The sequence below is a fragment of the Carcharodon carcharias genome, chromosome 15, assembly GCF_017639515.1.
Source record: "Carcharodon carcharias isolate sCarCar2 chromosome 15, sCarCar2.pri, whole genome shotgun sequence".
Lineage (NCBI taxonomy): Eukaryota > Metazoa > Chordata > Chondrichthyes > Lamniformes > Lamnidae > Carcharodon > Carcharodon carcharias.
The window spans coordinates 106,970,075-107,098,974 of record NC_054481.1 but is presented as its reverse complement, the minus strand read 5'-3'; the positions used below and the strand labels follow the sequence as shown (position 1 = coordinate 107,098,974).

General features: G+C 42.1%; 2 protein-coding genes across 2 annotated transcripts; both read right to left on the bottom strand.

Moving 5' to 3' along the window:
- Positions 1–19,340: 19,340 nt before the first annotated feature.
- On the bottom strand, positions 19,341–22,238 carry LOC121288243 (transmembrane protein 240). Its single transcript, XM_041206726.1, has 4 exons — positions 22,051–22,238; positions 21,763–21,869; positions 21,045–21,253; positions 19,341–20,337 (listed from the first exon to the last, which is right to left on the bottom strand). Exons 1-4 carry the CDS (start codon positions 22,105–22,107, stop codon positions 20,189–20,191), a joined length of 522 nt encoding a protein of 173 aa, XP_041062660.1. The 5' UTR covers positions 22,108–22,238; the 3' UTR covers positions 19,341–20,188.
- A 621-nt stretch (positions 22,239–22,859) lies between these two features.
- ssu72 (SSU72 homolog, RNA polymerase II CTD phosphatase) lies at positions 22,860–126,416 on the bottom strand. The gene is made up of 5 exons (XM_041205777.1): positions 126,244–126,416; positions 111,901–112,044; positions 28,970–29,109; positions 28,761–28,879; positions 22,860–23,151 (listed from the first exon to the last, which is right to left on the bottom strand). Exons 1-5 carry the CDS (start codon positions 126,321–126,323, stop codon positions 23,050–23,052), a joined length of 585 nt encoding a protein of 194 aa, XP_041061711.1. The 5' UTR covers positions 126,324–126,416; the 3' UTR covers positions 22,860–23,049.
- Positions 126,417–128,900: the final 2,484 nt, after the last annotated feature.

The following is a 128,900-nucleotide window of genomic DNA, read 5'->3' as shown; positions in this document are numbered from 1 at the left end:
CCTTTCCCCTGCCAATTTAGTTTAACCTCTCTCCCCCCCAACACCACCACCCCCACCAACAGCACTAGCAAATCTCCCTGCGACGATATTCATCCCAGTCCTGTTCAGGTGTAGACCGTCCAGCTTGTGCAGGTCCTTCTCCAGAACCAGTCCCAATGCCTCAGAAATCTCCCAATTCCACACACACACACACACACACCCACCCCCCACCTCCTATACCAGCTTTCCAGCCACATGTTTATTCGTTCAATTCTCTTATTTCTATAATCACACGTGGGACTGGGAGTAATCCTGAGATTACTGCTTTAGAGGTCCTGCTTTTCAATCTCCTTCCTAGCTCCCTAAGGTCTGCTTTCAGGACCTCATCCCCTTGCTTACCTAAGTCATTGGTACCCAGGTGGACCACGACCTCTGACTGATCACCCTCCCCCAGAAGAATGTCCTGCAGCCGCTCCATTATATCCTTGGCCCTGGCAACAGGGAGGAAACATACCACCCTGAAGTCGCTTCTGTGGCTACAGAAGCACCTGTCTGTTCCTCTAATGAATGAATCCCCTGTTACTACTGCTCTTCCCCTCTTCTTTCTCCCCTCCTGTACAACAGAGCTGCCTGTGGTGCCACAGACTTGGCTCTGACTGCACTCCAAGGAACCAATGCTCTCACCAGTATCCAAAACGGAAAACTAATTGGTGAGCAGGACCCCAGAGGACTCCTGCACTACCTACCTAATTTTCGTGGACTGCCTGGCAGTCACCCATTCCCTCTCTGCCTCCAGGCTCCTAAGCTGTGGGTTGACAGCTCTCTGAACGTGCTATCCATATAACTCTCAGCCTCGCGGATGCACCACAGTGACTCCCACTGACACTCGAGCTCCAAAACCCAGAGCTCAAGGTCCTGCAGCTAGTGACATGTTCTGCACATGTGGTTGTCAAGGACACTGGTAACGTCCACAACTTCCCACATATTACAAGACACGCATTCCACAGAACTGTTGTCCTGCTATGGCTTCAATTTACTTCCCTTGTGTTAACTTTTATTTTACTTTGGTTTACTCATGCAACTTCATTTTACTTGGCCTTGACTTAACTTTATTTCGCTATTGCTTGTGTTTCTTTCTTAAATGTAAGTATCCCCTTTTAAAAAATAATGTGTTTTTCTAACTCTCAGCTACTTGATGACACTCCCTTAGTTTCTCACCAATCGATGAACTTAAGTTTCTCCTAGGTTAGGTGCTAAGTGCTGCTGAGTGCCTGGCTCAGGGTCCTTCTCTCTCACTCTCCTAAAGGATGGAGAAAATCTCCAGATAAAGATGGACAGGTGTGCTGGTACAAGGGAATCACTGTGTGATGGTGCCCACAGTTTGAAATTGTTTGAAGCAGCTCCATCCAAACCCTTGAAATTAACAACAACCTGCATTTATAATAGTGTCTTTAATGGTTGGGGGGAACATTTGAGTTTTTAAAAAAATAATCTTGGGGCAGGAGTTAAAAGTTGATGTTAACAGCTTTAAGTGGAAAAAGAAAGATGGTGGTCAGGGAGTGAGTTCCAAAGAGCAAAGGGAGGGAGGTTCACAGAACCCAGAGCTGGAGGGTTGAAAAGTGTCAGTGGGGCCAATAGATTGGAAGAGATTGCAGAGATGGGATGGGCTGAAGCACTGGAGCTATTTTCAGGTGAGGATTAGAATTCTAAATGCATTGGGGATGGAGCAATCCAATTTAAAGTGCAATCACTGTTATATATAGACAGATTTGTGCCAATAAGATCTCACAAGGTGAAATAAATGTATTTGGGAGGAGGTGGTTGATACAGAGGAGTTAGGGAAGTGACCTTGATTGAATGTGGGGTTTGAATCTCAAACCATGGTATCTTGTCCAACCCAGTTAGGTGGACTGATCCAGTCTGACTGAGTAGCCAGGAAGGGGTAGGGAACCAGCAAGGGAGCAGAGTTCAGGCTGGAGCCTAAAAATAATTTCAGTCTCAGTGATGTGTAGCTGGGGGCAATTTTCAGACAGTATGTGAGGGATGAGGAGGGGGGAAGAAGGAACGTCTCTGGGGAATTCAAGAAGTTACTGTCCGGGACAGAAAATAAGCCATGGCAAAAGTGTACTAATTGTGTGAGGACAGGTGAACCATGCAAGGGCAGTCTCACAGCATTGTACAGTGGCTAAATTTAGCTGTTCTAGATTCTAGCTGAATTTAATAATGGGATAATGCACTGCAGTCATGGGACGTCTGTGTCTTTGGCCAGGTCAGTTTTGGTGCTGTGAGCAGAGTGGAAGCTGAACTGAAAGGATTCGAATAGGGATTCTTGATGGCTAATGAGCAGATTTACTCAAAGACCTTAGAAGATTGGAGTTGGAGCAATATTTGGGGAGAGTGAATGGGTTTAAGAGTGGACTTTTTGAGGAAGATGTGATAGCAGTCTTGAAAATATAGGAATTATGCTCAAGCAAAGAGTCATTGATAAGGTCAGCAAATGCAGAAACTGGAATAATTAAGCCAGTTGGGGTGGAGAACACAGGAGAAGGTGATTCTTTTGGATAGGAGAGAAACGCCTGAAAAGAGGTGCAGAAGATATGCTGAGTGGGAAATTTAAGGGTGAGCAGGAGGAAAAACGGGAGGTGGCAGCAGACAGCTGCACAACATCTCAATCTTGGAGAAATCTATCAACTCTCTTCTGTTGAAGGGCAGTGTTAAGAGGACAGAAGTCTGGAGATAGTTTATTGTGGAGTAAAGGAGCTGTGGATTGTTCTTGCCCTCTAGCCTTTCAGACAATAACAGAGGTTTGAGTGAGGGACAGTGGCCACAATGATTAATTAATATACTTCATTAGGACTATCTGGAATCTCAGGGATATAACTTTCTCAGGAAAATTGCAAATGCTACAGTGATCAGGGGTAGGGGGTGGGAATGGAGAAAGGGAATCTAGTGTAATGTAATCTTAAGGTTTGGAAAAACTGGATAGGAGAAGAGTCTGGCTGGATTGAGAAGATCGGCAGATGTGGAGGAATGGAATGTGTGTGTTTATACAAAGTCGAAGTGCAATTTTTTAATTCTTTCATGGGATGTGGGCTACACTAGCAAGGCCAGCATTTATTGCCAATCCCTAATTGCCCATGAACTGAGTGACTTGCTAGGCCGTTTCAGAGAACAGTAAGAGTTAACCACATTGCTGTGGGTCTGGAGTCACATGTAGGATAGACAGGGTAAGAGCAACAGATTTCCTTCCCCAAAGAACATTAGCAAACCAGATAGGTTTTTACAACAATTGATGATAGTGTTATGGGGAGAACACCTTGAATTACTAGCCCAGTGACATTACCACGATGCTATCGCCTCCCCACAAATGAGATTGTGGGAGAAGATATTGCAACTTTGATTATAATTATTTTGTCATAAGGATCTGTTGAATCATCAGCTTCAGTCAGCGGTGGTATTTTAATGTGTTGTTGTGATTGGCAGGAACCTAGGGAGCAGATTATTTATTTGGCAATGACTGGACAGTGAAGCTTCCATTCAATGCAAGACTGCTGTAATCAGGCTAATCAACAACATCTCAAGGGCATTTGGGTATAAGTCAAAGCTGGTTATTAAATCTGAATCATTGACATAGTCACAATTTTAACGTTGGTGCTACTTAGTGCACAGCTTCAAAAGAAGTTTGATTAACAGGATGATTGAACAATTTAAAAAGCAAAGTAATGAGGGAAGCCTCAAAACTGAAAAGAGATTGTGATCCTGCTCACCACCACCTTCCAGAGGGTAGTTAGTGATGGACAATAAATGCTGGCCTTTAGTAATACATACCTTTAAAGGTTAAATTGTGATAAGCTGTCTAGTGGTCTTAGTATGTAACTAGCTCCACTTATACAGCATCAGAAATATTACATCCAACCCAAATATAGAATCATTTATGATTTTAATGGGTAACATTGTCCATTAATAATTCTTTCAAAGGAATTGGGAGTATTGAGACCATGAAAGGGTATGGAGCATGAAACTGCAAAATATTAAAAGTATATGGAAGGGGGCATAAAAAGATGAGGGAGAATAAAAGTTTGGTGATCAACATAAAGGTAAGCAGTACAACTTTTTTATTTAAGTGCAGTAACATGATAATTAAAGAAGCAGTCATCCTGTACTTAAGAGCGAGGATATGGTGGAAATGCTTACAATAACGGGCATTAATATAACACAGTTAATGTGGAAAAAAAATTTCCAACCAGTTTCACAAGAACAAAAAATAATGAGCCAAATGCGGTATTACAGATCCCGCCAATTAAAACATCCACTTTTAAAATGGAAAGTCACTTATATTGACCAAAAAATATTAACCGTTAACTATTTGCATTAGCTTCAATTTCAAAGTTGTTAGCATCTTTAAGTGCTCTCTTTATCTTGGGCTGAGACAGTTGTTCCAAGAATCATCCCTGTGCATGGCTGAAATACACATTAAAAACTGATGCATTTTTTAATAACTGTTACAACCAGTCCCGGGTATGGTCCCCCAACTTATGGATCTCAGATGAGGAACCCCAAATTATGCTCCCAGGTAAGGCGGGATGAATTGGCTCCTTTTCTTTATTCAACCCTCTTGGTTGGACGCAACAGGGCTAATTTAAAAAAGGATTCCTGTCCCTCATGGGTACCTTTTCTCAGTCCAAATGTATTTATGTTTCAAAAGGAGCCAATTTAACCAAGCTTTCTTGAGTTAAGGAAGGAGTGAGTTTATTAGTTACTAAACTCGAGAAAAAAATAATAAAAACGCAACACACACACACACACACTAGAAATGAGAAATTGAGTCCAAAAATAAAAGTTAAAAGATATACAAATCAGTCCTTTGGCTTGTCCATGAGGAGTAGGTGGCGAAACGTAGCCGTTAAGTTAGGGTGATTCCGGTAACGCTGACTTTGGCAGTTAAGCAGTTGTGTTGGAGATTCTTGGTTCTGCAGGTTAGTTGAAAGGAGTTGTCCTGTTTCTTTTTTGACTGTGGCTTTGCTGACTTGTGACTTGCTTCCAGCAATCAGAAAGAAAGGACATTTTTTTACCTGCAAGCAGAGGGATGGCCAGTTGGTGTCCTTCAGCTGTGATCTTCACAGCATACACACACACCAGAACAGAACATCAGACTAGCGCACACAACTAGGGTTGCAGCTGGCCTTTTTAAACCCCTTTCCTTGTTTATTCCTGGAAGGGAAAAAACAAATATGTCTTTTGCCCAGATCTGTTTTTTTTTCAATTCAGTTCATGTTCGCAGTCTGGGATATAACTCACCAGGTGGTGGCTTCGGCCTAGATGGCAATCATTTTCCATTATCTCCGCAACCAAAGGAGATTACAGTTCAGTTTACATTGTATCTTTTCCTTTGAAGTGCCTCTGTCTGAAATGTGCCATGTAACATATTTTAGGTGTGACATTCTGTTCTCCCTGAACTAGTTGGTCAGGTAATCCACATAGGAATTTTCCAGCAAGTGATTACCTTGATTAAGATCTGTGTTTTCCCACTCTCTCTAGATCTTGCTGTGATTTTTTTTTACCTGTTATTGGCTTGTTCCTGAATGGCAGGTTCTTCTCCATTGATCTGATAACTATCCCAGGATGGGTTAGTCATGTGAAGCTTGAGGTTGGTTGGGTTTAGGGTCTGGCAATAAGGGGATCTGTTAACTGAGCTTTGGATGCTGATGAACAACAACATTGTGTGTTGTGTAGCATTTAAAGCACCATCTTGTATAACGGGCAAATTGTGTTTGTACAACACGCCTGCTAAAAGCAGTGGGGGACCCCTTAGGCAGAGTAATCAAAATCTTAGTCCAAGATGTGGCACATCAATTTTAAATGATCGCTAAGTAAATAAGTGGGTGAAATTTACTTACGCAGAGAGTTATTAGAGCCACAAGAAGCAAATTTAGGCATAAACCTAAATCTTTTAGAGTAGACAAACGATTGAAAGAGGAAAATTAAAAATAATGGGAAAGTAACAAGGCGGAGGGAGGAGGTGGGAGGTGGCAAGGCCAACATTTGCTGCCTTAATTGCACTTGAACTAAGTGGCTTGCTAAGCCATTTCAGAGGGCAGTTAAAAGTCAACCTGATCTGGAGTCACGTAGGCCAGACCAGGTCCCTAAAGAACAGTGGGTTTTTACCACAATCGATGATGGTTTCATGATGACCATCACAGTGATGAGACTAGTTTTATATTCCAGGATTTTATTAACTGAATTCAAAGTCCACCAGCTGCCACATTGGGATTTGAACCCACATCCCCAGAGCATAGGCCTGGGCATCTGGATTACTGGGCCAGCAGGATTACCACTACGCCATCTCCATGCTCTTACACTGAGCCAGTATAAAATGTTGAACTGAGTAGCTAACTACCTTCTGCGATCTAAACATCTATAGGTTCCTCAGTCCTAATAGTCTTAGGACAGTTAGCATAGATTTATAACATTTAACAATTTGAATTTATTGAGTTTAATGACAGTGGATGTGGTATGATAAGGTATCAGATAATTTTTTAGCAAAAATCAAAGGCATGTGAATATAGCTGCATAGATTGTGACGGCTAGGGGGCATGGGAGTACAATAAATGTATTTGGATTGAGTGATATATGGGTAATAGTGTATCTCACTGATCTGTGCTGGTATTTCATTTTTCCCCATTCATTTAAACATTATTCCAGGTTAGATTGCATAGAAATCTAATGAAGAACTCAGGAAGTCATCAGTAGGTTTCAGTGAGGTGCAGGGACATAGCGGATACAGTTTAGTGTGGTAAATGATGCGAGAAAGAACAGTAAAAGTATACCCCAAATGCACAGATCCAAGGAATGCTGATACAGATCTTGAAAGTGGGTTTGGAGATCTAAAATACCATAAAAAGGCAAATAAGATTCTGGGTTTTATAATCGGGACATTGAACATAAAACCAAAGAAGTGATGCATATAGACTTTGTACAACATAATGGATAATCCATGGTTGGAGTATTGCACATAATTCTGGGTACCCCATTATAGAAAGGATATGAGATTTGTAGAAAGTATAAATCAAAATTTCACTACAATATTACTAGAAATGAGATGTTAGAATTATGAAGACAGACTTAAAAATTGTTTTCCACTGTAAATCAAGTAGACATCTAATAGAGGTTTTCAGAAGGTGAACAAATAGATATTTCCACTGATTAGCATATTCTTAATAACTGTCAGAATTATCACAAGAATGAGAAACAAGGGGTTATTAGAATATTGAATACTTAATAAGATATGGTTATTGAGGCAGATGGGTATTTAACAAGGAATTTGTAAAGGGCAAGAAAATGGGATAACGCAGGTAAAGAGCTAGCAAGCAGCACCGGCACATGGCCTCATCTGCTGCAATTTCTGTGGTTCTATATTATCTGAATTGATACAGTTGGGTGAACCCAGTGATATTGCTCCCTTAGCACTAAAACAACCACCGACCCTTAGGGGCACAGCTTATGCTCTGAATACACGATTATTGAAACAGCATGCCTTAAACATCTAACACAATATTATAAATTGTTCAAGTGACACCGATGAATAGAAAAATGGAATAAGAAATGACGCTGCACATTTTATGAATCTTGATGGCTCAGTGTCATTAATTAGAATGTTAAATAAAGAACTTCAGTAATCCACAAGAAACCAGAACATTTTTCAAAATAATTTGCCTTTCACATTCTCCATTTAAAGGACACAAACAGTAGTTGTAGCTGTCGTTCTATCTCACTTGAGGCATAATTGCTCCTTGCTGCATTCTGTGGTGTAAATGGATTTGGACCTGTTGCGGCTTAATTATTGCACTGGGATTAAAATAAAACTACCAGGGCTGAAAAACCTTGTAGTCGGGATTACTCCCGATGCTGTAATAATTATAACTTCCATTTCTATTTATAAGTAAAACTTCACATATCTGAGCCATACAGACCAGATGGTCTCAGCGAGGGTTCCTCAGTGTCCTTGAGTTAAGGATGAGAAAATCAGTACTAGCTTCTCATCACTATCCACTGATTCTGCCTGGAAGCTGCATGTGTGCGCTTGGCAGGTGATGACAAGCAAGCCTCACTGAATACCTGCTGACACTTGCTGTCTTGGCTCACACCAAGAATGGCCACTTAGGTGAAGCACCAGACATTTAGTATCTTCAGGAGAAATGGGAGGAAAAGACATTTAACTTAATAGAACAACTACACTCGGGAACTTCAAAAGGGTTGACACATTTACAGAGCTCATTTATGTAGGATGACTGACTTCTACCCAACAGCACTGTACAGGAGCAGGTTACTGCCTGATATGAGTCTTGCGCTTACTATTTAGCTACATTCTTTCATCTTGGTTTAAAATATGATTTGAAGCCTAAACTAATTTTAAGAGAAAAGTCTCCTTTGGAAAAGGTCAGTGATAACTCCAAACAGTTTCTTCTATGGTTACAGGTTCCTCAGATTGAAGAGCTGTATCTGCTACAGTGATAACCAGTGATTATATTTGCTGTATCTCGTAGGTTTTATTTGGTTTGGTGGAGGGAAAACACAGGCCTGGGATAAATCCAAAGAGCTGTCTTTGGATTGTAGTAGAAGAGGTTTACAAAAATGGTTCCAGGGATGAGAAACTTAAGTTATGAAGATAGATTGGAGAATTTGGGACTGTTCTCCTTGGAGAGGAAGCTAAGAGGAGATTTGATAGAGGTGTTCAAAATCATGAGGGGGCTGGATAGAGTAAATAGGAAGAAACTGTTCCTGCTTGTAAAAGGATTGAGCACTAGAGGGCACAGATTTAAAGTGATTTGCAAAAGAAGCAGATGCGATGTGGAAAAAAACTTCTTCACACAGCAAGTGGTTCGGGCCTGGAAGTGTGATGGAGGCAGGTTCAACTGAGGCATTCAAGAGGACATGAGATGATTATTTAAATAGAAATAATGTGCAGAGTTACAGGGAAAAGAGGAGAATGGCACTATCATAACGCTCATTTGGAGAGCCAGTGCAGATACGTTGGGCTGAATGGCCTCCTTCAATGGAACAATTTTGTGATAGAAAATGTTTGTATATTTCATAGTATTTACAGCACAGAAACGGGCCTATGCCAGTGTTTATACCCCCTCAGTAAGGCTGTTTTAGATTATCTATCCAGAACGCCGTGTTACTCTTGCATTTTAATTTAAAACCGTTTTCCAAATTTATCTTTTTCGTGCCATTTACAATTTTACAATCCTCCAATGAAGTCACCCTTCCAGGGTCTTCTGTCAGAGTTGAAAATCCTAAGTTTCTTCAATTTTTCCGCTCAACTCCATTACCCTGACACCAGGGGTTGGCTTTGTGGCCCATCTCTGCATTCTCTCCAATGCTTGGATAACCCCCTTCTGCATTAGTGACCAGAACTGGGCTCAAGGTACAGTCTGACCCGAGTGTCAGAGTTTGATCACAAGTTCTTCTGACTTGTGCTTTTTAATTACATAGTTCAGCATTCTATTGGCTCTGTTGATTGCAGCTCTTACCTGGTTGAACATGTTGAATATCAAGTGGACTGAGACTTTGGGGCTTCTTTCTATTTTAGCCTTAGCTGTCTTAATGTCTCAATTATAATGCATGGATCATCCATTTCTTTTCTGTATATTTTACACTCGTCTTCATTAATTATTGTCAGCCATTGTTCTGCCCACTTACATTTTTGTCCAATTCATTTTACAATTTCTGAGGCTGCCTCCTTTAATTCTGTTGCCCCTCGGTTTGTTTTCATCTGCAAAATTTGAATAGCATTGAGTTTTTGAATCTATTGATGGAGGTTGGTTGGTTGGTTGGGTGGGTGGGCAGTGGTGGTGATGACAGCTGTTCCAAAGGGAAGGGTTGGAAGTGGTGCACAAGCAAAAGGATTAACTCACAACGCCAACCATTAAATTGTTTCTGGTTTTTGCTGGCCGGGGAATCTAAAACACAGGAGCACAGTCTCTGGAGGAGGGGCTGGTCATTTAGGACTGAGATGAGGGGAAATTACTTCAGTCAAAAGTTTGTGAATTTTTGGAATTCTCTACCCCAGATAATTGTTGAATACATTTAAGGCTGGGATAGACATTTTTTTTGTCTCAGGGAATTGAGGGACATGAGGAATGGGCAGGAAAATGGAGTTTAAGCCCAAGATCAGCCATGGTCGTATTGAACGATGCAGCAAACTCGATGAGTTGTGTGGTCTACTCCTCCTCCCATTTCTTGGGAAAGGTTGAGTGATCAGGCAAGAGGGATGATGTTCAGGAAGACAGTTGAAGAACTTGGAATCAGAATCAAACCATATCACAGTATTACAAACACCACAACGGAAGTTGAGGGGCAGAGCACCAGCAAAGGACTCAGCAGTCAAAATTTTAAAAATTGGATGCACACTAATGTGTGGGAAGATCTCTTAACATTAGGCACATTGGACCAGATCATCTGCAGACATTTTTAATCAATAAGGTGAAAACATTTTAATAATCATTGATCCAATGCCCTGACTTCACAAAGAAAGAATTTGCACCTTAATACATAGTAAAGCACTTAACCATCACCCATGCACACTAGCGCCCACATCTAGCACCTGCAAACATTGAAAAGATTTGCAAATGTGGGCAGTCAAGGAGCAAATAAATTCACAGCCTGCCACCCTTGAGTTAAAATCAGAACAGCTGAGCAAACCCCCAGAAATGATTCAAATTCCCCACTCCACAACTCCATAAACCCCCAGTGAATCAAGGAGCAATGAGCCTTGAACAAACCCTTAAACTGACCACATTACCATTGCCATGAATAGGAGATAAAATTCCATTGATTACCCTTTCTATTGAGGCATTTCCCAGCAGCAGGCATACAGGTTAAGAGCCCTACATTCCTGTACTCTGAAAACAAATCATTCAAAGTTTTTCAAAAAAATGGTAATCTGTTCAGAGTGACAGTTAGACCATAAGACATAGGAGCAGAAAATAGGCCATTCGGCCCATCGCGTCTGCTCCACCATTCAATCATGGCTGATAAGTTTCTCAACTCCATTCTCCCGCCTTCTCCCTGTAACCTTTGATCCCCTTCCCAATCAAGAACCTATCTATCTTGGTCTTAAATACACTCAATGACCTGGCCTCCACAGCCTTCTGTGGCAATGAATTCCATAGATTCACCACTCTCTGGCTAAAGAAGTTTCTCCTTATCTGTGTTCTAAAAGGTCTTCCCTTTACTCTGAGATTGTGCCCTCGGGTCCTAGTCTCTCCTAATGGAAACATCTTCGTCATGTCCACTCTATCCAGGCCTTTCCATATTCTGTAAGTTTCAATCAAATCCTCCCTCATCCTTGTAAACTCCATCGAGTATAGACCCTGAGTCCTCAAACGTTCCTCATATGTTAAGCTTTCATTCCTGGGATCGTTCTCGTGAACCTCCTCTGGACCCTCTCCAGGGCCAGAACATTCTTCCTGAGATACAGGGCCCAAAATTGCTCACAATATTCTAAATGTGGTCTGACCAGAGCCTTATAAAACCTCAGCAGCACATCCCTGCTTTTATATTCTAGTCCTCTCGAAATAAGTGCCAACATTGCATTTGCCTTCCTAACTACCGACTCAACCTGCAAGTTAACCTTAAGAGAATCCTGAACTAGGACTCCCAAGTCCCTTTGTTCTCCAGGGAATGTACACAACTCTGATCTGGAAATGTGCTTCAACTAAACCTGCTGTCCCTGCACCTTGGTCCCATACACATCAGTGCATCCTCAGGTGTATTCGTAAACACCTCCACAGATTCACTGTTCCATAGATGTATCTTAAAAAAATATGAAAAGATATAATAGGAATGTTACATTAAACAACCAGAACCTCTCACAGGATTAACAAACCCCATCAAATCATAATTCCACATTACAACTTGGGCTCTCCCCTAGCCTTCCTTTTACGCTTCAAATATACAGTTTCCATCAGGGACTTCTGCCCCTTATGATCTGAAACTTTGAAATACTGTGAACAAGAGTAGCAGCCACAAGATTAATAATTACTCTTTATAGCGATGTTCAGACTAGAAGTCATGGTTCTGATTCTATCTCAAATTAAACTCAGAAAATGTTCAAAGTCTTGAAGTCCTTTTCAGGATTTTTAACTGAACAAAAAGGACAGAATTCTTACTCCTGACACTCAACAGAGCAGCAAATTCCCACAGGGAACCTGGGGAATGGTCATCATTTATATTAAAGGTATCACAAACAAAAAGAGGAATCGCATTCCACAATGTGATGGTGACATTAAATGTAAAATTGAGAAATTATGTATACAAATGGGGTCACATTGCATACAAAGCAGAAGTTGTGTGTTATACTCAAAGGGGAAAGGACCACATTTATACACAAGGGTTATGGAGGTCACATAATCAACAAAGTGAAAAGGAAATCACATAATATACAAAGGAGAGGATATCACATTGTTCAGGAAAGGGAAGAACTCTTTAGACCAATTAATTCGGATCTGCTTGACAAACCTTCCTGATTTCTTTGAAGAGCTAACAGAAACTGTTTCCAAGGGTAATTTAATAGGGGTAATATATTTCAATTTCCAAAAGGCCTTTGATAAGGTTAAGAGTATGTGGAATCAGGGGGCAAGTAGAAGAATGAAGAACAAACTGGGTACAAAACAGCAAACAGTGGGGGTTAAAGGTAGATATTCAGACCTGCAATAGGTGGGAAGTGGTATTCCACAGGGATTGGTGCTGTTCACAATTTACATGAACGATTTGGACTTGGGAATTGAAATTACAATTAGAAAATTTGCAGATGACACCAAATTTGGGGGTATCATTAATATCGAGGAAGAAAGCAACAAAATAAAAAGAGGACATTTATCGACCTGCAGAATGGATGGCAAATATATTTCAATGTAGATAGGTGTGAGATGGTATTTTTTGGTTGGAAGATTAAGGAGACAACATACGGCTTGGAATAAATGGGGTTGAGGAGCACATTGATCCAGGGTTGCAGATAGACACATAACCAAAGTAGCAATGTAATTAAGGTCATAAAAAGAAAAGCAAGCACCGGGATTCATTTCTAGAGGGATAGATCTGAAAAAGCCACAGAAGTCACGTTAAATTTAAATAGAACCTTAGCCAAATGACAACAAAACTTGCATTCATATAGTGTCTTTAACCTAGTAAACACCCCAAGGTGCTTCACAGGATCATTATTAAACAAAATTTGACACTAAGCCACATTATTAGATATGAAGACAGATGACCAAAAGCTTAGCCAAAGAGGTGGGACTTAAGGGACATTTTGGAGAGAGAAGGAGAGCGAGATGGAGGGGTTTAGGGAAGAATTTCCAAAGATTAGGGTCTGGACATCTGAAGGCACAGCCGTCAGTGATGGAGCAAGAACCCAGAATTGGAGGAGCGCAGAGATCTCAAAGGGTGCAGGGATGTGGGTGGTTGCAGAGACAGGGAGAGGCAGAGCCATGGAGATACTTGAAAGCAAGGATGTGAATTTTAAAACTGAGGCAGAGCCAATGTAGGTCAGCAAGCACAAGGATAATGGGTGAACAGGACATGGTGCAAGTTAGAGTAAAGGCAGCAGATGAGCTGAGGCAGAACGGAGTTGGGCGATGTTTTGGAGGTAGAAGTAGGCAGCCTTTGTGATGGAACACAGTCAGAAGCTGGTCTCAGGGTGAAATGGGATGCCAAGGTCGTGAGCAGTCTGATTCAGCCTCTGGCAGTGGCCAGGGAGAAGGATGGAGTCAATGGCAATAGAGTTTGTGGGAGGAAGTGAAGACAAAGGCTTCGGTTTTCCCAATATTTAGCTGGAACAAATATCTCCTCATCCAGAATGGGAGGTTGGACAAACAGCGTAACAAATAAGAGGCTGTGGAAGAACAGTATGAGCTGATGAGGTGGAGCTGGCTGTCATCATGTGCATGTGGAACCTGATGTTGGGTTTGAAATACTATGAACAGCTCTGACCTCCATAGTATCAAAAGGATAGAGGAGCTTTAGAAAAAGTGCAAACAAAACTCCACAAGCATGATACCAGAACTGAGAGGCAATTCTAACCAAGAAAGGCTGAACAGGCTGTGGCTCTTTAAACTAGTAAAAGAGAAGGCTTAGAAGGGATAGAAATCCTTAAGATTATGAAAGGGTTCGATAGGGTAGATGTAAAGAAAGTGTTTACACTTGCAGGGGGAATCCAAAACTAGTGGGTGTAAATGAAGGAATGGGTGGGTGGGTGGGAGGGTCACATGATATACAAAGAAATAGGGGTCACATGACAAGGGAGTCGGCCTCACATCGGACATTAAGAGAAGAGTCGTAATGTACATAAAGGGAGGGTCATATTGCAAAAAAAAGAGGCAAGTACAATTGTGCTTACATACACGGGTTTATATGATAGAGAAATGGGGACAAATCATATTATACACAGTAGAGGGGGGGTCACATTAAAGAATATAGGGACAGGAAAAAAGGCCCTTCACATATGTGTGATCAGGCAAAAATAGATGCTCAGCAAAGGAGGAAACATTAGGAGGGGTAATCAAAAGCTTGGTCAAAGAGGTGAGTGTTTAAAGGGGTTAGGATGTGGAGGTTTGGTAGTAAATTCCAAAGCCTGGGGGCTGAGAGCTAAAGATAGGCCGAAGCATAAGTGATTCCAATTACTATTAGCTCTAATTATCTGATAATTCAACCTTAGCACTAAATTCTTCCTGGAATTTACATTGCTTAATACAAATTTGAGTAAAATATGAGTGAATCATCAAGAGTAAAATGTATGCACCAAAGGGAGAGATATACTCGAAGGGTGGAGTCACACTGAATACATGGTGGAGTTACACTGTACACAAATGGCAACAACGAATAGAAATTAATGGGGCAGGAGTCACATTATACGCAAGAGTAGTCATGTTGGACATAAAGGGCCATTACAACACAAATGGAAGGGTTGATAGTAAGGGGAAGTGTTTGGATGATACACAAGTCTCACAAAGGAGGTACATTGCACACTAAGAGGGTCACAGTGTAGACAGACATGACAATATTCCTTTCCATTCATTAGGATTCAGTCATTTTATCCATCCAGCAGCAATCATTTAATTTGATGTTTGAATAACCTCCATACAACCTCATCCACCTGCAGCGAACAAGCCCCAACTTCAGAACAAATCCACTGACCAGGACCTTAACTTCAACCTCCCTCCAGAGATATAAGCTACTACAAGACTGGCAAACCCATAATATGCAAAGCAAACGGTCTGTACCAATTAGATTGCCGGTCCCACCTAAACACAATGCAAGTTGTCATAGTTGTTAGCTTTACAAAAAAAAGAGGCAATTTTAAATATTATGGACATGAGCAGAAAACTGAGTGCTGGGAATAAACAGCAAGTTGGTTAGCGTCTAAAAAATAAGGTTTATTAAGATTTCTCAAGAGGGCCTCCATCATTGAAACCCTAGAGTTTGTTTGATCTCAAATAACAGCCCTACCATGTCACCACTACAGCACTTTCGAAATGAGTTGTGTCCTTGTCTTAATCACCTTCTTGAAACCTGATCATATGTCGTCTTGTTCTGTTGCTCATGTACCTAAGAGTAGTGTGTCAAGTTTCCTTTCTCTCTATAAAAACAAAAAAACTGCGGATGCTGGAAATCCAAAACAAAAACAGAATTACCTGGAAAAACTCAGCAGGTCTGGCAGCATCGGCGGAGAAGAAAAGAGTTGACGTTTCGAGTCCTCATGACCCTTCGACAGAACTTGAGTTCGAGTCCAAGAAAGAGTTGAAATATAAGCTGGTTTAAGGTGTGTGTGTGGGGGGCGGAGAGATAGAGAGAGAGAGAGGTGAAGGGGGGGTGGTGTGGTTGTAGGGACAAACAAGCAGTGATAGAAGCAGATCATCAAAAGATGTCAACAACAATAGTACAATAGAACACATAGGTGTTAAAGTTAAAGTTGGTGATATTATCTAAACGAATGTGCTAATTAAGAATGGATGGTAGGGCACTCAAGGTATAGCTCTAGTGGGGGTGTTTTTTTTTTAAATAATGGAAATAGGTGGGAAAAGGAAAATCTTTATAATTTATTGAAAAAAGGAAGGGGGAAACAGAAAGGGGGTGGGGATGGGGGAGGGAGCTCACGACCTAAAGTTGTTGAATTCAATATTCAGTCCGGAAGGCTGTAAAGTGCCTAGTCGGAAGATGAGGTGTTGTTCCTCCAGTTTGCGTTGGGCTTCACTGGAACAATGCAGCAAGCCAAGGACAGACATGTGGGCAAGAGAGCAGGGTGGAGTGTTAAAATGGCAAGCGACAGGGAGGTTTGGGTCATTCTTGCGGACAGACCGCAGGTGTTCTGCATTCATTGCTCCCAATGTGGTCTCCTCTACATTGGAGAGACCAAACGTAAACTGGGCGACTGCTTTGCAGAACACCTGCGGTCTGTCCGCAAGAATGACCCAAACCTCCCTGTCGCTTGCCATTTTAACACTCCACCCTGCTCTCTTGCCCACATGTCTGTCCTTGGCTTGCTGCATTGTTCCAGTGAAGCCCAATGCAAACTGGAGGAACAACACCTCATCTTCCGACTAGGCAATTTACAGCCTTCCGGACTGAATATTGAATTCAACAACTTTAGGTCGTGAGCTCCCTCCCCCATCCCCTTTCTGTTTCCCCCTTCCTTTTTTTTTCCAATAAATTATAAAGATTTTCCTTTTCCCACCTATTTCCATTATTTAAAAAAAAACACCCCCACTAGAGCTATACCTTGAGTGCCCTACCATCCATTCTTAATTAGCACATTCATTTAGATAATATCACCAACTTTAACTTTAACACCTATGTGTTCTATTGTACTATTGTTATTGACATCTTTTGATGATCTGCTTCTATCACTGCTTGTTTGTCCCTACAACCACACCCCCCCCCCCTCCACCACTCTCTCTCTCTATCTCTCCGCCCCCCACACACACACCTTAAACCAGCTTATATTTCAACTCTTTCTTGGACTCGAACTCAAGTTCTGTCGAAGGGTCATGAGGACTCGAAACGTCAACTCTTTTCTTCTCCGCCGATGCTGCCAGACCTGCTGAGTTTTTCCAGGTAATTCTGTTTTTGTTTTCCTTTCTCTCTATTCCATTATGGATCTAATGAAGTTCTGCCAGGCTAAAGACTGAAACTTATCAAGTTATTCTTTACAACTCATCCCTCTGGCACCTCTGTTCTCCTCTGCATTGTCTCTAAGGTCCAGATGCCCCCTTTTGACACAGGAACCAGATTTTTACCCAGTACTCCAGTACAGGTTCAGCATAGCTCCAACTCAGTATTCCAAGTGCAGGCTGTTCAGTTTCAGCATGGTTTCTTAAGGGTTTTTAACTCATTAATCTAATATCACCCAGTACATACCTTGTTTACTGCTGCCTCATAATGTTTACAGATGGTCAACCACCAATCAATTTACAGCACTCTTTCATTTACCACTTTACAAGTTCCATCACAGCCCTGGGGTGTGCTACCTTGTATTAGTACATACTGAACCTTACTCACCACTGATTACTCGGGTGTAAACCCAGACAAATAGTCTTAGCAAAGTCTTGACTGTCTCTTGAATCCAGTTCTAACTGCAAATTTAATGATCTTGCATTGAGACAACAATCCTAGGGCATTCATGTCAATCAAGAACAGCACAGAACATCCTTCAATACTTGCCCGAATGCAACCTCGCTCCCTTATGGTATTCTATTTATTAATCCCAGTTCATATCTTACACTTGATCCTCAGTTCAACCAAGAAACTAAACAAGGTGACATAGATATAATTTTAAATATAAGAGATTTAAGAGAGAGCATTAGAACCTCTAACACTTCCTTTAAAAATTAATTCATGGGATGCGGGCATCACTGGCTAGGCCAGCATTTATTGCCCATCCCTAATTGCCCTTGGTGGTCATGGTGAACTACCTGCTTGAATTCAGCTGAGTGGCTTACTAGACCACTTCAAAGGGCAATTATGAGGCGACCACATTGCTGTGGGTCTGGAGTCACACACACGTCAGACAGGGCAAGGACAACGGATTTCCTTCCCCAGAGGACATTAGATTGACATTAATCAATCAGATGGATTTTAAAAACAATCCAGTAGTTTCATGGCCATTATTACTGATATTACACAGAGGTTTTTAAGGTTGCAGGTGCACTACCAGAGTTTGTGAATTAAACAGAGATGATGTCAACACTTCGGAATAGATTAGTTAGGTGGTTGTAGGAAAGGGGGATAATGGAAGATGGGCGGCACAGCTTTCCAGTTATTGCGATTTAGCTAACGGGACTTTGATTATCAGGTATCACTAATGGAGTTCCAGTTACCAGGTATGGTTCTGCTTATGGGGCTTTAGTTACCAGGTATCATTCTGCTTATGGTCCTGCTAATGGAGTTCTAGTTACCAGGTATGGTTTCGCTAATGCAGTTCTAGTTACCAGGTATGGTTCTGCTTATGGGACCCCAGTTACCAGTTCTTGTTACATTAGCCATTTTCATTCTATTCATTGACTCTTTCAGTGCTTCACAAATTCCCTGCGATATTGGTAATCCATCCCAGGGGACTGACTGGAGATCTGGCAGCGCAGAAAAAATCTAATCTTTACACAAATCAACATCGAAATTACTTTTAATTTTTTTCTCTGACACGTTTCACATTCACCTGTTCCATATTTTTATGCATTTTGTGCCTCCAGCCCACCTCATCCTTACACATTTCACACACATTTCCACAAGATAACAAATCAGCACTAGTGAGAAAGGAGTTAACACTTAACAGGCATTGGAACAGCTCATATACCCCACTTTACCTGATCTCTCACACCAGTCAGAATTGTTCAGGTACCTGAGAGCTGACAGCACTGGAGACATGCACAACTGGCTTTGTAGAGATTTATGGACAATCATGGTACTTTCCTATGGGGAAGTGGGCAATTTAAGGTTATTTGTAACGGAATGGTCCAAATGGACTGTGTAGGGTGTTTTCCAGCCCAGTTTGCTCTTGTACTACTAACCAACTGCCCTCAGAGCCCTGCTCTCTATATTAGGTAGACATTCCAGCCTCAGTTAAATCTCCTGTGCATCGGCAGTGACTGGAGCAGGACTGGCTTGTACCAACCTTCCAGTTCAAGGGGCTTTGTATAGAGACAATTCCTGCGTAGGGCAAAGGAGGGAGGGCGGGAGGGGGAGATGGGAATGAAGGGAAGAGGCAATTTAACAGTCCTCACATTTAACTACACAAAAAAATTACAAATTTATAAAATATCCAGTTCCTTCTGTTGCAATATTAAACTTCAATAAAAGGAGGAGCCATGGGAATTTATATTTTTAATGATGGTGGGTTGTACAGAATACTGTCGACTATTAAATCTTTACACTTGTCCTTGGGTAACATCCTGCAGAATTGCACATTTCTAAATTACTTCAATGGATGGGGTCTGTGACCTGATTTTGGCCTCAAATCCCTTGCTCGATGATGCATGTCCGCTTGTATTACTAGAAACCAGAGCAATTTCAGGTCTAAACCTTTCCACTTTCAAATAAAAAGATTCCTCATGACTGTCTTCGAACAAAAACATTGGGGCATTTTGAAGTTTAAACTGATAGAGTGGGATAAACGTCTAACTCTAACTCCGCACTTGGGTCCCCTCACTCTACAGTGACCCCGGGGCTAACACTTGCCTGGGCCGGCGCAACTGTTCAGGCCGAATGCATTTCATCTACAAATTATGGGTCTTAAAAGTGGTCTTTGAGAAAGGGGAGCCTCATTTAGTTTATCAAATTGCACCAATTCTGAGTTACTGGTGGGTTGGTTGGTGGGTGGGTAGGTAGAGGGAGGTCAGTATGTACAAGCAGGGAATGGGAATCTGATAACAAATATTAATATGACAGGAGGATTTGCAAAAAAGTTAAAACCAGATTACCAGTGAGTCATCTCCGAGCATCTCTTGGTCTACGTACTCAAATAAGAAAAGATTACAGAGAAGCAGCCGCTTTGGGCAGTAACCCAGGGTATTTACAGAACGTACAGCTCACTCCGGCTGCCTTAGGACAGCCACCATCTCATCGTTAGGAGCAGTGTTTGTTTTTGATCCGGTTTGAAAACGGTTCGGAGTCTCCACAAGCTCCTAGTTTTGAGTCCCAGCCTTCTGCCGGTAGAAGGTTACAGGTGTCGAGGGCTCGGGTGCCCGTTGTGATATAGTTTCTGTTTGATATGCACCATGTTCCCCGCTGAATCCTCGTATTGCCGGTGGGAACGCCTCCTGAACTCCTTCAGATTACATAACCTCGGAATCCAGGACCAGGAGTTATCTGAAAAAGGGGATGAAGCAGTAGCTTAAAGAGGTGTATAAGTATGTGTGTATATTTGTTTAAACACTGCAGCACCAAAACCCACCCTCGCGCCCTTTAACTGAGTCACTCGCTCAATCCAGATTCACCGCACCCTTTACCTGAGTCACTCACTTAGTCTGGGTTCACTGCACCCAGCGCCTGTAACATTCACTCAGTCCAGATTCACTGCACCCAATGCCAATAACACTCGATCAATCCGGATTCACGGCACCCTTTACCTGAGGTACTCGCTTAATCCGGATTCACAGCACCCAGTGCCCGAGTCACTCACTCAATCCAGATTCATGGCACCCAGTGCCCGAGTCATTCGCTCAATCCAGATTCACTGCACTCGTTACTCGAGTCACTTGCTTAATCTGGATTCACTGCACTCTTTACCTGAGTCACTCACTCAATCCGGATTCACCGCTCCCTTTAACCGAGTCACTTGTTTAATCCGGATTAACTGCACCCTTTACTTAAGTCACTCGTTCAATCCAGATTCACTGTACCCAGTGCATGAGTCACTCGCTCAATCTGGGAGATAGGGTTAATGAAGGGATTTAAACGGAAAGAGCCAAGCTTTGGGCACAGGCCAACCCACATCCAAAAGCCTCATCTTCTTCCCCACCAACACCTCCTTCCCATCCTCAGAAACTATGAGCAGTATTTGAGGATTGACTCACCGTAACGCCTGCTTGTCCTCCAAGCCCTGACGACACAGTGAAGGACACCATCCATCCACACCAGGAACCAGCTGATACAGAAACCCAGGAGCAGGCCCAGCATCAGGTCAATCTCCTGCTTTGTCACATTGTCCGTCACAAAGTAATTTTCTGAGGAATCGACCACAGACTGATCGGCATCATAAGGAATGACGTAGTGAATATGGTGCCTGAAAGAGAGTGGGGGAGAGTTAGAGTTGGGGGAGACTGGCTGGGAGAGCAGAGAGGCTGCAGGCCAAGTGGGAATGGACAGAGGGTGGGGAGATAGGAAAGCAGATGGGGAGATAGAGGGAGGGTGGCTGAGAGGAGGGGGTGGGGAATAGAGGGAAGGTGGGTGAGAGGGAGTGGGGTGATAGGAGAGGGGGTGGGCATGAATGGAGGGGGTGGGGGTAACAGGACAGGGGGTAAGGAGTGAGGTGAGAGCAATGTCAGGGTTAGAGGAGGGGGCGGGGAGACAGGAGGGATTAGGAAGCAGAGTGGGCTGGGGAAACAGGAGAGTGGGTGGGGAACAAAGTGACAGGGGAGGGGAGTGGGGGTGAGAAGGGGTTGGGGGGTAGAGTTCTGTCAGAGATTCCAATATCACAAGAGTGAGGAGATTTCTCGGTGCTGAGGCCGATGGCGGTGGGGGACACTGGAGGGGGGGGGGGTGGGTGCGAGGGAGGGAGAGGCGGTGACTTACCTTCCACAGTTGCAGTGACAGACCCGGTCTTCGCCTCGTAAATGCGGGAGGATATAATTGTGGAATCGGTCCAGCAGAGCGTTCATATCCACGATGCAAGCTATCGCCTGTAAAGAGCCGACAAGCAAAGGCAGAGCAGGTGAGGGGGGTCTGGGCAGCAAGAACCACAAGCCGGACGAGCAGCTGTGAAAGGTGCCGGCTCGGAAACACTGGCCGCCGCCGCCAGCCTCATGCAAATTACCGCAACACACAGCATGCAGCAGGCGGCCGGCCGGCCGGCCTCCTTACCATCACCATGGACGTCCCCACGAACATGAAGATCATGGTGTTGGCGGTGAGGAGCATAAATCGCAGTCTCTGCTTCCTGCCGTCCGGGTGCAGCGTGTCCTCGGGCACCGGTCACTCAGTGGCCGTTCTCCCCGTCTCTCTGTCCCGGGAGAGTGTAGCCAGTGCTCCCGGAAACTTGACCCTTTCTCTCCCTCCCTCCCCTCCACCACCACCCCCCCTCCACACACATACACACACTCTCTCTCTCTCTCTCTCTCTCACACATACACACACAGTCCTGTCCAGCCCCTTCCCCTACACAAACATCCCCCCGCCCCCCTCACCCGGACACCCTCACATGCGCCACATTGCTGCCGAGGCTCCGCTTCCTGCCGCAGTTACAAATTGATCCGCCCCACAGTCGATAAATAATTCAGAGGCAGGGCTTGGGATAGGGAGGGTGGGGAAAGTGGATGGGTGGGTGCAGCAGAGCCCGGGGATGGGGGTAGCAGCACAAACCCTTGAGGGGTTTTGGGCAGATTGGAAGGATTCCCCCTCTCCTCCCCTTTTCAGAGGGGCTTGCCGAGCCCCATGTCCGCCCCTGTTCCGGCTGACATTGCAGCTCCCAGCCTGGGCTGTGTGTGTGTGTGTGTGTTGCTGCCAATTTGTATTCACTACCACGTCCCCCGGCTCACATTTAACTTTGATCCCACAAATTAGCGCCACATCCTGAGCGATTGCCCCCACCCCTCTCTCCCCACAGTAAAAAGGGCCTTTAAACGTGAAATGAAACCATTGGAGAAATAAACACACGGGGGGGGGGGCTAGGCTCTGACCAAGGGTTTTTTTTAATGAAGCTTCATGTTCGATACACTTTGCGCCATCGTCAGATGGAGACTCGGTTCTACAAGAGAGATTCATTCGGACACATTACAGGACCAGCGCCGAGCAGCGATTCAAACTTAAAATAGACTATAAATTATATACAGATTAGCACTGCAGAGCCCACCGCCCCTCCCCTCAGTAGAAGCAGACTGTGTGAAGGAAGGTCCGGCCACTCTTCTCCTCCAGTTCCTGGATCAACTCGTCAATCTCATTCTCCATGTCCTCGGTTCGCTGAATCTAAAGACAACCAACATTGGCAAAACATTTAGTACCGGGATTGTGTCGAGCTGGGAAGAGGGGAGGGGAAGAGGGGAGGGGGGCAAGAGAAAGTAAAAGGGATGAGGGGAGGAGCAGAGGAATAGGTCCCATTCGGAAAACGATACTGGGGCATTGCCAGCTCATTGGCTGATCTCTGCCCAAATGAAAATTAAACCACACTCCCTTCCTCCACGCCCCCCCCCCCCCCCCCCATACCAACCGAATACTAAATGTCCCTCCAGCTTTCCCAGCTCCAGATCAAGGCCTTAGCTTTCTCCCCAGTCTTGACCTCACACGAACCACAATCACAGGCACTATCCAACAGTGCCAGCTCCCATCCAAGGTCATGCTTGTTCCCAAGCTGGGCTCCTGGCCCAAATCCACAGAGCTCAGCTTCAGGGAGGTTTCCCCTCTTGGAATTCAGTCCACATCCTGGCCCAGCTTCCAACAAGCATACCCCCCCCCCCCCCATTTTATCAGAGAACCTGCCGTCCAGTCTGAAAGTCCAAGTCCTATGACCTGATGGCATGACTAGTGCCACCTCCCCCTTTCTTCATTCAACCCCATAAAAGACAGAAACACAGCAATATTTTATGAGTGTAAGAGAGCAATAATGCAAGCTAATTACTGCAAGTTTCAAAAAGAGCCGTGACTAGATTTTATAGACAGGAAAAACTAACCAAGTCACAGTCTGGAAAGAAACAATCAAGTTTTGTATAAAATTATACTATTGTGGTAATTAAGAACCTCAACCCACCTCTCCAGTCAGTCATATTGATGATAAACAAGGAGGTCAAAAATGAAATATCATTCAGGTATTAGCCTGCAGAATGCATTAAATCAGGGACCATGTTTTAATGAGGCCATTTAATTGTTTAAGCACTGAGCTGTGGTGGCCCTTACAAAGGCTGGGCCCATGCCAGGTTCAATGCTCCTCTCTGCTGGATTTCTCAATGTTACCAAGGGAAGTGGGGTGCACCAGGGCCAAGTATTTCCCCACAGTGGCAAAGGAGAATCACACCTTTGCTATGGGCCAGCATCCCATAGCAATGGGCCCAGTGGCACTGAGTTCCTGGATCAGCTTGTCAATCTCATTCCACATGTTCTCAGTTCACTGAATCTAAACACAATCACAGCTAGCAGCTTGGTCACACTCTCACCTGAGTCACAAGGTTCCGGGTTCAAGTCGCACTTCATGACCTGAGCATTCTAGTGCAGTACAGAGGGAATGCTGCACTATTGGAGGTGCAGTCTTTTAGAGGAGACGTTAACCTGAGGCTCTGTCTGCCTTCTCATTGCATTATTTTGAAGATTGTCCTGGCCAATATTTATCCCTCGATCAACATCACAAAACAGATTATCTGGTCTTTATTACATTGCAATTTGCGGGAGTGTGTTGTGTACAAATTGCATCCAAGGGTACTGAGGGAAGTGAAAGTGGAAATTGCAGAGGCACTAGTGATAATCTTGCAGTCTTCCTTAGACACAGGGGAGGTGCCAGGGTACTGGAGAATTGCGAATATTACACCCTTGTTCAAAAAGGGGCGCAAGAAAGCTGACAACTGGGGACCTCAGTAACAAGGAAGCTTCTGGATACTATAGTTCAGGATAAAATCAACAGTCACTTAGACAAGTGCAGGATACTTAAGGAAACTTGTTGGAATTTTGAGGTGGTAACAGAGAAGGTTGATAAGGGAGCCATTACAGTGTTGATGCAGTGTATATGGATTTTCAAAAGACATTTGATACAGTGCCACACAACAGACTTGAGCAAAATTCTAGATCATGGAATAAAAGGGAAAGTAGACACTTGGATAAGAAATTGGCTGAGTGACAGGAAACAGCAGTGATAAATGGTTGTTTTTCAGATTGGAGGAAGGTTTGTAGTGGAGTTCACCAGAGGAAAGTGTTGGAACCCTTGCTTATCCAGATATATATTAATGACCTACACTTTAGTATTCAGGGCATGATTTCAAAATTTGCAGATGACACGAAGATTGAAAACATTGTCAACTGACGAGGATAGTCTTGAACTTCAAAAAGACACAGGCATATTGGTGGATTGGGCAGACAAATGGCAGATGATGTTTAATGCAGAGAAGTGTGAGGTGATCCATTTTGGCAGGAGGAATATGGTGAGACAGTATAAAATAAAGGGACGGACTCTAAAGGGGTTGCAGGAACAGAGGGACCTCGGTGTGTATGTACATAGGTCATTGAAGATGGCAGGGCATGTTGAGAGGGCAGTTAATAAAGCATATAGTATTCTGGGCTTTATTAAAAGGGGCATTGAGTACAAGAGTAAGGAGGTCATATTGAACTTATATGAAACACTAGTTTGGCCTCATCTGGAGTATGCTTCCAGTTCTGGGCACCATACTAGAGGATGGATGTGAAGGCATTGGAGAGAGTACAGAGGAGATTCACAAAAATGATTCCAGGGATAAGAAACTGTAGCTATGAGGATAGATTGGAAAGGTTGGGACTGTTTTCCGTGGAGAAAGAAAGGCTGAGAGGAGACTTGATAGAAGTATTCAAGATCCTGAGGGATATGGACAGGATAAATAGTGAGAAACTGTTACCACTCAAGAGAACACATTCAAAATAATTGGCAAAAGTAGTAAATGTGAAATGAGGAAAAAAATTTTCACCCAAAGGGTGATTGGAGTCAGGAACAAACTTCCTGAATGGGTGGTGGAGGCAGGTTCGATCAAGGTATTCAAAAGGGAATTGGATTGTACCTGAAAAGAGAGAATGTGCAAGGTTATGGGATAAGGCAAGGGAGTGGGACTAGCTGAAATGTTCTTTCAGAGAGCCAGTGCAGACCCGATAAGCCGCTTGGCCTCTTTCTGCACTGTAATGGCTCTGAGGTTATGTCTCCAGTATCACTGCAGCAGTGTCACTACACTACAAAAGTACTACATTGGCTACAAAGTGCTTTGAGCTGTTTGGTCATTGTGAAAAGCTCTAAATACAAGTTTTTCTTTTCATTCAAGAAAGGAGATAGAAAACAGGAAACTATAGGGGTCTGACATCAATAATAGGGAAAATGCTAGTATCTATTATGTAGATGGTGAGAGAGCTCTTCGAAAAACATATGATTAGGCAACATCAACATAGATTTATGAAAGGGAAACTGTGTTCGACAATCTATTGAGTTTTTGAGGTTGTAACTAACAGGATAGGGTAAGGGGGAAACCAGTGAATGTGAAATATTGGATTTTAAAAAGCATTTGATATCAGGTATCAGACAAGAAGAAGTTATTACACAAAATTAGAGCTCTAGGACCAAAACCAAAATATTAACATGGACTGAGGACTGACTCTCAGGCAGAAAACAGAGTAGGAATAAGCAGGCCATTTTCAGGTTGGCAGGTTCTATCTAGTGGGGTATCACAAAGATCAGTGCTTAGCTCTCTGCTATTTACAATCTATGACAATGGCATAACAATATTATAACAATGACATCGACGAGGGGACTGAGTATATTGTATCCAAGATTGCTGACAATACAAAGTTACGTGGGAAAGTAATTGTGAGAAGGACGCAGAAAGGCCACCAAGAGATGGAGACAGGTTAATTGAATGGGCAAGAACAAGGCAGGTGGAAGTGCAAAGTTATCTACTTTATAGGAAAATAGAAAAACAGAATATTTTTGAATGGAATGACCGGGAATGTTGGTATTCAGAGAGACCTGGGTGTCCTTGTACATGAAGCAAAGTTAACGTGCAGGTACAGCAAGCAATTAGAGAGGAAAATGGTATGCTAACCTTTATTAAAAATGGATTGAAGTAAAAAGAGTGAACAAGTCTTACTGCAATTGTTTAGGGCCTTAGTGAGACCACATCTGGAGTAGTGTGTGCAGTTTTAGCCTCCTTACCCAAGGAAGGATATGCTAGCCTTGGAATGAATGCAGCGAAGGTTCACTAGACTGATTCTTTGTTTGAGGGAATGGTCTTTAAGGAGAGACTGAGTACACTTGGACTATATTCCCTGAAACTTAAGATGAGGAGAGGCGATCTCATTGAAGCATATGAAAATAAAATGGGATCGATAGGGTAGATCCTGGAAAGACGTTTCCCCTGATTGTAACTCCTGGCTCTAGACTCCCCAATCACAGAATGAGATGACTGAGGAGAAACCTCCTCATTCAGAACGTTGTGGAACTTTGGAATTGTCTATCCTGGAGAGCTGTGAATGCTCAATTGTTGAACATATTCAAGACAGAGACTGCTAGAATTTTTGGATACTAAGGTGATAAGAGATATGGGGATAGTATGGGGAGGTGGCATTGAGGTAGATCAGCTGTGATCTTACTAAATGGTGGTGCAGGCTTGAAGGAACAAATGGGCCCCCTCCTGCTCCTATTTCTTCTGCTTTTATTGCAGTATTGAGTGCAAGTCTGCAATGGTTTTGCTAAACACATTTTGCTCAATGACTCCTGAGTAGGAAATGAATTCAAAGACGTCCTGGAGCAATGTTTCTTCCCTTCATGTAGTGTCTAATGGCTGGATTTGCAATTGACAGTGCAGGAGTTTGTCTAAATCCACTACAAGCCATCAGCTTCAAAGATCCACATATTGTGCATTACTAGGTGAGCAAAGAATGAACACAGCTGGGAACGGGGGTTGATGCTTAACAGTGATGTAAAATTTCATCAGGTTGTCCTCTCAATGGTCTATACTCAAAAACAATTCTCTTTTGGGTGTTTCTGCACAGCATGGACGTCATTTGGTGATTGAATATTTTCCACTCAATGAATCTTGCTCCATGGTTAGACACTCATCCTATAGTTCCACAAGAACTTGGCATTAGACTCCACAGCACTTCCACAACTTCCAAGATTTTGGAATTAACATTTCCACACTATGATTATCAACCAAACTTTATAACCTTATGTGAAACATCATTGTATAGAATCCATCCATACTTCAGTTTCTTTAATACAGGAAATGTGGAACAGCAAAAGCTGTACAGATTGGGCAGTAAAAGTGAAAGGAGTGCCAAAATTCCAAGAGGAATTGATATTTTAGAAAAAATTCTATATGGAGTCACGTCAACATTTTAGCACCGACAATATACTGACTGCTTCACCCAAGATAAGCTTGCAGGAATCAAACTTGCATACTTCTAATCCAATTTTGTCAGGGATACGCCTGCAATAAAAGTGGCATAGCTGTAACAAGATGGAGCCTTACACAGAAAATCTTCGAGTTGGGCACTGGACTAGTAATTAGAATTGACACTGGCCAGTCTTTCAATCAAAAATAGCCCAATTTCTATAGATTGTTCCCCACTCAGGCAACGGCTATCTCCTGTAGCACGCAGAAGGCAATGAGTTGCAAAGCATGTTCCATATTCACTACTCCATCAGGTGACAGTAACTATGTAAAGTTCTTGCACAACAATCTGTATTGCAATGTGAACAAAATGTGGTAGTGTTCAAAAAACAGATACATTCACCTGCGAACATTTGTTTGGGTAATAGGAGATCCCATTTGGATTCATTGTGGAACGTTATTCTGTGCTGCACACTGTTTCATATTCTTCCCCAGTCCGCCCAATACACAAAAGGTGCAAACACTTACACATTGGCACAGTTCACAAATGAGGAAAGCTCCGATTGTGGCTTCTTCATGATTATCCTGAATGTCCACGTTTATGACATGCACTGACTGGAATGTCTCCTGTTCCCTCGAGTTCAGATCTGGGAAATCATAACATGGGGCATCAACAAACCACGTTTCACAAGCAGCTAGGTCAAAGGGTTGGCGAACACAAGGGATGACCTTTTTACCTTCAAGCACCTGATCGTATACTCGCTCCTCACAGGTCACTATCAGATCAAACTGGTCTTTGCAGGTCTGGAAACGCTCCGGTCGAGATTTTATCCTCTTGTTTCTGTCCAACATGTGGAGAATTCCGTTCTGTGTATATCTGCACTGAGGTCAAGGAACTTAATGTACACAAGGCATTAACTATAAACTTCCACTTGCCTGGATGAGTGTAGCTCCAACAACACAAGCTAGACGCCATCCAGGACAAAGTAGCCTGCTTGATTGGCAGCCCATCCAGTACCTTCAACATTCACTCCCTCGACCAAGGTACATTGGCAGCAATGAGTAAAATGTACAAGATGCACTGCAGCAGCTCACCAAGATTCTTTCGACTGCACTTTCCAAACCTGCAACCAAAGGACAAGGGCAGCAGCTGCATGGAAACACTACCACCTTCAAGTTCCCCTCCAAGTCACACGCCATCCTGACTTGGAACTATAATCACCGTTCTTTCACTGTTGCCGAGTCAAAATCCTGGAACTCCCTCCCTAACAACACTGTGGGTGTACCTACACCACATGGACTGCAGCGCTTGAAGGCGGCAGCTCGCCACCACCCTCTCAAGGGCAATTAAGGATGGGCAATAAACACTGACCTAGCTAGCAACAACACATCCTGTGAAAGAATTTTTAAAAAAGATTTGTATTTGCCATAACCAATGCTTGTATGCTAGACCCAGTTTATAGATTGAAGTCAAGCCAACCTCATCAATTTACATCTTCAAATCACAACTCTGGGCTGAATAAAGAGACAGAAATTCCTACAAGTTGGCCTGATGCAGGCTCCTAATTTGCTTGTTGCCCCTTATATACATAAATATATATATTTTTGTTCATGTACTGTGGGTGTCGCTGGCTAGGCCAGCATTTATTGCTCATCCCTAATTGCCCCAAGATGGTGGTGGTGGTGAGCCGCCATCTTGAACCACTGCAGTCCATGTGGTTTGATACACTCTCAGGGCTGTTAAGGAGGAAGTTCCAGGATTTTGATCTAGTGAAAGTGAAGGAACCAATCTATTGCAGGAGCATCTCACAAAAGTAATAAATGGTTTTGTTCAAGAGTCTTGAGGATAAATTATAAACCTGTACAGCTTATGGCACTGGTAACTTATTGGCACCAACAATAATGGAGTACTTTGGCCCAAAAGCATTGACAGCAATGAATTGCATTTTCTCGGTGTAATCATCCACCACTATGACATTTGAAGTTTAGGCAGTGAAGAAGTTCCTGAGAGGGAAAATTGTTTTCTAACCCCAAAGTTTTACATTAAAAGAAAATTAATCCTATTTAAACTAAAAGCAACATTTTGTACAACCAAAACTTCTGCCCCAGTTTTCAAGCTGCAACACTCAAATCTGTCATCACAAACAGCAACAACACAGCCTGGCATGCTGCAATCAGATGGGTTACAGCATGGACAGCCTGATGGTTTGATTACTGCTATGGACAGGGTTTTATGAAACCCACCAAGCTAAATTATCACTAGTACTCTGTAATACAGAAGCACACCAGCAGTTACTTAGAATGATGTGCTTCATTTGGTATTGAGCTAGAAGGTTAGTCAGATGGTCATAAAATTACAGGCTAGATCTCTCCCCCACAGCTGCACATACGAAAGGTTTCAGTTTGTAAGTATTGCGATTTCTATTGAGATTTAATTTCTCCTCTAAAGTCCTCTAATGAAGTTTATCTGGCAGAGGGAATATCCTATTAACCATCACATATACTGGATATCTGCCATATAACTGACAAAGGTTTCGATCCAAAAACCCAAGTGCTTGAATCAGTTGCAAAACCATGGCACCACTAAGAACCGTTAAGGTAAAGGAGAACATGCAACTTTATGGGGAGAAACTACATATTTTAACTGTTTTAAATAGCTTGTAGACTGAGTGAGTGAGGTGGTCAGGTTTTAAGATGTGACACACTGGTGATCAGCTCGCTAACACAGTAAGCCATGAAGATAGCAGCCTGAAAATTCAGCTGAAAAGATACAAACACTACTCATGTCAAAATAACTCACCCATCTCACCAGGATCTGCTCTGTTTAATCACGGGAGGAGAGACCTGATGGCTGACATATCTTCTCAGTGTATGGTTACACACAGAAACCAAAGATAAATTTAAACTTTTGAAATATTTTAGAATGGGAACTGCTGTCCAGCTTTTAAGGTTTCTTTAGGATGGTCAGTTATAAGTCATCAGGAATTTGAATTCCAGGAAACTCCGTGCTAGCAATCCTACAAAATGAGATTCTGGAAAGGTGGCCATTAAGATAAAATTGACAGTTCATCTCAATCATAAATATAAAAAGGGTTTTCATGAGCAAATTTTGGCAGGGTTATGCTGAATTTGTGCAAAATAGTCTCTCCAACACAGGTTTGAACTCACGGAATTCTGACAATCTGGACCAATGGTCCAACCATTTGGAGACAGGAAACACTGGCTCATGAACACCACTACTGAGGATAGGCTTCCCAGATACCTCCAGGTGAGTAAGTACATGCCCCAACATCACTCAAAAGCAACGATGGGGCAGCTTAAATTCAAGTTGTGTGTCTCACGAGATGAACAACCAAAATTAACATGGGTTAGCAGCTCTGTCAATCAATTAGACATTAAAATATGTTGGATTTAAATTCTAATTAGCTACTGTGCTTTGGCTGCCCCAGAATGTGTACACGTCCGACCCCAGTAGAGATAAGCAAATTGCTTTAGCCTGGTTGATTCTTCAATGTAGTCACTCCCACAGAATGCTACCAATTCAGGTTTCTCTTTATACAAATGATTGGTTAAATTGTTTGTGGTTATCTTGTTCAGTAATTAGCTTTTAAATTCCTTACAACTTAACACTGGAACTAAATGGTACCAGAATTGCCATTAAAAGTTCATACATTTTAATTTGCTGCAATTTTCTCTGAAATAATGAGAAATCTGGATTCTGACTCTTGCATTCTGATACAATGAGAGACAGCAATTGTCAGCTCCAGATGGAGATAAAGAACTGGTATGTAAAATAACATCACCTTTCATAGCTTCAGGGTGCTTTGCAGCAAATGTATTATTTGTGCAGAGTTGTCATCTTTGTAATGTAGGGAAACTTGACAGCCAATAACTTGTTAGTGCTGGCCAAACAGACACATGCATTGTGCTAAAGAGTTAGGAGGTAAGTTCACACCAATATCCATCTCCTGCTCACAAATTCTGCCTCAGCTGGAATGCTGAGGCATGTAGTACTGACGATCAGCCAGCCCCACAGGGCGTTAGGATAGAATGATGTAGAGTACACTACCTAGCATGCAGTCATGTCCAATCAGATAGTTAGAAGTTATTATAAAAGCAAAACACTGCGGATGCTGGAAATCCAAAACAAAAACAAAAATACCTGGAAAAACTCAGCAGGTCTGGCAGCATCTGCGGAGAGGAACACAGTTAACGTTTCGAGTCCGTATGACTCTTCAACAGAAGTTCTTGTTCACCTGTCACTTCAGGTAGCCTTAATGCATGACATTGTTTAGAGGGAAGAAGGACTTGTTCAGGAACTGTGTAACTGAATCACACCAGTGAGGGCCAAGTTTGACTCATGCTGAGTTAACAGATCTAAAATATGCAGAAATACCACAATTGGTCTCTGCATCCTTGCACTTTTTTTTTTTTGGGGGGGGGGGGGGGGGGGGGGGGGGGGGGGGAGGTGGTGGGGGTGAACAGCACTGGGAGTAGAGAGAATAGACCAGATTCTTACACGCAATTTCCACCCAGCAATTTTTTCTAAACTAGAAAGCTTGCAGACTGGGCTATGTCTGGTCAGGCTCATTTGTCTTTCACTCCAACTAAACATCCTTTCGACAGTTACTACTCAGAGCCATGGGAAGAATGGCACTAGGTCAGATACAGATGGGCAAGCAGTAAAGGCAGAAACTGACCTAATAACAGTCAGTGCTTTCAGAAGAGGCAAAGAGAAAACACAGGATAAAAAAAGGTTAAGACGAAAGACCAGAGTGAAGGGTTTGTACTAGGGTAGGTCAGGAACAACAGGCAGATCATCTGTAGTTGATCAAACAGCAGGCATCACATTGGTAAAAAAGCTCTTCTGGAGTAACGGTGAGGGGGTGGGGGGGCAGGGGTGGGGCTGCAGGAGGTAGGGTGGAAACAAGATGAAGATCAAAACTTACATTCTTGTGAACTAAGCAGTTTGGCAATTTGAGGCAAGGTTAGACTGAAACCTGTGTTAGTGCTGAATGGACAGTGTGAAGTAGTAATTGCATTTATAGTGCGTAGTTAGTGTGCAGTACATTTATACTACTTGACTTTCACAACCTCAAGATCTTACCTCATTCCTTCTCCTGGGTCCGAGTACAGGTAAAATTAACTAGTTACTAATGGACGAGGCAGAACCGTGAAACTGAGAGAAATTCAGTGATGTCTGGAAATGTTAATACAGAGCAAAACAAAAACAGACACCAACTCAGAATATGATTATAATGAAACCGCCAAAACATTCTGCTGAGTACAGAAAGATTTATTTTAAACATACAAGTCACTGCAGACTTTTACATCAACATTCTGAAAGTTATATGATTAAACCAGCCTAGATTAATTCACCATTTATATCCACAATTATCCTGACTGCTTACATTTCACTACTTAAACACATACCTGTTCCCAGCACTGAATGTCAGGGCACATCACTGCTCCATTCTCTCTCATTGGAATATCTGATGACTAATTCTGGCTTTTCATCTTAAGTGCGCCAAATATGGACAATTTGCTCGCTGGTGTCCCCAGGCAGAACTTCATGTCCGAGATCTAACTTTTCAAACATCAAAACATTTTGCCCTTCAAGATATGTTCATTTTAATAATGGAAATGCAGAGTAGGCTGAGGTTAGGGAGACATCCAAATACAAAAAACTGTGCATTTAAAGCATGGGTTCGTGGATCAGTTTGTCACAATGTTAAGAAAACATCCTTCCCTACTCCAACATACCCCCACTTCCTGAAACTCAAGTACAACACAACGTTGACCAATAGCTGAGCATTTGGAGTAGGAACTGGAGTGGGAGAAAGAAAGAGTTTGCTTTTTACAGATTGGAAAAACTCTGCACCACAGTCAAAATCCTCACTAGGCATTCAAGCAACTTGTAAAACTGTATCTGCTTGAATAACGATTGACTGCATGCTAGTGTTGACTACCAAGCACCCAGGTTTCATTTAGTAAAATAAAAGCAAAATACTGTGGATGCTGGAAATCTGAAATAAAAACAAAGTGCTGGAAATATTCAGATCTGGCAGCATCTGTGGAGAGAGAGAAAGAGTTAACATTTCAAGTTAAATATGAATTTTCCAGAACTCTTTCTCTCCACAGACTTCCCATCCTGCTTTTAATCCCCTAGTGTTATCTGGTTGATTCACAAGGAGATTAGGGAGTATGCACATCTTGAGCGGAAGAAGAGAAGTCCACGAGGTGGTCATTCATGAAATTTGGAAGATTGAGTTTGAACAGTCAAATGCTCTTTTCTCATTCCAAGTCACGTGTATGCTCAGCAAGCACGCAAAAATTACAGTCCAGCCTATGTTGACTCAGCCAAATCTGCTAAGGCAACAGTTGGGTTTTTCTGCCTCAGCATGCAGTAGGGAAAACAACCCTTGCTCACCAGTTTTTTTTCCCTCATGAAGGTCCTTGGAAGTGGTTCTATTTTAATGGAGAATTTTGCTCATCTTTAATGCTTAGTTATTAATGCTCTTTCGCACCAGTTCCCGAATATGAAAGTATTGTCCATGTGCGTTAGAGTCTGACCGCACTTCAGGTACAAATGGCCTCAATCTACTGTACATCTACAATGCGGTCAACAGATTCTCACCACGTTTTACTTATTACTCAAAAGGCTATTTAAAGCTGCACTTTCTTCCATCTAATGCTTCTGCTGTGGCAAGTCGCTTCTTTTTCCTTTTCTCTTGTAGGTTCTACTGGGCCACAGTCCTCCGAATAATCTTGGTGCGAGCCTAGTCTTTCTCCGAAGCCCAGGTTTCTCGATTGGACAACTTAACCGTGCCCTCACCCAACTTCTGCATACATTTTCTATTAGGGAGTCACTAGACAGCAATCTGGACAGGAATGGGGGCACCAAATTTCCCCTCGCCCACTCCAAGAGGCCAATTTCAGTGCAGTAACCAGCACCTTTGTTGGCCTGGCTAACAGCACAAGCCAGAGCATTTTTTTGGTCTGTTTGGCTCATTCTCTGACCCAGTGTTGATGAGGCAAAGTGTAAACACATTTTAAATTCAGCTTCAGCTGAGAAGTTTGGGGATATTGCCCTTCATATCTGCACCACTTCACCAGTTATTCCAGGTGCAGTTCACTGGAGGCTTCTGGTCTAAATTTACTGCTGCACTTACAATGAAAGATCGCCTGTGCACAATCTATTATAGCCCACATGTGAAGCAGACAAAAAGAACAGCTGTCCCATTAACTGCAACTGCTTTTTCTAACAATTTGAGTACAAATGATCAGAGAACCAATTCCACTCCATAACAGGTGCAAACAACCAGAACAGAGTATGGATCTGATTATCCACATTCATTATGCAGCCTCATTACAATTTAGGTTCAAATATGGACAAAAGAGCTCAATGCCAGAGATGAGGTGAGAGTGATTGCCCTTGACATCAAGCCAGCATTTGACCGTGTTTGACATCAAGGTGCTTTAGCAAAGCGGAGGTCAATGGAAATCAAGGAGAAAACTCTCCACTAATTGGAGTCATACCTAGCACAAAGAAAGATGGTTGTGGTTGTTGAAAGTCATTCATCTCAATTCCTTGACATCACTGCAGGAGTTCCTCAGTGCAGTGTGAAGCCAACCCATCTTCAGTTGCTTCATCAATGTCCTTCCTGCCATCATAAAAGGTCAGACCAGACATGGGGATATTTGCTGATGATCACACAATTTTCATTCGCAACTCCTAAGATACTGAAGCACTCCATGTGGAAACGCAGCAAGACCTGGACAATATCTAGGCTTGGGCTGACAAGTGTCAGGCAACGACCATCTCCAACAAGAGAATCTAACCATTGTCCCATGACATTAAATGGCATTACCATTGCTGAATCCCCCACTATCAACACCCTGGGGGATAGCATTGACCAGAAACTGAACTGGACTAGCCATACAAATACTGTGACTACAAGAGGTCAGAGGCTAGGAATCCTGTGGCAAGTAACTCACCTCCTGACTCCCAAAGCCTGTCCACCACCAACAAGGCACAAGTCAGGAGTGTAATGGAATACCCTCCACTTGCCTGGGTGAGTGCAGGTTCAACAACATACAAGTAGCTCGACACCATCTAGGATAAAGCAACCCATTTAATTGGCTCCCAATCCACAAACATTCACTCCTTCCACCGCCAATGCACGGTAGCAGCAGTGTGCACCATCTACAAGATGCACTGCAGAAACTCACCAAGCCTCCTTAGACAGCACCTGCCAAACCCATGACCACTAGCTAGAAGGACAAGGGCACATGGGAACACTATCATCTGTAAGTTCCCCTCCAAGCCATTCACCATCCTGACTTAGAAATATATCACCATTCCCTCACTGTCACTGGGTCAAAATCCTGGAACTCCGTCCCTAACAGCAATTTGGGTGTACCTACACCACATGGGGATTGCAGCAGTTCAAGAAGGCAGCTCACCACCACCTTCTCAAGGGCAATTAGGGATGGGAAATAAATGCTGGCCTTGCCAGTGATGGCCACATCATGAACAAATAAAAGAAGTTCTAATAGAGGGTTGGTGTTGCATAGAATCTCAAGAATAGTATGGCACAGGAGGTCATTTGGCTTATCATATCCGTGCTGTGTCTTTCAAAGAGCTATTCACTTAGTCTGTCATCACTCCTTACCCATATTAAGTTCTTCTTTTCTCCAATTTATCAGATTCCCGTTTGAAAGCTACTATCAAACTGCTTCCACCACATCCAGCAGTGCATTCCATATCCAAACCAGTCGTTGTGTAATAAAAGTTGTCATGTCACCTCAGGCTCTTTTAGTCACAACTTTGTCATCTAGTTATCGATCCTTTGAACATTGGAAACAATTTCTCTTCATCTAAACTCTTCACAATTTTAAATACCTCCATCAAATCTCCTCTTAGGGAAAACAAACCCAGTTTCTCTAGTCTATCCACGTGACTGCAATCTCTCATTCGTGGAAACATTCTCATAAATTTCTTCAGAAACCTCTCCAAAACCTTCACATCCTCCTGATGCGTGGTGCTGAGAATTGGACACAGTACTTCAACTGGGGCCAAGCTAGTGTTTTTTGAAATAGATTTAACATAACCTACTGGCTTTTGTACTCAGCGACAATTTATAAAACCCAGGATCCCATATGGTTTATTAACTGCTCTATTAACCTGTCCTGCCACATTTGAAAATTTGTACAAACACTTGCCCCCTTTGAAATTGTACCATTTAGAATGTATTGTCTCTACTCATTCTTCCTACTGAAATACATCAGCTTCACACTTTTCTGCTTTCAATTTAATCTGCCAACTGTGCACACATTCAACCAGCTATGTTCTTTTTGAAGTCTATTACTAACATCCTCACTGTTTACTACACTTCCAAGTTTCATGTCATCTGCAGATTTCAAAATCGTGCCCTGTACCAAGTCTAAGTCATTGATGCTTGAGGAGTTAATGTAAATGTGAGTTTAGATAGCATTTTGATTGCATGTGGGCCAACAACTTGCATTTATATAGTGCCTTCAACATAAGACAACAGCCCAAGGCACTTCACAGGATTTCACAAAATTTGACCCCAAGCTGCCTAAGATCAGGGCAGATGATCAAAAGCTTGGTCAAAGAGGTAAGGACAGTTATGAAAGGATGCACAAGAGGTGGGGAGGTTTGATGCAGCAATTCCAGAGGTTAGGGCCTTGGTAGCTGAAGGCGCAGCCACCAATGATGCTCAAGAGGCCAGAACTGGAGGAACACATAACCTCGGAAGGTTGTAGGGCTGAAAGATAAGAGATAGGGAAGAACGAGGCCATGGAGGGATTTAAAAATAAGGATGAGAAATTATTTTTTTAAAAAAAGGTAAATTTTATAATCACTGCAAATAAGCCAAATGCCAAACTGCAGCCTTCCTCAGGATTTTGAAAAAAAATTTGATTCCATTAAGCTACATCTTCAACTCAACTGATTTTTTTTTTGCTTCAGAGGTGTTCCCTATCCAGAGACAGTAGATGCATTCTGGGACTTTCACATTCCTACTGTCGATTTACACATTGCAATCAAATTCCAAGTTAAATTGAAGCTGAGGTTAGAGACTTGCTCTGTTTTGTCATTAAATCCCCAAAATGCCCATACCAGTTTGTTTGCTCATCCACAAGCAACTCTTTTTGAATTCTTTCATGGGATGTGGCATTGCTGGCTAGGCCAGCAACTATTGCCCATCCCCAACTGCCTTTGAGGTGGTGGTGGTGGTGAGCTTTCTTGAACTGCTGCAGTCCATGTGGTGCAGTTACTACACCCAGAGTGCTGTTTGGAAGAGAATTCCAGGATTTTGACCAAGTGATAATGAAGGCTTGGCGATATTGTTCCAAGTCAGGATGGTATGTGGCTTGGGGGAGGACTTGCAGGTGGTGTTCCCATGTATCCGCTATCCTTGTCCTTCTAGGTGGTAGAGGTCATGGTTTGCAAGGTGCTGTCAAAGACGACTTGGTGAGTTGCTGCAGTGCACCTTGTAGATGCGGGCACTATGCATCGGTGGTGGAAGGAGTGAATGATTAAGGTGGTGGACGGAGTGCCAATCAAGCAGGCTTTGCCCTGGTGTCGAGTTTCTTGGGTGTTGTTGGAGCTGCACTCATCCAGGCAAGTGGGGAGCATTTAATCACATTCCTGACTTGTGCCTTGCAGATGGTGGACAGGCTTTGGTGAGGCAAGTTACTCATCACAGAATTCCCAGTCTCTGACCTGCTTGCTTGAAGATGGAAAATCATGATGGCAAAGTTTGTGACATACTTTTGAAGGGTGTGTATCATGGCAAGTGTACCTTGATCAGCCAGATACATATGATTCAAATTCTTCATGTTGGAGTCCACAAACCACACTACTGATGAACCCACAGCAGGTTTATTTGTCAAATATGGATTTCACAGCAATACAGACTCCCAGAACCAGGCTGATGTCAGCATCCCAATACAAAATAGAGATGGAGGTCCGGTGGGAGCTTAAACTAGTAAACTTGGTGCGAGGGTGGAAGGATGAAACAATTTAGCTTACAGCATGACTGGATCAACCACTTGGCAGTGACTTGTGCCTTAATTGAGAGAGCTGTACCAAAGACTAGTCAAGCAACAGCCTGAGAGTCACACTCACCAAAGCATACCTTACAACCAATGTCCCAGACTCCTCCAACAGCATCCCTGGCTATGTTCCACAAAAGGCAGCACAATGGTATACAGTTGGGAGGGAATGGAGCTGGGAGCTTTCAACATTTGACTCCAGACCCCTTGATTTCTCACAGCATCAGGTCAAATATGGACAAGGAAACCACCCGGCTACCACCTACCTTCCTCAGCTGATGAATCAGTATTCCTCCATGTTGAACAGCACTTGGAGGAAGCACAGAGTATCAGGTACAGAGTGTACTCTGCATGGTGGATTTCGGTGTCCATTGCCACAGTGGTTAGGTAGTACCACTACTGATCAAGCTGTCCAGAAGGGCTTGACTGCCAGCCTGGCCCCACAGCAGGTGGTGAGAAAACCAAGAGGGAAAAGCCTACCTGACCTCATCCTCTCACCAATTTGTCACAGACACAACTGTCCATTACCATATAGGTAGGAGGGACCAGCACACAGTACTTATGGAAAAGAAGTCCCATCCTCACACTGCAGACACCATCATGTTGTGTGGCACTACCACCATATTAAATAGGATAGATTCAGAACTAGCAACTCAAAACTGGGCATCCATGAGGCACAGTGGGCCAGCAACAGAACTGTATTTCACTACGATCTGTAAACTCATGGTCCAGTATATCCCTCAATACCATTACCATCAAGTCAGGGAACCAACCCTTGTTCAATGAATATGGAAAAGCATGACATGAACAGCACCAGGCACACCTAAAAAAAAAGGTGCCAACCTGGTGCAGCTACAGCACAGCACTACATGCTAAACATCAGAAACAGTGTTTTAAGACAGAGCTAAAATGATCCCACAACCAATGATCAGATCAAAGTTCTGTAGTACTGCCATATCTAGTGATGAATGATGGTGGACAATTAAACATTGGCAGGAGGTGGCTCCAGTAATACCCCCATCCTAAAATGGTGGCAGAGCCAAGCACAAGTGGAAAAGACAAGACTGAAGTATTTGCAACTTGCAACCATCTTCAGTCAGAAATGTCAAGTGGATGATTGATCTCAGACTCCTTATGAGGCCCCCACAATCACAGAAGCCAATTTTCAGCCCATTCGATTAACTTAACATGATATCAAGAAACGGCTGAGTGTATTGGATACAAATCTGGGCCCTGACAACACCTGGCTGTAGCAAAGACTTATGCTTCAAAACTAGCTGCATTTCTACTCAAGCTGTTGTATTACAGCTAAAATACCGGCATCTACTCGTGCCCAGCTATGTCCCATCCACAAAAAGCAAAAATCCAATTCGGCTACTCTCAATCAGCAAAGTGATTCAAGGTGCCGTCAACAGTGCTGCCAAGCAGCATTTTCACCAATAACCTGCCCACCAATGCGGAGTTTGGGTTCCACTAGGACCCATCAATCAAGAGCTTATTGCAGGTTTGTTCCAAGCCAAGGAGCTGAATTCCAGAGGCAAGATGAGAGTGTCTGCCCTTGACATCCAAGCAGCATTTGATTGAATGTAGCATCAAGAAACCCTAGTTAAATTTAAGTCAATGGGAATCAGGGTAAAATTCTCCACTGGCTCGAGTCATATCTAGCACAAGATGGTTGTAGTTGCTGGAAGGAATCTTCTCAGGCCCTGGACTTTAATCTCTGGAGCAAAAGGATGATTGAGAAGGTGTAAATTAATAGAACTGTTCAAAATTCTGAATAAGTTTTGACACATTGTTTCCATTGAAATGCCAAGAAACAGCATAAACTAAGGAATGGTACCAGAAGCTTAAATGGGAGGTCAAAAGGATTTTCTTTCTATTTAAAGGATTATTAGAAGACTGAGTGTGTCAGAAATGTCCACTGAAGCTGAGTCAACCATAGCACTTCAGGAAACTTGGGGAATAGTTACAAAATCACAGTAGGGAAATGAAATTAGAGTAGCTGTTCCACAATGAAGCCAACACTGGCACAGATTCGACAGGTCAACTCACCACCTCTGTGCTGAAATGTTTATGCTCCTATAAATGAGTTAGAGTAAATCAGTGCATGCCTATAAGATCCACACACTACAAAAAGACTACAACCTACAACAGCAAAGCTTCTTTTTAGATGCTGCTTCAGATTACAGACACCTCAACTTCCTAAGCTACATTAGCTAACTGGAATCCTGCCTGAACAAGTCACTAGAAACAGCATACAGCTTCCAAAAAAAAAACAGATCTGTGCAAAATACAACTGGAACACAAACTGCCAGGAAAACAACTCAACTGTCTGCTTTAAACCCACCCACACTCTGTCCTGTGTAGCTATAAGGGCAGCTGGTTCAAGTCAGTCAGCTCTAAGGTTGCTCCTGAAAAGCAGATTTCAACTATTCTGGAATACACTGACACATGCCTGAAACCCAGCAAATATGAAATGCCTTGAAACCATTTGTTTTACGTTCAAAAGATACACAATTCTGACTGCCACAGAAAAAGACTGACATTTACATCTCATCTTTAATACTGTAAACTTCCTAGGAAAAACAGTGTTGAGCTGAGGTTAGGAATGGTGACAATAGCATGGTTGAAAATAAGGATGTTGGTGATCACCCTGTGCTGAGGACAAGGCAGAAACTGGACTAGTAGTACTGGTGATACAGTACAAAAACAAAAACAGAATTACCTGGAAAAACTCAGCAGGTCTGGCAACATTGGCGGAGAAGAAAAGAGTTGACGTTTCGAGTCCTCATGACCCTTCGACAGAACTTGAGTTCGAGTCCAAGAAAGAGTTGAAATATAAGCTGGTTTAAGGTGTGTGTGTGGGGGGCAGAGAGAGAGAGAGGTGGAGTGGGGGTGTGGTTGTAGGGACAAACAAGCAGTGATAGAAGCAGATCATCAAAAGATGTCAACAACAATAATACAAAAGAACACATAGGTGTTAAAGTTAAAGTTGGTGATATTATCTAAACGAATGTGCTAATTAAGAATGGATGGTAGGCACTCAAGGTATAGCTCTAGTGGGGGTGGGGAGAGCATAAAAGATGTAAAAAAAATAAATAAATAAATAATTTTTCTTTTTTTTCACATTCGTTTTAGATAATATCACCAACTTTAACATTAACACCTATGTGTTCTTTTGTATTATTGTTGTTGACATCTTTTGATGATCTGCTTCTATCACTGCTTGTTTGTCCCTACAACCACACCCCCACTCCACCTCTCTCTCTGCCCCCCACACACACACCTTAAACCAGCTTATATTTCAACTCTTTCTTGGACTCGAACTCAAGTTCTGTCGAAGGGTCATGAGGACTCGAAACGTCAACTCTTTTCTTCTCCGCCGATGCTGTCAGACCTGCTGAGTTTTTCCAGGTAATTCTGTTTTTGTTTTTGTTTTGGATTTCCAGCATCCGCAGTTTTTTTGTTTTTATATCTGATGATACAGTAATAGTTTTGAAGGAAAAGGGGATCATTGAGCTAAATTCCAGGACCTCTTGGAATAAGAGGGCATTCGACTGTGGATAAGGAAACCCAGTTAATGAAGTAAATTGGGCCCATTTATCTACACTTACGTCACATTAAACACTATACGGTATCTCAAATTGTTAAAAGAACAAAAATATCTTCAGAACAGAATGTGACCAGTTCCTCCCACTTCCAAGAGGGGTTTGCTATCCTGTGGTTCAATGAACTGCTTTCAGTTGTTAATTGTTACCCGAAATTAATTTTCTTACTTTCAATCTCAGTTTGGTTCTGTGCATCTTTCAGCCACATGCATTCTCTCTCTCTCGTCTTCAAATAAAAATCCCTTTGTACAACTTAGAGAGACTAGATGACAGAGCTAAGAGTTTTGAGTTTCATAACCCTATTCTTCAAAATAGTTTCTAATTTTATTAAGAGCTGAAAAATTCTTCAAAAGCAAATGGAAAGACCGCTCAAATTTTCAGACACAATTTCCATCAATAGGAATTGAAAAATTAAAAAAGTGTTTCACACAGCTTTGGGACAACTAAAAAAACCCAAGGATGAGCCAAGATAGTGGAGTGTTAATCAGGAGGACTTGACCCAAAAGACAACCTACAAGATTCACTCAACCTATCAAAGCAGAACAACTTGTTCTGTGGGCGTCAAGACAAAGTTGGTTAAATTGAACTTCCTGAATCAGCCTTTGATTGTCAGATAGATACAGTGAAATATTTGTAATTCAGGATACAAATAGAATCTCCACATACTTGAGTCTGGAAAGAGTTTTTCGAAAGACTGCTGCAAACTTATGGATCAGATAGGGAGACCAGAGTGGGGTAGTTTTCAGTTAATTTATATTGCCTTAATATTCACAATTCATAGCTTTCTCTTGAAATGAAGCCAGAGGTGTTGCTGATAATTCTGTCAGTATCATTTGCATTATAGGTATGAAGTGTGGAACTTAAAGTCCAGTCATTCTACTGAGAGCGGCTGTACTTTGCAACGTGACTTTAGTCAGCCTGGCAATGCTGGCAATTAAATTAGCAGTTTGACAAAAGCCTCGCTTGTGGGATGCTAGCAGTCGCCCCAACACGATCCTTCACACTTCATCAGGAACATAACTTGTAAAGCAAAACCAGCAAATCTTCAGCTTATATGTATTTTAGCACTCAGATTTCTGTACAGAGGCTGGTGTAGGAAGTGTTACTTTCTGAATTTAGGAGTCATGGAAGCAAGTCTAAAATTCTGCCGAAGGACTCATGCTGCCAAATGATAGCTGCGAATATCAACCGTGAAAAACAGATCACTGTCGAGGACATTGTTTTAGAAACTGCACTGCATCTTGTTTGTAGAAAGCAAGAGACATTGGGATAGCACAAGGGGACAATGAGGAGGGAAAACAATGTGACCTGTTTTAAAGATTACAATAGGTTTAGCGTTAAAGAAATTTCAGAGATCTGTGGCAAATTGTGTCAACAGTAGGCATAAATATGCAATTGTTTTAACTTGTAGTAGTCAAAGAGAATGAAAGACAATGTAGTAGTCTACGCCCTGCATAACATCACTTCACAACAGCTGCTGCAGCATGAAAATGAACATTCATAAAACCTTTAAAAAATTACACATGTCTCTGCATGACCCATTTGTCAGCTTAGGCCCATTTCCATTAGCAGCAGGCGGTTGCTAGGAGATTGTCTAGTGGATCATTTAAGGACATTTTAAACAGGAACTTGCCCATGGCATAAATTGAAGACCAATAACAATTGCAGAAGCTCAGTGTATTGAAGGGAATGCCGCTGAACAAAATTAATACCCAGTATCAGAGTATACTGGGTGAAGTTAAAGTTTAAGTGAAATACAGTACAGCTGATTTAATTCTGCTTCATTTTAAATTACAACTTGAGCTCAGGGGGCAAAAGATAATTTCCAAATTCTTCATGCAATGTTGCCATTTTGTGCTTGTAACCATTTTAATGAAACCCTGTCCTATCATTCAGTAAATTACCCAATTCAGAAAGCAACAAATTTATCTGCAATTTTAAAATAAGAACTTGATATAGATATAGACCAGCTGCTATAAAACAAGTTCAGAAAAGTGACAAATTGCGATATTGCAATCCATTTGTCAACTTCAGATGATGGCTGACAGGCAAAAGCACCACTCAACACAACACCTCATCACACTAAAAGCACCAATTTCAATTTCTGGTCTGTACTGAATGGACTAATCTCAGCTGGGGGCTACAATTGCCCTCCATGCTGGGGCTGGAAGGGGCCAGACGAGGTTGAAGGAGAGAAAGAAATGTGGGTAGGGTTGGTACAAAATATTTACACTGGTTGAAAATATAAGTTTAAGATTTGAGAATTACTGGTTATGGTTCAGAACTAGTCTTTATGCTATGCTCTATAGAAATCACAAATCCAATGCTAGAAAGTTATTGAGATTGGGATACAAATATTGGGCTGCAGCACAAATTGGCAACTGTGATTTCTCTTAACTAAGCCTCAGCTTTCTGGGAACACACATTCATAACAATGAAAGAACTTTAACTGAACAGCCACAATCACTGTACGTGGATAGGGAATTTGGGAATGGTACAGTCATTGGATGGCATGAGTGGGATCTGAAAAGAACATGCACACAGAAAAGGGAATAGATTACAGGCTGGGGCATTCAAAAGTAGAGATGTAGGAGGGGGGCGCTGAACAGATACCATCAGGTATCGAGTTTGCCTGCGGCTGTGTATAATATTGTCACTTGTAAGTTAGGAGGTTGTGATTCAAGTCCCATTTCAGAAGCCAGGATACAATTTAAACTGACACTCCAGTGCAATGCTGAGGAAACACTGCATCATCAGAGATGAAGTCTTGTGGATGAGACATTATATCTTCTGAGATGCCCAAAAAATATCCCACTGCTCTATTTTGAAGAGGGATTTACTTCCCTTGTGTACGGCCCAATATTTATCCCTTCAAAATCAGTAAGAGAGCTCATCTGTAGAAGCTTGCTGTGTGCAAACTTTCTACTGCATTTCCTACTTTACAACAGTGCCTACACATCAAAATTATTTCACTGTGCAGAACTTTGGAATGCTCTAGCAGTCATGAAAGGCACTGTATAAAAACAAGCTCTTTCTTTCTGTATTTAAAAATCAGAAAATCTCCACAGCCTGACTTTTCTTCAATCCATAAGCGGATAATACTTTGCAACCAGTGTTCCAGCAGCTATAAAACTAATATTCACCCAATGTGTAAAATTGCCCAGGTACATCCTGTCTACAAAAAGCATTACAAATCAAATCCGACTAGTTACCGCCCAGTCTCCTCTCGATCATCAGCAAAATGATGGAAGGTGTTGTCAACAGTGCTATTAAGCAGAGCTTACAAAAACCTGCTTACTCATGCTCAGTTTCCACCAGGGGTCTGCGGCTCCTAATCTCATCACAGCCTCGGTCCAAACACGGACAGAAGAGCTAAAATCAAGAGGTGAGATGAATGCAGTATTTGACTGAGTATGGCAACAAGGGCTCCAGGCAAAATTGGAAGTCAATTGGAATTTGAGGTGGGGTGGGGGGGAGAGAAGAGAGAGAGAAAAAGAGAGCAAACTCTCCACTGGTTGGAGTTAGATGGTTGCTGGAGGCCAATTATCTCTGTTCCAGAACAGGCTCAAGTTCCTCAGGGTAGACCTAAGTCCAACCACCTGCAACTGTTTCAATGACCTTCCCTTCATTTATAATGTCAGAAGCGGGGATGTTCACTAATGATTGCATTCTCAACTCCTCAGATACTGGAGCAGTCTGTGCCAATACACAGCAAGACCTCAACAACTTAAGTGGCAAGTAACATTCACATCACCAGAGGTAGAATTTAAAGGAGCATCTTAAAAAGGAAGAGGTGAGGCAGGGGAATATTGAGAAATTAGGGTTTAAACAGCTGATGAGAGACACCAATTGTGGGTTGCAAGATGGATAAGAGATCAGATTTGGAGGAATGCAGAGTTCTCAGTTGTAGGAGGTTGCAGAGACAGTGGCAAGACAGTGGAGGGATTTGAATGCAAAAATTTTAAAATCAAGAGGTTTCAGAGGAACTTAACCCAACGTAAGCCAGCAAGCAGGGGAGTCATCATGAATGGGATTTGGTGGGCATTAGAATTTGGGCTGCAGCATTTTGAGTGAGCATAAGTTTACAGAGAGTAGATGATGTGTGACAGGTCTCAGGAGCTTTGGAACAGCCGAGTTTGGAGTTAACAAAAAGATGGATGAGGGCTTCAGCAGTTGATGGACCAAATCAGGGATAGAGATGGGTGAAAGCAGGAGTAGGCTGCCTCAGGGATGAGGATGAAATGAGATCAGAAGCTCAGGTCAGTGATAGGTGCTTTGTGCTACTAAATAAATGCTGTTAATACCACTGAACTTAATGCATCTCCACAAATAGCTCTGCAGACTTCACATTATAAGCACCAGAGGGTACGCAGGGTACCAGCAAGACAGTTAGTGTTGCTAATGCAAGAATCAACAAATTTATCAATAGCTCCTACAAGAATTAGAGGTTACATGCACCAATATCATCAGCACAGTGTTAATCTTGGGGTTTCAACCAAAGATAGAATGTTGTACAGTAAAATGGGGAAACAGTGGACGAATGCACTGCCCAGCAATACCAGTTCTGGCAGGAAAGTACAATATGCACTATTCAGAGCACATACGCCAAATCCATATAGTATCAGGGATACACAATTTAGTCCTTGAAGCTTCTGCTCACCAAAATTTTAAACAATGCTACCTAATCCAATTGTTCTAGTATTCAAGTCAGAAATTTTCCTTCCATTGGACATCAGAACACAGAAGAGGCTTCAATGAAGCATACAGGCAAAATCTCAAAAGGAGATTACATTTAATCGTAATAAATTCCTTCTAATTTTTAGACTAAATTTTTCTTTAAAATAGTTACAAACGGCAGGCATTCTCATTTTCCAAATGCAGGGTTCCTCATTTCAGTTCATAGGGGGAGGCTGGCATACTAGTAATCCAGAGACCCAGGGTATTGCTCTGGTAGATGATGGAATGGTGGAATTTGAATTGAATAAAAATCTTGAATCTTAAAAGTCTAATGATGACCATGGAACCAGTCGATTGTTGCAAAAACCCATCTGGTTCACTAATGTCCTTCAGGAAAGGAAATCTGTCGTCCTTACCTGGTTTGGCTTACATGTGACTCCGGACCCACAGCAATGTGGTTGACTCTCAACTGAGTGGGCTAGCAAGCCACTCAGTTGCAACAAACCACTACAAAGTCACAAAAAAATTAACTAAACCAGATGGACCACCCGGAACTGGTATTGACCTCGGCACCGGAAACGACAGCAGCAATCTCAGCCCTGTTAACCCTGCAAAGTCCTCCTTACTAACATTTGGGGGCTTGTGCCAAAATTGAGAGCGCTGTCTCAGACTAGTTAAGCAACAGCCTGACAGTCATCCTCACAGAATCATACCTTCCGGATAATGTCCCAGACACCACCATCACCATCTGTGCCCATCAGCACGACAGGCCCAGCAGAGGTGGCATCAGTGGTATACAGTTGGGAGGGAGTTGCCCTGGGAGTCATCAACATCGACTCTGGGCCCAATGAAGTCTCTTCACATCAGGTCAAACATGGGCAAGGAAACCTCCTGATTACCATAAACCACCCACCCTCAGCTGATGAATCAGTGCTCCTCTATGTTGAACGTCACTTGGAGGAAGCACTTGAGGGTGGCAAGGGTGCAGAATGTACACTGGGTGGGGGACTTCAATATCCATTAACAAGAGTGGCTTGGTAGTACCACTACAGACCAAGCCCAAAAGGACATAGCTGCCAGGCTGGGTCTGCGGAGGGTGGTGAGGGAACCAAGAGGGAAAAACATACTTGACCTGATCCTCACCAACCTACCTGCCGTAGATGTTTCTGTCCATGATAGTATTGGTAGGAGTGCCCACCACACAGTCGTTGTGGAGACGAAGTCCTGTCTTCACAGTGAGGATACCTTCCATCATGTTGTGTGGCACTACCACCGTGCTAAGTGGGATAGATTTCGAACAGATCTAGCAATTCAAGATTGGGCATCCATGAGACGCTGTGGGCCATCAGCAGCAGAATTGTACTCAAACACAATCTACAACCTCATGGCAAAGCATATCCCCCACTCTACCATTGCCATCAAGCCAGGGGATCAACCCTAGTTCAATGAAGAGTGCAGGAGGGCATGCCAGGAGCAGCACCAGGCATACCTAAAAATGAGGTGTCAACCGGTGAAGCTATACCACAGGACTTGTGTGCCAAACAGCATAAGCAGCAAGTGAGAGACAGGGCTATGTGATCCCACAACCTACAGATCAGATCTAAGCTCTACAGTCCCACCACATCCAGTCGTGAATGGTGGTGGACAATTAAACAACTTACTGGAGGCGGCTCCACAAATATCCCCATCCTAATTGATGGAGGAACCCAGCACGTTGTAGCAAATGCTTCAGCCTTATCTTTTGCACTAATCTTCAGCCAGAAGTGCCAATGGATGATCCATCTCTGCCTCCCCCAGAAGTCCCCAGCATCACAGATGCCATTCTTCAGTCAATTCGATTCACTCCATTCACTTGATATCAAGAAATGGCTGAAGGCACTGGATACTGCAAAGGCTATAGGCCCTAACAATATTCTGGCAATAGTACTGAAGAGTTGTGCTCCAGAACTTGCTGCGCCCCTAGCCAAGCTGTTCCAGTACAGCTACAATGCTGGCAACTACCTAGCAATGTGGAAAATTGCCCAGTTATGTCCTGTACACAAAAGGCAGGACAAATCCAGCCTAGCCAATTACCGCCCCATCAGTCTACTCTCAATTATCATTAAAGTAATGGAAGGGGCCATCAGTGCTATCAAGCAGAACTTGCTTAGCAATAACCTGCTCACTGACGCCCAGTTTGGGTTCCGCCAGGGCCACTCAGCTCCTGATCTCATTATAGCCTTGGTTCAAACATGGACAAAAGAGTTGAACTCCAGAGGTGAGGTGAGAGTGACTGCCCTTGACATCAAGGAATCGTTTGACAGATTATGGCATCAAGGAGCCCTAGCAAAACTGGAGTCCATGGAATCAGGGGGAAAACTCTACACTGGTTGGAGTCTTAACTAGCACAAAGGAAGATGGCTGTGGTTGTTAATCATCTCAGCTCCAGGACATCACTGCAGAAGTTCTTCAGGGTAGTGCCCTTGGCCCAAGCATCTTCAGCTGCTTTATCAATGACCTTCCTCCCATCATAAGGTCGGAAGTGGGGATGTTCGCTGATGATTGCACAATGTTCAGCACCATTTGCGACTCCTCAGATACTGAAGCAGTCCATGCCCAAATGCGGCATGACCTGGACAATATCCAGGCTCGGGCTGACAAGTGGCAAGTAACATTCGCACCACACAAGTGTCAGGCAATGACCATCTCCAACAAGTGAGAATCCAACCATTGCCCCTTGACATTCAATGGCATTACCATCACTGAATTCCCCACTCTCCTGGGGGTTACCTTTGACTAGAAACTGAACTGGACCAGCCATATAAATACTGTGGCGACAAGACAGGTCAGAGGCCAGGAATCATGTGATGAGTAACTCACCTCCTGACTACACAAAGCCTGTGCACCATCTACAAAGTACAAGTCAGGAGTGTGATAGAATACTCCCTGCTTGCCTGGATGAGTGCAGCTCCCACAATACCACCGGGACAAAGCAGCCCGCTTGATTGGCACACATCCACAAAGATTCACTCCCTCCATCACCGATGCATCGTAGCAGCAGTGTGCACCATCTACAAGATGCACTAAGAATTCACCAAGGCTCCCTCGACAGCACCTTCCAAACTCACAACGACTACCATCAAGAAGGACGATGGCAGCAGATAGATAGGAATGCCACCACCTAGAAGTTCCCCTCTAAGTCACTCAACATCCTGACGTAGAAATATATCGCCGTTCCTTCACTGTCGCTGGGTCAAAATCCTGGAACTCACTTCCCAACAGCACTGTAGGAGTACCTACACCACATGGACTACAGCAGTTCAAGAAGGCAGCTCACCACCACCTTCTCAAGGGCAATGAGAGATGGGCAATAAATGCTGGCCCAGCCAGCGAAGCCCATATCCCGTAAATGAATTTTAAAAATGTTGAGCCCAGAAGGTACCGGAGGAGCCCAGTTGGTAGGAAGCACCTTAGTCCTCCAATCATCAGGGAACTCTCTACCACTCCGTTCCCAGCTACCAACAGCATTCTGATGGTTACCAGTGGCTAACGTAACTGTTGGTGCAAGAGGTCAGAGGTTGGAACTGATATCAAGAGTAACTCACCTCTTACTCCCCAAAGCCTATCCACCATCGACAAGGAAGTCAGGAGTGTAATGGAATACACCACTTGCCTAGATGACTGCAGCTCCAACAACATTCAAGAAGCTCAACACCATCCAAAACAAAGACTTGCTTGGTCCCCCATCCACCTTAACTGTTCACTGCCTCGACAGTAGTAGCAATATGTACAATCTATAAGATGCACTGTAATAACTCACTAAGGCTCCTTCGACATCACTTTCCAAATCTGCAGTCTCTACCACCTAGACAATGCAGCGGACACATGGGACCACTAGCACCTGCAAATCCCTTCCAAGCCACACACCATCCCGACACCAAATGCAACTCTGTTCCTTCACTGTCGTTGAGTCAAAAAAACCTGGAGCTCCTTTCCTAACAGCGCTGTAGGTGTCCTTACACCAAACTGACTGCAGCGTTTCAAGGCAGTGACTCACCACCACCTTCTCAAGGGCAATAAGGGATAGACAAATCATTGCTGGCCTTGCCAGCAACACTCACACCATAAATGAATAAGAAAAATCAGACTGGCAATTCTACTGGGCAGTGGGCATCCTCCTGGTAACCAGATCAAGACGAGATGCAACAAGGCTGAATGGAGGCCATTTGCACAGCTGCCATTTCGAGAAGGATATGCAGAGATTCATAACTGGATGGAACAAAAAAAGGTTCAAAACAGAAATCACTGAGAATAGGTGGTGTTAACTGTAATATCTATTAAAGTGACCTGTTGATGTCTAAAAGAGATGCATCAGTCCATGACATTATCAGTAGGAGTGGCCACCGTACAGTCCTCGTGGAGATGAGGTCCCATTTTCACATTGAGGATACCCTCCATTGTCTTGTGTGGCACTACCATGGTAAATGGGATAGATTTTGAACAGATCTAGCAACTCAAGACTGGGTATCCATGAGATGCTGTGGGCCATCAGCAGCAGAATTGTACTTGACCACAACCGTACCCTGGCATATCTCCCAATCTACCATTACCACAAATCTAGGAGATCTACCCAGGTTCAAAGAAGAGTGCAGGAGCAGCATCTGACATACCTAAAAATGAGGTGCCAACCTATTGAAGCTACAACACAGGACTACTTCTGTGCCAAACAGCATACGCAGCATGCATTAGACAAAGCGAAGTGATCCCACAGTCAACAGATCAGATCTAAGCTCTGCAGTCCTGCCACATCCAGTTGTGAATGGTGGAGGACAATTAAACAACTCACTGGAGGTGGCGGTGGCTCCACAAATATACCCATCCTCAATGATGGGGGAGACAGCACGAGTGCAAAAGAAAAGGCTGAAGCAGTTGCAACAGTCTTCAGCCAGAAGTGCCGAGTGTATGATCCACCTCAGCCATCTCTGGAGGTCCCCAGCATCACAGATGTCAGTCTTCAGCCAATTTGATTCACTCCACATGACATCAAAAAACGGCTGAAGGAAATGGATAGTGCAAAGGCTATGGGCCCCGACAATATTCCCGCAATAGTACTGAAGACTTGTGCTCCAGAACTTGCTGCACTCTGAGCCATGCAGTTCCAGTACAGCTACAACACTGGCATCTACACAGCAATGTGGAAAATTGTTCAGGTGTGTCCTGTACACAAAAAGCAGGACAAATCCAACCCAGCCAATTACCATCCCATCAGTCCACTCTCCATTCGTAAACTAATGGAAAGAATCATCAAGAGTGCTATCAAGTGGCACTTGCTTAGTAGTAACCTGCTCACTCGTGTTCTATTTGGGTTCCCACCAGGATCACGCTGCTCCTGACCTCATTACAGCTTTGGTTCAAATATGGGCAAAACAGATGAACTCCGAAGGTGAGGTGGACTGCCCTTGACATCAAGGCAGCATTTGACGAAGTAGGTATCAAGAAGCCCTAGCAAAACCTAGCCAATGAGACTCAGGGGGAAAAACTCTACGCTGATTGGAGTCATACCTAGTACAAAGGAAGGTTGTTGCAGTTGTTGGAGATCAATCATCTCAGTTCTACGACATTACTGGAGGAATTCCTCAGGGTAGTCTACTAGGCCCAGCCATCTTCAGCAGACCTTCAATGACCTTCCTTCCATCATAAGGTCAGAAGTGGAGATGCTCACTGATGGCTGTACAATGTTCAGCACCATTCGCAACTCCTCAAATACTGAAGCAGTCCATGTCCAAATGCAGCAAGATCTGGGCAATATCCAGGCTTGGGCTGACAAGTAACAAGTAACATTCATGCCACACAAGTGCCAGGCGATGACCATCTCTAACAAGAGAGAAACTAAGCATCATCCTTTGACATTCAATGGCATTACCATCGCTGAATCTCTATCAACATCCTGGGGTTACCATTGACCAGAAATTGAACTTGACTAGCCTTATAAATACTGTGGTTACAAGAGCAGGTCAGAGGCTAGGAATTCTGCAGTGAGTAACTCATCTCCTGACTCTCCAAAACCTGTCCACCATCTACAAGGCATGTGATGGCATACTCTCCATTCGCCTCGATGAGTGTAGCTCCAACAACACTCAAGAAGCTTGACACCATCCAGGACAAAGCAGCCCGCTTGATTGGCACCCCATCCACAAACATTCACTCCCTCCACCATCGATGCACTGTGGCAGCAATGTGTCCCATCTACAAGGTACACTGCAGGAACTCACCAAGGTTCCTTAGACAGAACCCTCCAAACCCATGACCGCTACCATCTAGAAGGACAAATTCAGCAGATGCATAGGAACACCACCACCTACAAGTTCCCCTCTAAACCATACACCATCCCGACTTGGAAATATACTGCCATCCCCTTCACTGTCACTGGGTCAAAAACCTGAAACCCTAACAGCACTGTGGGTGTACCTATACATGGACTGCAGCTCACCATCACCATCTCAAGAGCAATTAGGGATAGGCAATAAATGTCCTAAAGCGATGCCCACATTCCATGAATTTAAAAAAATGAGCTGCGCTTGCCCATTCTGCATTCCCACAGAAGTAGCACAAGAAGAAAATAACTCAAACACTGCAATTACACTTAAAAATTTGGAGTAACTATAATGGTTACTTTCTGACACAACCTTGCTTTTTAATAGCTTTGAAGATAGGCCTTGAAAATTACTTCTTAAAGGGTATTGAATGGCACAGTGAGTTAGCATACTGACTTTTCACTTCCAGAATCCGCACTCAAATTGTGTCCAATTTGATGGGACTCATTCTTTCTTAGCTGTTTGCTACTCATCTTGTGTGAAGTAAGCTGCAGCAGTTCCAACCCAGCTCCTGGAAGGTGGAGCTCTCAAAACCAAACTGTAATTTAGCACACATGGGCAACAGTATACACTGGTCTGGGTAATGAAAAGATGCACATGGTTCAGCAGAATGCACTCTTCCCTGGCTACAGTCTACTGTTGGACCAAAGTGAAGAAGTTTTACACAGCATCAAGATCCGAGGTCAGCTACAGCACAGCTGCATGACAGGACAAGAAAATACTCAATTTTCCAGGACAGAAATCCCTCACATTGACTGGCACAACTTTTCTTAAATTATGAGATTGTATTGTGCAGGTAATGATGATTGCTGCTACCCACTCACTGCAATCAGTTTGTGGGCGGTGTCCAGTTGTAGATGGAACGTTTCTTCAGATTAAATTCTTCTCCAAACCATTAAAACAAAACTGGCATGGTGCTTTTCTCAATTGGCTGACGTGTATATTGGTAGCTTTCGTACAGAAATGCCCCAGAGAAATGGCAGCAGTACTCCTGTCAAAGTTGTTGAATTATATCTCATGTCAAAAGCTTACTGCGATTTAATAGATCACTTTTTATGTTGAATTTGAGTAAACAGCCATTGTGTTGTGCAAAATCATTTCATACCTCCAAGCCCTTGATGCTGGAGTTGTTTACAACTTGAACATTTAAGTGCTCAGATTTTGCATCACTGACGCATTCAATAGTTGCTCTACAGTAGTAATTTAATGAAATAACTCTCAAACTGCATATACCTTCCTTTGAGGACTTAGGTGGAGGGGTACAGGTGGTGTGGTGAGAGTCAGGGAAGTTCTTTGCGAAAAATCTAAAGACTTAAGCCCATCAGGCATAAATGGAGTAGAGACCACAGTCTTTAGGAGCCCATAAAGGTTAGTTGAAGAGCTGTTGGTTTCTTAAACATTAACTCTACATTATCTGGAGGGAGGTCCTGAGCTAGAATACAATTGCCCTGTTCCATACTGCAAATAATTCCTAGTTTCTGGGAGAGTCACAAGAAGTTTGCTTCCCACAGCTAGTCCTGCTTCAAAACAGTGGTGTTGGATGCTATTTATACAAACTTCCAGAAGGCATTTGGATAAGATCGCATACAACAGACCATTAGCAAAAGTGAACGGAAGTGGAACTGGAAGCAACCAACTGACATAGATTGGAAATTAGTTAGGAGTTAGAGAAAATAGGAATAATGGACCAATGGTTGCCCCCTGAAATCTGCATTGGAGCTTCACCTTATTAAATTTACAAATGAATTAGATGAAGGAACAGTCATACCTCCAAATCTTCTGACATCAAAAGTCTAGGTGGCACAGTAAGTAGTGTAGAAAGGAGCAGAAGTTGCAAAACGGCATCAATAGATTAAGTGAATGGAAAAACTGTGGCAAACTGAATTCAACGTGATGAAGTGTGAGATCAGCTTCTTTGTATCTTAGAGCTAGATCGGGGTATTTCTGAAATGCTAAGATGCTAGGAACATTAGAAAAGCAGAGATTTAAAGATCTATGTAAAGAAATCACACAAAAATTTTTTTTTTTTTTTAAAGTGGCTAATGGAATGTTAGCCTTTATCACAAAGAGAACCGGTATTTAAAAAGTGTGAATGTTAAGCTACAATAAAGCTCTGGTCAAAACCTTATTTGGAATACTGCATTCAGTTCTGGCACCACACCTCTGGAAGGCTATATTGCAGCCTTGGAGGGGCTGCAGAGCAGTGCAGAATCAGAATGATTTTGGAGCTAAAAGGGTTAAATTACAGAGGACAGTTGCATAAACTAGGCTTTTATTCTCGCTTATAGAAGATTAAGGAATGATCCAATTTAGGTGTTTAAGATTAAAGAATTTGTTGAGCTAATCTTGAAGGGGAGATTTAATCCTGAGAGATTTGATCGAGGTGTTCAAAATCATGAGGGATTTGGACAGAGTTTTTTTGGGATGTGGGTGTCACTGGCTAGGCCAGCATTTATTACCCATCCCATTTACTACCTATGCCCTTGTTCAGAGGGCATTTAAGAGTCAACCACATTATTGTGCAACTGGAGTCACATGTAGGCCAGACCAGGTAAGGACAGCAGATTTCCTTCCCTAAAAAGGACATTAGTGAACCAAATGGGTTTTTATAAAATAACAATTGACAATAGCTATCAGACTTAGTTCCAGATTTTTATTGAATTCAAATTCTACTATCTGCCATGGCAGGATTCAAACCCGGGTCCCCAGAGCATTATCCTGAGTCTCTGGATTACCAGTCCAGTGACAATACCACCGCCTCCCCAGTAGATAGAGGGGAACTGTTCCCACTTGTGAAAGGTTCAAGAACGAGGGGGCAGAGATTTGAAGTAGTTTGCAAAAGAAACAAAAGCCACATGTGAAAAAACTTTTTCACACTGGAGTGGCTAAGGTCTGCTGAGGTGGAGGCAGGCTCAATCAACACGGTCTAATTCCCACGAATGTTATCTGAAAAGGAAAAATGTGCACGGTTACAGGGTGAAGGCGGGAGAACAGAACTTGATGAGTTTCTCATTTGAAGAGCCTGTGCAAACATGGTAGGCCAAACGGCCTCCTTCTGCACTGTAACAATTCTGAGATTCTGTAAAAGAGGATATCAACAAAAATACAAAAGATGATAGGAGGGAAACTATTTCTTCTGGTGGGAGGGTTCAGATCTCAGGTGTACAACCTTAAAATTAGAGCTAGGCCATTCAGGAGTGAGAGCAGATGCACATCGCACGAAAGAAGAAGAAATTTGGAACAGTCTTCCCAAAAAGCTGTTGAGGCTAGGTCAATGATCTAATTGATGGCAGAATAGGCTCAAGGGACAGGATGACCTACTCCTGCTTCTATTCAGAGTCACTGAAGAGGATTGCAATTCTAAGTGACTCAAATCCTATCTTTGTTAATGTCAGTCCATTGAACAAATGTTGTACTTAATGCATTAAAAGTTAATGCTTAACTCTTAACAAATTTAACCACAAACAACTAAAGCCATGTCATTGTAAGAGGCTACATGACAGGCACACAAGTAAGGAACCAGTGATCTTCCAGGTCCCTCAATACATAATCAGCAAAACCTACTTTGGCCAGTTGATGCAGTTCAATAGGGCAAGAGGCTCAAAATAGCTTCAAACCTATCCTGAAGGGGTAATTTAACATTATAACCAAACTGCCTTTTTAAAATTGTACAGGAAGGTGGTTTCTGCAGTAGGTGATGCATTTGTTCACACTAGTACCTACTTGCAGCCATAACAATCATGGTCCATTACAGGCTCTTGTTCTGTTGGGGGGTGCGGGGGGGTTGGGGGGGGGGGGGGGGGGGGGGGGGAAGAGGGGTGCTGGAGGAGGGTAGGTAGGGAAGAGAAGTATGTGGAGGAAATCTCAATTCAGACGCACAAATCTCATTTCTTGTTGTGGCTGGCCATCCAGAGTCAAGAAATGTGACCTCCCTGATCAGGAACAGAAATGGGCAGCTCTTTCTGCAAAAAGCTCACATCTAGACAATCCTGTTTTGAAAGGCCTTAAAGAATCAACAATCCATTACCGATAAACCTGCACTGTCCCATATCCTGTATCGGTCTAGTTTTACAGGGATTTATCATCCTGACCATGTCAAGTTACCTAGCTACAGAATTGCACTTGGAAGACTCGCCCTTAAAACCAGAAAGCCCCTCAGTTTTCGTTTAGCATAATCCCAAAGAGAGAAAAAAAAATTTGCCTTTATATAGCACCTTTTTACAATCTCAGGGTGTGCCACATCAGTTTCAGCCAATGAAGTATTTTTGAAATGCAGTCATTGTTGTAATGTAGGAAATGCAGCAACCAATTTGCACATAGCAAGCTCCCAAAAACATGAGATAAATGTCTACATAAGTTGTGATAAAAGCAAAATACTGCAGATGCTGGAAATAAATATAAACAGAAAATACTGGAAATACTCAGCAGGTCTGGCAGCATTTGAGGAAAGAGAAACAGAGTTAATGTTTTAAGTCCTTATGACCCTTCCTGTTCTGTTTCTCACTCCACAGATGCTGCCAGTTTTTCCAGCATTTTCTGTTTTTATATAAATTGTGGTGTTTGTTGAGAGTTAAATATTGGCAAGAGCACCAGGGACAATTCCTCTGCTCTTCTTTGAATAGTGTGATGGAAACTTATGTTAGCTACTTTTACTCCCCAAAAGGGGTGTGGCACAAGTATCAAATGCTAGGGTAACATTCAAGGTCCCCAGCCAGTATGGATGGAGCCATTACTGCAAGCACTAATATTCTGAGCACAAAGGACAGATCTCCATTGGCAACACAAGTCCATACTTGAAGGCTAAGAAAGCTTTGAGATATTCAGATTGCTACCTGATCAGTTCTTGGCTCGTTAGCCCCCAGACAACATAAGTGCATTTTGTAAAAGTACACATTTCCCTCAATTTCAACTTGCAGAACAGAGAACAGGTTTGCTACCTTGTTCTTTAGGCAATGAAGGAACAGAAATAACACATTTTGTCTGATTGAGGTGACCTTTCACGACTTACTGGATGACTGGCACACATGCAAATACATTGCCATGGGAAAGAGTCTTCCATTCAAGCCGCGACATTTACATACACCTCTAAGGTTTATGTTTGTTTAATATGGATTATCGACAGCCTCTATGGACACAACCATCTTGGGAGTTTAGAGAACTTGGGTGGAAATTAGAAGATCCCAGGATGAGGGATCCAAAGTCAACAAGGTTACTTGCTAAAGTTCAGCCAGTTTACCAGAGTAGATCACTTGCAAGCTTCCTGCTAGTTGTCCAGTTAGGTCCACTCGACCCATTAAAACTGCAGGGTTATCTGAAACTTTAAATGGAAAGAATTCAAGCCCCAACAGCTCTACCTCTCCAGATTCCATTGGCGAGCAAGGCTGGGTGGTCAATCGATAGGGCCTTGGTGATGGAAGTTTGGAAGCTATCCAAACTTGATGACCAGGCATGTCACTTGGAACAATAATCCCAAAAGAGACCTCGTCTACTTCTTCGACTCTCCCCATTCCCAACTTTCAGAATGAAAACAAACACAATCACAACCTTCAACATGGCAATGGAAATCTACAGGATAAAGCTGCAGTGGTTTTGTCAACAGGACTTACCTTGAACATTTTAAATCTCAGGCAGATCAACATTGAAGCGTGGTCTCTTCAGTCTCATTACTTCCCCATTGGCCACACCCAAGTCTCTCCTAGCCCATGTCACGCCCAGCTGATTGGTTTCCTTAATTTTCACTGCTGACCTTCTCAACCAGTGAGACAATTAGAGAATGGTTTATCTTTCTGCAACACACTACAGATGATCAACTCACCATTACAAATACCCCATAGCCCTTCCCAGGCAGTTAGTTACCTTTGGAGTGTAGTTAGTTATGTAGTTGAATGTGGCAGCCTACTCATGCATAGCAAGATTCCAAAAACAACAGATGAGTTGTGTTGCCAGTTAATTTGTTTTTGATGGTGGCGGTTGTTCAGTGAAGATAACTTGGAGGGAACTTCCACTTTCAAAATAATGCCATGGGTTATTTTACTCTCATCTGAACAGGTAAGCAGAGTTATGATTTAGTAGTTTTGAAAAAGAGATGTCAAAACTTTTCATCTTGCACTCATCAGGACACTTCACTTGAATACCAAGGGGAAAACAACAACTTATACTATATGAAGAGTACTGATTGGTTGGCAAGAGGGCTCTGATTGGTAGAGGTTGCCATGGTGAATGCAACAATTGATGGTGGCTGACAGCTGCCAAGCATTGTTTGAATTTAAACCAGACAGCTTAACCCTGATTGGTCAAGGCATTGCCCTGAGGAATGAGTCAGTGAATGGCTGTCACTTAGTTTGTTCAGCTGAAACAGGCACAATATGTGTACATGTTCGTTTTTTCTGCAAAGAACAGGGCTCTGTGTTTTAATAAGTAGCTTCCATACATGCAAATGCACCACAACTGACAATCTTAAATTGGTTGCCAAAGTAATTCTTAGCACACCGAGGATTATTTAGCAAATATTGTCCAATTGCAGAATCATATGTAATGTTGGACATTGCGTTTTGAATTTTGCAGGCACAGGCACCTGGTTGGTACGGTCTGTACCTTGACTATTGCGAACAGCGGCTGGGCCACACTGCTTGATACGATCCGCCAATCTTTGGGGCGTCCGGCCTACATACCTAGCATCAACACTGGCACTGAAATTCATTATTCACTAAAAGTCATCATATATGAATTTCAGTGTTAATATGATACTAGGTATGTAGGCTATACATGCCAAAGACTGGCAGATCGTATCAAACAGCCTGTCCCAGCTGCTGTTCGCAATGGGCAAAGTACAGACCGTACCCAACCAGCTCTGGCTTGCAAAACTCAAGAGTGTCCAATATTAGATATGAGTCTGCAATTGGACAACATTTGCTAAATAATCCTCAGTGTGCTAAGAATTACACTGACAACCAAATTAAGGTCGACAGTCAGGCTCGCAGTGTGGCACATAAGCATAAACTGGAAGCTACATCTATTAATACACAGGGCCCTGCTCTTTGCAGACAGAAAGAACATGTAGACACATTGCACCCATTTCAGCTAAACGAAATAAGTGACAGTCATCTGCTGACTCAATCTTCAGGGCAATGCCTGTCCAATCAAGGTCAAGCTGCCTGATTTAAATTCAAACAATGCTTGGCAGTTAACCGTCAGTCACCATCAATTGGTGCATTCTCCATGGCAACACCTCTAACAGAGTCCACTTGCCAACCAACACTTCTCAGTATAAATTGTTTTCCCCTAGTGTTGGTATTCTTGCAAAAAGTGTCCTGATGAGTGCAAGACAAAAAGCTTTGATATGTCTCCTACATTATATATTCAAATCTTGGAGTGGAGCTAGCATCCATGACATTCTCAGATGCAAGAGTTTCACCAAGCTGATGAGTGGCAATAGGTTACATAAAAGCCAAGCCCAAACGCAAGTACAGCTGATGCATAAATGAGCATTTTTTGAGTCTTTCAGGATGTCCCAAAGTGCTTCATAGCCAATGAATTATTTTTTCAAGCTTAGAGGTTGTATATGTTTGTTTCACTAAGTAGGCAAGGCAGCAATAAATTGGTGCACAGAAAAATCTCTCAAATATACAAATAGCTAATTTGTCTGGTTCTGATTTAAAGAAACCATGGGATTTTTGACTTCCTGTACTGTCAAATATCTGTGAAAACAGCATTTCCAACAATGCAATACACTGCTTTGAAGTGTCAGAATCGGGTGTGAGCATGGGGTTTGAACAACTTTCTAACTCACGTGAGAATGCCACCAACTGAGACAAGCTGACAAGTAGCAAAGGATTGCAAAAAAGCTATTTGTAATAAATCTACTAAAGAAAGCTGCAGAATTGGCTTGGTCAGATGACACGCAGTTGTTACCCTGGAGTGATTTCCTGGGCCTAGCTTCCCTATTTTACACCAGGCAATTAAATGCAGCATTTAAGCTCAAGAAGCTATTCTGGCAGATATTTTTAATTCAATGCTCTACATATTAAAGTTCATATAGCTTGCTCTGTATTAGAAAAATAGGTCACTCTCCTCAGATCTAGCTCGACACCTTGTGGCAAGTACTGGATTGCTACAGTCCTTTAAGAGAGAGAGAGAGAGACAGTGTCAGTTTGAGGGGACAAATGATTGGTTTAAATTGTGATGTGCCATGTTGACAGGAACTTTGCCCAATTACCTTGGGGAATGATCAGTATTTCTTCAGTTTCCCACCCCCACCCCCCACCCACCCACCCCGAATGGGCCAGTCTTTTTCTTCACCTCTCAAGACGACTATTTCTTAATGAATAGTTGCAAGCATTTGCTGTCTATTGAAAGAGGTCAGCTTAATAGGCTTGTGTTTTTCTTATCTTTCATATGTACGTCCAGATTTTTTTGTAAAACTTTGTTTACATCACATGCTGGTTAAAATGCTTAGAGGTAACCTCTTCCTCAGGGATTCATACCTCATACACACTAAGATTTCCCCAACAGAACTGGAGAAAACTTGCATTTATATAGCACCTTCAAAGTTGCAAATGTTCTAAGACATCTCACAGGAGCATAATCTGACAAGAACATCAACATCAAGCCAAAAGGAAACAACATTAGGGTGAGTAACCAAAAGCTTGGGCAGAGGTGGACTTTATAAGTGGCTTGAAAGGAGAGGTGGTGAAGTGCAGGTAGACAATTTTAGAGCTGACAGCATAGGCAACTAAAGGGGCAAAGGAAGTGGGGGATACACAAGAAGCTAGTGTTCGAGAAATGCAGCATTCTCAAAAGGAGCATTGAGTTGAAGGAGTTGCCAATATTACAATGACTACACTTCAAAAATATTTAATTAGCTACAGAGCACTTTGTGAATTTTTGACAATGATGGCGCAAGAGCTAGAACTTCGAGGTCCAAAGGCCGTTTACAGGTGGAGGATCCTTCACAAAGAGGGCTTGTGTTGCCTTTAAGCACACGAGGAAGGCCCATGGGAAACCACTTCATGTACTTCTTTATCCCTAGTCATATTGCTCATTAAAATTGAAAATGGGAGGCTCCTAGTAGCAACTGAAGAGGAAAGCGCAAGACAGCGAGGTATGGATAAACAACCAGAGAACTTGCTATTCGGCAGGTCATCATCACTGCATGTTGGGGCACTGAGGTCACGAGGGCTTCTACCTAAATGCAAGTTCATTCTTATTGTAACCTCCCCCAGCTTTAAAGAAGAGGGAGAGAGTGAAGGAGTTTAAACACAAGGGTGAGAATTTTAAATTCAAGGCACTGGTGGCCCAGAAGTCACCATAGATCAGCAAGGGGGTTTGGGTGAACGGGAGTTGCTGCGGCTTAAGATACAGGCAGTTTTGGAAGAGCTCGTGTTTATAGAGGGAAGAGGTGCCTCAGTTTCTCCCTCCTCAAACTACTTGCTATTCAACTCTGATTAAAAACCCTCACAACCTTCTAAACTCAATGGGACGCAAGCCAAGTTTGTGCAACCTGACTTCATAATTTAACCATTTGATTCCTGGTATCCTGATGAATCTACACTGTATGCCTCCTGTTCCCACAGACATCCCACTGCAATATTCTATTGTGAGGTTGGTTACATGCAAGTCTTCATGGCATGCATGGACCCCATATTTACACGCACAACAGCTCAAGTAGTTTCTGTGACTACTTCACAAAGCTAGTGAGCTTTACCCATTCAGTACTTTATCTGTTTTCACAGTGGGCGAAAAGGACAAAATACCAGTGGTACAAGTGAACCTAAAAAACAAAGAACTTAATGGAACTAATACAGGTTTTAAAAAACTGTTAAAATAATGGGATTCAAGGTAGACAAATTGCCAGGACCGATGGCTTCTACCAGTTAGCCAGAATTTTTCGGCTTCAGCAAGGATTGTGCCTTTGGATTGGAAAATTTCAAATGCCATCCCATTATTTAAGGTGGGAGGGAAGGAGAAAAGAGAACTACTGACCTGAAAGTTTCATTGTGGGAAACTGTGGAATCGCAGAGGCAGAGTAACTGAGCAACAGTTGAACAAGTATCAGCTGATCAGAGAGTCAGCATGGATGTGTGATGGGTAGGTCACATATGATTATTGGCATTTGTTGAGAAGGTCACAAGAATGGTAGATAAGTGTGTCTCTGGATGTTGTCTATATGGACATCCTTAAGGCATTTGGTAAGATTCTGCCCAGAAGATTAACAAAAATGATATGCACTGAACTGAAAACAACTTGTTATGGGTAGGCAATTGTTTGGGAGGTGGGGAAGAGTATGGATAAAAGGACTCATTCTCTAATTGGTGGAATGTAGCAATGTGGTGCTCCCCAGGGATCTATGCTAGTGAGACATCAGTTTTTTATATTAGTTTATATTAAAGATTTGGGTGAAGGAGTGGAGAATTACATTGCCAATTTGTAGATTACATCAAGTTAGGAGCAATAAGCCATGTGGATGGAGGAGAAAGTTATAAGGGGTTAGTTTATGTGGGCAAAATTATGATAGATGGAGTACAATGTGGGAGGTGTGAGCTCAACCACTTTGGATTAGAGATAGACTGGAATTTTTCCTCAATGGCAAAAGACTAGGAGATGGAGGAGAAGAGCAAATGGATTTAGGTACCCATGTAATCAAAATCAATAAAGAGCTAGAGCACAGGTATAGAAAGTAATGACAAAGGCTAATTCAATTTTGCTTTCATCTCAAGAAGATTGGAATTCACAAATGGCTGAGATTTGTCCTGGAAAGTAACTTTCTTCTCTTTGGCTGTAATGAAACCAATGCTTGATCGAGGAACTTCAGATAGAGTTCACCAATCAGGAACAATTTCTTCAGTGAGATAAAGCAATAGTATGCAAACAGGGCTAAGCTATTCAGCCCTTCAAGCCTGTTCCACCATTCATTTAGATCATGGCTGATGTTTACCTTCAATCTGTTTATTCAGCTTTGAATCATAGCTCTTGATACCCATACCCAAAAAAATTTGTCTACTTGAAAAGCTCAGTTGACCCAACACCCAAATCTTTTGGGGGGCATGAGTTCCAGAATTCCATTACCCTTTGTGCCAAAATGCGTCCTGATTCCAGGCTCCACCTCAAAATACTGCATTCAGTTATGGGCACCAAACTTCAAAAATATACTGGCACAATGTGGATTCTCCAGAATACCAGGAATCAAATAAATTATGAAGGTACATTGCATAAACTTGGGCTTTTAACCCATTAAGTTTAGACATTTGTCTAACCAAGGTGTTTAAAATGAAAAGGGGTTTAATGGAGTAGATTCTTCTGGTGGGGGAGTCCAGACCAAGAGGACATATCTTTAAATTAGAGCTAGATCATTATGAAATGAATTCAGGGTGCACTTTGACACAAAAGAGTAATGGAATTCTGGAACTCTGTTCCCAAAAGATTATGGGGTGCTGGGTGAACTGAACTTTTCAAGTAGAGAGATTTTTATTGGGCCAAAAACAAAAATTGCTGGAAAAACTCAGCAGGTCTGACAGGATCAGTGGAGAGAAAGACAGAGTTAACCTTTCAAGTCCACATGATTCTTCTTCAGAAGAGATGCTGTCAGACCTGAGTTTTTCCAGCAATTTTTGGGTTTTTTTTCAGATTTCTAGCATCCGCAGTATTTTGCTTTTATCCTAGATTTTTATTGGGTATGGGTATCAAGAGATGTTATCCAAAACTGAGTAAATAGAGTGAAGATAAACATCAGCCACAATTTAAATGAATAGTGTAACAGGCTTGAAAGGCTGAATAGGTTACTCCTGTTTGTATACCATTGCTTTATCTCACTGAAGAAATTTGTTCTCTTTGGTGAACTGAATCTGAAGTTACTTGATCAAGCATTGGTTTCATTACCGCCAAAAAGAAAGTTACTTTCCAGGACAAATCTCAGCCATTGTATTGTGTCCTAACGTGATGACAGGACATCAGCTAATAATGAACATTCCCATGGTAAGTGACCAATCTTTGGTTTGGAAACTGTCTTATACTGGAAGTGTGCTTATCCATAAGATTAAGCTGGTCTGGGATGCCCTCCTGCCACCTGCGCACCCCCCCCCCCCCCCCCCCCCCCCCCCCCCCCCCCCCAAATTCAAAAGTCTTGCTGATGCTTATATGTATGACTAATGGTAATTTGGTTTCAATATTAAAAGGCTGTTTATATTGTGGAACTATACCTTAAGTCTCGATCTGAGATGTGAAGAAAACTGGGCAGAATAAGTGTTAAAATTGAGAACTTTTAAGACAATGGTCCACTAATTATCCTAATAGCCACTTGTGAGCTGGAGTAACAGTTGCCCTCAATACGTTTAACAAACACACACTTTTGTTAGGCAAGGCTACTAAGGGGCTGGAAGATAAAGATCAGCCCATAATCCAATTGAATGGCAGCACAAGTTCAGATGGCTAAACAGCCTACACCCACACTAGGTTCCTAAACCTGTTTTCACTAAACGTGGATAAAAACATAGCAACATCTGTTACTTGTAGGCCATCAAGTCAAGTAGTGCATTACACTCCAATGCTCATCATCTTTTCCCCATAACCCAAAAGTGTAAAATGCTGATAGATTTCACACTCTACTTCTTACTACATAAATCTCCTGCTCAGTAAGATCTTGAAACGAGTTCAATATGGCACAACCAGCAGGGTGCTCAAGAAACTTACAAACGAGCATGCAACTTATCACAAAAATCATGATTCTTGGGGCCAAGTTGCTCAATAGTTCAACGGAGTACAATTAACCAACTATCCAAGGAAGATAATGGTTTTTGTTAGTATATAGATCAATTTCAAATGGACTTTAAGACCACTTTCGTGTACAGAATGGCTGTTGAACTACTGAGGTCTACTGAAATGGTCTTCGAGCAGACTGTCACAATACTATCCTCTCTCTTCAGTGAGATCATTTTCTTCAGGTGCTTTGCAACTTGAGGCATTTGATGAAACTTTGAGATGGAATTTACATAATCACCTTTTAGTCATGTGCTTCAATAATTTGAGCATGAAACATCAACTCCCATTACAAACCTAGTTGGTGGGTTTGCAGAGAACTGTGGTGCAGTAGCTAGCGTCCCTGCCTCTGAGCCAGAAGCTCTGGGTTCAACTCCCACTCCAGGACGTTCATAATAGAGACATCAACCTGTAAATCCTTTCAACGTGCCTATGGTGGACAGTAAGAGCAGGAGACTCCTGGTCAGCCAAGCTTGATGTGGAATGGTGCCCCTCAAATGACAGCCTCAGACTTCAGACTAGTGACCTGATCCAGGGAAAGCAAGCTATAGAAAACAGATAAGCATGTGCTTTGCCTCATGCATCTCTCGATGTGGGAAGCCTTCTAAGTCTAAGAACTTATAACACAGGTAGAAGTGGTACCTACAGTACTGAATGTCATAAGACAGAACTGTTCAGAAAATTAACTTAAAGTTAAACTGATTACCATATTATATTCAGTTTTTTTTAATCATTTACTTTTAGGAAGAATTTTAAGTATTCAGCTTTCAATGTACTTTTAGGAAGAGGTACAACACAATAGTTGGTGCTTGATTGGTTAGGAAAATAAACCAGAGGCAAAACTGCCTCTTATCCATGTAATGGAAATCGCTAGTCATAATCTTAAATGCAAGATAATGTTAGATCCTATCCCACAAAAGCAACATGCATCCAAATGGATTGGGCCAGGGAAAGGCCAGCAAAGGTTGTAGAGATCCCCAGTGCCTGAACTACACATCAGGACAGATCTTCCTGAACAAAAGGTCAGTATAATGTCAAATATGCTCCTGTAACTAAATTAATGCTCAGTTCCATTATAAGTTAACCTCTGCAAAATTCAAATCAAGATTTAGGAGATGATCCTTTGTCAGGTTTAGAACTGCTGCAGTAGATGAGTGCTCTCTATGCATAAATCCATCCCCTCTCTCCCCATCCCCCAAATTAGGAGCTGTACCACTCCATGTGATTATAGAGGGTGCCGCAATTAAGGACAGTTTCATGGTTGGCATCACCAGAAACCAGTCCATAAAAAAAAACACAATTTCAGTTTAAATAGATTCTTCACAAGATCGGAGATAATTTACACAAAAGCAAAATATTGCAGATGCTGGTGGTCTGAAATAAAAACAAAAAGTACTGGAAATACTCAGCCAGTCACACAGGATCTCTGGAGAGAGAAACAGCGTTAACGTTTTACATCTGTGACCTTTAATCAGAACTGGGAAAGTTAGAAATATAATTGGTTTGGTACAAGTGCAAACCACTTGGTTTAAACACAAACAAAAAGGGATGGTCTGCAACAGAATGGAAGGCAGCAAAGACCAAATGATAAAGCATTTCATGGTACAAGGCCTAAAGGAGTAGGAAAAGTAGAGACACAAATGGTGTACAGAGGAAATAAAGGAACAGCAAACGTTTGAAGTATTCAGCTGGTCATCGAACTGAAAGGTTAAGTCTGTTTCTCTCTACACAGATGCTGCCTGATCTGCTGCGTCATTTCAGCATTTTCCATTTTTATTTGATTTCCCTGCATTTATTTTGCTTTTGTGTACATGCTTAGAAGAGGTGTGAATGGCAGGATCCTGAATAGCTGCTGTCCAAAGGCAAAAAAAGAGGCAAACGAGAGAGAAATGAAAGGGGGATAAAAGGAAAACAAAAAATTAAAAATGGGGCAGAGGTAACGACCTAAAATTGTTGAACTGAACATAGAGCCTAGAAGGCTGTAAAACACCCAGTTGAAAGAGGGCATTGCTTGTTGAACTTCAATGGAACACTCCTGCAGTTCAAGGGCTGAAAGGTCAGAGTGCGAGCAAAGTGGGAAATTAAAATGACAGTTGGCTGGAAGCTTGGGGGTCACACTTTCAGACAGAATCAACATTTTTCACAAAGCAGTCACCCAGTCTGTTGGATCTCCCCATTGTAGAGCAGGCCACGGTGAATAATGTACACTGAATCAAAAGTAGTACAAAAAATTGCTGTTTTGCCTGGAAAGTGTTTGGGGCCTTGGATGGTGAGAAAGGAGGCGGCAAAAGAGCAAGTGTTGCATCTCCTGCACTTCCATGAAAAGGTGCTGTAGGAAAGGAAAGCAGTGTTGTAAATGATCAAAGAAAGGATCAGGATATCGCGGAGGGAATACTGAAAAGGGAGGGGAAAACACGTTTCGTGATGGCACCATGTTGGTGGTGGTGGAGGATGATCAGTTTGAATACTGAACCTGGTGGGGCGAGAGACAGGAACCGGGGAGCCCTACTGTGGTTCTGAGGGGGGAAAAGAGGCAGGGGCAAGAGCTGAAGTGCATGACATAGAAAGGACACAGTTGACGACCCTTTCAACTAGTGAGGTGGAATCCCCAACTGAGCAAAAAGGAAGATATATTGGAAGCATGAGTATGGCAGGTTGTACCATAATGTAATTTTTACATGAAACTAGGTGGGTGGGGGGGGGAAAGAGAGGAAGTTGTGTGTGTGAGAGGAAGTGCAGTCAAGATGACTGTGGGTTTATAGTGAATAGTAGTTGATAACATATCCCCAGAAACAGGAGTCAGAGAAGTCAAGGGAGGGAAAAGTTGGAGATAGACCATGTGAAGGTGACAGAAGGGTGGAAATTGGAAGCAAAAGTTGATGAAACTTTCCAGTTCAGGATAAGAGCAGGAAATGACAATAGTCAGGAATGTAGCAGAAAGAGGCGAGGTAGGACAGGAACAAAGAATGTTTCACATAAAAAAACCACGCACAACTAGGACCCATGCGAATACCCATAGTACACCTTTTTAATTGGAGTGAGTGAGTGAGTGGTATGGCGAACAAGTTCAGCCTGGCAGAGTAATGAGGTGGTGGGTGGGAACTAGTTGGGCCTCCAGTTAAGTAGGAAGCAGAGCTCTCAGACCAGGGTTGTGGGGGAATAGAAGTGTAGAGGGATTAGATGTCCATAGAAACTAGGAGTAGGTGAAGAGGCTTATACGCCACCCAGGACAAAAATTACTAGTCTTGAATAGTAAAGTTCAAAGCAATCAGGCTGGCCATCATAGGTTTATAATCCTATTCCTTAGATCAAATAATATTCTCCATAGCTCAACTATCTGAAGATGTATTGGTTGTGCAAAAAGGAGAGCATCAAGATTTACAACTACAAAAACAGAATTTAAGTCTAATCCCAACACTGGATCAATATACTGCACTACAACTTTCTGTCCAATGTTTGCAACCATTGTAATGATTTTCTTACACTGAATGAGATTCATATATAGGAAGCACCAGAATTCACACTGTAAAGGAACAAAAACCCAAAAGAAACCACAACCCAGGGATCCAAATCAAAACAAACATGATTGAAATAAAAGCAAAAATGTCAGCCAAAATCAAATGAGAGAAATCCAGATAACGGAGCTCTAACAATTTTCAGTTATACATTTCTCCATCTCAACCACAATGGCTTAAGTAAGCTATAAACAATTGGTATTGAGAGTTTAAACCATAACATGCTTCAACTATTTCTCACTAAATACGGACATTTTGCCAACAAATTGCTGGGACTAAGATTGCTGTAGAACAGATGTGAACATACTGAAATGTCAGTTAGTTCAGGACTGCAGCTGGACTTCATGTGATAGGGTTGCATCCAGAACTGTACTTAGAAGCTGGACTAAATTTAGCAGAGTTATCGGCAATTACTAGTCCTGTCAAGAAATTACTACCATATCGATCACCAGTGCTCTGAAGTCAGTCAAGCTTTGAGGATAAAGGAGAAACGCTGTTCATTCCAGAGCAGAAAAATAATTTAAATCCCCAGTTCAGATATGGTTCTATCTACTACCTTGAAGTTACCAAAAGATTTTAAATGCCGATTTGATTAAATGCTTCTCATGATAGCCATCTGGAAATTTAGACAGACTGAAATACAAACAAGCACATGTGGCTGCTTAAACTTTCCCAATACTGCTTGGACTACAAGTAGCCAAAGAAATAACTTCAAAATTTGGTTCCAGATCAATGGAACAAAGAAACAAAATGCAGCTAAACATTTTAGCTTGGTTTCAAAAACAAGTTCTTATTGAGCTGGTTTTAAACTTGAAAACGCGTCATCTTGTGTATGAATTTAGCTACCCCAGAATTTCAATTTTCACACCTTTGATGCTTGTGCTCAGATGCAGTGCAGGCTCTGCCTTACATACCCTGTTCAGACCTGCCCCGTTCCAATCACTTTTGTTAAATATTAAGAAGCTAAGAGTCAAGCTTGAATACTGATGAGTGCAATCACTGCCTGAAACATACCAGAAAATGGTTAGTTCTGCTAGCTTGTGAATCATTCCTTTGAATTAATACAGTCTTAGCACCTATCAGTCAAATTAAAGTTACAAGGCTTGCAAAATATAGCATTTAATACTTTTAAAAATGCTTGCGGATGCTAATAGTTAATGAAAAGACTGAAAAGTGGTAAACTGCCACATTTAGCACCTACATATGAATATCTGTGTATTGTTTCAGACATTCAAGAGACCAAATCCTTTTCAAAGTCATATTTTTTTTTATTTGGTTTAAAAAGTTGACTACATACATATTCAACACACAGTTCAACACCCATCACTTCTAACCCTCCATTTAGTTTGCTCATTCTAGATTGCCACGCACCACTGTATAGCCAAGCGGCAAACCAGTCCCAAGACTTCCTGGCAAACTGCTTGCTTCATTGCTTCCTCTTTTTTTTTGGGGGGGGGGGGGTGCGGTGGAGAGAGAGAGAGGAAGAGGTGGGGGTCATGCCTAATGTTCATTCAATCTTGCCCGAACGGCACAATTAAGGTCAGAAATTTATATCAGAAATGGACAAGAAGCTACATCCTAGCTCTGAGCACACTTCATAGCAGTTATATTGCATCTAACTCAGAAGGATTAAAACAAGCAAATGAAATTTATGCTAAAGTTCAGTAGCTGGTAAAGTCTTATACACTAGAGATGCAGAGCAGGCGTACAAAAGTTACATCAATTTTCAAGATTGCTGCTTTTAACCAGCAAAAGCCCACTTGGGGGTTTCTGCATCATCTACCCCAGAGGTGGGTAATTTATTCCCCTGTTCCTAATGACAAAATCACCAGTAAGAGGTTAACACCAATCAACTCAACTTTGCTTTCCAGGTGAAATTCAGCTTGGTCACTTGATAGCACTGCAGTGGTATCAGTCTTGTGGATTCAAACCCCACAACAGGACTTCATCTGATAATCTGGGCTGACACTCCAGTGTTGTACCAAGAAGCTGCTGCATTATTGAGAGGCGACTTCCTTTGGATGAGATATGGAACGGAGATTGGTCCCATTCAAAATGCAGGGTTGTGTCTTGCGCCATACTCAACTTCTCCCTAAACCAGTAAAGGCAGATTAACCAGGGCTTGGCATCTTGTTGGACACCATGGCTGAATATCTGCTTGTGTTTGTCCACGCAAGTCCAGGCACCCTAAAAAGTGCTATACAATTACAACTATTAACAGAACCCTCAATGGAATGTTTCATGATTACAATAAATTCCAGTTAGTGATTTAATCACTAATCAACAGCTCAAAATGATTACAATAACAGATAGCCAATTCTCCATTTGTACCACTCCTCAGTGCAAATAGCCTTTAACAGCTGATTAGTCTGTTCCTCACCATCAGCATGTCAAACGTCAGCTAGTAACCCTCAATTTAACAATCCAGCTGGGGGGGGATGATTAGAACATTATCTTCACCCTTAGCCAAAGTCCAAGTTCCGACTTTGAAGCATAATTTTAACGGGATCAGGAATTTTACAAACTGCTGTTCAGTGGCATTTTATGCTAGGTAGCCAGGTTTGTATCAACAACTACCTTGATTATCTTTGCTGCAGAAGCTAATTTTTCACTACCTCTGGAAAACAAAGTGACTGATACTGACTACTATGAGCAACAAGTACAGCTTCCAAAATGTAATATGTTCACAATAAGCAGATGCTGTTGCACTGGAGTTTAGGAGTTTATCAAATGAAGTATTACAAATTCAAAAAATGCATCTCACTTTCCATGTCCTCTTATTCCAAGCTTCTGCAAAATAGTTGGGGGTGTAATGACATCACCCAGTTTTTCCATACCATTTGGCTCTGCCCCAAATGTAGACACAAAACAGAGGGTAAACTGGCCTGTGTGTTATTTTATGCCAGTGGACCAGAGAATGGGGAGGGGCAAGAAAGGAAAGTCCAAGCAGGTTTAAATCATCTTGATTTTCAAGATTAGATCCATCAACAACAGCACTTTCTCAAGTTTCAAGGATTTCTTCAAGTCCAAAACTTATACTGGTACTTCAAGTTGGATCCCTCTGCTTTCTCGCCCATTTTCCTTGGCTATGTATGATATCCTCAAGGGAATAAAGAGACAGCTTACGTACATTTATTCATCTTCCAGTAAAAGGTTCACAAACCAATATGCAATATCTTACTGTTCCACACTCTAGGTGTCATTCTTGCTTTTCATGCTCAAAATGTCAAGGGACATTTTGAGAATTTCATTCTCACTTAGTCATGCTCAAGACTTCACCATATAGATACTGCAAAGTCTTTGGACCCTGACGACATTCCAAAAATAGTGCTGAAGACTTGTGCTCCAGAATTGGCTGTGCCCTTAGCCAAAATGTTCCAGCACAGCTACAATACTGACATTTACCCAGCAAAGTGGAAAATAGCCCAGGAATGTCCTGTCTATGAAATGCAGGACAAATGCAACCTGGCCAATTACCATCCCATCAATCTTCTCTTGGCCATTAGCAAACTGATGATAGGTGTCGTCGACAGTGCTATCAAGCAGCGCTTACACAGGAATAACCTGTTCACTGACACTCAGTTTGGGTTGCGCCAGGCCCACTCAGCTCCTGATCTCATTACAGCCTAGACCCAAAAATGAACAAAAGAGCTGAACTCCAGAGGTGAGATGAGAGTGACTGGCTTTTATATAATTATGATTTGACAATGTGCGACATCAGCGGTCCTAGCAAAACTGGAGTCAATGGGAATCAGGGGAGAATAGTCTCCACTGGTTGGAGTCACAGCTAGCACAAAGATGGTTGTAGTTGCTGAAGGTCAATCATCTCAGCCCCAGGACGTCGCTACAGGAGTTCCTCAGGGTGGTGCACGAGGCCCAACTATCTTCAGCTGCTTCATCAATGACCTTCCTTCCATCATTAGGTCAGAAATGGGATGTTCGCTGATGATGGCACAATGTTCAGCACCATTTGCAACTCCTCAAATACTGAAGCAGTCCGTGTTCATACACAAGGCCTGGACAATGTTCAGGCTTGGGTTGATAAGTGGCAAGTAACATTCATGCCGCACAAGTGCTAGGCAATGACCATCTCCAACAAGAGAGAATTTAACCATCCTCCCTTGACTTTCAATGGCATTACCATCACTGAATCCCTCACTTACAGCATTCTGGGGGTTACCATTGACCAGAAATTAAACTGGTCTAGCCATATACATACTCTGGCTACAAGAGCAGGTTACAAGCTGGGAATTCTACAGCGCATCTCACCTCCTGATTCCCCAAAGGCTGTCCACCATCTATAAGGCACAAGTCAGGAGTATGGTGGAATGCTCTCCACATGGCTGGATGAGTACAGCTCTTGAGTACAACACTCAAGCTCAACACCATCCAGGTCAAAGCAGTCCACCTGATTGGCACCCCATCCACCACCTTCAACATTCACTCCCTCCACCACCATCACAGTGGCAGCAGTGTGTTACCCTCTAAAAGATGCACTGCAGCAATTCACCAAAGTTCCTTCAACGGCACCTTTGAAACCTGCGATCTCAACAATCTAGAAGGACAAGGGCTGCAGCTACATAGGAACACCACCACCTGCAAGCACTCCAAGCCACACTATCCTGACTTGGAACTATATCACCGTTCCTTTAGCTGCACTGGGTCAAAATCCTGGAACTCCCTTCCTAACAACACTGCGGGGGGGATCCTACAACACATGGAGTGCAGTGGCTCAAGACGACAGATCACCACCTTCAAGGGCATTTACGGATGGGTAATAAACGTTGGTCCAGCCAGGGTTGCCTGCATCCCATGAACAAATAAAAATAGCATTTCCCCTCCATGTCAAAAAATAAATCATTAATAATCAGCATTAAGCTGACATTCAAGTTTGCCTAGAAAGATTCTTCATTGCACTACTTAAATGAGTCCATAATGCAGTGTCAACTCTATTCTTACAACCTGCCACCTGCTTGGTAATGTGGCATCAGCAAGCATAGAACCAACAAACTGCTAATATTCAGCGCACCATACTGCAGCAAGTGAATGATTAGAGGAACAACAACAAGGCCACTATCGCAGAGTGCGCTTTGGATTATACTAAATAGGAGAAACGCAATTGTAGGGTCAAGCATAAGGGTTCTTAAAACAGAATACTTGATCTTCCCATGGAGGAAGAAGCCCTTCCTAGGGCTTGGTACTCAGATTACTGCTTTTCTTGATATATATTAATGGCTTAACTTGGATGTGCAACACACAATTTCAAAATCTACAGCTAACACAAAATATGGAAGAACAGAGAACTGAGGGCATTGGTCTTTTAGACAACATAGGCACATTGGTGGAATGGGTAGATATATTGCAGATGAAATTTAATGCAGAGAAGTGTGAAGTGATACAGTTTGAGCAAAAGAACAAGGAGGCACAGTATAAGGGGTGCAATTCTAAAGGGGATGCAGGAAAAGAGACCTGGGATTATATGTCCACAAATGGTCCCAAGCAGCAGGGTAGTTAAAAAAGTAATTAAAAAGGTACATGGGATGGTGGGCTTTATAAATAGAGATAGAGTTCAAAAGGAAGAAAGTTACGATTAACCTTTAAATAAATAAAATGTTGGCTCAACCTCAACGGGAGAAGTGTGTCCAATTCTGAGCACATCACTTTAGCAAGGTTGTGAAGGCTTTAGACGGATTGCAGATAAGATTTACTAGAATGGTTTCAAGGATCCAGGACTTCAGTTACGTGACAGATTAGAGAAGCTGAGGCTGTTTTCCTTACAGAAGGTTGAGATGAGGTTTGATGGGGGAATTCAAAATTGAGGGACGTAGATAGAAAGGAAATATTCCCATGGCAGAAGGGCCAAGAACACCAATTTAAAGTGAATGGCAAAAGAACCAACAGCGACATAACGAATAGCCTTACACAGCAAGAGTCAAGCATCTGGAATGCACTGTCAGGAATGTGGTAGTGATGTTCAAAAGGGAATTAGATAAATGCCTGAAGAGATATTTTGCAGGGCTATGGGGCAAGGGTGGTGGAGCGGGGCTAGCTGAGTTGTTCTTGCAGAGAGTCAGTACAAACACAGCAAGCTGAATGGCCCCCTTCTGTGTTGTAATCATTCTGACTTATTATAGACACTGATAGACAAGGAAAGGAGCCCATGAAGTTTCATGGCATCAGGTCAAACGTGGGCAAAGAAACCTCCTGCTGATACCACCTACTGCCTCTCCCCTCAGCTGATGAACCAAGACTCTTCCATGTTGAACACAACTTGTAGGAAGCACTGAGGGTGGCTCAGGGACACAAATGTTCTCTGGGCAGGGAATTTCAATGTCCATCAAGAGTTGCTTGGTAGCCCTACTACTGACCGAGCTGGCTGAGTTCTAAAAGACACATCCCGTAGGCTGGGTCTGCGTCAGGTAGTGAGGGAACCATTATAAAGGGAAAAACATACCTGACCTTGTCCTCAACAATCTACCTGTCACAGCTGCATATGTCCATGACAATTTGGTAGGAGTGATCACCGCACAGTACTTGTAGAGATGAAGTTCTGTCTTCACAATGAGGATACTCTCCATCCTGTTGTGTGGCACGACCACCATACTAAATGGGTTAGATTTCAAACAGATCTAGCGACTCGAAAATGGGCATCCATGAGCCGCTGTGGGCCATCAGCAGCAGTGTATACAACCACAATCTGGAATCTCATGGCCTGGTACATCCTCCATTACATCAAACAGGGGAATCATCCCAGCTTCAAAGAAGTGTACAGGGGGTCATACCAGGAGCAGCTCCAGGCATACCTAAAAATTAGGTGTCAATCTGGTGAAGCTACAACACAGGACTACTTGCATTCCAAACAGCAAAAGCGGCATGCAACAAACAGAACTAAGCAATCTCACAACCAATGGATTAGACCTAAGCTCTGCAATCCTGCCACATCCAGTCGTGAATGGTGGAGGACAATTAAACAACTTACTGAGGAGGCAGCTCCACAAATGTCCCCATCCTCAAGGATGGGAAACTCAGCACATCAGTGCAAAAGACCAGGCTGAAGCACTTACAGCAATCTTCAGCCAGAGGTGCCTAGTGATCCATCTCTGCCTCCTCTGGAGTCCCCAGCATCACAGATGTCAATCTTCAGCCAATTCAATTCACACCACGTGATATCAAGAAACGGCTGAAGGCACTGGATACTGCAAGATCTATAGGCCCTGGAAACATTCCTGCAATAGTACTGAAGACTTGTGCTCCAGAGCTAGCCATGCTCTTTGCCAATCTGTTCCAGCACAATTGCAATCTACCTAGCAAAGTGGCAAATTGTCCAGGAATGTCTGGTCCACAAAAAGGACAAATCAAACCCAGCCCCATCAGTCTATTCTTGATCTCTAAGGGCTCATCGACAGTACCATCAAGTGGCACTTATGTAGCAATAACCTGCTCCGTGACACTCAATTTGCTTTCCTCAAGGCCCACTCAGCCCCTGAACTCATTACAGCCTTAGTCCAAACATGGGCAAAAGAGCTGAACTCCAAAGGTGAGGCGAGTGTGACTGACCTTGACATCAAAGCAACATTTGACTGAGTGCGGCATCAAGGAGCCCTAGCAAAACTGGAGTCAACTGAAATCATGGGGAAAACTCTTCACAGGCTTGAGTCATACCTAGCACAAAGGAAGATGGTTGTGCTTGTTAGAGGTCAATCATCTCAGTCCCAGAACATCACTGCAGGAGTTCCTCAGGGTAATGTCATAGGCCTAACCATCTTCAGCTGCTTCATTGGCCTTTCTCCCCCCCCCCCCCCCGGCCCCCAATCATAACATCAGAAGTGGGGATGTTCACTGATGTTTGCATAATGTTCAGGGCCATTCGCAACACCATTACTGAAACAGTCCATGTCTAAATGCAGCAAGAGTTGCACAACATTCAGGCTTGGGCTGCTAAATTGCAAGTATCATTCATGCCACACAAGTACTGGGTAATGACTATTTCCAACAAGAGATATCCCAACCATCTTCCCTTGACATTCAATGACATTATCATCACTGAATCCCTCACAAACATCATCTTGGGGGGGTTACCATTGGTTCAGTTCAGTTTCTGGACAATCATATAAATACTGTGGCTACAAGAGAAGGTCAGAGGCTAGGAATCACGCAACGAGTAACCTACCTCCTGAGCTCCCAAAGCCTGCCCACAATCTACAGGATACAAGTCAGGATTGCGATGGAATACTCTCCACTTGCCTGGCTGAGTGCAGCTCCAACAACACTCAAGAAGCTTGACACCATACAGGACAAAGTAGCTTGCTCAATTGGCACCCTATCCACTACCTTCAACACCCATTCCCTCCGCCACGATGCATAGTGGCATCAGTGTACGCCATCTACAAGATGCACTGCAGCAAGTCACCAAGGCTGCTTCAATAGCAGCTTCCAAACTCACAACCTCTAACACCAAGAAGGACAAGAGCTACAGCTGCATGGGAACACTGCCACCTGCAAGCTCCCATCAAAGCCATACACCATCCTGACCTGGAACTATACCACCATTCCTTCATTGTTGCTGGGTCAAAACCCTGGCACTCCCTAACAGCACTGTGGGTGTACCTACATCACACGGACTGCAGCGGTTCAAGAAGGCAGCTCACCAACAGCTTCTCAAAGCTAACTGGGCATGGGCAACAGAAATGCTGGCCTAGCCAGTGATATTCACGCTCATGAAAGAGTAAAAAAAAATTCTCTTGGGCAGAAAGAGACAAATGCAATATTCTCTATATTTTAGATTTGGTTTGATCCCATGGCTTACAGAACCAATCTCTTCAACAAAGACTCATCCCTGGTGAGATAGGCTTAAGGTCACAGGATCCTGCTCTTTATAACAATTCCTAAAAGTTGAAGGAAGTTAAGGAGATCTCAGAGGAAGACATTTAGTTGGACTTCACCTACCTTAAAAGAACTGTTTTCCTTATTTAAATTGAAGATCCTTCACATACTATTAGAATAAACCCCAGAAGCAAAGCACGGGTTCCACTCTCACTCACTTTTCCATAACAGCTTCAACCAATTCAGGGTCGCGTGGAGATGGAGCCTATCCCAACAGGCAATGGGCAGTAGAACGCCAGTCCATCACAGGGAACACGCGCACACACACACACACACACACCATCTGAACATTTACTGTAGCCAATTCACCTAATCAACATGCCTTTGGACAATGGGAGCACCTGGTGGAATCCCACACAGACACAGAGGAGCATGCAAACTCCACAGACACCAGAGGTCAGGATTGAACCCGGGTCCCTGGAGCTGTGAGGCAGCAGCACTAACCACTGCACCACCCCCAAGCACAGATTTCAATTTATATAATAGAAAACCGACACAAGCAATCCTCATGCCTACAGCATCTCTTAAGACTTGGTCGCTTCAAAATTGCTCCTTGTATTCCCTCCCAGAGCAAAACTTAATCTACATACAAAACATTAAAAATGTAGCAATATTCAGGGTCTCAGCAATAACTTTAGAAAATACACAAAATTTGTTGACTGTGTCATACATCGCCAGGATACCCAGAAGGGTGTCTGCTACTTGAGTATTGAGTATGTGAATTCACACTAACTACTTAATGACACTTGTCTTGCACAATTCTGTACAAGAACAATTTAAGTTAGAGGTTTAGAGATATAACTAACACAACTAGCTGGTCTTTCAGACGAAGCAGAGGAAGGAAATTGATGGAATAAACTGCATAGAATGGACGTGTTTATAACAGTCCAACTTCCATTATTCCCAAAGTATTGAAATGGTTCTGGCTTCAGTCAAGAAGTGCGTCTTCTGCGATAGTAACCAAGACGCTTTCTCTCTCCTTGTCCCTTAGTCTCCGGATTGCATCTTATAATCAATCACAACAACCTCTGTCTCGAAAGTCTAGCTCCATGACACTGCCTTGCATGGTTTCAACTTGTCTATCCAAACAAAGCTAGTGCATCTCCAGTGATGGCTATTCTTCATATACATGCACCATTGTCTCCCACCCACATCCACCACAAACACCTCCATACAATCAGATTGATCAGGTCAGCAAGCCATGGTAACTTGTATTTACCTGATTTTTAATGTCTTAAAACATCCCAAGCCACTTCACAGTAGCGTTATCCAAATTTCACACCAAGCCATATGAGGTAATATCGGGCAGATGAAAAAAGGCTTGGTCAAACAAGTAGGTTTAAAGGAGCTTAAGGTATGAAAAGAGGAAAAAGGGATAGAAGCTGAGAGTTTTAGGGAGGGAATTCTGGAGCTCAAGACCTTGGCATCTGAAGGCAAGGCCACCAATGGTGGAACAATTAAAATTGGAATGAAGAAGCCAGAACTAGAGGAGCACATATCTTGAAGGGTTGTAAGGCTGGAGGAAGGGTGAGACCACGAAAAGCTTTGAAAACAAGGTTGACAATTTTAAAATCGAAGCACTGCTTAACTGGGAGCTAATATAGGCCAGCAAGCACAGAAGAGATGGGTGAATAGCGCTTGATGCGTGTTAGGACACAGGCAGAATTATGGGTGACTGCAAGCTGACAGAGTGTAGAATGTGGAGGCCAGCCAGAACATAAGAAATAGGAGCAGTAGGTCATTTGGCCACTCAAGCTTGCTCTGCCATTCAATATCATGGCTGATCCGACTCTGGTCTTAACTCCACTTTCCTGCCTGTACCCCACTACCCTGACTCCTTTCTCAATCAATAGCCAAGTTTAGAGCTAACAAAGGCATCATAACTCTCTTCAATGGAAGATCTGGAAGGCTCAAGCCAATCACTGCCCCACCAAAAAGTGAATTCTCTTGCCACCAACAAAGCCCTGTCAGCCACTACAGATGAACAAGATTGTAAAACCTTGGCATCCTATGTTGACCAGAGCTCAACTTCAAATTGTACATCTTGCCCTTCATAAAGATCATTCAACTCAATCATGCCTACCTAAACCCCTCCACAAATGAAATGCTTGAAGCTTGTCATTTCAACTCTAATTCCAATGCATACCTTGCTAAATTTGTACCCTCCATTCATACTTACTTGTACAAACAAATTGCATATGTAATTCCAATTACCACATTCCACACTAATCTACAATGACTAATCATTCCCTTCAACACACTAAATTTACAATCCTCATCCATCCCTCAAATACCTTGTTTCCTTTCTTCTGTAACCACTTCCACATACTTAATACCCTTCATTTGAACTAAAAATTTTAGTACTCAGATCACCAAATTTTTGTTAGGCAAGGGTATTAAAAGGATCTGGAACCAAGGCAGATAAATAGAATTAAGATATAGATTATCCAAGATCCAACTGAATTACAAAACAAAGGGATGAATAATCTACTTCTGTTCCCACCTATTCCTACCTTCACCCATCTTTGGTGGCAGAGAGCTTAGCTGCCTTGGTTCTTCCCCAGAGCCCTCCACCTCCACTATTTATTTTTTAACGGTAGAAGCAAATCTCTTGTCACCCTAATACCTCCAGACTTGTTTTATATTAAAGATGCTGCATAAATGCAACTTTTGTTGAATATCAATCGACAGAACAGATTCAAGCACTTCTAGTGAATTACCAAGCATGGAATCCTTGATATTTCTGCTTTGGTGGCATATCTTCAATGATATACTCTGTAATGAGCCACTTCTGCTCAAAAAAAGTTGAAGGTTAGCCACGTTGAAGCATGGAAATCCACTTAAAAGTTTGACTCTGAAATAAAAAGAGCATGTATACTTTAACACTAAGAATTCATGTATCTGATCTTAATCTTCACTGACCCAAACTCCTGTTAAGTGTCTGGGTTTTTATTTAGGTGTTGAAATGTTTCAGGCGTTCATTGGTGAGGAACATTTGAGTTACTTGCTGCGTTAGCCGTGGCTCAGTTGGTAACACTCTCACCTCCGAGTCTTAAAGTTCCAGGTTCAAGTCCTCCAGGGTTCGAGAACAAAAATCAAAACTGATGCTACAGTGCAGCACTGAGGGGGTGCTATATTGCTGGAGGTACCAATTTTCAGGTGAGAGGTTAAACCTAGGCCCCTCTGCCTGCATAGGTGGATGTAAAAAATCCCATGGCACTATTCTGAAGAGCAAGGGGGTTATCTCCAGTGTCCTGGTCAATCTATATCACACAAGAGAGATTATGTGGTCATCACATTGCTGTTTGTGGGAGTTTGCTGTTTGGCTGCTACATTTCCTACATTAAAACATTGACAAGTCAAAAGTATTTTATTGGCTGTAAAGCACTTTGGGATGTCTGGTGGTCATGAAAGGTGCCTTATAAGTGCAAGTTGTTCCTTCTTTGTACTATCCCCCCCATTTTATAGAGTTTGATTACTTAGACCCACTTCCTCAAAAAGGACATTATTCTAACATTCGGGGAGGCAGTGGAATCGTGGTAACATCACTGGACTAGTAATCCACAAGCCAAGCTAATGCTTTGTATGACCTATTCCACCAGCAAGACAAACCCACCAAAAGTGGCAACACAGTGGTATACAGGCAGAAGGGAGTTGCCCTAGGAACCAAGATTGACTCCAGGTTCCATGATGTCTCATAGCATCAGGTCAATCATGGGCAAGGAAATCTCCTGCTAATAACCACCCACCAAACCCCCTCAGCTGATCATTCAGTATTTTTCCATGTTGAAGACAGAGTTGCAAGGGCACAGAATGTAGTCTGGCTGGGGGATTTCAATGTCCATCACCAAGAGTGGATCAGTAACACTGTACTTACCTCGTCCTCACCAATCTACCTACTGCAGTTGCATCTGCCCATAAAAGTATTGATAGGAGTAACTATCGTCCGGTCCTTTTGGAGACAAAGTACTATCTTCACATAGAGGATACCCTCCATAGTGCTATTTGCAACTACCACCATGTTAAATGGGATTGATTTTGAGCAGATCTGGAAACTCAACCAGACACCCATGGGACACTGTGAGCAATCAGCAGCAGAACACTATTTAAAAACAATCTGCAATCTCATGGCCCAGCATATCTCCCACTCTACCTTTACCATCAAGCCGGGGGACCAACCCTGGTTCAATGAGTGCAGGAGGGCAAGCCAGGATCTGCACCAGGCATACCTAAAAATACAGTGCCAACCTAGTGAAACTACAACACAGCTTCCCAAACCAGGAAGCAGCATGTGAAAGACACAGCTAAGTAATCTCTTAACACATCCAGTCCTGAGAGGCAGTGGACAACGAAACAACTAATTGGAGGCGGCGACTCCACAAACATCCCCATCCTCAAAGATGGAGAACCCAGCACATCAGTGCAAACGACAAGGCTGAAACAATTGCAACCATCTTCAGCCAGAAGTGCTGAGTAGATGTTTAATCTCAGCCTCCTCCCGAGTCCCCATCATCACAGATACCAGTCTTCAGCCAATTAGATTCACTCCACGTGATATCATAAAACAGCCAAGTGCACTGGATATTGCAAAGACTATTTGCCCCTGGCAATATTCCAGCAGTAATGCTGAAGACCTGTGCTCCAAAACCAGCTGCACTGGTTGTTCCAGTACAGCTACAACACTGGCAACTACCGGGCAACATGGAAAAAGGCCCAGGTATGTCCGGTCCACAAAAAGCAGAACAAATCCGACCCAGACAATTATTGCCCTATCAATTTGCTCTTGATCATCAGCAAAGGGATTGATTGTGCTACCGAGTGGCACTTACACAGGAATAACTTGCTCACTGACAAGTTTAGGTTCTGCCAGGGACATTCCACTCCTGATCTCATTACAGCCTTGGTCCAATGATGGACAACAGCTGAACTCAAGTAGTGAGATGGGACTTACTGCCCTTGACATCAAGGCAGCATGTGACTGAGTGCGTCATCAAACTGGAGTCATTGGGTATCAGGAGAAAATGCTTCATTGGTGGAATCATACCTAGCACAAAGGAAGATGGCTGTGGTTGCTGGATGTCAACCACCTCAGTCCCAGGACATCACTGCAGAAGTTCCTCAGGGTCGTGCCCTAGGGCCAACCATCTTCAGCTGCTTCATCAATGACCTTCCCTTCATCATAAGTTCATAAGTGGGGATGCTTGCTGCTGATTGCACAATGTCAGTACTATTCACATCTCCTCAGATACTACCCATATGCAGCATGACCTGGACAACATAGTCAGCCAGATCAGTAGCAAGTAACATTAGCACCACTCCATCTCCAACAACAGTGAGTCAAACCAGCTCCCCTTGACATTCAATGGCACTACCATTGCTCAATCACCCAATATCAACATCCTGGGGCTACCATTGACCAGAAACTGAACAAGCCATATACTGTGGCTACCAGAACAGGCGAGAGGCTAGGAATTCTGTGGCATGTAACTCACTTCCTGACTCATCAAAACCTGTGCACCATCTACAAGGCACAAGGAAGGAATGTAATGGAATACTCTCCACTTGCCTGGATGAGCACAGCTCCAACAACACAAATAGTTCAACACCATCCAGGACAAAGCAACCTAATTGATTGGCACCCCATCCACCACCTTAAACATTCGTTTCCTCTACCATTGTGAAGCAGTGCCTGCCAGCTACAAGATACACTGCAACACCTCACCAAGGCTCTTTCAACAGCACCTTCCACACCTGCAACCTCTACCACCAGAAGAGCAAGGACAGCAGACCCATGGGAACATAACCCGTCTGCAAGTTCCGCTCCAAGCCCCACACCATGCAGAAGCTATATTGCTGTGCCTTTAGTGTTGCTGGGTCAAAATCCTGGAACTCCCTCCCTAACAGCACTGTGGGTGTACCTACACACACATGGACCGCAGCAGTTCAAGGCGACAGCTCACCATCACCTTCTCAAGGGCAATGAGGGATGGACAATGTGACGGCTACATCCTGTGAAAGAACATTAAAAAAAATTAGCCTGCTCAACTAGCCAAACTGAACAGAGATCCAATTTTGTGCTGCCTCGTTGAATTATATATAGCATTACATGGAATAGGCAACCCAGGATACAACTCGTCAGCCAGGCTACAAAGCTACAAAATAACTTAGTGAAAGGTAAATCTAAAGTCAAGCTCAAAAACAATCTCATCCTACACAAAATCTTTAGTGAGGTAAAAAGTCCAAGGAACTTCATGGGGGTGGGGAGTCCACAGACAATCAAGCAGAAACTAAGTAAATGTAGGGGAAAAAAATTCTGCAGCACCCTACAGACATCCTGAGGAAACCAAAGGCAAGATACTTGCACGTTGAGAAATCCTCTTATGGACAAAGAATTCACAGATCCTAGTATCACTCGTTTCTAATTAAGATCCTGGTGAAAGCTGAGCTGGGCACCAAGCAGAAATGCAAGCCAGAAGGCTGATCAACATGCAACAGTTAGTCCTTAAATCAAGCCAGTAGGAGAAAAATCTTGTACAGCCTGGATATTTTCAAAGGGCATTCCTTACAATTTAAACACTGGATAACAAAAGTGAGCATGAAAACTAATTGGAGTTCTGCCCTTTGGCAAACTAATTAAAATGAACCTATGTCTGACATTTGTCCATCTGGTTGAATACCATGGAAAGAGTTTGATCAAACTGATCACCTTGGTCAGTTACTAACAGTCACATTGTCTATGTGGGGCTTCCTTGCTGATACTGATTTGTTATGTTACCCACCCAAATCACAAGGTTTACAAAAAAGTTCTCAGGAAAGGAAAGTTAAAGGAAGTTGTAAGAGGTCTTGGAAGCAGGTTTTTAAAATGCCAAAAGTGACAAAATTCAGATGGGAAAGTTGAGAGATAAAATCATAAAGTGTATCTCAACCATTAAAGTTTGAGTCCAAAAAGCAAAGTGCAGTACAAAGGTGAAGATTAGTTAAGCTAGAATATGATGAGTGACCAAAAGATGACAATGGCCATGGATAATAACTTGCCTAGGCTTTCTTGGAAATAACTCTATTCCAATGAAAGGCAGAACTACTAAACACCACAGCAACTGTGTTATGCTGTGAGCAAAATACCTTTTTTTTTTAAACCAGCAAGACATAGTTGATTACCAGGTTCACATTCTAAGTAATTTTTAACATAACTTGTACTGTACCTTTGCCTAGATAAATGATGCGGTAGAGGCCTAGAGGGAGTGGTGTTGATATTGCAGGTTATATCATAAATGTAGGCAGAATTAATTCTTTAAAGAGCAAAGGAAGCTGAAAAGGGATTTTGATAAGATGCAGGAAATGGTTTAGAAATTGGAATCCATTAGATATTAAGTGCGTGATTGCACTCTGAAAAGAAGTAGACAAAGGGCTATTAGAAAAATCAGATGGATTTAGATGCACAGGATCACTGGACATTAAAAGGCAACAGACTGGATTGATAAGGTTGTTTAAGAAAATGCTATTGGAATTCTAGGCTCTAATCCTGAAAGGCACAGAACATAAAAGCTGACATAGATAATGGTGAGTCCACATAAAACTTTAATAGGGCCTCGGTTAGTGTATTGAGTACAGTATTGGACTCTACAATACAGGAAGGATATTGATGCCTTATAGTGATGCAACCTGATACAAGGAAACAAATACAAAAGAGAACAATTCTGGACTTTTGTCATTACAGCAATGCGGATTAGGTGATACGACGGAAGTGTTTAAAATTATGAAAAGAAAGAACAGGGTATATGGAAGTAGACTCTTTCCAGTAGTTGAGGGGTCCAGAACAAAGGGCCATAGATGCAAGATTGAGAGTAGGAGAAGCTTCTTTACTTAGAGCTGCAAGGATGTAGAATTCACTTCCAGGGTTAGTGATTGAGGCAGTAACATAGATACAATATTAAACTGAATAGATAGACAAAGGAGAAAAGAATAAGGGGCAAGACAGGTAAATATGATTAGGACTATTTTTTCAGGTGAAACCTAAACAATAACACCGACTAGTGGGGCTAAATGGCCTGTTCCCCACATTGCAACTCTTACATATGGCTACAATGCACTCAGTGTTGTGCCTACTAAACTGTTGTTTATTAATATATCCAAATTATATGTGCAACCCTCAAAGCCGAGCCTTGTGATGTTATTACCTGTAGTTGTTTTATCATGGATGTTAAATAAAGTAGTTAACATACATCAGTGCTTGAGCATATAACTGTCTATATAGTAGGGACAGGCTTATGTGAGCCAGACTGAAGGGGAGGTAATTTGAGCATCTTGCAAATCTTTTGACTCAATTTGACCATCCAATGTCTTCGAAAAATTTCAGAAAGATTTGACTGACAATAGGTTATTTATTGGAAATTTGGATACATTTTTTCTCATCTATTCCAACATTTAGCCTTCAGAAACCTCTTCAAAATATATTTCTATTTTTCCATGTCACAGAGAGCCAAGTACATTGGGAAGAAAATTCTAATGTTAAGGATTCAGATGGCTTGAGACTGAACGATAGTATCAGCAAGAGGAATGCACAGAAATTTAAATATATTCTAGAGGGAGGTTGTAAGCAGTAAAGAGCTCTGTAAACAAGGACTTTCAATTCACCAAGTTAGGAAACAGAGTTGGCTGGTACAACAAGAACCAGAATGATGTTTGAGAACAGGATATGGGCTACAAAATTCAAGCCAACTTAGAGGAGTTTACCTAGGCTGAGAATTAAGCAGGCAGTTAAAAAGAACAATGGGAAAAGTCAAGCACAGTGACAAGCACAAGAATGAAGGCTTGAGCTTTGGAAAAGGGTATTTTTGGGCAGGTGTTGGTTATGGGGCTTGAAAGTCAAGCAGAAAATTAATAACTATACACAAATTCAAGTGTTAAGTCAGCAGTCAAAAAAGCAATGAGATTTGGGGTGGTAGGGAATGTTCCTGTGACAATCCAACAGGATAGACGGGATTAATCCAATCAATGGTTAACTAGAGGAAGCCCTGGCTCATCTAAAATGCTGGACAGACAGCAAGATGACAGCAGCAGACAAGAGTGGAGGATGAAGCAGAAAGATAAAATTGGACATCACTGGCATACAAATGGAAGCTGTTGCCCCATGCCTATATATGTCAGAGGGAAGACGCAAATGAATAAGTGAAGGTTAATGTTAGTATCTTGGGACACAGTGGAATGAGCATACCCAAAGACAGTGAAATCCAAGATACAATGGGCACTAGGCTGGTCAAATTAAGCACACAACAAAACAAGGTCAATACACCAATAAACTTATCCCCAGGTTTTGTAGTAACTGAAGAATCTTTACTCTTGAAGATACAACCTCAACTTCTCTCAGCTTTCAGGACTTAACCACATAATCTAGAATGATATTCAGTGCAATACTGAGGGAATTTTGCATTAAATCTTCTGATTAAACCAAAGCCCTGCCTGCCTACTTGGACGGATGTAAACATTACATGGTACTTTTTCCAAACAGCAGAGTTCTCCCAGTGTCCTAGACAACAATGATCTCAAACAACAGCAATGCAGATCAAAAGCACAAGACTTCAGATATCCAGGACCAGCATAGTCAAAGTAGAAAGTGCCGAAAATACTTAGCAAGTCTAAAATGTTAACTGTTTTTCTCTTTACAGATGCTGCCAGACGTGTTGAGCTAGCTAGTAAATTACTGTTTGTGGGACCTTACTGTGAGCAAATTGGTTATGATTCTTTCAAAGTGATTAGCTGTGAAGTGCTTTCAAGCATTGGAGGGGACATGAAGGGTAGTACATAAATGCAACTCAATTGTCAATCATTTTGGCAATTGGATATAATGTCCGAGAACATAGATTCCCATCGTTAACTCTTGTGCATCTAAATCATTTGGATGTTGCTGCTCCAATATTTCCTGAATAAAGCTGCTCCAATGATGTCCTATATTAATTATGAGCACATCCAGCCTAGTTTGTCAGACAGATCTCCAAGTTAAAATCCACAGGAACCCAGAAGAATCAACAGAAAACAATAGGACAAGAGGGAAAGGAGTGGCAAAAGGAGTACAGCAAGTGTGAATGCTTAGATCCTAGCAAGAACCAAACGCACTTGGATAAAAGCAAAAAATTGCGGATGCTGGAAATCCAAAACAAAAACAGAAACAGAAATACCTGGAAAAACTCAGCAGGTCTGGCAGCATCGGCGGAGGAGAGCACAGTTGACGTTTCGAGTCCTCATGACCCTTCAACAGAACTAAGTAAAAATAGGAAAGGGGTGAAATATAAGCTGGTTTTAAGGGTGGGGGGTGGTTTGTTGGGACAAGCAGCCAGTAATAGGTGGAAATAACCAAAAGCTGTCACAGACAAAAGGACAAAGAGGTGTTGAAGGTGGTGATATTATCTAAAGGAATGTGCTAATTAAGAGTAGAAAGCAGGACAAAAGGTACAGATAGCTCTAGTGGGGGTGGGGGAATACTAAAAGTGCTAAAAGGTAGAGATAAACAATGGGTGGAAATACATTTAAAAATAATGGAAATAGGTGAGAAAAGAAAAATCTATATAAATTATTGGAAAAAACAAAAAGGAGGGGAGGAAACAGAAAGGGGGTGGGGATGGAGGAGAGAATTCAAGATCTAAAATTGTTGAACTCAATATTCAGTCCGGAAGGCTGTAAAGTGCCTAGTCGGAAGATGAGGTGCTGTTCCTCCAGTTTACGTTGAGCTTCGCTGCAGCAATGCAGCAAGCCAAGGACAGACTTGTGGGCATGAGAGCAGGGTGGAGTGTTGAAATGGCAAGCGACAGGGAGATCTGGGTAATGCTTGCGAACAGACCAAAGGTGTTCTTCGAAGGTGACCAAATGCACTTAATTGTGTAAACATTAACTATATTGTCTTCATTTTAATCTTTACAGGAGGATTTAAATCCATTATGCAACCAGACAGATAAATGGCAAGTGAAATACTGAATAATGCAGTCTAGCACATTGTAAGAGTGTCATATGTAAACAAATGAAGTAAACAGAATTAGCACATGACGACTTTGGAAAGGATCTGGAAGTGACAACAGATTTATCACCATCAATATTAAGACAATGTAGAGAAATGATTAAAAGATCATCAGCACACCTTGGCCAGATCAGCATATGCCTACAAATGGTTTTACTGAGACTACAGACCAGCTAATTCAACCTCAGTGATGGAAAGCTTGGAAACAATAACCCAACATAAAATTAACAGTTACTTGGATTAATTAACGAAAGCCAGCACGGATGTTTCAAGGACAAATCATGTTTTAACTAATTTGATTGAATATTTTTTAAATGAGGTGACAGTTGATGAATGTAATCCGGTTGATGTGCTGTACATGGGCTGCCAAAAGGTGTGTAATAAAATGCCACAAAACAGGCTTGTCAGCAAAGTTAAAATTCATGGAATACAAGGGACAGTGGCAGCATAGATAAGATGTTGGATGAGTGATAGGAAACAATAGTGGTGAGTGGTGCTTTTTCAGACTCGACGATAGTAAAGTGAGGTTTGTCAGGGGTTGGTAATAAGGACAACTGCTTTTCTTGTCCTATATTGTCTTAGACTTGGATGTGCTGTTAGATGACAAAACTTGGAACCTGTGCAGATCGTGATAGACTTCAAGAGAACCACAGAAAGACTGCTGGAATGGGAAGACACGTGGCACTTGAAATTTAATGCAGAGAAGTGAGGGTGACGCATTTTGAGAGGGAGAGCAAGGAGAAGCATCATAAAGTGAAGGCTATAATTCTTAAAGGGGTACAGAAGCAGAGGGACCTAGGTACATGTGCACAAAGCATTGAAGGCGGTGATGCAGGTTGAGAAAGTGGCTCATAAGGCACACCGGATCTTGGACTTTAAAAATAGAGGCACAGAACACAAAAGCAAGGAGGTTGTGAAACCAGTTATGAAGATAGATAGGAGAAGCTGAGGCTGTTCACCTCAGTGGAGAGGGGGTTGTGGGGGAATTTGAGGTATTCAAAAATCATGAGTCTGGACAGGGTACATGTTCCCATTAGTAGAAGGGTCACGAACCAGAGGATAATAATTTAAGGTGAATGGCAAAAGAAACAGATGCAACATGATCTGTAATGTACTGCCTGAGAGTGTGCAGGAGATGGATTCAACTATGTATTTCAAAAGGGTATTGGATAATTACCTGAAGAGAAAAAAAATTGCAGGGCTACAGCGAAAAGGCAGAGACTAGCTGAGCTGATCTTGCAGGGAGCTGGCACGGTCACAATAATCTGGATGGCCTCCTCTTGTGCTTTAACCATTCTATGATTCTACTTTATAACATACAAGGAAGATCTCGTTGAATGCTGACCTCACACTTGAAAGGAAACATACATGCACTGTAGAAGAGAAACAAGAATGATTCCAAGTATAAGTACGATATGAGTAAAGACGAAAGTGGCATAAACTATAGTCTGGAGAAGTGACTAAGTATTAAATGGTATAGGTAAGGAAAATGGAATTTGCTTGGCTAGGACAAATTTAAATGAGTAAAAAAGTAAGTTTAAAATCATAGAATTGGTTCTTGACCTTTGCAATAATCTTTCTGCAAGTTATTGAAAACAAAGTGCTGGAAATACTCAAGTCCAGCAGCATTTGTGAAGAGAGAAACAGAATTAAGGTTGAGTCTAATATGACTCTTCTTCAGGGCTATGGGGAGTAGAAATGAGATGGATTTTATGGTGTTGAAAGGCAGGCAGGGGTGGGGCGGGGGACAAAACCAAAGGTCTGGATTAGTGTATAGGTCAAGAGTGTAGATAACAAAAAGGTGTCATGGAACAAAAGGCAAAGTGAATGTTAATAGCTGAGCAATTCGATGACACCACAACAATGGAAATACAAGGACAAAATTTGATGCGTTTATGGTCTTATGATGTCACAATTGTTATTTGATAGATCTAGTGTGAATAGGGCTGTGCACATCCACACCATCACCACTACCTGACATCCAAACAGACAAGGAAACTTCTAGCTGGTAACTTGTATTTACATAGTACCTTTAACATCATAAAACATCCAAGGTGATTCACTGGAATGTTACAAAATATCTGACACCAAGCCATGTAAGGATGTATGTAGGGCATCAAAATTAGCTTGTCGAAATGGTAGGTTTTAAGAGTGCCTTAAAGAAGAGAGAATAGTAGAGAGCTGGAGGGGTTTAAGGGATGTTGTTCCAGAACTTTGGTCCTTGGCAGCTGAAGGTGTGGCGACTAATGGTGAACTGATTAAATTCAAGGGTGCACAAGACAGAATTCGAATAGCACAGGCATTTAAGGACTGTGGGGCTGGAAGAGAATTCAGGGATATTAAGAGGTGATGTCACAGACAGACTTGAAAACAAAGATGAGGATTTTTTTAAAAAACCAAGGTGTTACTTAACTGCAAACCCATGTAAGTCAGCAAGAATATGGTTGATAGGTGGATGACACTTGGTATGAGCTAGGATACACAGCAGAATTTGGGATGACTTCGAAGCTTATGGAGGACAAAGTTTATGGAGATCAGAAGAAGCCAGCTAGGAGTGCACTATAATAGTCACGTCAAGAGGTAGTAATGGCACAGATGAGGGTTTCAGAAGATTGGCTGAAGCTGGGGCAGAGTTGGGCAATGTTACAAAAGAGGAAGTAAGAGGCTTTGATGATTAATCAGCTGAGGGAGGATAGTAGAGGTAATCAGTAATAATCTACACTGAGCACTATTTGCAGGTAGCACTAAGTGGCAAGGAGTCAGAATGTACTGTGGGTGGGGGACTTTAATGCCCACCAAGTCTGGCTTGGTATTAACATCTGACTGAGCCACGAAGGGTGTTGTTGCCAGGCTAGATTTGTGGCAGATGGTGCCAATGCCAACATGGCAAAATAACCTACTTGACTTCATCCTCACCAATCTATTTCTGGTGCCTGTATTCATGATAACTTTGGTAGGTGTGATCACCACAATCCTTGTCATGACCAGGGCCTTTGGAGGGGACACTCCATTGAATTACATGGCACTACCATCCTGTTAATGAAGATAGTCACAGTTCAGAACTGATGTATGAGGCGCAGTCGATAAGACCATAAGACATGGGAGAAGTAGGCCATTCAGCCCATCGAGTCTGCTCTGCCATTCAATGAGATAATGGCTGATCTGATAATTCTCATCTCCACTTTCCTGTCTTGTCCCCCTAACCCTTGATTGCCTTACTGATTAAAAATGTCTATCTCAGCCTTGAATATACTTAATGACTCAGCCTCCACAGCCCTCTGCGGTAAAGAATTCCACAGATTGACTACCCTCAGAGAAGAAATTCCTCCTCCTCTCTGTTTTAAATGGGTGTCCCCTTACTCTAAGAAAATGCCCTCTGGTCCTAGACTCTCCCACAAGGAGAAACAGCCTCTCGAGCCTGTCAAGCCCCTGAAGAATCTTATATGTTTCAATAAGGTCACCTCTCATTCTTCTAACTCCAATAAGTAGTCTCAACCTAATCAACCTGTCCTCATAAGAAAATCGCTCCATACCTGGGGTCAACCTAGTGAACCTTCTCTGGACTGCCACCAATGCCAGTATATCTTTCCTTAGATAAGAGGACCAAAATTGTTCACAGTATTCTAGGTGTGGTCTAACTTGTGCCTTGTAGTTTTAGTAGGACTTCCCTATTTTTGTACTCTATTCCCTTTGAAATAAAGGCCAACATTCCATTTCCTTTCCCAGTTACCTGTTGAACTTGCATGCTAGCTTTTTGTGATTCATGTACGAGGACCCCAATTTCCTGTGTTGCAGCTTTCTGCAGTCTTTCTCCATTTAAATACTCAGCTCCTCTATTCTCCCTGCCAAAGTGCATCACCTCATATTTTCCCACATTATATTCCTCCTGCCAAGTTTTTGCCCACCCATTCAGCCTGTCTATATCCCTCTGTAGACTCTTTATGTCATCCTCACCACTTCCCATCTATTTTTGTGTCATCCGCAAATTTGGCCATATTACATTCATTTCCCTCATCTAAATCATTAACATATATTGTAAATAATTGAAGCCTCAGCACTGATCCCTGTGGCACTCCACTAATTACAGGTTGCCATCCTGAAAATGCCCCCCTTATCCCAACTCTGCCAATCCTCTATCCATGCTAATATATCACACCCAACACCATCTTATTAAGTAGCCTTAAGTATGGTACCTTATCAAATGCCTTTGGAAATCCAAATATATTTCAACTATTGGTTCCCCTTTATTTATCATGCTTGTTACCTCCTCAAAGAGTTCTAATAAATTTTTTAGGCATGATTTCCCCTTAATGAAGCCATGCTGACTCTGCTTGATTAGATTATGTATTTCTAAATGCTTTATTACATCCTTTATAATAGAGTCCAACCTTTTCCCAATGACAGATGTTAAGCTAACTGGCTTATAGTTACCTGTTTTTTGTCTCCCACCCTTTTTGAATAGGGGTGTTACACTGGCTATTCTCCAATCCTCTGGGACTTTTCCAGAATCTAAGGAGTCTTGGAATACTACTACCAGTGCATCCACTATCTCTGTAGCTACTTCCTTTAATATCTTAAGATGCAACCCATCAGGTCCAGGGGACTTATTGGCCTTTAGCCCCATTAGTTTCCCTAGTACTTTTTCTCCAGTGATATTTATTGCATTTATTTCCTTCCCCCCTTTTGCTCCTTGGTTATTTAGTGTTTTTGGAATGCTATTAGTGTCTTCTACCGTGAAGACTGAAGCAAAGTATTTATTCAACTCCTCTGCCATTTCTTGGTTCTCCGTTATTATTTCCCCAGCCTCATTCACTAAGGGGCCTATGTTCACTTTGGACTTTCTCTTCCATTTTATATATTTAAAGAAGTTCTTGCTGTCTGTTTTTATATTACTTACTAATTTACACTCAAAGTTTATTTTCTCCCTCTTTTTTTTGGGTCATCTTTTGTTGGTTTTTAAAACTTTCCCAATCCTCTGGCCTACCACTAATCTTTTCCACATTGTCCTCAAATATCGAAGCAGTCCATGTCAAAATGTAGCAAGAACTGGACAATAGCCAGCCTTGAGCTGACAAACGGCAAGTAACATTCGCAACACACAAGCGCCAGGCAATGACCATCTCCAACAAGAGAGAATCTAACCATCGCTCCTTGACATTCAGTGCCATCACTGAATCCCCTACTATCAACATCCTGAGGGCTTACCATTGACTGGAAATTGAACTGGACTGGCCATATAAATATTAAGATATTAAAGGAAGTAGCTACAGAGATAGCGGATGCACTGGTAGTAATATTCCAAGCCTCCTTAGATTCTGGAAAAGTCCTAAAGGATTGGAGAACAGCCAGTGCAACACCCCTATTCAAAAAGGGTGGGAGACAAAAAACAGGTAACTATAAGCCAGTTAGCTTAACATCTGTCGTTGGGAAAAGGTTGGACTCTATTATAAAGGATGTAATAGCAGATCATTTAGAAATACATAATCTAATCAAGCAGAGTCAGCATGGCTTCATTAAGGGGAAATCATGCCTAAAGAGGTGTCAGAGCCCAGGAATCCTACGGAGAGTAACTCACCTCCTGACTCCCCAAAGCCTGTCCACCATCCACAGGGCCATCAGTCAGGAGTGTGATGGAATATTCTCCACTTGCCTGGATGAGAACAGCTCCAATAATGCTCAAGAAGGTTGACACCATCCAGGACAAAGCAGCCCACTTGACTGGCACCCCACTCACAAACATTCACTCCCTCCACCACCAAAGCACAGTGGCAGCAATGTGTACCATTTACAAGATGCACTGCAGGAACTCGCCACACCTCCTTAGGCAGGAACTCCCTAACCCACAATCCAGAAGGACAAGGGCAGCAGACATATGGGAACACCAGCACCTGGAAGTTCCCCTGCAAGCCACTCACCATCCTGACTCGGAAATATATCACCATTCCTTCGCTGTCACTGGGTCAAAATCCTGTAATTCACTCTCTAACAGCACCCTGGGTGTACCTATACCACATTGACTGCAGCTGTTCAAGGCAACAGCTCACCACCACCTTCTCAAGGACAATTAGGGATGGGCAATACATTCCAGCCTAGCCAGTGATGCCCACATCCCATGAATGAATTAAAAAAAAACACTTAAGGGCCTCAATTTGCGATGGGGTGGAAAGGCTATTCCCAGGGTTTCCCGCACTGGGATTAATCGGGGCAGTGGTGGGAAGGCTGCCAGGTCCCCATGCCATCCTCCTGCCTGATTAAATGCCTCACCGAGACCAAACTAACCACAAAGAAGGGCATTAAATTCCTTCCACATGGGTGGATTGAAAGCAGACAGCACAGTAAGACTTCAGACTTTTATTTGGGCGACTCCATAGTGGAACCTGTTATTTATGCATGCAATGTGAGATATTTACACATATCAGGTACTGCCTGTCTCTACACTTCAGTTATTGCACGTGTATATTTGTTTCCAAACAGGCAAGATGTATGGCAGGTTCTACCAGGTTAAAGTAATGGACAAGAGAGGGCATGCCTACAAATCCAACAATGAATTACATCACACTGTAAAGATAATTGTGATGGTAATTGTTTACTTTGGCAGATGTATTGAACTACACAATTACAGTTTAGCACATAGACACCATAACACAAAAAGCATGATCATTAGGTGTTAAAAAAGTGTAATATCCAAAAAATTTCAAGTGTATAAATATATATTGGCCTGGATTTTGCTATGGTAATGATGGCAAAACTGTCAGTATTCGCTGTCATTACTCCACCGAAACTGGCAGCAACTTTGAGAGTTCGGACATGAGCAGAATAATGCAGAAAATGTGCTGTAGAGGTTCCCAAAGACTGTTAACTGCCTTGCCAACCATGAATGGATGAGTAGTTCACTTTCATGCTATTCGTCTTGATGTAAAAGCCATGGAAAAGTTACACCTTGGTGAATGAGGTGTAATCAGATTTCCAACAGTGTACAAACTTCATAATTACTGCCAAACACTCTCACTGGCCCTGAAAAGAAATTAAATTTGTGGTATATCAGGTTTCTCCAGAATGATAATTCTACATACTTCTAAAAAAGGTATTTTTAATTCGGGTGATCAGCAATAGAATTGCGTCACCACACACTTTGTAATTTCATCTTGGGGGGATGGTGGCGTAATGGTAATGTTACTGGACTAATAATCTAGGGGCCCAGGCTAAAATTCTAAGGACACAAGTTTAAATCCCACCACGGCTGGTGATGGAATTGAAATTAATTTAATAAATCTGGAAGATAAAGCTAGTCTCAGTAATGGTGACCATGAAACCATTGCCAATTGTCATAAAAACCCATCTGGTTCACTAATGTACTTGAGCAAAGGAAATCTGCCATCCTTACCCAGTCTGGCCTGTACGTGACTCCAGATCCACAGCAATGGAGCTGACTTTTAACTGCCCCCCAAAATGACCTGTGAACCAAACCAATTAGTTCAAGGGGAAATAGGGATGGGCAGCAAATGCTGACCATGTCAGTGAAGTTCACATCCCATGAAGGAAAAAAATGGTCTGGCTTATCCCTCACCATTAAGCAAGGTGGCCAACCCGGATCCAATTGAGAATGTAGAAGAACATGCACCAGGCACAAGTAAAAATGACGTGCTAATCTAGTGAAGTTAACACACGACATGCATACTAAACAGTGGAAGCTGGCTATGAGCATAAAGCAATCCCACAGCCATCGGATCAGGTCAAAGCTTTGCAACCCTGCCACATGCAGTAATGAATTTAATGGGCAATTAAACATCTAAGTGAAGGAGGAGACTCCATGAGCAATTCTATCCTTAATGCTAGAACACTGCATTTGAGCACAAAAGGATGATGTGTACAATCATCAGCTGGTGTAGTTAATTCTTTTCAGCCTCGTTGGAGGTCCCCACCACCAGAGACACTTGTCTCCAGCTACCTTGATTCACTTCATGAGACATCAAGTAACAACTAAGAGCACTAGACACAGCAAAAAATACAGCAGCAGTGCTGAAAAATTGAACTAGTAACATGAGAAATCTGTTCCAGTACAGCTGCAACACTGGCAATCAGCATCAGCCAGCCAATGTGGAAAATTGGCTTGGTGTGCCCTGCCCACAAAAATCAGGACAAATGCAGCCCAGACATTTAATGCCCCATCAGCCTACACTTAGCAGCAGCAAATGATGGGAGATGCTTAATGTGCAATCAAGCAGCATTTAGCAATAACCTGCTCACTAATGCTCAATTTGGATTCTGCCAGGACAATTTGGCTTCCAAACTTCAATACAGCTTTGCTCTAAGCATGGACACAAGAAGTGAGGCGACTGCCATTGTGGAATGCCACCTTTGATGACAAAGTGTGGCACGTAGTAAAACTGAAGTCAAGTCGGAGAAAAACTCTTGTGACCGAGTCACACATTACAACCACAACCATCTTCCTTTGTGCTAAAAGATCAATCATTTCAGCCCTAGGGCAGCTTCCTAGACCCAACTCTCTTCAGTTGTTTCCCTCAATGACGTTTGCCCCATGATAAAGTCAGAAGTGGTGCAGTTTGCTGATACCTGCAGTGTTCAATGCCATTCACAATTCTTCAGATAATGAAAAAATCCAATGCAATAAGCGCAGGGCAACATATAGCCTTTGGCTTAAGTGGAAAGCAGCATTCACACAACAAGAGTACCTGGCAAAGACCATCTGCAAGAGGAGCATGTAACCACCTCCCCTTGACATTTATTGGCATCACCATTGTCAAATCCTCCACTATCAGGCAGGTCACCACTCCATCTCATGACATTCAAGGGTATTACCTCACGGAATCTACCACCAACAACATTCTGGGGGCTATCATTGACCAGAAACTGAACTAGACTAGCCACATAAATAAATAGTGGCTACAAGAACATATCAGAGACTGGGAATTCTGCAGAGAATAACTCACCTCCTGACCCCCCCAAATACTCGGAATACTCTCCACTTTCCTGGATGAGCGCAGCTCCAACAACACAAGAAGCTTGACACCATCTAGGACAAAGCAGCTGGCTCAATTGGCACCCCATCCACCACTGACTCAAAGTGACAGCAACATACCATCTACAAGATGCACTGCAGCAACTCACTAAAGCTCCTTCAGCAGTACCTTCCAAACCCACAACCTCCACCACCTAGAAGGACAAAGGCTGATGCATGGGAAGACCACCATCTGAAAGTTCCCTTCCAAGCCACTCACCATCCTGACATGGAACTATATCGTCATTTCTTCAGTCGCTGAATAAAAATCCAGGAACTCCCTTCCTAACAGCCCTGTGGGTGTAACTATACCACATGCATTGCAGTGGTTCAAGCAGCAGCTCACCAGCACCTTCTCAAGGGCAATTAAGGGTGGGAAATAAAAATGCTGGCCTAGCCAGTGGCACCCGCATCCCTTGAAATAATACTAAAAAAAATCCAGAAACTTAACTGGGCCAGTCACAAAGACTGCAGCTATAAGATCAGAGCCTGGGTATCCTATGGTAACTGGCTTATCTTGTCTAGTCTTGGATAGTCACATGGCACAAGTCAAGTGTGATGGAGTAGTCTCCACTTACTTGCATGCTCCTGCAACAGTGCTCAAGATAAGGAACACCAAAGGCAAATTCGGTCACTTCATTGGCACTAGCTTAAACGTCCACTCCCTCTACCATCAGCTTACCATGAGCGCAACATGTACAATCTACAGGATGCATTGCAGCAAATCACTAAGGATTTTCATCAGGATCTCCCAAACTAGTGAACTCCAGCAGCCAGGACCAGAATTCCAAGTTTCCCTTCAGTTACACACTATCCTGAGGTGACAGATTGCTCCTTCATTCTTAGTGGGCGAGAACCCTGGAACTCAAACAATTTTGTGGTTGTGCCTTCACCATATGAACTGCAGCAGTTCAAGGTGATCCATCATGGCAGTTGCAGGTGGGCAATAAATGCGTTGTTAGCAATGTCCACAACCAGAATGTAAAAAGGTCCACAAATTCTACTAGAGTTGCTGCATTTAACATTCAATGGTTTTGTTTCAATTCTCAAATGAAATGGCTAACCAATGAAACAACTGTTACTGGACTACATGAAGATCAAGATGGAAAATATAGAACATAGTTGCACACCTGAAGTGATGTTAGAACTGAATACTAGTGCATTTCCACCCAGTGCCAAGGGGTAGGAGCCAATTGGCACCAAATACACCTGATACATGGGCATATGAACTGGTTCATGCTTTCCAGCATGAGTAAAAAAAATATTTTTGCAGTCTTGTCAATTACATTCGGGTTTTAGTCATCATAAAACCAAAATGTCTGCCATGTTTTAAACGTGGATGTATAACTGCTCTGTGTGTTCATGTGCACAAACCTAGACCATCCCTCACATTGTTCAGGTATCTCAAGAGTTGTTCCAGATCTGGGTTGTGGCAGCAGTTGGGATCATCTGTAGTCTATTCAGAGCAATAGCTGTAGAACAAAAAGGATCACTGGCTTTCCACCACTAAAGATTTTGGCCGAATTGAAGACCATTTAAGAATGTTCACTTGTACCTGTTTCCCAAGATAAGTCAAAGAGAACCCTCACACATGTAACACTAGTGCACATTCCAAAAAAAAGGTAATTCTTGCATTTTTGAATGTAAAGATAGAAACTAATCTCATCATCCATCCTGGAATTATACTATGATGAACACGGCACTCTCTCAACCTTGAAATTCAGTTAATGAGCTTCTATCAATTCCAATTAGTGTGCCCCCAAGTGGGTCGACTTCAGGAATAACAAAGGAACTGGCAGCAATGCTAGAAGTCTGGTGGGATTTAATTCAAAAATATAGGGCTAGTAAGCAGCTTCAGACCTGCAGCAAACTCCTCTGCATGTGCATGCCTCCCTAATCGTAGGAGTTTTTCTGAGGCACCCTGCATAGACAGTTAATCACAAGCATCTTTCTAGATTCCCAAAAGGTCCGAAGTGAGATAACAGAGGGACAATAACAAAGGCATCAACTACAAATTTATACATTTCAACCCATTTAAAGGGCTCGTCATACAGTAGGGGGGTGGTGGCAGCGGTGGGAGAATGATATAATTCGGCACAGAAACACAGCAAGTTAACAGCAGCCAGCTACAGCTGCATTGAGCATTTGGTGCATTTCTAGTTTCAGCATACTTTTGATCCTTTGTAATTCAGTTGCAGTAAAATCCCTCACCTGAATTCTTGGACTTTTAAAACCCAAGCTTGAGCTCACTTAATTTTACCTACTAATTGTTTTAAACACTTAACCTGGGAGGAGCTGTTTACATGATTCTACACCCTACATTTATTCTCAAAAAAAGATCCATTGATAAACTCTTGCCAAAGCTACCCATGAGTTAGAAATTAAGCTACAGCAAAGAACTCTAGCCCTCCATTTAACATGGGGAAGTATTACCTACTGACTCATTGGTTCCCTCATGTACATGCACAGTGCATGGGAGAAACATAGGGAAGTCCAAAGCAAAGGGCCATAAATATAAGACCATCACTAATAAATCCAATACGTTTTTCAACAGAAATTTCTTTGCCCCAAGAATATGGAACGTGGAACTCACTGCCGCGAGGAATAGTTGAAGTAAATGGCATAGATGCACTTAAAAGGAAAATAAATAGATTATGCTGAAGTTTAGATGAATGGAGTAAGAGGTACTTGGTAAGGCACATAAACACTAACATAAACCAACTGTTGGGCCAAATGGTCTGTTTATGCTGCACATTCTATGTAACTATGTAATGAAGCTTTTCTTAAAAGAAGCTTGACTCATTTTCAGACACTCTAGTCCGATATCTGAAAAGAGAGTGTAATGTGTCATCAGTCACTGATTATAGGAAAAGCAACTGGTTAATGGCAGATTCTGAAGTCCATCGAAATGTAGCTAAGATTAAGTATCTTAAGACTCAAAAGCATAGATGGCATTATTGAAAAAAAATGCATGAATTCCACCTCAGGCCCTGAAGTTAGGGATTCTGTTAATTTTTCAATATGATTCACTGCCAAAGAATGATTTTCACTAATGTAATGAAACTCAAATGATTCATGCAAGTAACATTCACCAAAGCAATACCAGAGCACAGGAAGCATAAAATAACCAGAAGTAGCTTATCCAATGATTCAGGATAACACAGGGCCATACAAATCAGGGAGGTTCCTGCTCTTCACAAAGCAGCTGAAGTTTCAACAAGAGTGCTGCAAAATGCCTTGGAATCCATGGGGTGAAGAGGGGGAAATCTCATGGCTATCCTGCTGGGAAGCACACCTTTGTAGCTGTCAAGTGAGTACAATGCAGCTTATCTGTGACCCTGCCAATCCTCTATTCGCCCCATGTAGTGCAACATACTGTTATTACTCACTATTGGTATTCGCAAATGAAGGGACCACTTGACAAGGGATTAAAGGGATGCTGACCCTCCACAGAACATGTCAGTGCCTTCAATCATAGGCAAGAGCTAGAAGGGATCATTAATATTTACTCTATGATCATCTGAATGGAGAGTTTATTAGGGAGACACTCAAATTCTAGGGAAAATGTTGAGTTTTACTAATCAAATTGAATCTTTAGAATTTGCTAGGATGAACAAAATCTTGGGTTCACAGACAGCTTTTGATAAGGTGCTGCACAATAGGTTCCTTTATAAGCTGATTTTTTGGAATAGATGGGAAGATGTCAAGACTGAACTGAAAATTCCTACATGCATAAATTAATGGTTGTAGATCAGCTTGGAAATGAATTACCAGTGATGTCCAGGAGGGACCAGTGTCATAGCAGTTTTTACTATCTTCATTACCAAAATATGGGCAACTTGTGCAGCAGGGGGAAGAAATGGTCCAAAAATTTGTGGATGATATATAGGTCCAGGCAAGCACTAGGACGCTTCAATGGAAGAATGGGCCTATATTTGGCATATGGCATTTAACACCGTTGAATGTTATCCAGGCAAACAGGGCCAATGCCACGCATACTTACACACCAAAATTAAAATCCATTGAAAAAAAAATATTGCTTTGGTGCTTAATTTTCTTAAGGTTCACAAAGAGTGCCATGAACCAATACCCAAAACAGAGTATTAAGTTATACCACTAGAGCCGTTCAATTAAAACAGAAAGCATCATGTTGTCCTTGCACAATATTCTGCTTAGGCCACACACAGAAGTGTCCAGTTTTGGTCCTCTCATGCAAGTTGATGGAGAAGCTTTGGGAAAAATTAGAGGGGAAGGGCTGAGAGGAATTATACAATTTCAGTCACCTCGGTTAACTGGAGACAGGCTTTTTTAAAAAAAGAGAAGCGCAAGCTCAAAAGGCAGATTTGTTCAAGATGCTTAATCTAATGAAGGGCCTAGAATGTGTTTGTATATTAGATAGGTTAGGGAAAACTAGGGAGCCATGCATATAAGTTGCACAAGGGGATAACTAGGTCACCCAATATCAGAAGACCATTTTTTTCCAAGTTCATAGATCTACAGAGCAAATTAGTAGCACAGAGTGCAGATTTGCTACATATCGTCAACATCATGCACCTGGCTTAGATGGCTATCACAGCATCTGGAGAGACATCAAATATTATAAAAACAAGGGTCAATCTGGTCTCCTGGCCTAGCTGATAGCCTTAAGCAAGAGAAGAATCACCCACTTTTGTCCCCTCCCTGGATTGGTCAGGATTTAAAAAAAAAAACAATTTTTCAATATATATTCTTTCCTGGGGTGTGAGCATCGCTGATAGGGCCAACATTTGTCACCCATCCCCAATTGCCCTCGAGGTAAAGGGGAGCCACCTTCTGGAACTGCTACAGTCCATCTGGTGCAGGTATCCACAAAGTGCTGATCAGAAGCGAGTTCCAGGATTTTGACCCAGCAAAGGAGGACCAAACACCACCACCTGCAAGCTCCCTCCCAAGACAGGATGGGGTAGGACTTGGAAAGGAACTTTCAGGCGGCGTGTTCCCATGTGTCTGCTGCCCTTGTCCTTCTAGGTGATAGAGGTTGCGAGTTTGGTAGGTGCTGTCAAAGGACTTGGTAAGTTGTCGCAGTGCATCTTGCAGATGGTGTACAATGCTGTCACTGTGCAGAAATGGTGGAGGGAGTGAATGCTTAAGATGGAATGCAGATCAAGTGGACTTTGTCCAGGATGGTATCCAGCTTCGAGTGCTATTGAAGTTGCACGCATCCAAGCAAGTGCAGAGTATCCAACTCACTCCTTACTTGTGGCATTTATGTAGTAGATATGCTTTGGGGATTCAGGTGAGTAACTGCAGAATTCCCAGTCTCTGACCTGCTCATTGCCACAGTATTTATATGGCTGTTCCAGTAAAGTCGCTAGTCAATGGTGAGCCCCAGGATGTTGACAGTTGCGGGATTCAGCGATGGTTATGCTGTTGAAATGTCAAAGGGAGATGGCAAGTTTCTTTCTTGTTTGAGATGGTCATTGCCCAGCACTTCTGTGGTGCAAATGTTACTTGCCACTCTTCAGCCCAAGCCAGAATGTTGTTCAGGTCTTGTTGCATAAGCACAGACTGCTTCAGCATCCAAGAAGTTCAAATAGTACTGAACAATGTGCGGTGAACATCCCCACCTCTGACCTTATGCTGGAGGAAGATCATTGATAAAGTATCTGAAGATGGTTGAGCCCAGGACATGATTACATAGCTGGAGCACAAGGGATGTTAGGAACGCACATGATCCAGTGTGGCAGACTAGATTGATTTTTTTTCCTGTCCAATGCTTTGCATGAAAGGAAGAAAATTGGAGCAAATTTGTATGGCCTTTTTTGCTGTGTGCTATATAGATGAGTCAGATATACTGTTAGTACACAAATGACTATACTTCAGAAGGTCTTTAACTGGTTGTGTTTTGGAGTATACATGAATAAGATGTTTCTCTGCCTTCTATGATAGCCAATTTAATATGGATTAGACTTGACAGTTAGCAAAATAATGACCAGAGAATTCTCAATTTGCCATTACAACTAGACGGCAGACAGAACATCTATATAATGGATGATGTGCAGGGAAATTACGAACCATAATTTAATCAAAGGATCACAACATAGGCCACAAGATTACTGCTGAATGTATTGGCATCAATCTGAATTTCTACAGTATTCCTCAAGCAAAAATAACTTGACAGAACCTAAAGTTAAATCAGAACCTTGTTACTTTGCCCATAGCATCCATTGCTCCTGTTCAAACAGTAATATTCCAATTCTACTGGCAAGTTAAGAATTTTCCTCATTCAACTATTGTGTGTACACAATTTAAAATGCCAGACCTACCCCACCACTCCCATCACCCAAACTGGACGTGCCATTTTGACTTAGGCAGGTTGGGGGACCTGCAGCTGCACATTTAGTGTGACCCAATTTCCAAAACAGCATATTTCACAGAATAAAGTAACAGGCTGTTTTCCATCTGTCACACTACCTGTCCTGGATACAGCAGAGGCTGGGGAGGCTACTAACTTAATTTAATTTTAAAAATAGATTTTGAACAAGAATATCCTAAGGAGTACGTTAAGGCAGCACATTTTCTGCATACTACATTTCTAATATTCAGTGTGGTAAGTGACACTGGAGAAATACACAAGTTGAAACAGGAGGGAGAAATCTAAAAAAAATTGAACAAATGGTAATCGTACAGTTAGAATGCAGAGCAAATAACTTGCAACAAAAAGCCATTGCAGCACCAGGCTTGGCAACTTAACAGGTGCAAAACGAATCCCAGCTCCACCCACCCAACAGTAAACAAGGTATTGCTTAAAAAAAGAGACATGTCCAAGCCTTTTGTCTTGCACCCATCAGGATACTTGGAAGAATACCAATACAAAGGGGGAAAAACAACAATTTCCTGACAGGTCTTAATGGGTTCCATCCTGCATTCAAATTCACCTTTGAAATGGAGCAGTCAAACGAACTCCCCTTTCTTGACTTACTCTGAGAAATCTGCCAGGGGATTCTCTGCTACGGTCTACCGCAAGCCTACCTTCACTGGTCAACATATGCGTTGGGATTTTTGCAGTTCCAGATGCTGCAAGTTTGGTCTTATTGACAACCTTGTAAATGGGACCCGAGCCATTTGGTCACCATGCAAGCTTGATGCTGAAATAGGGCACATCAAGAGCATCCTGCAGGATAATGGCTACCCTGATCAGATCATTTCATGCTGTATATCACGCAAACTCATGAACGGGCCTCAAGCCGTCACTTTCAGCCCTGAAAAGTGCCCAGTCTACCTCACCTTGCCCTTCCAGAGTAATCTTTCTCAAAAATTTGAGCAACAGGTGAAACTAGCTGTTTCACGCTACTACTATGCAGTAGCAACATGAGGGGTATTCGCCACTAACAGGGTGCTGTCGTCAAGCCAAAAAAGCATTCTGCCTATCACACAAATGAGTACTGTGACATATGAATCTCAGTGCCAGTGTGATACTAGGTATGTAGGCCATACATTCCAAAGACTGGTGGATCTTAACAGTATGTCCCAAACACTCTTTGCAATAGGCAGGCTGCAGACCATACCCAACTGGCCATGTTTGCAAAACTCAAAACTGTCCAACACTAGATGTGATTCTGAGATTGGACATTTGCTAAATAATCCTGTGTGCTAACAATTACGCTCACAGCCAACTTAAATCATCAGTCAGGCTTGGAATCTGGCAAATTTGCATGTACTGGGGGGCTACAGGGCCCTGCTCTTTGCAGACAGAAAGAACACTGCACCTGTTTCAGCTAAACAAAATAAGTGACAGCCATTCGCTGACTCATCCCTCAGGGCAATACTTTGACCAATCAGAGTCAAGATGCCCTGTTTAAATTTCAAAAAAGGCTTAGCAGTTAACTGTCAGTCCCCATCAGTAGTGCATTTTCCATGCCAGCCGATTAGCACACTTCGTACACAGTATAAATTGATGTTTTCCCTCTTCTATTGGTATCCCTGCCAGCAAGATGAAAAGCTTAGACATGTCTCTTGGGTTGAGTGCCTTTTGAACTCTCTTCCTCAAAGGCAGCTGGCAGAGTCTTTTAAGGCAGAGCTAAATAGATTCTTAACAAGGGAGTGAAAGGTTATTGGGGGTAGACAGGAATGTGGGATTGAGGTTACATTCAGATCAGCCATGATCTCACTGAATGGCAGAGCAGGCTCGAGGGGTCTAATCCTGCTCCTAATTCTTATGCTGGTATGTTGTTCAACAATACTCAAGTTCTGTAGTACCAGAAAACAAGGTCTTAGGATGCAGAGCCGGAGGCTGACTGTATCTATAGCACAAAAATCATTTGGCCCAAATGATCAATGCTGGTGTTTATACTGGGTTTGGAAACCTATGGTACAAAGGTGGCACACAAGCTGATTGTCTGGTCTGAGCAGCCAGGGCAAAAATCAGAACCGGAGTTCTGATCGTTTTAAAACAGGTCCTTTAGTGTCTGTGTCAATTTCAGCGAGTTGCTGAGCTGCTGTTTCCGACATTCAGGTAGCAGCATGGCTCTGATTTTATTTTTTGAAAAGCCCATCTGAAAGCCAAAGCTGCTAGAAGGTAAGCAGCAGTGCAGCAAATATCAGGAGAGTAGTCTCAGTTAAAAAAAGAAAGCCAAAGTCCCTGCAATTTTAGAACCAACTGATGCTGTGCGTGTAAGGATGGGGGTTGGTGGGAAGGTTAGAGGGGGTGTTATATATTATAATTACATATAATGACCTAATAAACATTAAAGTGTATTACTGGAGCATAAAATCTTAAATTAGAGTGAATAAATGAAGACTCAGCACAACACTTCTGAAAGGTTGCTGACCCCAGTTTATGCAGTTAACTTCTACAAAGTACTGGCCCTGCTCCACAGTGTAGAATTCTGGTCATCATATCAAAGAAGAGGCTTCAGGGATCTGAAAATGGTGCAATGAAAGGCAACTAATTCAACACCTTGATTTAGGTACAAAGCACCAAGCTACAAAAGCTAAGAATATTTACAAAGGAGAGAAGGTAGCTTAGAACCATCTTGTTGACTATTCAAGAGCCTAAGGGCTACAGATAAATTAAATCCTAATAGAATCATAGACTAACAGGCACATGGACCATGTAAAGGGAAAATAAACTTAATTCAGATTTTTAATTACTTTACACGCAAGACACTGAAAACTTGGCTTGCAATCCCAGAAATTGTGCCATGTCAGCAAGTCAAAGGAGATGGATACATAATTGGCAAACAAAGGCTATGAAAGGTAGGACGTGGTTTTTAAAATTAGGAACTGGCCAGATGGATCTGGTGTGGCGAAGCGCAAATATAGATCCACCCAAGGTGAGGTAGGGACAGAGAAAATTTAAAAGTCAAGACATCTTCAAATATTTACAATTAAAATTAGACACAAGGCGTGTGTGTGTCTGCTCTTTAACAAAGCTAAATATTTCCCAAGAGAATGCCCTTTACCATTTAGCTTTATCTGGTCAACCCAGAAACAGAATTTAAAGCAAAAACTTGGCAGTTTCAGTTTCTAAAAAGTTGCAGGCAAACTAACAGCTAATCTTCTCAAATTTTAGGTGAGACTACTCAGAGGTGAAATACATTTGTTAATCATTATGTATATCAGGTTAAATGAGCATCTTATAGTATCAGTAGCCTGAGATATAATTTAATGCATTGTTCAGATATGCCAGGCAAGTGTCATCAACGGATCTTGTAAGTACTGCCCATGCCATTTTATGAATAAATCCATTTTTATTCCCCAATTTAAGCATGGAATTAGGCAGCATTAAACTGAATTTTAAAATCTGGCTGTTACGTCTGCTGCACACTTGTGCATTCAGTTCCCAGTCGCCCCTTCTATACCTTGTTAAACTAGAGACATACTCGGCCTTCTACATTACCAATTTCTTGTTTTTAATAAAGGCTCCAATTATCCTCTTAACTACTTTCCACAAATGTTAACTGCAATCTCAAACCAAGCAATTTTTATGACTGTTGGGGATGAACAGGAAGAAACAGCTTACATATTTTAAGTGGACAGCTAACTGTACCAAAATCCTTAGTGTAAATGGAGTTCAGGGCACCAACAGTTTTGTAAACCCACTAAAGCACACATCTAGATCCTTCAGGTTATGGTTACCCAATCTTGTAAAACCAATAAGCCTTTGTAGCAGCAACTGAATGGCTATCAGGATTCCACATTAGACAGTGGAGTCCAGGGACCAGCACCTGACAAATGTTATAAATGAGGAAATGGTGCATGGAAGTTCCTTTGACATTACTTATCAAGCCTATTTAAATGTTACTGTAAATTTTACAGGAATTGGAAACAGGTAGTTCACAGGTCCAAGTTTTGTGTCTTCATGAGCCACATGCAAAGGCTGTATGAATGCTGCAATTAACTTGCACATCTGTCAAGCTACTGATAATGACAGCTTTTATGTTCTAATTTAAAATCATCACTGGGGCAACTGCACAAAGAACAACCAGTTGCAAGCCTCTGGGACAAACAAGCAATGAATCAAGCACAAATAGAAATGAATTGGGCCAGGCTGCCAAGATTCGAGGATCACCTATGCTTGGCAGCCTTCAATTTGGTCACCAATGGCTCAATGTTCATGCTGTTTAGAATGCAGTTACAAAGTTACTGCTTACATAGCTAAAGCAATTCATTAAACAGAAAATGGCATTAGTTATATCTCAACTAGATTGTATATCAATTTCCCTCTTCTCCCAAAGAATGCTGCAGTTTGAAATTTGTTTACAAAATATCCACAAACATTTAAACCTTAACTTTCCTTTTTTTATCCTTTCATTTTTAACAAAGCCAGTGATGTTAGTGAAAGTTTGGGAAGCCAAACAACTGCAAATTATTTAACTAGGGGTGTTAAATACTGAACAGATTTTAAATGCTTACTTAAATACTATTTAATTCTATCCTTTAATTAAAACTGCCAAATTTTCCCTTCTCTTCAAGTGAATACATCGAACGAAGGTACAGAACTTTAAAGGTAACTACAGTAGAATCAGAAGTATTTAAGGTAGAGATGTATAGTGAATGATTTTAAGCTAATCAGTATTCTCTCCATGCTATTTAAGTGTACTCTTGTGAGTAGTGTCACTTACTGCCTGTGCTATTTAAACACACACTGAATTCTACTGTAAGGTTGGTTTCCTGATTAACAAAAACAAGAAAATGAATATGGTTGCAATGAAGCATTAGTTAACCACAGCTTAATACTATTTAAATTTAACCATCCATTTTATCTTTAGTTTCCTGGATTTTAGCAAGGGATAAATAAGTCTATATGCTATAACTAAATTATACAATTTTCAAAAAGGTCTGCACAACAATCATATCAATTTGCAGAATCTGGACTAATTGGAAAACAGATTTTGTGGACTAATTGGAAAACAGATTTTGAACCCAGTTTTCAGCCAACAAAAGCTACCGGAGAAAAAATTCTTCCCATCTCCAAAACAGATGGCATCAGCAGTTGAAAGGGAAATGAATTAGAAATATCTTGGTTAGGAAAAATAGGGGAAACTATGTAGGTAAAAGATTTATTTGTTATAGAACTAAGAACACAAGTTCTAATAAATCAGAACAGAAGAGAAACAATTGAGAACAGGATGAGAAGTAGGTGAGCACTGGTAAACTGCCCATTTAAAAAACTAGGTAAAGTTACTTTTAGCAATTAGCTTGGGTGCAGGGGCAATCCAGTGATCATTACCACTGGTGTAAGTAATTTCAATGCAGTATTAGTATTTGCTTCAACCTGGGCACAAGCTAAGAAAAGAATTGGCCAGGCCAACTGGAGTGGCAGCAATGAAGGTGCTCGCCATCTACTGGTTAATGTTCCAATATTTTCTATTCAGTTTACTTAATTTCACCTTTCAACCAGTGTGAATGTCACTAGTCATTTGCTCAGAATTGACTGTAATCAGATGTTTAACTTCCAAAATTAGTTTAATTATCTAACTGCCAGCGAATTTGGTGAAGGTACTAGGGATTACATATTTAGTTCAATCTCAGAATGATAATGTGGAGTCTAGGCAAGATTTTCCCCACAACGTTAACTACTTTGAATTCAAATGTGGATCAGGTCACATTTCCTGCATTAAATTTTGGCATTCCAAGATCATTGGAATTCAGATGAATTGCGTACACTGGATAAAAATCAAGGACATTTAACATCACCGCACCCTCGTAATTCAGTGCAATAACAATATCTTTGTCATTTACACTCCTTTCCTAAGACTGTTCTAGGCAACAGTTAGAACTACAATTGTCTGCTCCCCACTAGAAAAAAGTCCCAAGTATATCATTCAGCTCTAAATTGGCCATTATGATTCTGCTAAACCTCAGTGCAGAAAAGGGATGCCCTGTACGAAAGATCTTATCCCTTCAACTTAGAAATGATGTACCTTATACAATCTGGTGTACCCTAAAAGGGAGAACTTAAAGCTGAAAGGGGGAAATTTGCTGGATATGCAGTGACTGAACCAATCTGCCCCTGCATTAACTACACATTATCGTGCAACCTGTAGAACAGGAGTCATTCTACCTGCGCACAGCTGTGCTTAGTGTAACACTTGGATTAATTGTATTACTCCACTAAAGCAGACTGACAAAACACCAGAAGGCGCAGGAGACCTGACTCATCCTTGGCATTGTATTTTCTTACCCTTTGAAATTACAAAACTGCAGCATAGGTGCGCCACTACAATAAAAATACAAACACAGACACCTTGGAACCAGTGACCTAAAAACAAAGTGTGCCTCATGGATACAGTTCTTTGTCTTTCCTAATGAGATCACTGTACATCTGATCATATGTAGTTTTGAAATCGTATATATTTGGCTTGTCCGGAGCCGGTCCCGGTAGCTTCACGTGTGTCCCTGTTCCAAACGATCGGACATTGAAGCCTTTTTTACTGTAAAAGAGGGGAGAAAACAAACCAACTTAGAATTCAGAAAATTTCATGAATAATTCCAACTTAAATCTATCTTAAGAAATCTCTAAACAAGCCAGAATTGTATAAATATTTTTGGAATCTAGAAGATACAATGCAGCTTGATTTTTAAACAGGTCAATATGTATCCCATTAGCAGAAATACACAAGATAAACATCTCAAAAGGGTTCATTTGAAACACAAATGGCACAGATGGCAAGATAGGGAGGCAAATTCCAAACTGCTCAGAAAGAAAGGTGACAAGGTATTGGTGGCAAAATCTTGAGTGCCAGAATCAGCTAGATCGTGATGTTGGATGGAGGGGGAGAGATAAGATGGGTGCGATGCTGGACAGAAGGTTTAAGGTGGTCTGAACAGTACTCAACTACAGTCACTAAGAAGCCAGAAGTTTAAATATTAACTAAATAATGCTTTCAGGACTTGCTTTGCAACATATACACAAGGTCATTAGCCAGCCAATTGATTTTAGTTACATTTCCCACAATTAAACAATCAGGGTACAAGTCATCTAAATGATATGATGATCTTTCACTAACTATCAGAAGCCTGTGACTTCAATGTTGAACCTTCAGATTCCACTTTCCAAATTGTACGAATTGTCTGTCTTACTAATTGCGCAAATGCACAAAGACCTTGTATTTCAGAAACATCACTTCAAAGGATGCCCACTTCCACTGGGTAGCTATTTTCAATAGCGTGTATATATTTATATGATCACTGCCTGCCCATGCACTATTGTTCATTTGTTCCAATTAACTCCCAAGTCACTGAAATCTTGGAATGCTAGTCTGATTTTAACAGTATTAGGGTTTTTTTTAATCCCATCACAAGAAGTGCATTTACTTCAATGCCCCATTTTATAAATACGAGTATAAGGCAATCTACTTCCGGCCAGGTTTTTCCCAATGCCTCCACAGTAAATGGTGTCACAAGGCAGTCTCCAGATGCTTTGCCTTGTCACAATATTTATCAAGTGCCAAAAAAGTCACACCTATTGACATGCTTAATGGCTAGCTATTCCAATATAAAATCACAATCAACAGATGAGAATTTGTGCCACAGCTTTTGCATCAAACAGATGTGCAATTTCCCGCATGTAGCAAAATGCATATTTGCCTTTTGTTTATTCAACATGCACCCACAAATTATACAAATAGCATAAAAAGAAAATGGAGGAAAGTGTGGTGCACAGCAACTGCAAAATGGCTCAGTTCATTCTGCAGGTAACTTCAAGGTCGCTGCCTTGCATAGACTATGAACAGAAAGCCATCAAACTGCCACAAGAAGAGTTCAAAGAAAACATTTTCAAACAGCAAAAGAAAACCAATCCAAATGCAATAACAACCAATATTTGCAAAAGCAAGTTGCACCAACCGTTGGACACTGAGGCTTACTAACATGGGTAATCTAAAAATGTTATGAACCAATATACTTAAATTCAGTTAAGTAGTGATGGACGAAGTGGCCACTGCACCTGCTCAAAGATTTGGATGTTAAACTTTAACAGAATAACCACTACAAGCAGTTGCAAAGTCACATTCTGAATTGTCACATTAACGTTTCTAATACTAGAAAACTATTTCCTTTAAAATTTTATGTAGAAGCCTCAGGAAACTAGAGTATCAACCACTGATTTTAAAATGTTGTTTGGCTATATAAAAAGGGTACCAATTTCTATGCACACCTTGTGAGTTAGCTATCATCACTACCTTCTCAATTCTTTAGGATCAGAGGAAAATCAGAGGAATTGGCTGGGTAACCAAATTGCTATTCAAGCTCTACAATCCCAGGAAAAAAATTCTGGCGGATAAAGCAAGTGTAACATATATGGGTCACTATGCCAATTGGGGTCCAAAACCAGCTTCCAATTTGATTTGGCTTTGCAGACTCAAGCAGGCTGCTCCAACTTTGAATTGAAGCCACCTTCCCAGGGGAAGGTCTGCCTTATCATGCAATCTATGACAGAACTCAGCAATTCAAAGTTACTAAGTTCAAATAATAAAAATAGAGCACATTATTATTACTCACCACTTGAAAATTATCTCCACCATATAATCGTTAAGTATTTCTGATTACTGTACTGCAGTATGACCCCATAAAAATGCTACATTTTGAAAGATTAAAGCTTGCAGACAATAAATGCAGTGCTTGGGATGGTATTACTCAGAGGATAAGAAAAGTTTTAGGTTCAATTTTTGTTTTCTAAGTTAGTTGATCTCAGCCAGGGTAGCATTAGAGCCAACTGATCTCAGTTTCTGGGTGCAGGAAAAAAAAGGACATCTCAATAGGCTGTCAATACACCTTCCTGGAAAGCGCACAAGAATATTGGGCAAAAGCTAGTCATTTGGGCAAGGAATCAAAAGGCCTCCAAGGAACTGCACCCCAGCAGCAGTCAATGAGGACAGGGAAAACTTAGTTTAATGCAAAATTGACTTTAATGCTCAGTGACAAAGAGCAAATGGAATTCACTTGATTAGCAGTTTACAACCATGATCGCTTTGCTTTCCACATGGAAAACTCCACTGCATCAGCCCATTAAACACATTGTGGCCTGAAACAGAAGTTTAATGTGCAGACATTAAAATTGGTAGATACCAATCGATTGGCGACTGCTCATTATGCATTTCACACAAGCCTGGCCAAACAAAACACGCATACTAAAAATGTAACTTTTGACCTACGAATAGGCAGGGGTGTAGAAAGTAATAGGAACTCCCCCAGGATTCATTTTCACTGCTCTATTTAAAGTGCTGCTCGACTGTTGAACCCAAAACCTCATTCTTCTGCTAAGGAAATGTCCTGTGTCAAGTCATTGATCAGGGTAGGTGCAGGATAATGTAAAATTAATACAAATGGTAGGATCCCATTGGTAGGACACCAGAATAATCCCTGTATCTAGTAAAATTTACTGAATCCTACCTAAATAGCTTTTCATAGAGATACAGATGAAAATAACTGGCAAAATAATCCAAGAGAATTCTTTTATTTAAACACAGCAAGTTCAGATCTGGAATAAACGATGAGGAAAGGTGGTGGAAGCAGATTCAATCGCAACTTTCAAAAGGGAATTTTGCCTTGACTAATGAGCCAGCGAATGGCTGTCATTTATTTTGTTTAGCTGAAACCGGTGCAGTGCATACACATTCTGTCTGCAAAGAACAGGTCCCTGTGTATTAATGTATGTAGCTTCCGGTACAGCTTTGACATGCCTCTTTTCTCAGCAATGTATCTGCGTGAAAGGGAGAAATATGCAAATTTGGGTGAAGAGTGAGACTATTTGAACTTCAAAGAGCCACCATGGTCATGGGCTGAATGGCCAGGTTGTGTGCTGGATGATTTTACGACTGAATGTTCAGCACCTCCAAGACAAGAACTTCTCTCCAGGAAGACTTCACACCAGATAGCAAGATAAAACTACCCAGCACCCAAAAGGTACTACATTCCAATCAACTAATCTGATGTCACCTTATCAGACCTTTGGATTATCCAGCCTGCCATTTATGATCTGGATGTTGATATTCTTGAATTCAGTGATTCCAGCTGGGAATAAAGCCACTGAATACAGTTATAAGCAAAAGCTGCAAATGCCACCCAGGCAGACAATATGGTGGAACTCTGTTGATGCAGGAAAAGAAATTATGTCAAGTTCACAGTGCATACCTACTTCAAAATGAATCTGAGGTTATCAGATGGTCCCCTAAGTTGAAGTCCTTTCATGGGATGTAAGCATTACTGCCAAGGCCAGCATTTGGTGCCCATGTGATTGTTCAAGGTGATGGCGGTAGTGATGAGACAACTTCTTGAACAACTGCAGTGTGGTGCATGTGGTGTAGGTGCACCCAGAACACTGTTAGTAATGGAGTTCCAGAGTTTTGACAAAGTGACAGTGAAGGAACAGAGCTATAGTTCCAAGCCAGGATGGTGTGGGGCTTGGAGAGAAACTTGCAGGTGGTGATGTTAAATGATGAATTGTAGAAAGGATACATAATCTGCACTAGTGATTCTTGAAATAAAGATGACAAGGAACTCAAGCCCATCTCCATAGTGACAGACTAGAATTCTTTCCAGTCTTCGAGACAATTTTCCTATGTCCAAGATGTCTCTGTCCAAGTAGCGCTCTGCACTTACAGCAAACTAGTCCGGTAGGGTTAAGGTTTGGTGGCACTGTTTGAAATCTAGTGCACTCAGTTACAATCCAAGTGATGTAATATCAATTAGTTTAGAGGAAAATGGGCTCAAGTAGTTGGTCAGACAATAAGAATTGGAATTATGGTCCACGCACAAGATCTTTTAATTATTAAAAATCCAACAAAATGCCAACAAAACAATTTTTGAATATTTATTTTCTGTCTTTGATATTCTGAAAGGTAAAAACACGAGAACATATGAAGATGTGGATTTTAATCATTTCATGTGGCAAATCAACAGACAATTCATTGATCTTGACCAGATTGAATAGCTGAGAACCCTTCCAAAAGGAAGGGTTCAAAGACCCCAAACACACTGGCTCGTGTTGGATACAGCTCCACGTCATTTAGCCAAATGCCAGTACTTCCCCAATCAAACATCTGGATACTGCTAAGAGACATGTTGTCGAAGCTTTTAGTCTTGCACTCATCAGGACAGACAAGAATGCCAAATTTCAATGGAAGCAACAACTTATACTGCATGAGAAGAGATTGCTGATTGATTCTTCATGGCACCGCCTCAATTAATGTACCAGGGAACTACTGTCCCCCATGTTTTTATTTAATTCAAAGGCATAATGCCTGGACATGTTATTTTTTGCTTGCAGAGGCCAGGTATCTTTAAGCATGTGAATATATGTAGCTTCTAGCAAGTGAGCCATATTGCGATCCCAACTGATCTTAAATTGGTTCTTAGTGTAATTCTTAGCACGCTCGGGATTGTTCAGCAAGTGCTGTCCAATTGAGGAGTTACATCTGTCAGACATTGCGTTGAGTTTTGCAAGCATTATTAGTTAACCTACATCAGAAGTATCCAAGCTTTCTGCATTCATACGGTGGATAGCACAGGGCTTCAATACGGCGTACACAGTTTAAATTTATACTCCCATTAATCTGCGTATATCTCAGGTTACTGATATTAACAAGTCTTGGCATTCTGATTTTGGATTTATCAACAGCGCTTTCATAGAAGTTGTAACAAACAGGCCATGCAGCCCAAGTCAATTTTTATTCTCCAATGAGTAATGGCCCTCATCCATCATGTCAGCTTTATTCCCATATTCCCTTTTCCTTCAACCATGTAATGAACCTCATGCTTAAAAAGTTTCAATTAACTTTGGTAGCACATTTCATCAGCTGAAGGTTGTCTTTTTAATTTTTTTTTTAACCTAACCTATACCCCAAATTTCTCATTTGATCCTCTACACTCCTCCTGTTCTAGATCCCACAGCTGTCCAAATTTCCACAGCCACAAAATTCAAACTAGTGATTAACAGAAGCACAAATATGATTACTGCCTGGACTTTGCTTGTCAAGACTCAGATAGCCTGATGCCATCCAGCGTCCCCAACTCCAGACAATTAATATTGATAAACTTTTCAATGATGAGAGGGAATCCCAGCTGAACCAAAAAAAAACCCACCACAGCCACCCAATGTCCAAATACACCTGAGCCTTCCAGCAGAAAGGGTTGTGCAGTTACTTGGAAAGAGAGTGATATTTACATAGAAAGCATTGGAACTTTTGATTATGCCCACAATGTAGATCAGTGAAAGGTTCTGTACTCCCAAGTTGCTGGTTGTTCAATAACCCGTGGACTAAACAGATAATTCTTTCTATTAAAGTTGACTGGGCTCCTTGAGCTCAGCATTGCAGTTACTTTGCAATGCAGTAATCACCAACTTGTGTGAATGGCTTGCATCTTAATAGAAAGTGTGCGGCATCATTTAAAGCAGATAAAGTGGTTCGGCTTCTCTTCAAATGGTTGCTTCTAGGTATTTATTATGAGTTAAACGGTGTTTTCTATTGCATTTACAATGTCATTCTATCATTGGCACAGTGGTTTTATTTCATATCAACAACAGATGAAACAAATGCAACCTGAACTGCTGCCCAACCTAACACTGCATTGAAACAGAGTGAGACACTCCATGGCAGGAGGGTCATTGGGCTTTTGAGTCAATTCAGTCCATAGGACTAAATTTAACATTGGCACAAAGTCAAACTAACGAACACCAATGCTAAATTTTTAGTGCAAATGCAGTGAGACACAAAAGCTGACTAATAGTAAGCAGAGTACAGTATCAAATTTGAAGTATTTACCACTTTATAATATATTCCCGAACATTTTTTACCCTAAACTCAGGATAAGAAAGGGCCAGAGGTAATCCTGAAAACTCACCTTTTTCCAGTTTGCTTCTGCATTCAAGCAATTTCACTGAACTTCCCAAAAAAATACACTAATTTTGATTCAAATTCACTGATCTTTGGCTATTTCTGCACCTCTACTTTGATAGTTGCAACACTTCAGCAGCATTTGCTTTCAATATCATTCTAATTAAATTACATGGTTTGTTTCAGTTTTACTCACACTTTTGCAACTCTCTAACTAGTATTACTTCACTGCTTTGCATCCCTGCTCACAAAATGGAGAAGGCTCTGTCACATCATATTGAGCAATATTAGCAGAAAGAGCAGACACACCTGAGCGATCCCATCTTCCCACTTTGGATATATCACAGAAAGTACCTATTAGAAACCCTTAGAGTCATCCACTTATGAAAAAGTAATCACAAGAACTTAATCTGTAGCACGTCAGGAACTTGCGGCTCTCTGATCAAAACCAACTGCTGAGTCAGCCCATGAAATAAAGTAGCTTAGTTTTTATGCAACAATAATTCCTTTTATAGACATGACAGAACTTGCCAAGTTTGAAACTGCGAGCTATGTGCCTTTACTTAAACTCAACACCCTCTTAACATTCTGTTGGCAACAACATTTCAAAATTTCAGGGGCCTTGGATTGCTGTATAAAGGATATGATTGGCTGAATGATCTGCTTTTTGTGCTTTATGATTGCGCATTAATCCAGATTTCCTGTTTTCATGCAACTTTATAGACCATAAGACATAGGAGCAGAAGTAGGCCATTCAGCCCGTCAAGTCTGCTCCGCCATTCAATTAGATTATGGCTGATCTGATAATCCTCAACTCCACTTTCCTACCTTCTCCCCATAGCACTTGATTCCCTTACTGATTAAAAATCAGTCTGTCTCAACCTTGAATATATTTAACGACCCAGCCTCTACAGTCCTCTGCGGTAAAGAATTCCAGATTCACCACCCTCAGAAGAAATTCCTCATCTCTGTCTTAAATAGGTGATCCCTTACTCAGATTATGGCCTCTGGTCCTAGACTCTCCTACAAGGGGAAACAGCCTCTCAGTATCCACCCTGTCAAGCTCCCTAAGAATCTTATTTCAATATGGTCACCTCTCATTCTTCTAAACTTCAATGAGTACAGGCCCGAGTATAGGCTCAAGTAAAGAAAATCTGTTTGATAAAGTTGAGAAAAGGGTTAACAAGTGAGAGGAAAAGGCTAACAGAGGGGCAGAAAGGATGAAAACAGTCAACCAAATGAGCATTCGGGTTTAACAGCAGGGATAAAAGTAAAGAGGCACAGTTTGAGAGAGTTCCAAAAGAAAAGGGTGTAATGGTGGAAATGGCCATGGCCTGCAGAGCAAGGAACATTTCAGTGTCAGAGGAGCTTGAAGCACTGACTGTGCAGAGTATACTGCTGCCAACTGTTGGAATAAAACAGGAAGAGACAACATCACATGTCTGATCACCAGCATCAACTTTGTTCAAACAGGGATCTGAACAAATTCCAGATGGCTCTGTTCAAAAAGCAGAATGAATTAATGGTTTAATAATTTCTGCCACAATCTTTAATGAGTTTTGCATCAAACCCAAATAATGAATATTTTTCCACATTTGGCTTAGACAGAGAACAATCCCTTGATTATATTCTAAACAAGTCACCATGAAAACTTTTAGACCCACATTCCAGCACAATATTGGACTAAGTAATTAAGCAATGTGTACCTGACATCAATTCGCAAAACTATTCTGCACAGAAATTTTGAAATACTGCAAGAAGAATTACAAAAATTTTTAATTATTCAATTGGAATAATTCTCAGTTCCTCGAAATGTGAGCAAATAGAAGTACCACCCAGGTAGAACACCCAGGCAAGCCAGTGTGCTCCAGAAGTGATTCTTGAACTATGCTGAGTTTGCAAATTTCTGTTGGAAAGCAATTAACATAGCTAATTGACTCTGTGGGAGAGAATCAGACAGTTTAGTCGGTGGTACCCCCATCTCAGTCAGAAATTGCACATCAAGTTCATACCAGTCCAGTACTGAGGGAGTATCTGCGGTACTATCAGATAGACAAGAACTGTTCACCCATTTGTTCGCTGGTCTACATTGCTACTTGGTCCAGCAATGTCTCCATTTTAAAATTTTCATCTTTGTTTCCAAATCACGGCCTTGTCCCACCGTAACTTCTTACAACTGTCAGATCTCTGCATTGCTCCATTCCTGGTCCCTTGTGCATTTCCAATTCTTAAAATTGCTGCACTATTGACAACTATAATTTCAGCAGCCTAGGCCCCAAGCTTTGGAATTCTCTCCCTAAACCTCTCCAACACACACTCCACACTCCTCCTTTAAAGACATTCCTTAAAACTTTACTCCATAACCAAGCTTTGGTCACCTGTCATATCGCTATGTGGTATAGTGTTAAATTTAGTTTAACACTTCTTTGAAGCACCTTGGAATGTTTCACTTTATTAAAGGGTCAATACAAATGCAAGTTGCTGTTGAGACATTAAACATCTGTCTGTTCTGATTAATTGAGGTCATTTTCTCTCAGCTGTTTTTGGGATGTTGGTGTAGAAGGGCTGCCCTGTTGACCCAGAGAACATTCACAGCATTTGAGAACAGTGAAAATTTGATGTGATATGGCAAAACCTAAGTACATTAAAAACTGGCAAGGACTCATGCTGATTACAATCCAGCAATCACCCAACTAGAAAGGGCTGCTTTGGGGACACTGGAATCAAATCAGAGATGGTCTCCATAGTCAAATATCCTGCTGATAATCAGTGTCCATGTTTATGCATGAATAATGGCAACCTGTGAAGTATAGAGGCAGCCAGCAACCACGGAAGCCATACAGCAGCAAGGGGATGGCAAATGGAAAATAGCTCATAAGAAAAATTTCACTCATGCTAAATCTCCAAGGCCTGAAATGGAAGTTGGTGCAAAAGTTGGTTTACTGAAGCTTGTACTATGAGATATACATTAGGATAGAAAATATTTGCCCTTACTTTCACAAGAAATGTTTCTGCAATATTCAGCCAAAGACCAGAATTTGTAAGAATACAACCCATGATCAGAGCCCAAGCATTCCAGGGGAACATGGTGGCCTCTCCTTTAGCACACTACCAATCTTCAATACTTAATAAATATCAGCACATTATGATTGCCTCAAACTCAATATGTGGCCACCCCATGCAAATTTCACGGGGCTTATGATAAAGTGCTAAGAATTTCTAGAAAGTTAACCATCCACCAGGATAAGGTTACAAATGGATTACACCAAGCAGCAAAAGGAGCTTGAAAGCAACATTAGTACATGAAAAATCAAAAGCATGTTCCAAATTCTGCAGGTATGATGTTTGGAATTATTTGTTATTTAGAACATACTGCACAGAATCAGGCCTTTCACCCAAACTGTCTGTACCGATACTGACAATCTGAGTCTGCACCTCCCCAACCACCCCCCCCCCATTCCATCTACCTCATCTCAGCCATTCTGTTCATAATTCTCTCATGTGCTCATCTAAGTTCTTTTGAAAGCTATTTACCTCAATTGCTCCCTGTGATGGCGAGTTCCACATTCCAATCCATGAGAATTCATGGAGTTTCTCAAAGTTTCCACACCGAATTATTAACTGTGTTGTACTTATGGGCCCCTAGTTTGGACTCTGCCACAAGGGAAACATTTTCTCCACATCTACCCTGGTCTACCCTTTCATAATTTTAAAGACCTCTATCAGGTCACTAAGTCTCCTTTCTGAAAAAAACTATTCAATGGTTGAGAAGAATTGTAGCAACAGCTTACAACATACAAAGATAACCACAACTGAGGGAAACTAATCAGCCCCCATTCTTCTACAGAAGCAGGCAATTCTTACTCCAATACGGCAGCCAAGACATTATTGAATGGTATTTACCCCTATCCATCACAATGACATTTGACTCAGTATTACAATGCAACAGAAACTGTTGTGAAATACGAAGGCTTGTTTTCTTTTGTATTTTCAGCTAGAGACACAAAGCCCAGACTCTGATGTGGCATTAGACAATCTGTGGACGTAGCCAAATGCATCAAAAGTCCCTCGGCAAATTTTACAAGTCAAGTATGCACACTCACCATGCCCTCTGGGGATTACAAAGTCACTAATTTTCCTGCAGCGCTCTGCACCAACAAACCAGCTACCCAAGTCATAATCTGGCAAGTATGGTAATCAATGCAACTGGGTCAGAACAAAGAGGTGGAAGTGGGGCTGAAGTTAGTTGCAAACATAAGTTATGAATTAATGAGTGAGTAAAGCATTCCTTCCCCGAAAAATGAGCAGTCTGAATTAACACTGCCATATGTGGGCAAAGCCCAATCAAAATCTAAAGTCATGGAAATCACTAGCAACCACCAGCCCAAGTCATGGACATTCCCACCTTCAAATAGCATCTTACCAAATCCCCATGAAAACCAGTAGCAAACAAAAAAAAAAAGTCTTATCCATCAGGAGAAAATTCCATTATGTTAAGTGTTTGCTCAGTCTTGCATGTCTTAAAAGGCACACTTAATGGAATCAGTGTTGAAATAGTGCCATCTGGAAGTGTGCATGCATCACTCCTGCAAAGCGTGGTGAGCTGAGGTGAAATCATTTACAAAAGGACTCTCTAGGGTTGTGGGATACACTAATAGGAAGCGTTCAAAACCTAAGCTATCAGTCAGTGGGGAAATGCTAAAAAAATACACTTTCTCCAAAGGATAATCACTGTTAATGAAGACCCTTATCCTGCATCAAATTATTACTCATTTACTTTCGCAAGTCAAAGTATACTGAAAGGTTTACTTTCAGTTCTGTAATTAACCGAGGATAATATATAGCCAGAAGCAAAACTAACAAGCAACAAATCCCTGCAGCCTCTGGTGACCAACTAGCAAAGCTTCAACAATCCAAGTCACCTTAACTTCAACATGTAATTACTATCCAGTAATCACAAAGTGAAGCCATTTATGGAATCAGATGTTTAAAAAGTGACAGCCACCCAAATAATTCAAATTCAACAAAATCTATTGGGATGGGTAAACTTAACGCCTTTCTAATTTCAAATGAGTTGAGTAATCCCCTCATTTTGCTGAGTTTTCTCCTGCTCAGAGGCCACGTATTCTCAAGTGAAGTAGAATAAAAAAGGGCTCCCGTGAAATTCCAAGCAGCTAACAGGTGCGAGGCAGCCCCACAGCACAGGCTAATGAAGAGCAACAGAGATAAGAATCAAAATTTTTAGAGCTACATTCAATTTTCTGGAAAACTGACTCCAAAGCCACATGCATGCTCAGGTTTGGGCATGCTATTATGTACTTTAAAACCCAGAAATGCTTCAAGAAATTGAATCAAAAGAAAAGCAATTAACAAAAAGAAATCTGAAGTTTTTTTTTAAAGAAAGCTTTACTTCTGGCGCAGAACTTATCACATCCAAATGATTTAAAATTTTGAATCATTTGATCCTCAGATTCAAAGCTTGCCAATTATCCCAGTCTCAAGTAACTTGCCAAGGCCACTGTCCAGGACTAAGTCCAAAAATGTTTTATTTGGTAAATCTTTGGTGAACGGACCTAAATAAACAAGGATATTGTCAAGCAGAGTCAGCAGAGTTCAGTGGCCCACACCCCATAGGGACCGGCGCAATGTGTACTAGAGGAAAAATCAACCCCCGATCACACAAGTGCACAGAGGATATGGTGGGGAGGAGAAACATCTGCACACAGCGGGGGTGGACAGAGAGACAACACAAAAACGCTTCCTACTGCACCTTTAGGGTGTAAAACTTCCCAAGGCACTTCACAGGAACATAATCAGACAAAAGTTGATGTTAAGCCAAAGGAAGGAAGGAAGGAAACAGTATGTCAGGTGAAGGAGAGTTTGGTCAAAGGAGGAGGAATATCTTAAATGAAGAGAGTTGAAGGGTTTTAGGGAGGAAATTCCAAAGCTTAAGTCTAAGATAGCTGAAGGTACAGCCACCAATGGTGGGATGAAAGAAGTGAGCTCTGCACAAGAGGCACAAGGTGGAAGAATGCAGAATTCTTGGCGATTACAGACAAAGGGAGGGCAAAGTCATGGAAGGATTTAAAATTTTAAAATAATATTGCCAATCGTCAGCCAGCAAGCACAAGAACTTGTGTGAATGGGACTTTGTGCAAATTAAGTTATGGGCAGAACTTTCAATGAGATTAAGTTTATGGAGAACAAAAGATGAGAAAGGCAGCCAGAAGGGCATTGGATTAATCTAATCTGGAGTTAAGAAAAGAATCGATGAGGGTTACAGCAGCAAACGGGTCAAGGTAGAGGTGAAAGTTGAAAACAGTAAATATGGTGTGGGAAGTTCAGTTCAGGGTCAAAAAGCACTCCAAAATCACAAACAATCTGAAACAGAGATCAGGGAGAGGGCAAGGGGACAGAGTTTGTGGCGGGAGCCAAAGACATTAATTTTGGTCTTCCCAAAATTCTACTGTAGATTACAGTTTATCTAGAACAGGATGTTGAACAAGCAGTCTTACAAGGGACAATGCAAGAGGGAGGGGGAGCAGTGAGGTAAAGTTGTGCATCATCAGTGCACACTTGGAACTAGACATATTTTTGATTGATGTCACGAAGGACTGATCCTTGCGCCACTGCAGAAGTAATGTTGTGGAGATGGAAAGAGAGACAGCAGATTCTTTAACTATGACTGGAGGAGCAATACTCACCTGATCAATGGGGGACACACTGAAGGACGATGGTACAGTCAACCATGTCAATGACTGTAGATAGGTTGAGGGGGATTAGTAGTATGGTCAGACATATTGAGTTGTAGCTAAGACAGACATTGATTTCACGTAGTAATACATTCAAGACCTTGAGAGGAAAGGTAGGCTGAAGTTGGAGTAATTGTTTACCAGGAAAAGGATGGCAGTCACATGCAGAAATATTTGTTTGGGGATAGGGAGGGGAAAAGAGTGGCAACATGCAGCCAGCACACAGTGGGGAATAAGGCACAAAAGGTCTTTTTGTGGAGAGTGACAATGGTAAATTTGAAAGGGAGGAAAGAAGTAAAAGGAACAATTCACAACGAAAGCTAGCAAAGAGGCCAGAAAGGGAAATTACATAGTCGTCATTTTAGTAATATGGTCAAAAATAAGAGGTGGGTCTTAGATTCAAGTACAGGGTCAGGCACATAAATCTGGATAGGTGATCAAACAGAAAGGGCACAGGGGCAACTGGACAGATGGTGATCTTAGTGACAAAATCCACGAGTTAAGGAAACAATGAATAGTGGAAAAAAGCCAGGGATTAACTCTGTATTCCAGGATGATACCAGACAGGAGTGAAGAGACAGGGGGCTGAAGAGAAAAGGATTAGATACGCTCACGTGCTGAGATTTAGGGAAGAAATTTAGGGAAGAAAAGACGAGGCACACCAGCAGACAGTGTATGTGTGTTTTTGGAGAGGGCTGGGGAAGAGATGGCACAGAACTGCAGAAAGATTTGTTTGGAGGGGGTGGTGAGAGGACGGCAGGCAGGCAGGCAGCCAGCACACACAGTGGGAAATAAAACACAATCCCAGCCCAGCAACAAATTCATCTACGGGGTGCGGCCAAGTGGGCCATATTGGCCCGAAGCAGTGGATTTAATCTGTCGAAGGCGCGCGTTGGCCCCGGGAGGATGGAACGGCTTCTGGAAGGTGCACGACCGGGATGGGGTTGAGATTAAGTCCCGGAGGTAGGCCCGGAGCCAGGGAGGCGGCGGGGCTCGGTTTGTTCGCTCCTGCCCGGTAGGCCCAGGGAGCGGCGAGACTGGTTACCTGAGGATGCTGTGCGCTTCCATGCTCCGGTTCTGGTTACTCGAACACACCACCGCCACTCGCAGCGGATTCTGGGGCATCTCCTCCTCGCGCCGCCGCCAAAAAAAAAACGAAAATATAACGACCGGAAGCGGCGACCGCGCGACCGGAGCCCGGTCAGACACAAAATGGCTGCGCACGACCACCCACTTCCGGCGGGAATAATCCAAGTGCGCACTTCCGTCGACGGAAATGACCTCACGCGGGACTCGCTTTGCTCTCCATTTCGAGTTAGGCGTCTGGTTAGGGCACCAATCAAAGGTTCGCTTTTTTATCGCGCCTTTCACAGCCAAAGGATTTCGCAAAGCGCTTTGCAACCAATTGAGCACTTTTGAAGATAAAAGCAAAATACTGCGGATGCTGGAAACATGAAATTAAAACCAGAAAATGTTGGAAAAACTCTGCAGGTCTGATAGCATCTGTGGAGATCAAAACAGTTGATGTTTCGACACTGCATGACTGCTTCAGAGCACTTTTGAAGTCTGGTCACTGTTGTAAAGTAGGAGGTGTGGCTACCAATGTGTGCACATGCAAGCTCCCACAAGCAGTAGTGTGATAATGATCAGATAATGTTGATTGATGGATGAGTATTGGCCAGGCAACTGGGAGAGCTCCCTTGCTCTGCTTCAAAATGGCACCATGGGATCTTTTAGGGAGATCTGATAGGGCCTGTGTTTAATGTCTCATCTAAAAGAGGACACCACCAGCAATGCAACAGTCCCTCAGTACTGCGCCAGAGTATCAACCTAGACTTTTGTGCTCAAGTCTTGAGTGGGACTTGATTTTGAATCCACTTCTGACTTAGTTTCAAGAGTGTTACCAACTGAGCCACAGCCAACACATTTCCTGACTCACACTTGTAATGGATAGATAGATTAGAATCTCATAAATTAAATTAAACCTGCCACATAGTTTATGAAATAATCTCACCTGTTCCCAAAGAGCTGATTTTGGAATACTATTTATGTCACAATTTCTATTTGGTTACTATGAGTTTATATCTTTATATTATGATGTGTCACTATTTATGTATTGTCACTGCACTAGCTATAATATAATATATAAGTTACTATATATTTAGGGCTTAGTTTTGGCACAGCACTAACCCTCTCACCTCTGAATCAGAAGGTAATGGTTTGAAGTCCCACTCCACATTCTTGAGCACATAATCTCAGTTGACACTAGCAGAAGTGCTAAGAAATTGCTGCACTGTTGGAGGTGCAATCTCTCAGCTGAGACATTAAAACAAGGATCATCCTGCACCCTTAAATGGATGCAAAAGATCTCGGCACTATTTGAAGAAGGAGTTCTCCCAGCGTCCTTGCCAACATTTATTCCTGAACCAACTTTTAGAACAGATGATCTGCTAATTTATTTTGTTATTTCTGTGGAAGCTGTGTGCAAATTGGTTTCCCAGACTCAACAGTGATTACGCTTCAATAGTAGTCAGGTATTTTAGGATGTCCTGAGGCTGTGAAAGATGCCAAACAAATGCAAGCCTTCCTTTCATGATTTCAATTCAATCTTAATTGTAGAGGAAGTGATAACAGCTGTGATACATGCAGATCATGAGTTATGAGTTCCTTTACTGCAGCTAACCTGACTAATCGCTTTCTACAATACAATAAATAAATTAGCTGACCTTTTCTAATCATGAGACAGTGTTAATGACTTATCAACTATTCCTAATTTGGGCTACAAAAAATTGATCAAGTTGCTGCAGGGACGATGTCTAAAATTGGTTCAGCCTTTCACTCCCAAGTTCTTAATCCTTGTTCAATGATGGGACTTAACATGAAACTTGAGAAACCGTTGGAGGAGTTTACATTTTTGGATAGAACATCTGCTTTTCCCCAATGGGGGCTAAGGTCAAATCCAGATAAGCCTCTATGCAAGCTGGCAAAATCTTAAATCAACAGCACAAAACTGAGCTTCATTCAGCACAGATTGAAGTTGGATTTTTCTCTAGGAACCTGCAAGTACTGAAGTGATTCCAGTGCATTGTTATGAGGAATTTGTAGTGGTGTAGCCCACTACTGAATGTCCCATTAAAGTGCAAGTGGAAGCTGACTCCATGACTGCGGATGATGTCGCCAAGGGGCAGTGCACTGTCAAGGGAGAGGAGGTAGCCAAGGAAGGAACCTCGGGCAACTCGAGAACTGATGTCATGGAGGTGGAAACAAAAGCCATTGCTAGAAATGCAGTCTATTATCAAATAGGTAAGAATTGAACCATGCAAGTGTCAAACTCACTTCTGGACAATGGAGGAAAGGTATTGGATGAGGATGGTGTGGTCAATTATGTCAAAGGCTGCAGAGAGATCAAGAAAGAGGAATAAGAACACAGCCACATTCATGACTTTGTCAATGACCATTTTGGCACTGTGAGATGGGCAGAAAGCAGATTTGAAGAATTCAAATAGGCATATTGCGGAAGCTTTTCATTTTGTACTCATCTGGACAAACACAAGAATTACAAATTTCAAATGACTACCACATTTATGCAACCAGACAAAAGGGGTGCTGATTGGTTGGAAAGTTGCCTCTGATTGGCTGAAGCATTGCCATGGAGAAAGCATCAAGGAACTATAGGCTCGCCATGCTACCGAGTAATTCAAC

Coding starts and splice junctions, on each gene's coding strand:
- LOC121288243 (XM_041206726.1), bottom strand. CDS start 22,107: ATGCTCCTCACCGCCAACACCATGATCTTCATGTTCGTGGGGACGTCC. Junction 21,870..22,050: donor TGGGGACGTCCATGGTGATG/GTAAGGAGGCCG, acceptor GGCTCTTTACAG/GCGATAGCTTGCATCGTGGA. Junction 20,338..21,044: donor GAGGACAAGCAGGCGTTACG/GTGAGTCAATCC, acceptor CCCCTTTTTCAG/ATAACTCCTGGTCCTGGATT.
- ssu72 (XM_041205777.1), bottom strand. CDS start 126,323: ATGCCCCAGAATCCGCTGCGAGTGGCGGTGGTGTGTTCGAGTAACCAG. Junction 112,045..126,243: donor GAAGCGCACAGCATCCTCAG/GTAACCAGTCTC, acceptor CCTCTTTTACAG/TAAAAAAGGCTTCAATGTCC. Junction 29,110..111,900: donor ATTAGGAAAGACAAAGAACT/GTATCCATGAGG, acceptor ACCTCAGTGCAG/ATATACACAGAACGGAATTC.